This window comes from Lepisosteus oculatus, chromosome 14 (genome assembly GCF_040954835.1).
Source record: "Lepisosteus oculatus isolate fLepOcu1 chromosome 14, fLepOcu1.hap2, whole genome shotgun sequence".
NCBI lineage: Eukaryota > Metazoa > Chordata > Actinopteri > Semionotiformes > Lepisosteidae > Lepisosteus > Lepisosteus oculatus.
In genome coordinates, this window is record NC_090709.1 from 21,131,491 (window position 1) to 21,275,669 (window position 144,179).

At 42.2% G+C, this 144,179-nt stretch overlaps 4 protein-coding genes, 1 long non-coding RNA gene, 8 other non-coding genes and 1 pseudogene across 13 annotated transcripts; 4 read left to right on the top strand and 10 right to left on the bottom strand.

Annotated features, from left to right (window-relative positions):
• The first annotated feature begins 21,950 nt into the window (after window positions 1-21,950).
• Window positions 21,951-22,762, top strand: LOC138242942 (uncharacterized). Its single transcript, XR_011191821.1, has 3 exons — window positions 21,951-21,999; window positions 22,129-22,167; window positions 22,681-22,762. It is a non-coding gene; the product is annotated as an uncharacterized lncRNA (long non-coding RNA).
• An 8-nt stretch (window positions 22,763-22,770) lies between these two features.
• LOC138242525 (antigen WC1.1-like) lies at window positions 22,771-63,322 on the top strand. The gene is made up of 8 exons (XM_069198059.1): window positions 22,771-22,799; window positions 22,862-22,995; window positions 23,958-24,260; window positions 24,710-25,021; window positions 60,983-61,117; window positions 61,599-61,679; window positions 62,470-62,669; window positions 63,311-63,322. The coding sequence occupies exons 1-8, from the start codon at window positions 22,771-22,773 to the stop codon at window positions 63,320-63,322; spliced, it is 1,206 nt and encodes a 401-aa protein (XP_069054160.1).
• On the bottom strand, window positions 45,634-50,017 carry LOC138243343 (uncharacterized). The gene is made up of 7 exons (XM_069198906.1): window positions 49,915-50,017; window positions 48,809-48,876; window positions 48,547-48,626; window positions 48,245-48,307; window positions 47,506-47,622; window positions 46,300-46,656; window positions 45,634-45,882 (listed from the first exon to the last, which is right to left on the bottom strand). Exons 5-7 carry the CDS (start codon window positions 47,584-47,586, stop codon window positions 45,634-45,636), a joined length of 687 nt encoding a protein of 228 aa, XP_069055007.1. The 5' UTR covers window positions 47,587-47,622; window positions 48,245-48,307; window positions 48,547-48,626; window positions 48,809-48,876; window positions 49,915-50,017.
• On the top strand, window positions 63,319-66,241 carry LOC138242526 (scavenger receptor cysteine-rich type 1 protein M130-like). Its single transcript, XM_069198060.1, has 4 exons — window positions 63,319-63,343; window positions 63,955-64,269; window positions 65,374-65,676; window positions 66,126-66,241. The coding sequence occupies exons 1-4, from the start codon at window positions 63,319-63,321 to the stop codon at window positions 66,239-66,241; spliced, it is 759 nt and encodes a 252-aa protein (XP_069054161.1).
• Window positions 66,242-73,712: 7,471 nt separating this feature from the next.
• trnaa-cgc (transfer RNA alanine (anticodon CGC)) lies at window positions 73,713-73,784 on the bottom strand. The gene has a single exon. It is a non-coding gene; the product is annotated as a tRNA-Ala (tRNA).
• Window positions 73,785-74,608: 824 nt separating this feature from the next.
• Window positions 74,609-84,910, bottom strand: LOC138242830 (uncharacterized). The gene is made up of 11 exons (XM_069198397.1): window positions 84,575-84,910; window positions 80,359-83,336; window positions 80,017-80,151; window positions 79,765-79,899; window positions 79,451-79,516; window positions 78,885-78,976; window positions 78,639-78,763; window positions 78,424-78,544; window positions 77,838-77,896; window positions 77,616-77,730; window positions 74,609-77,055 (listed from the first exon to the last, which is right to left on the bottom strand). The coding sequence occupies exons 2-8, from the start codon at window positions 80,437-80,439 to the stop codon at window positions 78,432-78,434; spliced, it is 747 nt and encodes a 248-aa protein (XP_069054498.1). The 5' UTR covers window positions 80,440-83,336; window positions 84,575-84,910; the 3' UTR covers window positions 74,609-77,055; window positions 77,616-77,730; window positions 77,838-77,896; window positions 78,424-78,431.
• A 1,538-nt stretch (window positions 84,911-86,448) lies between these two features.
• trnak-uuu (transfer RNA lysine (anticodon UUU)) lies at window positions 86,449-86,521 on the bottom strand. Its single transcript has one exon. It is a non-coding gene; the product is annotated as a tRNA-Lys (tRNA).
• Window positions 86,522-98,511: 11,990 nt separating this feature from the next.
• On the bottom strand, window positions 98,512-98,585 carry trnat-agu (transfer RNA threonine (anticodon AGU)). Its single transcript has one exon. It is a non-coding gene; the product is annotated as a tRNA-Thr (tRNA).
• Window positions 98,586-99,465: 880 nt separating this feature from the next.
• On the bottom strand, window positions 99,466-99,537 carry trnac-aca (transfer RNA cysteine (anticodon ACA)). Its single transcript has one exon. It is a non-coding gene; the product is annotated as a tRNA-Cys (tRNA).
• A 13,955-nt stretch (window positions 99,538-113,492) lies between these two features.
• Window positions 113,493-113,611, bottom strand: LOC138217473 (5S ribosomal RNA). The gene has a single exon (XR_011181185.1). It is a non-coding gene; the product is annotated as a 5S ribosomal RNA (ribosomal RNA).
• A 2,656-nt stretch (window positions 113,612-116,267) lies between these two features.
• On the bottom strand, window positions 116,268-116,386 carry LOC138217474 (5S ribosomal RNA). The gene has a single exon (XR_011181186.1). It is a non-coding gene; the product is annotated as a 5S ribosomal RNA (ribosomal RNA).
• Window positions 116,387-116,923: 537 nt separating this feature from the next.
• On the bottom strand, window positions 116,924-117,042 carry LOC138218749 (5S ribosomal RNA; annotated as a pseudogene).
• Window positions 117,043-127,523: 10,481 nt separating this feature from the next.
• trnaf-gaa (transfer RNA phenylalanine (anticodon GAA)) lies at window positions 127,524-127,596 on the top strand. Its single transcript has one exon. It is a non-coding gene; the product is annotated as a tRNA-Phe (tRNA).
• A 1,576-nt stretch (window positions 127,597-129,172) lies between these two features.
• Window positions 129,173-129,337, bottom strand: LOC138243652 (U1 spliceosomal RNA). The gene has a single exon (XR_011192302.1). It is a non-coding gene; the product is annotated as a U1 spliceosomal RNA (small nuclear RNA).
• Window positions 129,338-144,179: the final 14,842 nt, after the last annotated feature.

Genomic DNA, 144,179 nt, shown 5'->3' on the forward strand with positions numbered 1-144,179 from the left:
AAACGCTATAAAATAATGTGACTTGGCACAGAACAAGTTTACAGCACAGTACAAAAATAAATGCTGACCATGACTTTAGAAGCATAAATTGCCTTACACTCAATTTAAACACAAGCTGTCTTTAGCCCTCTAAGCTGGTTCATACAGAAATGTAGAGATCCAGGCTCAGAACACACAGCTTCATTAGCGAATACATATGCAGGACAACTAGAGAAGACGTTTTACAGAGGATGGATTTTTAGAAACATCCCATCAGTGACATCACTGAAGTCAACTCCTAGGTACTGTAACTGTCGTGTGGATAGTTTCACAAGAATCAGACAAAGGTTTAAGCATCGCTTGTTCTAGATAAAACTGCAAAAAAAAACAACAACCAATAATGTACTTCTTTGCGGCTCTGTTTGCCCAAATCATATATTCACACCGTGAAATCTAGAAAATAATATTACGTAACCAAAATCCGCAATATGGAAACAGAACCTGTGTAATTGTTGATAGATGATGTACTCATAACATTTTTTCAAGACGAACTACAACATTTAAAAAATGACTTGTATGTACTTGATATCTCTAATCAATCCACGGGTCCCAGCACAAAACATAACTAAAACGCATACCGTTTCGCGCTTCTTATTAGTTGCTCAAAAGTAATTTGACCGTATGAATTGCATAATATAAACCTAGAAACATATACGTGAGCAGTACTTAAGCACTGTAGTATCGGTGTTAAGACATACCTCTCAAATACTGTAAATCAAGTTAAAAATATCTCAAGACCGATTCTGGTCATAATGAAACCACGTTTCGTGTATGTTTTCTTTTTCATCTTGAAATAACTCATTTCTAAATACCTTTAAAAAATTAGATATGAATATTCAATACTTAAACGGGCACAGTTAAGACATTAAATATACATATACATACTGTATACAGTACAGTTTGCATACGGTAATATGTTTATGTTACGCGATTAAAAAATAAATAAATAAAAATGAAAAGTCCAGCACCAGCTGGATTCGAACACACAACCTGCTAGTTGGTAGTCATGCACCTAGACCAGTAGGCTACAAGATAGCTCGCATGAACAGGCAGGCGAAACAGCCCTACACAGCCCTGTCGCAGTACACGAATTCTTTAGATACGCGATTCCATATTATATTAGAAGAAAAGCTTAAAACTACCACTTTTTCACACGCTATTTCACATACTTCGATGCTTAAAATCATTAGGGAGAAATGGAATACCGGTGTGTATTTTTCCTTTAAAGTGCCGATTCCTGGAATCTGACAGGCTGACACCCCTCTGAAGTGGTTCCATAAAATCTGGTATACGGAAAAGAAAGCGTTGATAAATACAAGTGTCTTTTAATACACTCTTTGCTGTGCTCTTGAGGATCCTTGTGATATTTTAAGCTCTAGTTGAATGATAGGTGTCGCATTTTAAATCATTTTCGTAGTTAGAAATTATGAAATGCCCTGTTAAAAGCAAGGAAGTTTTTATGCCCGTTGAAGTAAAACAAAATGCCTGACAAAGTATGGCTTGGACAGATTCCAAGTGCTTGTACAAATGTGCTAAAGAAATTATACTTTGAGTATACAGCTTGTCCAAAGTCATCCATTATTAATACTATTAGTAATATCTTCAGTAAAGGCTTTGATGCATAAATATTTCTGATAAAGGTAGGTTGTGTACTTTTGTCCAACTGAGCAATCTTGCTTTCATAAAATATACCAACATTTTAATGACTGATGATTAACATGCTGTAATACACAGTTCAAAATTAAAGGCTCAAATGCTGTACATGAGAGGTTAAGCTCCCCCTGGCGGTTTTACAAGGCGACGCCGGATAGTTAGTCACGTGACACACGTGAACTGCGTGATACCCCGGTGGGCGTGTCGCGGTATGCCGCGAAATACCTCACTCATTTTGAATGGCTGCATCTGTAGTCTTATTAATATTTCAGTTGAATATTTTCTTCTGTAGTAATACTAGTCTCGATTTACAATTTTTGGACATTGTGCATCTTAAATAATTTTATTAGTTTCGGTTTTGGAAAATCGCGCCTAGAAGCTACCAAAACTGGTAATGTTCACAAGATGTGTAATGCAATAGCAGCCTTCTGGGTGGAAAACAAAAAGTATTTCTTGGTATGAATCCTAGCTCATTTATAGGCGGCATTCTAGGACTTCTCGCTTCAGAAATCCTGTCAACGCATCGTACGTTTCTACTCCATCAATATCAGCAGTGTTATCACTACCAAACGCTAAGAATAGATCCTGGCAATACTTCATGAGATCTTCTTTGGAAAATTGTTTATTTTATTTTTTAAAAATATTTTCAATACCATCCAAAAAGTCGAAAGTTTCAATTGCATGCAACTGATGAGATCTCTCTTCGATGGAAGTTATAAGTACATCCAAAACACGTTTCTTGTGGATCCAGAAGAGGATCATTATGAGGCTCAAAACATGCCTGTCTCTTCTTTTTTTGAGGACGAATTGATTATTGAGGTGTAATCATTGGTTCAAAACCCAAACATCTGCTATTGCTGTTGTTTCTTTGATAGTTTCTTCAAATCCTTCAATTGATCTTCGATATCGAGGGATAATATCATACAAGTTGTGGTTTTCTTTTAATCACCAATTTTATTAAAATTTCACCTTCTTTTACAGATGTCTTGCATGTATCACAAGATATAACAGTCCCCTTGCGTCCTCAGGTAAAATGTTTTAAAAAGTACAACAAAAGTACAATATACTAAACAGCATTTATGGTTACATGTATATTAAAATGAAGGTACATATACAGAGATATTAAAATACAATTGTACAGTCCAAACCTAATAATGCTTGTGAAGTTCTCCACCAAATCTGCACTGTAATTTTGAAGTATGATAGCTGAGAATGCAAGGTGAGTATGAAATTCAAATTAATTTCTTGGAAGCTGCTGATGTTGGTCGTTATTGAGCATTCCAGATCATATTCACTTAAGTACTAAATTGATTACTTCTTGTAGCTTTAAACGAGCACAATATTTGCATTTCTTGCAAATATCAAGATGTTTTAGGTGTCACTGAGAACAATAATCCAGTTTGAGCAGATATTATGCTTACATGGGAATCACAAGACGTGCTCCTCTAGGTGGGCTTGAACTACCAATCTTCCGCTTAAGAGAAAGAGTAACAAGAACCAATGTTTTGCCAAGTAATTTGAAGACCTAGATAAAGAAACGTGGTGCAGAATGAAGAAGCACGGACAGGGTTTGAACCCTCATAGCCAAGATGTCCACCTACTATACGATGTTAATGGAGGCATACATGTTTCCATGGGATATTTACTCCTGCTTCCAAACCAATATGCCGCAGCGATATCTGATGATGATACTGTCACTGGTTGTGAGCCATGTGTTTCAGCTGTCAGCCTACTATACCATGTTCAACCAACGCTACAAATATTACTGTTGTAGTAGAGGAGCAAGAGAGGTGCAGTCGGTAGAGCTGGTGACCCTTAAGTTCAGAATTGTGGATTCAAGGTTTGTTTGTGTCCTTTCTGATCCCTCTATTTTTTTAGTAGGACAGTGCAAGCAAGACGTGGTAGGGTACAGTGACAACCCAATGTCTTATGAGCTTTGTGTAATTCAGCTTTCTTACCACTTTGGGGCTCGATTCAGATATCGCTGTGAAAGCAAGGGGCAAGCAAAGGCTTTCCTAAATCGAGGGTGATCTGCTCACGAGTAAGTATAAACACATGAGCGTTTACTGTTTGAAGACCGCACTTTGTCAAAATACTGCTTTTTCTTAATTTCACATTATGGTATTTAGATGGGGCAAAGTAGTGTAGCCCTTGTACAACTTTGATTAGCGTTTGTTATTCGGTTTTGAGGTTTGAGGAGCGTAATGCAAATCGAGCTGGTGAATAGAAAATGAAACAGGAATCACTTCTTGGGCTAAGAAATCCAAGAAGCATGGAAACCCGTGGATTTTAACAGTACAGAACACTCACAAATCGCAGTGTTGCTGCTTTTATATTTCGGTCTTTGACTTTTGAATGCATACCTTACCGGAAATCTTTCTTCACTTACAGACAGCTCAAAATGTTCTTAAGGCAGAAATCGGAGCCCATCTAAAAGTTCCTTTCTGCTAATCACATTTAAGTATTGACGAAGCATTTTCCTGCCCATCATGTTCTTGAAAAGCGGTTTCTCTGTTTTCCTCCTATTGTCATTGTCAGCACAATAAGACAGGAACAATGCACAAAAAAAAAAGTAGCTGTCAGAAGTGGGATTTAATCCCATGTTTCCATTCGGAGACCAGAACACCCACCCAAGATGAAAGACATCAGTTCTCAAGTCTGACACCTTAGACCACTCAGCCAACCTGACAAGCGATGACAAAAGCTGTGCTGAATTCACCAGTAGTTCACTAAACTGGGTTTCTTCCTTGAACAGATTTGCTTGTCTACAGAGTAAATTGCAAAGTCCAGGTGTGCAAAGCTCATGGAGACTTATTCACAAACACTTACTGCTGTAATAAATGCAAAAGGATCTTCCACAAAGTATTAGTTGGGGGGGTTCACACTTATGCAACCAGGGTGTTGTAGGTTTATTAGTTTCAATTATTTTTCCAAAATTTTTCTCTTGAATTTTGTTGGTTGCAAGGTCACATTAAGGATGAAAAGACATCTGACATGATTTATCTTGATTTCTGGGTTAACATCACAAAAACCTGCAATTTCAATAAGGGTGTGTAGACTTTTTATATCCACTGTACAGTCACTTCCTTTGTTAAGCGCCATGGGGCAACCTAGTTATTGTGAAAGGCGCTATATAAAAATTAATTTAATTTAATTAATCCAGAGCATCAAGGCACTTTACAAATCATGCATAGAAAAGTCGAGTATAAATGTGTAAAACCGTAGTTTCTGAAGTAACTGCTTGGATAATCCAACTGCCACTGTTGTTACTGCTTCTGCTGCTAATACTACTACTGTTACTACTACTACCACCATGACTTCAGATTCTAACACTAATTCTGATACTAATACTCCTGCTACTACTACTGCTGTCATCACTAGTAATAGTGATAAAAACAGGGCACTCACAGATCTGTGGATGTGGGTCTGGACTCTAGAAAGTGATTCCATTCGCAAGCAGCTCTGGACCTCAACACCTGTTGATGGGTCACTTCTGTCAGACACACCAGTGGAGCCCAAGCCCACCTAAACACACACTCACACACACTGACAGATATACACCCACACAATCACACACATTATCACACACTGACAGACACACATCCAAACACTCACACACAGACACTACACAGACTCACAGACACACACATAGACACTACGAATACTTATAGACACACATCCACACACTCACAAACACTGACAGACACCACACACTCCTCACAAACACCACACACTCACAAACACATACGCTCATTACTACAAATACACTATAAATAACACTAATACAAATAACAATTATATCGCAACAGTAACACTATCACTAAGACTTACACTATCATCATCACTAACACTGACACAAAATACTACTACACTTATAATACTAATAATAACAGTAATGTTATCACTAAAACTAACATGACTACTAGTGTAAATAGTCTAACCTTATCTCTATAATTATCACTAATATTAACAGGAATACTAGCATTAAAACAATCAGTAGCACTATCATCATTAATACTCACATGAACACTAGCATTAATGTTAAAACTACCGATTGTACTCACACTAATATTAACATGAAGACAATATTAGTATTAGTTGCTATCCGTGACGTCCCACCGCTCTTTGTGACGAAGGCGAGACACCTAGCAGTGCACAGTGACTTGGCGCCTGTCGCCGTGGTTACCATACTTATGATTTGTAAACAGTGTAAAAATGCATTTAAGCTTTTACTTACACAAATTTATCAACTTGGAATACAGTTTTTAAGAATTTATCAACTTGGAATATAATTTTTAAGATCTAGCATACAATTCCTAAACAATCATTTGAATAATAATTCTTTAATTTCGGATTGAACATTATTAACCCTAAAGGCGCTATTGTAATTGATCGATAGAGGCTGTATTGACTGTTTTCTAGATATTTAAAACAGGGTCAGTACTCACCAATCAGTGAAGTTAATCAATTATTCTACGGTTCTTCAGTTGAATTAATTGGTTGTCGATAGATAAGTGATCAATAAGTCTCCTCCGTGCGCTCTGCGCCCCTCCAGCGGTCTCGCTCTCTGATCCCAGCGCTCTGGCTGGTGTCTGTGACGTCACAGCGCTCTTTCTGACAGAGCAGAGCGCGTCTCCGCTGGAGGAGACTCCTGTCCGGAGCCCGGAAGGCTTTTCTTACACATAAATAAAAAATAAAGGCGACTCATAACAGCTGGAAATGGAGAGCGACAAACCGAGGAATACAATTTATGAAACAAAAAAAAATAGTTTACTTCACAGACTAATGCGTTGTATAGCATACTCCCGTAGAGCAGAAGAGAAAGGGCACAAGTCCCTGTAATGAGCGGTTTTAAGCGTTTTACACGAATATCCACAGAACAGAATCCAGGAGGATCAGACTCCTTATCCTGGAGGTTGAAGAGCATCTCCTGGTTTTATTTCCACTCAAGCTATCAGTTCCTCAGCCAGTTTGATGATTTAATTAACTGTATAACTGTTATCAGACTCTGATTAACTGTATATTTATAAGACTCTCCGTGAGAGACGTGTGGGAGACGCTGTATCCCAGGGCTGGTGTGGAATCACACACAGACAGGTCTTCTGTGTGATCTGAGTCCCACTGCTCAGAGGTACAGACTGGTCAACTGGTCACTATTGTAGACAAGACAATCGGTCTGCTTCTGCTGATAATCATATTACACTTATAAGAGTAGCAATACTGCTGTTCATTAAATCAGTAAAAAATAATAATAAGAGATAATCACATATTGCTCAATTTTCAGTCAAACACTTCTGTCTCTAAAAGGCTGTGAGGAAGGAGAAAAGGGGGAGATGTGACCTGAGTCCAATCTGTTCTGTCTGATATTATTCATGTAGCAGCACTGATTGTCTCAATGTTCTCTGGTTCTGAATTGTCGGGATAAAGAGAAGGATGGAGATGAGCTTCTGTCTGTTCAGGAGGTAGGAATTTGGGTAAAGTACTGAGGGACCCAGAGCTCTGTGTGTGAGTCTGAGCTGTGAATCTGACTGAGAGGAGATACTTTTTTTTATTCTGCCTCTGAGAAGTCTTTTCCTTTGCCAAGCAATGTTACATCCCCTTCAGATACTCTGCACAGACTGTCAGAGTGAGAGAAGAGGAGAGAGAGATGGACAGATAAGAGCACACGCAGCGAGAGAGACAGGAAAGGGGAGAGAGAAGAGAAGGAGCAGGAAGACAGTGCAGGTGTTCAACCACACTGTGACCACAAGAGACAGGAGGCTTTTCTCAGCTGCTGAGGAGCTCAGGCCACTTAGGCTCAGAGGCTCTGGCAGCAGTCAGGTCTGGGAGCTTCTCCTCATACTGACACTGGAGCTCTGAGAGTCAGCCTCCATTCTGACAGGAACAGCCCCTCCTGTTCAGCCCTGAGAGACACACTGAGAGAGCTGTGTAGGCAGAGGACCTGTCACCCTGTAGAGCTCTGAACACTGGGCTCCCTGTGTGTCTCTCTGTACAGCTCAGCTCTCAGCTCCCTCATCACACTGACATCCACAGCCTCACAGTACAGCCTGGCTTCCTGTGCTGGAAGAGCTCGGAGGAGCAAAAACCACAGACTCACTGCAGAGCCTGACCTGAGGCTCCAGTGAAGCTCTGCCTTAAATCACCGTTGTATTAACAAGGACTGAACTTTTTTTTTCATTATTTTGTTGCTTTTTCACATTTGAAACTGACTCCTGCTCTGCGGCTCCTGCTGCTGCAGCTATTATGGTGAAGCTGTAACACAAGAACTCTGCTATATTGAACAGGAGAGTTTAAATACAGCATAACTGCTAATACTACTACTGCTACCACAACTGCTGCTGCCACTGATACTACTGCTACTACTACCTATAATAATAAGGAAGAGGATGTGAGCTGTGCCCTCACACTGTTCAGACTGGGGGTGCATCAGTCTATCGGTATCAGTTCAGCTCCACTGTGCTGTTAGAGAGTCTCAGTCATGCAGTCGGCTCCACGCAGAGAGACACTGGGGTCACAGCTGGAGGGGCTGGAACATCTGTGTGGACTGGAGCTGCGCAGGGACAGACTCAGGGTCTGAGGGACTCAACTGGAAGAGCTTCTGTCCAACAGGCTCAGTACATAGGGGACAATCACTGCTGAGCTTTTCTTTATTTTTCATTTAAATTATTGATCACAGACACAGGACAGCCAGTTCTTATTCAGTCCACCTTGTCTCTGTATTCCTGTGCTGACCTGAATGACCTCACTGCCACCTTGAGCACAGGCTCTCCTCACACTGCCCTTGACCATGACCAGAAGACATTACTGTCTGGAGACACAACAACTCTGTGAATCACTGAAGGACACCAATCATTGGACACTGCCTGACACAGACAGCAAGAATTACAGGACCATATATGCACAATTGATTATCTTGATACTGATTTAAAAATATAATACTTGTCTACAATTTTTTTTAGTTTAATATCTGATCTCTTCCTGCCCCTGCAGCACCTGCAGCCCTGCCGTCGGTATCTGTATCTGTGTTTCCTCCAGTGAGACACAGAGCTGCTCCTGTCTCTCCTCTCCTCCGCACTGCTGGGAGTGTCTTCAGGGAGAGGAAACAGTAATGTGTCTCTGATATATATGGAGAAGACTAAAAGGGCCCTGTCTGATTGGCCATCCCGCCTGTGTGAGAGGTTCCTGCTGTCAGTCTGAAAAGGCAGTGCTGTGTGTGATTGGCGGGGCGGGGGGCTGTGTTGTTACTGGGGGTCCGGGGTGTGGAGCAGCAGCTCAGTTGCCCTGTGGGCTCAGGGGTGAAGACAGGGGTCTCAGCTGCGCTCTGTCCTGATGACAATGGAAGGCTGCCTGTCCATCTTCTCTCTCGCTGTCCTGGTGCTGCACAGCTCAGCCAGTAAGTGTCCAGTCTTCTCCTGTCCAGACAGACAGACAACAACTGGAATTAAATTAATTAGATTTTTTATGTAAATGGAGCAATAAGTGGGTTGAACAATTTTTGAATTTTTATTTAACATTCAGCTTTGTGGGTATTCATCAAAAATATTATAACTGTATTTTATCTTGGTCTGTAAGTAAGGAAATATAATTAGCTGTGTCTAAATATAATTAGTTGCTTTGAATTTTTATTGGATTTTTTAAAAATATTCTTACGATTTCTAAACATTATATAATAATAATGTTATAGATGGATAGAGCAGAAGCTGGCCATTATCACCCTCTATTGATAATTTGTGAAAACATGAAGTGTATAAAATCTTTAAAAAGTTATTTAACTTAATCGTTACTGTAATAATAAACTTTATATATAAGTGATAATTTGAGTGATATGCTGTGACATGTGAAAAAGTCTTCATTTACTCGAAAACAAAAAAAGTGTGAGCAATAAAAAATGTTTCTAGAATAATATCATATTATACAGGATGATTCAGAAATACCCTGGGTTGTTTATTGTTTTATTGTGTTCAATTCTGACTCCTCTGTATTGTCTTATTACAGACTGGTGCATTAATAGAGATACACGTGTTTTTAAATAGTGAATTATTATTGAGACTGATATTAAATTATTACAGACTGATGTATTAATAGATATACAGTAAATATGTTATTACCACCTAAAGTGTTTATGCTAGAGAATTAAGACTGGAGTTTTAATGCTGCCATTATATCTTTGGTGTATTCAGACAGTCCAGGTTTCTATCGTTAAGCTGTGTGATATTCAGTTGCTGTGAAAACAAGTAGTTCCTCTAGGTGTTATAAGAATATGTGTTCCAATATGATAGGAAGTTATGAATGTGAATTCTTCATTTTAAAGACATACAATTACATTTTGAAAATGTAAAACATTTTCAGTCATAGGACAATTAGCTCTTGTATTTTTATATTTCTGTGAAAATAAAATTTGTATAACCTGTAAGACCAGGTTTGCTTGTTTTCACATTGAAAAGCACAGGCTGATAAAAGTTACATTCATTATTGGTTTAAGCTATAAAATGAAAAATATTAACAAAATTGTGGAAATTCTTAGTATTGTAGGTGTATTATTATTAACTGGGGTCTCATCAGAAACTGAGGTGTAAAATTAATAATTTAACTACAAGACATTGTGGCATTACAGGAAGAATTAAAAAATGGTAGTTGTGTTTTGTGTTTATACAGGATTTGTCTATTATTTAACAGCTAAATAATTTAATTTGTGTTTTTAGGTTAGTTATCTAATGACAGTTTTTTTTTGTAAATTGTGAAGTTTTAATAAGAATGCTTTATTGTTTTTGACTACATTCGGAATCTGAAATTATTATCAAATGCAATTATATAAGTATAAGTAATACAAATTAAATATTTAATTACATGTTATCATACAAATGTAATATTTAAAAATTAATTAGTAATCACAGGACTCAAGTTTAGATTTTTGAGCAGTTGCTCAGGACAACATCACAATAAATGTAACTGTGCCTATATGTTAAACCTGTTCAATTCAATTCAATTCAACTGTATTGTCATTAAACTTACACAGGTGCATAGTATAATTAAAAGTGTTTCTCATTAGTCACTCAGGTGCATTATATAAATAGGACAGAAGATAAGACAATAGACAGTAACACAATAGCAAAAACAGTAACATGTAATAACATAACATAAATAACATGTAATCAAGTAATCAAAACGGTGCAAAATTCCGCAAACAGAGAAAATATAACAGGACAAAAACAGTGCAAGGTAATTCTTGGAAAAGTGCAAAAATAGTATGGTTAAAAATAGTATGGTTAATTAATAAATATTAAATATTATTACGACCGGTACAGTTTTACTGGGCTGTCTGGTATTTTTAAAAAATGTCTGATGATCATGTGTTAAGTTTAGATGTTGGCAGGTAAAGGCTAGAAAATCTTTGTCAACAATTCACATACAGACAATGGGAATATACACCTCACACACATTTCAGCACAACATGTGAAGTACCTGTCAGCCTCTGACCACTGTTGTGACCACAGGTCCCAGTAACACAGAAACACTGGTCCCAGGACTTGGAAGCCACAGAGTTAGTACAGTGTCCAGTATAGTGACCACAGTCTCCTGGAACCCAGGACCAGCCATCTGAGGTTCTACAGTCATTACAGCCACTGCCCGCCGTAGTGACCACAGCATGCAGAAGCGCTTTTCTGTTTAATTTAAAACTCAGCTTTATGGATATTCCTTAAAATTATAATTGATTTTATTCTGGTGCTATAAATAAGGAAAAATAATAAACAATTTGCAGTATTAACAAGAATTTCACCTCTACAATTAATCATAATATTAATTCAGCTTATATGTTTTTTAAATTATTTTCTATTAATGCTGTATTAATAGTTTTATATGCAGTTATACACTATTACACACAACACAGACTTAAAATGTTTTTTAAGTACTAACATATAATTATTATAACTATTAATATTGTAGATATTTAGCAACCTTATCAAAAATGTTGTACAACTTGACAATCCCTTATCTATTACCATAATAATAAAATACAAAATTTTGGCTGTAATTTGGGTCATTTGCAAGGAAATTTTCCCATTTGCAAACAAAAAGGAATACAAATGTTTTAACAATAATACAACATCTTCAAAATATTTACCAGGGGTTGTTTATTTCATGGTGCTCAATTCTGCCTTCTCTAACAGGTATAATAACAGACTAGTGTATTAACAGAGATCAGTGTGTTTTTAAACACTGTTGTATTGATCGGACTGATATTTTAATTTACACACTGATGAATTAATATGTGTTATTAAACACTGGAGTATTTTTAGACCATTATTGAGACTCCAGTATTATTACTATTGACACATTTTGTATTTACTGTATTATTAAAGTAACATTAATAATAATAACATTATAACATTATGGAAATGTTATTAAAAAATAGAGTATTTTGAGAGAAGGTGACAATTTTAGTGCAAAGAACTATTACAGACAGGTGATCAGAGATAAAAGTATATTTAAGGCACGTTTCCGATTAACAAATAATATTAGTAACTATTGCAGGTGAATGTGCTAATACAAATAGGAGTACTGAAGGTAAATGTATTAAAATATTTTTGATCCATGGTTATTTTTGAGAATGATTACAGTAGTTTTAGATACTATAGTAATTATATTACAGAAGGATCTAACATTGTAACACGATTGAGGACAAGACATATAGTTGTGTTTATTTGTTATAACAGTCGCATTCAGGTGGTACAGTAGGTATTTGTATTGCAGTGTAGTGTAGTTTTCTGACCTGAATCCATACTGGGTGCTTTTAGACAACAGTGTCCAGTTTCAGTAACAACACAGGAGTCCTGAGGCAAATCTTGTAGTTTTTTCAACATTAAACAAAAGTTTGGGATCTGTTCAGACTGGAGTTTTATTTGAGAAATGTGTCTATTATGTTGGAAGAAATGTGTATTTGACCCGGAAGTCCTTCATTTTGAAGAGAGAAAGGTTTAATTATTTTTCCATGTTTATTCTGCATTTGACTGATACTTCACAGCTAAATGAATTGTTGTTTGTAAGTCTTAGATAACTAATGATAGGGATAATTTTTCTTATATTATGGAATTGTTTTTAAAAAAGAGTAATAAAAACAACCTGTGCACTGTGATCCTAGAATATATTATTAAGTGCAACTATAATTCAATCTGTGAATTATGTACTAAGATCTTGAGAGGTAAAAGCTAAAACACATTGTTCACATATTTATCATGTAAGCATAGCAAAAAAATATATGAATAAAAAGTAGTATTTGAATGAATTGTAGCATATAGTGTGTAATGGAAAAAAAAATATTTCACACTCCAAACTGAAGGTGATTGAAAATTTAATCAAAAAGAACAAATCTAGTTACTGTAAATGTGCCCTGGACAGTAAGTATACAACTTCACGTACAGTCTGGGCTGGGACTGACTCGCGTCAACAGTAACATTCTCTCGAGCTTTCACCCTGTCATTCAGACTGGGTCAGGACGTCTTTCAATTAAACCTTCAGTCTTTCATTCAAGCTCCCAGTCACACTAATCTCTTTATTTGAAACTGTTCAGAGCACCGAATCTCCATCATTAGAGCTTAACCTTGTGAACCTAATGATCGCATTCCTCTCATAGTCAAGTTTATCACTCGGTTATTTTAATTTCTCACTACTCCTGCTCTTCGATCCCGAAATATTTTCGCTGTTTTAATTCTTTCCTTTTCCTCACTGACTCTCCAGCCTTTCTTTTCTTTATTTCAGCTGGGAGACAGGTGTCCCTCTTTATTTTTTCTTTCTGCTCACCTTTTTCATTCAGCCCAGCAGCCAGCATAATAATTCGATCTGTTACTCCCTGATCATTCAAACTCTGAAAGAGCTCAAAGTCCTGCGCCTGGGTTTCAATTATATCTCCTGCTGCAGATTTTCCAACTTTCTGCAGCATTACAATTCACATATTTCAGCACAAGTTGTGAAGCATCCATCTATTAAGAAAATAAGATTCTGTTTTGGATTTTATAACTTATTTTCAAAGTAGACTGTTGAAAAGACTTATTATTGTTTAAATCTCTTACTTGATACAGACGTGTGGTCATTGCCCACTGCTAAGTACATGTGGGGCCTGAGACCCAGATACACCAGATACACCAAACCTGGTTTCAGTCATTCAGCCTTCTGACACCACAGCCACTGTCCATTGTACTGACCACAGCTTTTAGAAACACAGAACACCGTCATTACAGATACTGTCCACTGTACTGACCACAGCTTTTAGAAACACATGAGCACAATCATTATAGCCACTGTCCACTATACTGACCACAGCTTTTAGAAACACATGAGCACAGTCTTTACAGCCACTGTCCACTGTAGTAACCATAGCAGAACAGCCCTCTGCAGTCACACAGTGATATGGACAGAGAGATATATAACAGGATCTGGACACAGGTGTGTGGAGGGAGAGGTAAGATGGCTGCTGGTGGACTTCCTGTCACTCCACTGTCTCTTGTTCCCCATGGGAGAGACTAGCAATCCAATCAAACAGGTAAAACAAAATAAAAATTCCAGGTGTGCTTCTAAAATCTTAATATAAAAATATCCTGTAGACATGGTGATAGGGATTGTTTCTCTCTCTCTGCAGGCAGTGCTGATGTGAGGCTGGTGAATGGTGCCAGTCCCTGTGAGGGGACAGTGGAGGTGTATCATGGTAGAGAGTGGGGGACAGTGTATAGTAATAACTGGGATCTCAATGATGCTACAGTGGTGTGCAGACAGCTGGGCTGTGGATCTGCTGTTTCAGCACCAGGAGGAGCTCACTTTGGACCAGGGTCTGGATCAGTCCTGCTGAATCAGGTCAACTGCAAGGGGTCAGAGGCTGCGCTGAGGGACTGTCGAAAAGATAAAGTGAATTATCAGTATCATGGCAATGATGCTGGAGTAAGGTGTTCAGGTAAGAGACACAGACTTGTCTCCAGCACAGAGGACAATGAAAACTCCTCCACTGATCTAGAGTCAATCATCATGATCAATTAAATTAAACTTAAATTAATTAAAATCTAGTATTGATAATATGATGATAATAATAATAATTCAAAGCAATATACGTTATAAACATAATATATTTCATGTGATTGGTGTGTCTTGTTTCTGTGTTTCCTCTGTGTTTATGCAGTCTCACTGAGCCTGTAGCTCATCCTCTGTCTCCAGGCACTTCAGTGTTGTTCAGTTTAAACAGGCAGGCTGTGCTCAGTGAGTCTGTATCTACTTCACTGCGCCTTTACTGTTTTAGCACTGGTGAAGTGACAATCTACTGTGGTTCCACTGTGCTGTTGGGTGAAATGCCTTTTCATTTTCAGGTGTTTTAATGGTATTTTGGTGTCAGTGTCAGTGGATCTGGTCAGTTTCAGGTGTGTTTAAATGGTATGTTGGTGTCAGTGTCAGTGGATATGGTCAGTTTCAGGTGTGTTTAAATGGTATGTTGGTGTCAGTGTCAGTGGATCTGGTCAGTTTCAGGTGTGTTTAAATGGTACGTTAGTGTCAGTGTCAGCGGATCTGGTCAGTTTCAGGTGTGTTTAAATGGTACGTTGGTGTCAGTGTCAGTGGATCTGGTCAGTCTTTGGTGTGTTTTAATGGTACATTGGTGTCAGTGTCAGTGGATATGGTCAGTCTCAGGTGTGTTTTAATGGTATTTTGGTGTCAGTGTCAGTGGATCTGGTCAGTTTCAGGTATGTTTAAATGGTATGTTGGTGTCAGTGTCAGTGGATCTGGTCAGTTTCAGGTGTGTTTTAATGGTATGTTGGTGTCAGTGTCAGTGGATCTGGTCAGTCTCAGGTGTGTTTTAATGGTATGTTGGTGTCAGTGTCAGTGTATCTGGTCAGTCTCAGGTGTGTTTTAATGGTATGTTGGTGTCAGTGTCAGTGGATCTGGTCAGTCTCAGGTGTGTTTAAATGGTATGTTGGTGTCAGTGTCAGTGGATCTGGTCAGTTTCAGGTGTGTTTAAATGGTATGTTGGTGTCAGTGTCAGTGGATCTGGTCAGTTTCAGGTGTGTTTTAATGGTATGTTGGTGTCAGTGTCAGTGGATCTGGTCAGTTTCAGGTGTGTTTTAATGGTATGTTGGTGTCAGTGTCAGTGGATCTGGACAGTCTCAGGTGTCTTATAATGGTATGTTGGTGTCAGTGTCAGTGGATCTGGTCAGTTTCAGGTGTGTTTTAATGGTATTTTGGTGTCAGTGTCAGTGGATCTGGTCAGTTTCAGGTGTGTTTTGATGGTATGTTGGTGTCAGTGTCAGTGGATCTGGTCAGTTTCAGGTGTGTTTTAATGGTATGTTGGTGTCAGTGTCAGTGGATCTGGTCAGTCTCAGGTGTGTTTTAATGGTATTTTTGTGTCAGTGTCAGTGGTTCTGGTCAGTTTCAGGTGTGATTTAATGGTATGTTGGTGTCAGTGTCAGTGGATCTGGTCAGTCTCAGGTGTGTTTTAATGGTATGTTGGTGTCAGTGTCAGTGGATCTGGTCAGTCTCAGGTGTGTTTTAATGGTATGTTGGTGTCAGTGTCAGTGGATGTGGTCAGTTTCAGTTGTGCTTAAATGGTATGTTGGTGTCAGTGTCAGTGGATCTGGTCAGTCTCAGGTGTGTTTTAATGGTATGTTGGTGTCAGTGTCAGTGGATCTGGACAGTCTCAGGTGTGTTTTAATGGTATTTTTGTGTCAGTGTCAGTGGTTCTGGTCAGTTTCAGGTGTGATTTAATGGTATGTTGGTGTCAGTGTCACTGGATCTGGTGAGTCTCAGGTGTGTTTTAATGGTATTTTTGTGTCAGTGTCAGTGGTTCTGGTCAGTTTCAGGTGTGATTTAATGGTATGTTGGTGTCAGTGTCAGTGGATCTGGACAGTCTCAGGTGTGTTTTAATGGTATGTTGGTGTCAGTGTCAGTGGATCTGGTCAGTCTCAGGTGTGTTTTAATGGTATGTTGGTGTCAGTGTCAGTGGATCTGGTCAGTCTCAGGTGTGTTTAAATGGTATGTTGGTGTCAGTGTCAGTGGATCTGGACAGTCTCAGGTGTGTTTTAATGGTATGTTGGTGTCAGTGTCAGTGGTTCTGGTCAGTTTCAGGTGTGATTTAATGGTATGTTGGTGTCAGTGTCAGTGGATCTGGACAGTCTCAGGTGTCCTATAATGGTATGTTGGTGTCAGTGTCAGTGGATCTGGTCAGTCTCAAGTGTGTTTTAATGGTATTTTGGTGTCAGTGTCAGTGGATCTGGTCAGTCTCAGGTGTGTTTTAATGGTATGTTGGTGTCAGTGTCAGTGGATCTGGTCAGTTTCAGGTGTATTTAAATGGTATGTTGGTGTCAGTGTCAGTGGATCTGGTCAGTTTCAGGTGTGTTTTAATGGTATGTTGGTGTCAGTGTCAGTGGATCTGGTCAGTTTCAGGTGTGTTTTGATGGTATGTTGGTGTCAGTGTCAGTGGATCTGGTCAGTTTCAGGTGTATTTAAATGGTATGTTGGTGTCAGTGTCAGTGGATCTGGTCAGTCTCAGGTGTGTTTTAATGGTATTTTGGTGTCAGTGTCAGTGGATCTGGACAGTCTCAGGTGTGTTTTAATGGTATGTTGGTGTCAGTGTCAGTGGATCTGGTCAGTCTCAGGTGTGTTTTTATGGTATCTTGATGTCAGTGTCAGTGGATCTGGACAGTCTCAGGTGTGTTTTAATGGTATGTTGGTGTCAGTGTCAGTGGATCTGGTCAGTCTCAGGTGTGTTTTAATGGTATGTTGGTGTCAGTGTCAGTGGATCTGGTCAGTCTCAGGTGTGTTTTAATGGTATGTTGGTGTCAGTGTCAGTGGATCTGGTCAGTCTCAGGTGTGTTTTAATGGTATGTTGGTGTCAGTGTCAGTGGATCTGGTCAGTTTCAGGTGTATTTAAATGGTATGTTGGTGTCAGTGTCAGTGGATCTGGTCAGTCTCAGGTGTGTTTTAATGGTATGTTGGTGTCAGTGTCAGTGGATCTGGTCAGTCTCAGGTGTGTTTTAATGGTATGTTGGTGTCAGTGTCAGTGGATCTGGTCAGTTTCAGGTGTATTTAAATGGTATGTTGGTGTCAGTGTCAGTGGATCTGGTCAGTCTCAGGTGTGTTTTAATGGTATGTTGGTGTCAGTGTCAGTGGATCTGGTCAGTCTCAGGTGTGTTTTTATGGTATGTTGGTGTCAGTGTCAGTGGCTCTGGTCAGTCTCAGGTGTGTTTTAATGGTATGTTGGTGTCAGTGTCAGTGGATCTGGTCAGTCTCAGGTGTGTTTTAATGGTATGTTGGTGTCAGTGTCAGTGGCTCTGGTCAGTCTCAGGTGTGTTTTAATGGTATGTTGGTGTCAGTGTCAGTGGATCTGGTCAGTCTCAGGTGTCTTATAATGGTCTTGTGGGGCTCAGTGCTGTAGTGGAGTTCAGCTGCACTACCAGCTGTCCAAGGGGCTGATCCTTGGTGGTGGAGTTACTCTCTGTCTGATTCTGATGAGCCCAGAATTTAAGAATTTAATGTCAGATAAGCTCCTAATGCAGCTTTGGATATAAATAGAAAAGAAAAAGAACAGTTCTGTTGGTTCATTCATATAATTCAATTATTTCACATTTGCTATTTCAGACTGGACCTCTAACGTCTTAACTGCTCTGCCATATTTTGACCTCTTTAAGGCACTGATGGTCATGTATTTTCTTGTGATGCACTGTAGCCAGGAGCTGACTCTAGACCCAGGTGTATGTAATTAGTGCTGAACTCCATGAGAGTGTGTCATTCTCTGAGATCTGCTTTCATGTGGAGAAGCACAACCCTGGATGTGTCCAGAGTGTCTGTCAGTGCCCAGGTCAGACAGTCCTGCTCCAGCAGTGCAAGGCTGTGACAGTCCTGGTCTTGTCCAGAGTGTGTGTCAGTGCCCAGGTCAGACAGTCCTGTTCCAACAGTGCAAGGCTGTGACAGTCCTGGTCTTGTCCAGAGTGTGTGTCAGTGTCCAGGTCAGACAGTCCTGCTCCAGCAGTGCAAGGCTGTGACAGTCCTGGTCTTGTCCAGAGTGTGTGTCAGTGCCCAGGTCAGACAGTCCTGTTTCAGCAGCGCCAGGCTATAGGGAATCTTTTCTTTGAGTCTACGACATATCGTTCTGCTTCTGTGAATTTGGTGATAAGGATCAGTTTTTCCTTCTGTATTTATTAATTCTACAGCCCTAGCTACACTGGGAACCATGAATTGGAAGAAGCAGTTAGAAAATGGATGGATGGATTTGTGATCAGTTTCTATTTTTACTTATTCCACAGCCGATTGTGTTCCACAGGTGGCATCTTTAGGACTGTGGTTATTGCTATGAACATGTGGAACAGCTAGAATGATGCTGATAGTTTGATTTGTAATATTCCACAAACTGATAAATTTAGTGTCCCTGATTTTTGTATCTTGTATTTGCCCCAGTGTACAGATAATAATGCACTGAAAACCTTCTTTAGAGGCACATGCTAGAGCACAGAGGTGGAGATTGATGATTTAGAGTCTTAACATTCATCTACAATTATTAGATCTACATGTATCTACATTATTTCCAGAGGAAAGTAATCAATTTTACAATCTGTAAAAAAGTTCAGCCCCAAAATATTTTATGGTTAAACTTTTTGACGTTGACCTTTCAGATTTTCTTCCGACTCTCCTCTCTTTCATTTAATTTTTATTTATGTCCTATTTTCTACTTTCTTATCTATATCTATCCAATTATCTATATTCTTATTGAAAGCACTCTGCATTATTGTCCAATTGATTGTAATAGTGTATGTATTTCTAAAATGTAATTTTCTACGCCTAATTATAGGTGTAAATATATTTATGAATGGAACAATAAGAAGTCAAGATTTAAATTGAGAATCTATGATATCTGTTTTTCACATGAAGTTGGTTTATTTTCATAGGGTAGTAAGTTTAATTTTCACAGACACCAGGTTCAGTGACAGTGAGCAATGAGCTGCACTATGAGAGATTACCTGCTCAGACTGACAGCCTGTAGTTCTCTATTGCAGGTTTTGTGAGGCTGGTGAACGGACACAGTCTCTGCTCTGGGAGAGTGGAGGTGAATCTCAAGAACACCTGGACCTCAGTGTGCGACTCTGACTTTGACTGGCAGGATGCAGAGGTTGTCTGTCGGGAGCTGGACTGTGGGGCTCCTTCAGTGATACACAAAAGGGCTCATTTCGGACGGGGTCAGGGTCCACTCAGGTCAGAGCAGTTCCAGTGTAGAGGACAAGAGTCCAAGCTACAGCACTGCCCCACTGCAGCCAGGCCAGAGCAGAGTTGCTCCCAGAACAGAGCTGTGGGTCTGACTTGTACAGGTAAGATTGTCACACTGTTGTCATTCATGGAAACAATTGTTATAGAGTCGTAAATTATACATATTGTGATTGGGTGATCTCTGTTATAGACTGAGTGATCTCCAGGGGAGAGTGGGTGATCTCCTGAGGAGTGTCGAGTGGGGCAGCATGCAATCGGCAGGTTCTAGGCAGGGTCCCAAGCACACACCCCACACACCAGACTTAATTTAAAACATGATTTGTTAGCTGGAACTTACAGTATATGACCTGGACCTGGCACAGTAGACATAGGAGCTTGTTGTTTTTGAGGATGTCGGTTGGCTGTGTTGGTGTTCCGATCGGCACCCGGTGTGGAACTGCTAGGGGAAGAAAATAACACAGGTGGTTCAGCGTAAGAACTGAGGGGATGGTGCTTTCTGCCTGGGCTGTCTTGTGAAACGTGTATCTACAGCCTGTGCAATGGCGAAAACTGCCCTTCAGCCTTGAGGCTGGGAAAACGAATCAGCCTAGGCTGTGCCAAAGCCTGTTTTAATAGCAGCAGCCTACCCTTCAGCCCACTCAGACTGTGTGGGAAAAAAGTACAGTTAGCAGGTAGTAGGTAGATTTTTCAATTGTAACAAAGCTCCTCACCAATGAAGCTAGGAAAAGTAAGGTAAACAGCCAGTGTGATGGCAAGAACTGTTACAGAAATATCAACGCTATTCTTCAGGCCTAAGACTGGAATTGTAGAGATGAAAATATAAGTGAAAACCTTCATCTTGGGGACGGTTTATTAATACTTTATTTCAATATGTGCCAGGCTGAGGCAATTATTGGGGAATTTTTCTGTCTTCTCCAAGTCCTTCCTGGTTTTATGTGGCCTAGAGCAGGGTGCTAATTGTCTCCTATGAGCTGCACATCGTTATCTTACGTATGGGGAAAACTTGGAAAAATGAGTCCCCAGGGAAAGTAGCACCCTTTGAGGAAACAATCCCTTATGGCATCACAATATCTAATTCTATGCCTGCTATTGGTTTCTCACTCACTATGTGCTGGATCTTATAGTTTTTTTCACTGTATTGGTACTTTAATTTGTTGTATTTCTTGTGGCCTGCTGTGGTGTCATGCTGGTGAAGTTCTCTCCTATCTGCAGGATACACAGGGTTCAGGCTGGCGAATGGCTCTGACTCCTGCTCTGGCCGAGTGGAGTTACAGTGGCTCTTCAAGGACTGGGGGACAGTGTGTGACCTGTACTGGGATCTGAGAGATGCCAGTGTTCTCTGCCAGCAGCTGGGCTGTGGGGAGGCTGTAGCAGCTCCAGGACAGGCCTGGTTTGGACAGGGCAGTGGACCAGTAAGGGCTGATGTGTTTGAGTGCCGGGGCAATGAGAGCCGTCTCTCACACTGTGCTGTCTCTTCATGGGGGAGAGCAGGGTGCTCTCATGGACAGGACGCAGGAGTCATCTGCTCAGGTGAGAATCGTGTATTTAAAACACAGTGACACTCCCTCTGCTTACACACAGAAGCACACTGTTTTCATGATTGAATATCTGCTCTGTTACACACTGCCAGTTATGTAAGAGATGCAAAGATGAAAACACATATTCCTTAAAACGTGAGTGTGTTTTAAACATGTCATATCTATCTCAAATATTCCCTCAAGGTGTTATTAGGTTGTTATTTTCTTTCTGATGGATAGATGCACAAATACGCTGAGGACTAAAGCTCAGTTTTATATTTATGTTGATATCAATGCTCTAAAAGATTAAAGAAAGTTCTGTACCTCAGTATCCTGTAATTAACATCTGACCTGCTTAATTAGTTTAATTAATAGAGCCCAATTAAACAGGAGCCTGAAAAGAAAGTGAGTCTCAGAAAGTCAAAGTTTACAGATGTTATGTGCAGTTGAGCCCCACACACAGCTGACATTCCACTGGTGAAACATCACTCCAGTGGACAGAAATGAGCTCCTTTCTTCTCTTTTACAGACTCAAATATGACCAGAGATTCACCTGGAGCAGGTAAAGAGAGAATGAGGACTGTCTTAATCACATCAGTGCTGTTTTATTTGTAGTTTCATTCCTGGTGTTAAATTGCTCCTCTCACACAAGGTTAACAGTCTGATTTCTCTCTCTCTGTTTGTTTCACAGACTTCCTTTCTTCAGCTCTTCCCTCTTCCAAAACACCAGGTATGAATTAGCCCCTGTTCTGTATCTCCAGGGCTCTCAGTGTGTGCTGATGTCTCTGTTGCTCAGTGGAATCCCAGATCAGTCAGTGAGGCAACAGCTGTGTGTGTGCAGTTTTTTCTGTGTGTCACAAACACACTCGGGTCTTTGGGATCTACAGCAAACACATCTATCTGAATAATGCAATTTGACACTGGTGGAGCTATTGTCTCTATGCCCAACAGTGGGTCAGAAAAAATAACTTATCTGGTATACTGTTTATGAACAATGTGGAATATGTTAAACTTACTGTATATATTAAATATATATATATAATATAATAATATATATATACATATATACTGCTTATGAACAATTTGTTACAATAAGTGTAAATATTAAATTAATCAAAAGTCAAGAAACACTGTACTTGAACTGTATCTGCTGTGCCTAGTGGGCCAACTTGTAACAGGAGGTCATGGTGATCTCTTAGAACTCCTGATCTCTGACCCCTGACCTCTAATTTTCTGGTCCTAGATCAGCTATCCCTTAGGCTGGTTGGGAGAGGAGATGATTGTGCTGGGAGGCTGGAGGTTTATCACAATGGCTCCTGGGGGACAGTCTGCGATGACTCCTGGGACCTGGCAGACTCTCAGGTGGTGTGCAGGCAGCTCCAGTGTGGGACGGCCCTCAGTGCCCCAGTGCCGGGCTCCTTTAGCCAGGGAACTGGTCCCATCTGGCTGGACGAGGTGGGCTGTCTGGGGAATGAGTCGTCCCTGGGGGAGTGTCCCTCAGCATGGTGGGGACAGCACGACTGTGGACACAAGGAGGATGTGAGAATCCTGTGTTCAGGTAGGGGAGATAATTAAAATTACAATGATTCAGATAATTTAATCCCACATTGTGGATATGGCTTGCATCTAGAGTGCCTAGATATGTTTGACTTGTGAGGATGTGAGAATCTTGTGTTCAGTAAGTTAGTTAAGTAAAATAATCCATATTCTTAAATTCCACGTTGTGGATATGGTTTGCATCTGGAGTGCTTAAATACATCTTGTTGAGGAAAAGACTGAGCTGGATGCAGAATTAATTTTAAAATAAATATTTATATTTATGATACAGTTGTGAATGCACATATTCACATCCCAGCAAAAATAAATAAAGAGAGAAAGAAACTCAAGATAAATTCCCCTCCACTTTAATGGGTATATATTAATCTCAGTCCTCCAGTAAAATCTAGGGTCCAAACTTTAAACTTCTCACATCAATAAGACCTGTTGTCTGTTTGGGTGTATTTGTCTTGGCCATGATCTTTCATGATTTTCTGCCTCTAATGTTTCATTTTGATTTGTTCCAAGAATGGCTTCAGGTCGGATCCTGATGAACCACTTGGTGTTTAATGTCACCCTGAGCCTCGTTTTCTCCACTCACAGCGCTGCACTGCTCACCCTGAGCCACGCATTCTACTTTCATGCCTCAGTCTCTTAGTTGTGCTGCTGCTGAATAGCCAAGCTGATCAGAATTACATTTTCGGTCAGAACCTGATCATGTAATGGGATTTTAAAGCTCTGTGTGATGCACTGTCCAGGTTCTGAATGAACAGAACCACACACTCCTGTCACCTTCATGTCAGCTGTCTTATTGTACAGCTGTCCTTGTTTCATTACGTGAGTCAGTTATAACTGGATTAGTACAGGAAATGAGACTGGTTGCTGTTCACATTGTTTGCTGGTTGTTTCGTACCAGTTCAGATTGAAACGTTGGGCTGTCTTGTCAGGGTTTATTTCCTTTGACTTTCCCTGCTGTCTTGACAGATCACACTCTCCTGAGACTGTCTGCAGGCTGTTCAGGACAGGCAGAGGTTTACTACAATGGCACCTGGGGCAGTATCTGTGCCAACAGCATGACAGACATCACAGCTGCAGTGGTCTGTAAACAGCTGGGCTGTGGAGACAAGGGCACCGTCAGAGAGACAAACTCCAGGCTGAGCCCTGATCCCAGATGGCTGGACTTTGTCTCCTGTCGCAAACACGACTCCACCCTGTGGCAGTGTCCCTCCCCCCCCTGGGGTCAGAATGACTGCACAGACCGAGAAGTGGCTAACATCACCTGCTCAGGTACAGAGGGAAGAGTAATGCTCTGTAAATTAGTGTTTTGCCATATTTAGAACAGACAAAAGCTTTAAACTGAATTCTTAGTAATTTATATCCAAACATGTATAAAATTAAATAATTATTATTAATCTTTGAAGGTCCTAGAAAAGAAGCTGACAGAAGCACTCCAGCCCCTCAGGAAGAGCAGCCTCAGCTGTACTGCCCAGGTGAGTTCAGTGTGTAAAACAGTCAGAGACACTGCAGCCCTGAGCTGAGGAACAGTAACCATACAGCTCTCTTCTAGAGCCACTCAGTACCTCACTGATCTCTACTACAGTCACTGAGCTGAAGACACTCAGTAACCTCTCTGCTCTCGTCTACAGTCACAGATCTAATGACACTCAGTAACCTCACTGCTCTCTTCTACAGTCACAGATCTGATGACACTCGGTAAACTTTCTGTTGACTTTCAGTCCCACTGGCTCTGCGCCTGGTTGGAGGCACTAACTGCTCTGGCCGGGTGGAGCTGTGGTACGAGGGCTCCTGGGGGACAGTCTGTGACGACTCCTGGGACCTGCAGGATGCCCAGGTGGTCTGCAGACAGCTGGGCTGTGGGGATGCAGTGAGTGCAGCAATAGAGGCCTCATTCGGACCAGGAAATGGCGCCATCTGGCTGGATGAGGTGAACTGCACAGGCAGTGAGCTTCACCTGTGGGACTGCTGTCACTCTGGACTGAATCAGAGCGACTGTCGACACAAGGAGGATGCAGGGGTTACCTGTACAGGTGAGGAGAGTCTTAGAACTGTAGATGAACAAGGTAGCAGATCAATGGAGAAGTTAGACTGATGTTACCCATACTCTATCACTGCTTAATATCTAACTGAACCAACTAAGATCATCAGTCACAAGATTGAGATGTTTTGTAGCCCGGTGTATGTGAACAACACTAGGCTTTAATTCCAAACAAGACACCATTCATCCAGCAATCCTTGATTTGACCTCAAGGAACAAATATAAAGATTTTCTTTTTAAGACCACTGTGGATTCAACCTGCTGTAAAACCAAAGGCAAAATAATGACAGTTCTCCTATCTCTTTTACAGGTTTGTCAGAGACAACAGCCAGTCCAGCAACAGCTACAGGTGAACAGAAATCTTCCTTGTCATTGATAACTCCTGTCTTTCTGTCTCTTCAGATTCCCAGTGTAGCTGTAGTGTCTCCTCTCCTCCTTAAGTGTGAAGATCAGTGTCTCTTCAGATTCCCAGTGTTGTTGTAGTGTCTCCTCTCCTCTCTCAGAGTGAAGATCAGTGTTTTCAGATTTCCAGTGTAGATCTTGTCCTCACTGATTTAGTGACAGTCCTGATGGGTTAGATTGGGAATCCTTAACTATTCTTCATTGATCTTGGGTTTACCCTGAAGCCATGATAGCCACATATCGGAACAGGAGGAGAACAGGACATGTGTCGAAGTGTATATGAGCCCAAGAGCACCTCTCCTGATCCCTGTTCATCCACTGTCTCCCCCTCTCTCAGGCAGAACCAGGACAACAACCCAGACACAGCCACTGGGAGGCCTGTCTGCCTCGCCCCTGGTCCTCCTGCTGCTGGGGGCTCTGCTCTTCGTGGTGCTGGCCCTGTTAGTGGGGCAGCTGATCCAGAACAGGAATGTGAGGAAAGGTAGGGAGGGAACTCTCCATCCACATAGTGACCTCTAGTGGTTATTTCTGTCACTCACATGGAGTTGATATTTATATAATTACCTTTTCCTCACACAGCCCTATCTGAGGGAGCACTCGCCCCCTATCATGATGCCGTTTACGAGGAAATAGAGTACAAACTGGCCAGAGAGGGAACCTACAGCGCCCCCAGGAGAGGTGAGTGGAGAGAGTCTTCAGGAGTGATTAGTCTCCATCTTCTGAGGAAGATCTGAGGACTTAACACTTGTAGAAAATCTCACCATACTGGTTTTAAAATCTGTAGAGTTTTATTTCTCAACTGCTGTCAAAGTAAGTGAAGAAAAGCATCATAAACTCTGTGTTTCTGTTGACAACCTGGCTTCTCTCCCAGTAAGAGACAGTGCTGACTGACTGTAGGAATTTTTTTTCTCAACTGGTGTCAAAGTAACTGACACCACAGTTCACAGTTCCTGATCTGCCTTATACACACAAACTCTGAGATACTGTTCACACCCTGGCTTCTTCCACAGCCAGTTGAAGACAATGAGTCTGCTGTCTGACTGCAGGTAATATTGATCTGTCCTCCTGTTCACAGGGAGATTCCTCTCTGACGAGCTGCCCTCTGGATATGATGATGTGGAGGACAGTGAGGGAGACCCAGTACCAGGTGAGGGGAGATGGAGTCAGGGGGCTCAGTGTGGGACTGAGGAGGTCTTCAGTCCAGTACTCACTCTCACCTCAAACCAGGCTGACATTTAGAGAACTTATGTAAAAAAATCCTGAATTATATAAATATAACCACACATGTTTCTTCAGTGTTGCCTCACACTAGCCTTATCTCAGCAAATCATAGATGCCGAGCAAAACTAGACCTGGTCAATACTGGGGTGCTCTCATTGGTTTTGATAGAAAAGGAGACTGCGGAACAGCATGCTGTAAAAACGACCTTTCAGATCAGATTAATCAGCGACCCTAGAGTTTTGGCTTAACTATACACCACAAAACATTTAAAATCACACTTTCCAATTACTTTGCAGCTCTATGGTCAAAGTAAGTCTGAGTCCTGAAGTGTAAATTCTCTGTCTCTCTGTGTGGTTCAGGAGACTCGATAACCCCTCTGAAAGAAGAGATCCCAGAGTACTATGATGATGCTGTAACTGTACCTCAGAGTCCAGATGCCTTGTCAGGTGGGTTATTTCAGTCCAATCACATGGGGAAACTCTGCACCAATCCCACTGAGTCTGAATCTCTCTACTCTTTCTTGGATCTCAGCCTCTGAATATGGAGTCTGTACTATTCTGTACCAGTTACATGAATCTGACTCTCTCTCTGTGATCTCAGCCCTGCACACTCAGTCTGGGTCACTGCTGCCAGTGTCCGGCTCCTCTTCAGTATCTCATAGGGTTCACATCACCACCCTCACTGTACAAATACAGCCAAACTTTCTCTGCCCTGTTTTCCTTCAACATCTTATTTGAAAATCTAGGAATTGTTTTACATTTAATTACAGTTGTGAATAGGACTGGAAATCAGGTTCCCCCTGATCTCCTGTACTTAGAGCCTGGAGTTTTAGATCCTGTGTGATGTTCAGTTAATCAGTGTGTTCTGATGAGCTCCAGCAGTCCTGTGCTCTAGATAACTCAGTGTGCTGATGTGTGACAGTGATGCTGTGCTCTGTGTGCTTTAGGAAAGCTGATGTCCTCTGTGAAAGAAGAGGCCCCTGAGTACTATGATGATGCCATCACTGTGCCCCAGAGTCCAGACACTGTGTCAGGTGAGTTAAGTTAAATAAGTACCAGCCCACAGTAGCCTTTGTCATTAGAAATAAATCTCAACCTAATTTCATATCTGCAAATAAACACTAACTGGAAATGAAGAGGCCAGTTTGTGTCAGAATGACAGAGACATTACTGACCTGCTCTTCTGTTCACAGGGAGACTCCTCTCTGATGAGACACCCTCTGGATACAGTGATGTGTTCAGCAGTGAGGAAGACCCCACTTCAGGTAAAAGTACAGCCAGGGGGCTCAGTGTGGGTTAGGTAGTTCAGGGATGAGAGAGATAACCTCCAGTAATCCATCTCTGTTGCACTGTCATCCAAGACAGGGGGGAATCAGGCATTTTGCAGTAGCAGTAGCTTCACTCTGTCATGTCCTACAAGGATCAATAACAGCTAATAAAGGCTGAGAGACCTGACTTGTACAAAGTTAGATCACAAAGAACAGAGTGTCATTGAAACCCTGACACACCTAGCCAATCAGATAGCCAAATTGATTTAAACTGATCAGCAGCTGATTAATTATGAGGGAATGAGGTCTGGGCAGAACAAAGCTTTAGATTCCCCAAGACCAGGAATTCTATTCTCTGACTGCAGAGAGAATTACTAGGCTCAGAAATTACTAGGTCTTCCTCACTGTGGTTTTAGAGCATTGATACTTCATAAGTATAAGTGAATTCTGCACTGAATTTTCAATTCTTCCAAAAAGATACAATTTAATTTTAAAACAATCCTATTAAATGCTTTTGACTACAATATTGTAACATCTATTCTGTATACTATAACTGTTAGTCCACTAATAGCCATTGATATCAAAGCAGATTACTTCTCAGATATGTTCTATTATGCTTGTTTTTGTTATGCAAATTATGATTATATCAATAAATTGTATATTGTTTAAGAAAACCGGCTCAGGGACACCAAATATGTAATCATAGCCATAGCAAAATTAAATGTAGTGGCTCTCTGAAGGCACCAGTTCTGTAGGGTTTGGGCATTTACTGAGACAATTATTAATTGTAGCAGTAAATCACAAAGCTGATTCTATTGATGGCTTTAGAATCCAACCATGCGACATAACTCAAACAACGCACACACACAGGTACTAATACACGAGGATACATTTATTAATACATAGAATATGCATATGAACCTAACAGATCTTATCGAGAGGGTTATCAGAATACAAAAGGTATATTCGGTCAGTTACAAAGAGTTACACATATCAAGAGGACATACGTTCAGTATATCATTCATTTATACCGTTTCATAAATGAACTTGGTTATAACTTCTACATTCGATACTCAAAACAAGTATATAACTCTTAGGAATTAAATTGATATCAACTGGATGGGATAACAATTGAATTCTCGAGCTGTAATGCATTGAAGTTGAATACTCATCCAATCTCTGGGGATTCAGATCTCCTGCGGGCACAAAGAAACAGTTGCAGGCTTGTTGCTGTCCAATCCGAGCTCTCTGGCTCTGTGCCAGTCTGTGCTGTGCGGCTTGCGACGGTGCGCTGCTGATGCTCACTGACCGGCTAGTTAGCAAAGTTTGTGCACAGGAGAAAAGATGACTGTGGGTCCCAGCAAGTCAGGAAGAGGACCGGTTCGTTCCTGATGAAGAGCTAGTTCTGAATAGTGATTCAGCTGTCCACAGTTCTGACCTGTTCACGAGGCCTGCTGCTGGTTATTCTCTGGCAACCTCCACTCTAGACTCTTAGAACAAAGGAAAGTTCTGGCACTCGGACACACTGGCCGTTCCGTGGTTGTCCGGGCTGAGTCTCAGGATGGTCAGGAGGCGCGCTGCGAGAATGTCCTGCCCTTGGGAGCCTTCTGCTCCTGGGCCGTCCTGCCCTGGAATTCTCCTTTGAATTCCCTTTAGAACAGTCCACAGAATCCTCTCCAGAATCTTACTGAATCTTACTGAATCTCACAGGCTTTCTGTGTTGCCTGTTTTTACCTGGAGGAACTTCAGCTCATTGATTGGCTGAAAGTTCCATGGGCATCAGAGTCCCACGTGGGTTACTCGGCCCTACCAGTCCCTGATTGGTTGATCAAGGTGAGATATGAGTCACTTACTCCTGACACTTAGGAATGCAGTCCAGATGTCCAACTGGCACTCCCTAGACAGATAGGCACCAATGGATGACCATTGATCATGATAGCCAGGCTTAGCTAAGTGCATCCCCCTTTGGGAGCTTGTTTCTTATCAAAAGAAAACATCTTAAATCAGCCTGCATGAATAGTTGAACAGAGAGATGAGGCCTAATTTGGGAAAGCTCAGAAACACTTAATTCTTTCTTATTAATAAGCCTCGCCGCTATAATTGTTTGGTTAGAATACGTGTGAGACTATAGATTATTATGTTTGATTAGTTCCTAAAAGTCTACAAGTACTCTCAAAATATACTGTTATAATTTCTGATTGTTACAGAAAATTAAAATCCTCATTCACTACACTATTGTGACTACGTAAGTGTTTTAAAAAATCTAGGTACACCTGGCTAATGTCATCAATTCCAATTCCAATTCCAATTACAGTACATGGCTAGGGGCTGCAAAGCAAGGAGATGTTTGCTGAGATGTTGAGGTGTGAGATTCAGTGATCAAAGCAACCATAAAGTTTAGTTAAGTTCTGGATAAATGATTGTCAATCAACTGTCCAGGAATGATAGAAGGCGAGAGCTACTTCTTGCTTCTACTACTTGTCCAGATCAACTGGAAAGACCAGATTGGAGTTTAGTCTTTGACCCTCATAAAGAGAGCTTGCCTTTCTGTTGTTTTTAGAAACTTTAATTTCTTTTTTAGAGAATCCCTTGGTTAAAAAGTGCCTCTCCTGGCTAGTGGGAGCATCTTTAGAACAGGGAGATAGGCTCCCATTCATTTTGTAACAATTGGGTTCACAAAGAGAGATTTAACTGTAGGTTGTAATGTCTTAGGTTTAGAAGGTTTGGTTTCTCTTTCTTTTATATAGGTGTTCTGTAAAAGCTGAATACTTGGTAGCAGTTTGAGGAGTTTCTGGGTGGTTAGGATGTAGGTGTCTAAAACACCTTGTTAGCAAATTTGTAATTGTGTGCTGTATATTTATGTTGTTTGTAATTTCGTGTGTGTAGTGTTGTTAATAACAAATATTTAACTAATTGTACTTTTTTCAATAAAGCTGTTCCAAAGAACAAATCTCTTATGTGCCGTTAACTATACCAAATGCTTGGGTATATTCTTGGCAAAATCTTTAAAAGTTGGGGGTTATGATTAATTTATTTTTTAATTTATCTACTCAGTCATTTTTGATATTCACAATTTTCATAATCCTAATATGTAACAATATTATTTCAATAACTGGCTCATTTGACAAATCATGACAAGTCTGTCTCTCTGTCAGGTGTTCTCCAGCCTGGCCCTGGAGTGGACAGGGTCCTGCCCACACTGCCCTCTGAAGAAGGAGCCCCTGCCCCTGATAGGACTGACTACGATGATGTTGGGGACGAGTCTCAGGGAGAGGATGGGTGCTGTGAGACTGACAGAGCTGTCTGGGAGAACCTCCTCCAGCAGGTCTAGACACAGAAGAGCTTCACCAACAGAGTCACACAGTCTTACAGCAGCTCGGAGCACTGAGACTGTCTGTGACCTGAGTCCACTTCACTCCACTGCTTCCACACTGACACTGTCTGTCACCTGAGAGCTCTGACCAGTGAGTCACTGTCCTCATTGACTTTGTCTACAGGACCTGCAGTTTGTGTTTTAAACGAGGGAGACCTTAAAGTTCCCTATTCCATTCAGTCTTTTTTCTTGTACAATATGATATGTTTCTGAAATAAAACTATTAATTGATATAGAATTCTGAATGTAACATTTCTGATGTGCAGAAATGTATAGACATTTTCTTAACGTTTTCTTTTTAAAAATAAACTTTTTAAAACCATTTTGTCATTCATTTGTAATTTCTTAATTTTGTACAATTAAAGTCTATTAATAAAATATATAAGGAGCCTTTGGCCACTCACAATGATAAAATCAACCCCAGAAGGAGAGAATGCCTAAATGTTTGTGATCAATTCATAAGTATGACTTAATCCACACAAGGAACAAAAGGCACTGTTGACAGAGCCAGATACAACACAACCAAAGAGACAACCTGGCTGTTATTTACATTTCCCTTCAAATCAAAAGCTTAAGACTCCTTGTCCTGCCATCAGGAGCTGCTGAATGTAAAACATAGCATCCCACAGCACTAGAGACACCCCAATATTCACTTTATACTGCACCTCAAACCATAGGTATTTTATAGCACCCAGATTGACCAGCACAGAGCACTAGATAGTTACAGAGGGCATCTGGATACAAATAAAAAGAACTCAGGAAAGAGAAATGTTTGCTAAAACACAACACACCTCTATATACTTTCACTCCAGACATTTAAGAATCTGTTTAAACTTTTCTTCTGCTGCAAATGCAACACTACCTGCATTTTTCATTTTTATTTTTAAGGAATTACAAATTAAAAATAATTGCTACATCGGACTATTTGATGTTCAGGATGGTTATCTGTCCAGGAATGGCACATGTTACATAGTGTCTACGTTATTGGGTGCCAACATTATTACTTGTTTGCTCAGGTGGACTGATTCTTTGCAGTAGTTTATCCTTATACTTACAATCATTATATAACTAGGACTGTAGTTACAGAAGTTTGTGTTTCTGTTGGTTTTACAACTATTTTTTCTTTACGATTCAGAACCTCCTTACCGTTGATGTAGCTTCAGAAATGAACGCATATGATATTTTGTCGCTCCAGGCGACAACAATCGCTAGAGTGTTGATGAACGTGAAACTGTACTTCATTGCTAAATACCAGATTGCGCGTCATTATCTTCTGTCATGAAACACTAATCAGTGGCGTGCTTGTGAAAATTTGCTTGGGTATTTGTAATGGGTCTGTTTCAACCAAAATATCTCCGCCCCTTCAGAATTTCAGACAACTCCCCTACAGATTTTTCACCAGCCCTGGGTATATTGGTGAACATAGCTGCCTTCCAAGCAGTGAATCTATGTGCGATTCTCACCTGACCTATTGACAAACCTTTTCCAATGAATCTTTAATTGATTTAAAAAACACCTGAACCGGGTAGCCTAAAGAAGAAGCGCTGTTTGAGTGGGCTGAGAAAATGCGCTAGTGTTGAGTAGCACAATCGGTCAGTGTGCGGTTGTTACACCACAGTGCACAGAGGAGTCATACCATTGTTGTAAGTTTGAGTCTCACCTGGAGTAATATTGGCTGTGTTTTCGCCTTCGGAAATTTGCTGTTGAGTTTAGGTCAGTTCTTGTGACCGGGGTAAAGTTAGCTTGAAGTTCAAAAACGATTTTGGCACGCCTGTAGAGCTTTCACGAAACCTCCTAGGGTTACGAAAAACCCGTATATCACCATAGGAAGCAGAACAGCGCAGCCTCCAATTACCCAGACTGTAAGCATGGGAATAAAGTTTTGTTTGATTTCTGAAACCCTTTCTTTATGTCCTGTTTTCATTCAGGCAAGGGTAAATTATATTCACAATACTGCTGACAGCCGAAAGATTAAAATATTCTTTACTCAGCAGCTTATTAAAAACAGCTCCCATGATTTTCAAACCGATTTCTTACACAGAAGACTGACACAGCTTTGCGTTCTGAATCTCTTTTTCTCGTGCTTCTATTTAATGTGGCACTATGCACTGGGATAGGCGGGTCTTCTTCATGGCTCAAAGCATTTAAACCACAGCACCCACAATGCTGTAAATAAGTGTTTTACACACCAGACAGCCCCCCCTAACCTTATACAACCTTGCTTTGGGTTGTGGCACCTTTCTTTATTTTTTTATGATTTTTTTCAATATAGCACCATTAGACAGGTGGTACATGGGGATAGGAGAGTGCTATTCACGAGTCAATAGCTCTTCAAGTACAACATTCACAGTGCTGCAACCAAGTGCCTTACATACCAGACAACCCCCTCACCTCATACAACCTTGCTTTTGGTTGTGAAAATTTCCTTATTTGTTTATGATTTTTTGACTGTAATCAAGTGTTGTGCTCACTAGGCAGGCATCCTGACCTTTCATAGTCATGCATTGTTGTGTGAAACTTTAATTCTCTTTTTAGGATTTTTTTAACATGGCAACTTCCACATACTGACAGAGAGTAATCTCATTATGTGTGTTTGGATTTTAACAACTATTATTATTGTTTGCTAGAACCAAAATAAATCTATGTTAGATATTTTCATCTTCAGCCAAAAAATACAAACCTGTGTGTTGTAAAAAACTGTTGGTTCAGCTCATGGGCTTGGTGCAGATCAAGCTCACAATGTGCCATATATCCCCCAGCTCCGAGCCCATTGGGCCTGTTGGTGTGACCAGAGCTGCAGCGTCGCCATGCTGGTGGGGGTCAGTTCGGCTTTTCTGTTGGAGTGAACAGGGGGGTTACATGATGGTGCTGTCTGTGGTCTGGCTGTCCTGCTGGTCTGGATGAGGGGTGCGTAGTGTGGTGCAGGTTCTTGTCCCATCCTGCTGTTGGTCCAGGTTGGAGGGTTGCACCGATTCTGAGTCTTGTTAGCTGGTATGGATGGGTTTGGGGGTGTTGATGCCAGAGTGGTCCAGGAGGGGGGTGCAGATGTCTCTGGGGCATTCTTGTTTTTCTATGAGTTCAGGTTGATTCTGTTGGTTCTGAGTGTCTTGGTTACATCCGATTGTGTGTATAGATGAAAAAGCTATTGAAGAGCACCCCCCCCCCCACCTCGGTGGAAGTTGCCAAAAAATCCTAAAAAGAGAATTAAAGTTTCACACAACAAAGCATGACTGTGAAAGGTCAGGAGGCCTGCCTAGTGAGCACAACACTTGATTACAGTCAAAAAATCATAAACAAATAAGGAAACGTTTCACAACCCAAAACAAAGCTGGGAAAGGTCAGAGGACCTGCTTAGTGTGTAAAACTTACTTGCAGCATTGTGGATGCTGTGGTTTAAATGCTATTGGTTTGTGAACAGCATACCCCTATCCCAGTGCATAGTGCCACATTAAATAGAAGCAAGAGAAAAAGAGATTCAGAACACAAAGCTGTGTCAGTGTTCTGTGTAAAAAAATCGGTTTGAACATCATGGGAGCTGTTCTTAATATTGTAATGATTCATAGCTGTTCAGGGACGCCAAATATGTAATCATAGTGGCTCTCTGAAGGCACCAGTTCTGTAGGGTTTGGGCATTTACTGAGACAATTATTAATTGTAGCAGTAAATCACAAAGTTGATTCTTTTGATGGCTTTAGAGTCCAACCATGCGAAATAACTCAAACAACGCGCACACACAGGTACTAATACACGAGGATACATTTATTAATACATAGAATATGCATGTAAAACTAACAGATCTTATCGAGAGGGTTATCAGAATACAAAAGGTATATTCGGTCAGTTACAAAGTGTTACACATATCAAGAGGACATACGTTCAGTATATCATTCATTAAGATCGTTTCATAAATGAACTTGGTTATAACTTCTACATTAGATACTCAAAACAAGTACATAACTCTTAGGAATTAAATTGATATCAACTGGTTGGGATAACAATTGAATTCTCGAGCTGTAATGCATTGAAGTTAAATACTCATTCAATCTTTGGGGATTCAGATCTCCTGTGGGCACAAAGAAACAGTTGCAGGCTGTTGCTGTCCAATCCACGCTCTCTGGCTCCGTGCCAGGCTGTGCTGTGCGGCTTGCGGCAGTGCGCTGCTGATGCTCACTGACCGGCTAGTTAGTGTTGGCTTTAACTAGCAAAGTTTGTGCACAGGAGAAAAGATGACTGTGGGTCCCAGCAAGTCAGGAAGAGGACCGGTTCGTTCCTGATGAAGAGCTAGTTCTGAATAGTGATTCAGCTGTCCACAGTTCTGACCTGTTCACGAGGCCTGCTGCTGGTTACTCTCTGGCAACCTCCACTCTAGACTCTTAGAACAAAGGAAAGTTCTGGCACTCGGACACACTGGCCGTTCCGTGGTTGTCCGGGCTGAGTCTCAGGATGGTCAGGAGGCGCGCTGCGAGAATGTCCTGCCCTTGGGAGCCTTCTGCTCCTGGGCCATCCTGCCCTGGAATTCTCCTTTGAATTCCCTTTAGGAAAGTCCACAGAATCTCTGAATCCCTTCTGAATCTTACTGAATCTCTCAGGCTCTCTGTGTTGCCTGTTTTTACCTGGAGGAACTTCAGCTCGTTGATTGGCTGAAAGTTCCATGGGCATCAGAGTCCCACGTGGGTTACTCGGCCCTACCAGTCCCTGATTGGTTGATCAAGGTGAGATATGAGTCACTTACTCCTGACACTTAGGAATGCAGTCCAGATGTCCATCTGGCACTCCCTAGACAGATAGGCGCCAATGGATGACCATTGATTATGATAGCCAGACTTAGCTAAGTGCATCCCCCTTTGGGAGCTGTCCTAGGACCTTAAATCACCCTGCATGAATACTCTCTCTGTGGCTGCACCACAGAGATGAACAGAGAAATGGGGCCTAATTTGGGAAAGCTCAGAAACACTTAATTCTTTCTTATTATTAAGCCTCGCCGCTACAATATGCTGCTGAGTAAAGAATATTTGAATCTTCCTGCTGTCAGCAGTATTGTGAATATAGTTGACCCTTACCTGAATGAAAACAGGACATAAAGAAAGGGTTTCAGAAATCAAACACAACTTTATTCCCGTGCTTACAGTCTGGGTAATTGGAGGCTGCGCAGTTCTGCTTCCTATGGTGATATATGGGTTTTTCGCACGAAGCCGTATTGAGCAGTATTTCTCGCGTTGTGAACGTGTGTACACAGCGTTCCCCCCGGGTTCCAGTTAGTGCGTAATTACGCATTGATGAAAAACAGTTTAAAAAAAGATAATTAGCTCACTGATAGTTTGATGTAGAGGCTGTGGAAATTTCCACAAGCCGTGGTCTTTAAAATGCATTTGGTTTAAAGGTGTTCTGTGTTTCCATTGTGAAGATATGGACAAAAGAGTATTCGTGCCTGGTCAAACAAATGTCATAAATACAGATGCAGCCATTCAAAATGGGTGAGGTATTTCGCGGCATACCGCGGTGGGCGTGTCACAGTATCACGCAGTATCACGTGTGTCACGTGTGTCACGTGACTAACTATCCGGCGTCGCCTTGTAAAACCGCCAGGGGGAGCTTAACCTCTCATGTACAGCATTTGAGCCTTTAATTTTGAACTGTGTATTACAGCATGTTAATCATCAGTCATTAAAATGTTGGTATATTTTATGAAAGCAAGATTGCTCAGTTGGACAAAAGTACACAACCTACCTTTATCAGAAATATTTATGCATCAAAGCCTTTACTGAAGATATTACTAATAGTATTAATAATGGATGACTTTGGACAAGCTGTATACTCAAAGTATAATTTCTTTAGCACATTTGTACAAGCACTTGGAATCTGTCCAAGCCATACTTTGTCAGGCATTTTGTTTTACTTCAACGGGGCATAAAAACTTCCTTGCTTTTAACAGGGCGTTTCATAATTTCTAGCTACGAAAATGATTTAAAATGCGACACCTGTCATTCAACTAGAGCTTAAAATATCACAAGGAAAAATACACACCGGTATTCCATTTCTCCCTAAACATTGTAAGCTTCGAAGTCTTTAACTAACGTGATACCGGAGTCAACAAGCATACTTTTAGAATTTGATTAAAAGGGAATATAATATGGAATCGCGTATCTAAAGAATTTAATAACGGTATGATTATATCCGTGTACTGCGGCAGGACTGTGTAGGGCTGTTTCGCCTACCTGATCATGCGAGCTGTCTTGTAGCCTACTGGTCTAGGTGCGTGACTACCAACTGGCAGGTTGTGTGTTCGAATCCAGCTGGTGCTGGACTTTTCATTTTTATTTATTTATTTTTTAATCGCGTAACATAAACATATTACCATATGCAAACTGTACTGTATACAGTATGTATATGTATATTTAATGTCTTAACTGTGCCCGTTTAATTGAATTTAAAAAAAATTATTTAACACGAACATTAAGCTTTTTACATCTTCCGCCTGAGAACAGTCACCCGTTGCTACCCAACGCAGAATGGTGATTGGCTGACACTATCTGACACCCCTCTGATTGGAGAAAAAAGACGTGCTGGTGTGCTATACACACTACCAGGAAGAGGATTTCTTTCTATTCAAAACGTGTATTTTAAAAGTTTAAGAAGTAAAAACCTTACAGCTGTAGGGAAAACCGGTTCAGGGACGCCAAATATGTAAGAAAAGTGGCTCTCTGAAGGCACCAGTTCTGTAGGGTTTGGGCATTTACCGAGACAATTATTAATTGTAGCAGTAAATCACAAAGTTGATTCTTTTGATGGCTTTAGAATCCAACCATGCGACATAACTCAAACAACGCGCACACACAGGTACTAATACACGAGGATACATTTATTAATACATAGAATATGCATATAAACCTAACAGATCTTATCGAGAGGGTTATCAGAATACAAAAGATATATATTCAATCAGTTACAAAGAGTTACATATATCAAGAGGACATACGTTCAGTATATCATTCATTAAGACCGTTTCGTAAAGTGAACTTGGTTATAACTTCTACATTAGATACTCAAAACAAGTACATAACTCTTAGGAATTATATTGATATCAACTGGTTGGGATAACAATTGAATTCTCGAGCTGTAATGCATTGAAGTTGAATACTCATCCAATCTCTGGGGATTCAGATCTCCTGCGGGCACAAAGAAACAGTTGCAGGCTGTTGCTGTCCAATCCGCGCTCTCTGGCTCCGTGCCAGGCTGTGCTGCGCGGCTTGCGACGGTGAGCTGCTGATGCTCACTGACCGGCTAGTTGGTGTTGTTTAACTAGCACAGTTTGTGCACAGGAGAAAAGATGACTGTGGGTCCCAGCAAGTCAGGAAGAGGACCGGTTCGTTCCTGATGAAGAGCTAGTTCTGAATAGTAATTCAGCTGTCCACAGTTCCGACCTGTTCACGAGGCCTGCTCCTGGTTACTCTCTGGCAACCTCCACTCTAGACTCTTAGAACAAAGGAAAGTTCTGGCACTCGGACACACTGGCCGTTCCGTGGTTGTCCGGGCTGAGTCTCAGGATGGTCAGGAGGCGCGCTGCGAGAATGTCCTGCCCTTGGGAGCCTTCTGCTCCTGGGCCGTCCTGCCCTGGAATTCTCCTTTGAATTCCCTTTAGAACAGTCCACAGAATCCTCTCCAGAATCTTACTGAATCTCTCTGAATCTGAATCTTGTTGAATCTCCCTGAATCTCTCTCTTGTCTGAATCTCTCAGGCTCTCTGTGTTGCCTGTTTTTACCTGAAGGAACTTCAGCTCATTGATTGGCTGAAAGTTCCATGGGCATCAGAGTCCCACGTGGGTTACTCGGCCCTACCAGTCCCTGATTGGTTGATCAAGGTGAGATGTGAGTCACTTACTCCTGACAATTAGTAATGCAGTCCAGATGTCCAACTGGCACTCCCTAAACAGATAGGCACCAATGGATGACCATTGATCATGATAGCCAGGCTTAGCTAAGTGCATCCCCCTGTGGGAGCTGTCCTTATCAAAAGAAAACATCTTGCATGAATAGTTTCTCTGTGGCTGCACCACAGAGATGAACAGAGAAATGGGGCCTCATTTGGGAAGCTCAGAAACACTTAATTCTTATGCATAATAATGTTCACCGCTCTGTCCAGCAAATTAATAATAAACTTTATTTTATATAGCGTTTTAAACGAATAAGTAATTAGATTGCTCATAAACCTAATCACTTTTTCTACATAAACACAGCGTGATTGCTCTCTGAAAATGCTTTTCCTTTATTTTTAAAGTAGGCTCAGATTTCAACTATTGATCGTATTATTATAAACTTTCTTGGAAAAATGTATTTTATGTAAACCATGTTTGCTATTAATTCATTTAGGGCTAAAATACGTTCATTGTCTTCTAATCGAGTCGAGTTGACATTGGAAGCCTGCCACACCCGGACCGTTAAACCAACGCATTAGCACGTCAAAGCCCATTGAGCCAGTATTGGCTTTAGTATCCCCCCCTTCTCCCCTCAATTCAATTCAATTCAAGGTGTTTTATTTGCATGACAGATGGGTACAAGCAGTGTTGGGTACTGTATGTATATTGTAACGCTTACGGCAGACAGGCACTGTGTAGGAGCCGACGCACCAGAGCAGCACCTGCAATTTTTTTATTTATAACTTAGTTTTTAAAATTAGTCAAGCAATACGAAGCATCTCCTTTTACTTAGTGCCTGAGCATACTGCAACGCGTGTGAAGCCCATAAACGATATTAATTTTGGAACTTAAACATACAGTATATGGCTGGTCTCGGTACTTTAAAGAAAACATACACACCAGTATTCCATTTCTCCCTAACCATTTTAAGCATCGAAGTCTTTAACTAACGCGATACCGGAGTCAACAAGCATACTTTTAGAATTTGATTAAAAGGGAATATAATATGGAATCGCGTATCTCCAGAATTTAAAGACCAGACAATCGCAAACTCGTTTTCAATAAAATTATTTTATTCATTCAGCAGTTTGTGAGAGGGACATCCAGCAGGGAGAGACACACACACCGGTTTTCATTGACAACATTGTTTTTTTTTCAATTCCTCTTGTCTAACAGGAATGTTTTGTTTGTGGACAGACTGTTAGACAAGAGGAAAAGACCGCCTCCTCCTACGAAGCATTTCGTTGATCCGATCACGAATTCTTTTCCAGTCGTACGCAGCAAGGGTTGAGAATCTCCGATTCACCATCGTACTAATGGTTTCCCGGAGATTGGGTTAAAAAAAACAAAAAACATACTAACAACTGTGCCATCCTACTCCTTAGTTAATACATTTTATTATTCATAAACAGTTAACATTGTTAGCAAAATATTTTGAATTATATTTAACCCTATTTTTTCTTTAGTTTTGTATTTAACTTATTATATGATAGTCAGACTTAATGTATATTTGAACAATGAAAATATATTTTTACAAGATTTTACGTTAAGCACTTAAAATTAATATGGTTAATAATAGTAAACTGTAACATGCTGTAACAAGATCGGTTAAACTGCGAAGAAAATGCTTTCAGAGAAAATGTTTCAACCAAACCTGTTCCCACACACCCCGCCCCCACTACCATTAGAATATACACAAACATTTTAGCGTTTCATTCTGAGCAGAAGACCCTCACACCTGAAGAGTGCTGGCTGTGACGAATTAAACCGGTTTTACAGGTTTCAATCACAGACCATGTGACATGGGACTCAGTAAACTACAGTAACACCGTATTTGATAACGCTTTAAAAACGCTATAAAATAATGTGACTTGGCACAGAACAAGTTTACAGCACAGTACAAAGATAAATGCTGACCATGACTTTAGAAGCATAAATTGCCTTACACTCAATTTAAACACAAGCTGTCTTTAGCCCTCTAAGCTGGTTCATACAGAAATGTAGAGATCTAGGCTCAGAACACACAGCTTCATTAGCGAATACATATGCAGGACAACTAGAGAAGACGTTTTACAGAGGATGGATTTTTAGAAACATCCCATCAGACATCCCATCATATTCACAACGTGAAATCTAGAAAATAATATTACGTAACCAAAATCCGCAATATGGAAACAGAACCTGTGTAATTGTTGATAGATGATGTACTCGTAACATTTTTTCAAGATGAACTACAACATTTAAAAAATGACTTGTATGTACTTGATATCTCTAATCAATCCACGGGTCCCAGCACAAAACGAAAGTAAAACGCATACCGTTTCGCGCTTCTTATTGCTCAAAAGTAATTTGACCGTATGAAATGCATAATATAAACCTAGAAACATATACGTGAGCAGTACTTAAGCACTGTAGTATCGGTGTTAAGACATACCTCTCAAATACTGTAAATCAAGTTAAAAATATCTCAAGACCGATTCTGGTCGTAATGAAACCATGCAAGGGAGTTTTTATGTCCGTTGCAGTTCTTTTGCAACATGAATATAATTATATCGTTATTAATTTCTTGAGATACACGATTCCATATTATATTCCCTTTTAATCAAATTCTAAAAGTATGCTTGTTGACTCCGGTATCACGTTAGTTAAAGACTTCGAAGCTTACAATGTTTAGGGAGAAATGGAATACTGGTGTGTATTTTTTTCTTTAAAGTACCAAGACCAGCCATATACTGTATGTTTACGTTCCAAAATTAATATCGTTTATGGCCTTCACATGCGTTACAGTATGCTCCTATTCTTTTTATGCTCAGCTACTAAGATTTCCCTTCAGTGGTAAAATTCAATATCTACAACGGGCACAGTAAAGACGTTTACAGTAAGTCTTTCTACGACAGACCAACGGACCACGAGTGCCCCTGTCGGTCAACCAATCACGCACCGCGGTATCGCGTGTCATCATACCTGCGGTATCTGTACTGCGGTGTCTGTACCGCGCACTTTGAATGGCTGCATCTGTATACTACGTAAAAGTATAAGTATTAACTTCATTAATATTTATTCATATTTAATTGGGCTCGATATCACAGCAAAAAAACGCATACTTTTTATAATTTGATTAATAGGGAATATAATATGGAACCGTGTGTCACGATTATAGTCCCCCCTCCTTAAGGGTGCTCCAGCCCTTTCACTAAGACTTTATTCTCTGCACTTGTTCCCTATTCCCAGCCCACCTTAAAAGCCAGGCGCTGACGCTTATCCGGGCTCTGCATCTGGTTTCCGTACCGTGCGAGTCCGGGACCTGGAAGCGCCTGGTCCCGTTAAGGTTTTAACCTCCATTCCCGTTCCCTCTACGCCGGTTCCGACCCGGCCTTCGTGTTTTTAATTCCCTCTTCTGATGGATCTCCTGGTTTTGGACTTACCCTTGCGTTTTGGATTTTCCCTAAGGACTACTCTCGGATTGTTCGCTTCGGCCACACCTCCCCCGTGCACCAGCGCACCTTGGACACGCCCCCTTGTCTTCAGCCCCGTTTTCCTGCATGACGTTTCCCTAGTGTCTCCCCATTCCGTCGGACTGTCGTCCGCATAGGGTCCGGAAAGAACTGTTCGTTACACCGTGTATCTAAATAAATTAATAACGATATTATTATATTCATATAGCTAAAATATTACAGTAGTAGGCTTTCTTTGTAAACATCTGCATCAATTTGACTCATTCACCCGCGATTACTTGGAAACTTTTGGCCTGCCCTGTTCAGTTATAACTTGAACTGTCAAGCAGTGTGTTGGTACTGTATAATGGCTTAGGCATCTGACTTGTATGCTGGGGGATTGAACCCAGCTCTTGCCATGAGTTTTCTTTTAACAGATAAACATTTCTTTGAAAAACTAAAATAGTAAATATTATTGACAATATATTGAATTTGATGGTATTTCTAAATATCACAACACATTCAAAGTTAACTGAGTTAAGTGATTAACCTTTTCTATGAATACTTGTGCTCGTTATCGCAGTAAAAAACCTGATATTAATTTACTGTACTCCACATTCTTTGCAAACATGGTTTATTTTTAATTTGACTCAATCGCGCATGATTACTTTCAAAACATTTTAAAACTGTTCGTCTCAGCTGTGTTTTCGAGCAGCCCTTGACAATCCAAGTTCAATACCTGCTTACGGCACAAGTTTTTCTTCTAACAAATACTTAAAAAAAATAAAATAGTAAGTATAATGTACACTATATTAACATGTTTTTATATATATATATTTATCATAACATATTCAATGTTAATTTATATTAATAATGAAATAAAAACGTGAATTATCAAACGGGAATACTGTCAACTGTTCAACCAATTTGATTCAAAACACTTTATTCAGTTGGGCAGTTTAACAGAAGCCTCAAGCCTTAAAACGAAGTTGTATATATTGTAATTAGAATCGAGAATAATAAGTTAAAAATACCACTGAAACTATAATAATGTGTCTGGTCATTATTTTCTTAATTCAGTTGTAAACCTGAAAAAGACACATCATGTTCACAATAAGCTATAGTGGACTATAGTAGTAGTAGACTATAATAATAAAGGACTATCTTTATGCATTCGGCTCTGATCGCGCCTAGGTGCGCCTAGGTACGTTACTGTCATGATCGCTCCAGCCCTTCCTTGTTTGCCTTATTCCCCACACCTGTCCCTTGTTCCAGCCCCTTTTCAGTTCCCCCTTATAAGCCAGACGCAGACGCCAATCTGGGCTCTGCATTGGTTCCTGTAACATGCGAGCCCGGGTCCTGGATGTGTCTGGCTCCGTCATGGTTTTAGGTTTCTGTTCCTGTTCCCCTTGCCAGTCCCGACACGGTTCTGGTTTTTAATCTCCTGTCTTGGATGGATCTCCTGGCCATGGACTTTTGCCTTGTTTTTGGACTTCTCTTTGGACTCGTCCCCGGATTGTTTGCCTCGCTACACCTTCCCCGACCACCAGCACTCCATGGACACGCCCCCCTGTTTTTATTCCCGTATCCTGCGTGACTTTTTCCCTGTGTTTCCTCACTCAACCCCAGATTGTGTCGTCAGCATAGGGTCTGGAAAGAAAGCTTTCGTGACAATTACAGTGCTCATTACCACTACAGCGACAATAGAAGTTTTTTTTTAAAGAAACGAATGTCAAAATGTTTCCAAAACGTCCACTTGTGATACTTTAGCTGCTTAGTTACACGACTCCATATTAATATAACTAACAAGTGATGTTAAATCACTACAACATGTATTTTTTTACAATAACAGCAAGTGGTGTTTTTACTACGTATTCTTAGAAAAGGATAAAACGTTATAACTTTTTATGAATTACAGAATATAAGCTTAATAATGTTAGAACAAGCATGTTAAAACCAGAACCCATGTTAGTTACCAAGTTAAAGACTTTGATGCATAAAATATTTATGCATAATTAAAATATTTATGATGAAGGTGGAAGGTTGTGTACTTTTGTCCACAAGAGCAATCTTTCTTTTATAAAATATACCTACTTTTTAATGTTTAATGATTGACATTCTGTAATACACAGTTTCAAGTTCTTAAAAAACTAAAGAATATGCAACTTAAATTCTTAATTGTAAAAAGACTGTCCCTCAGCAGTGACTGGGATTCAAAACTTTGCGTTTCTGGTGACAGCTCAAATGCTGTACATGAGATGTTAAGCTTTATTAGCTCCACCTGGTGATTTTACAAGGTGCTTCCAGATACTATTATCATATTTCAATTCAAATGTGGAATGATTCGCCATGCCCACCGTGCTTTACCGCCACGTACTCCGCACATTTTGAATGGCTGGATCTGTAGGTGCCATTGCTCCAGGTGAGGCGTGAACACACAACATCGCCATGACTCTGCTGTGCACGCTGACTGATTGTGCCACTGGGGCTTCGCAAGTCGCAAGTCAGTCCAAAGATTTTGAACAAACAAATGGTGAAACAGGGTTTCGTCTGTGGATCCATCTCCACATGGGGGAAGGGGACAGTGAAACAGTAAGGAAAATACAAGAGAAGAAACTGAAAGAATTGTAATCCAGGTGGATGCTGCACATTGGTGGTGGTGGAGGGGAGTTCCCATTACCTGTAAAGCGCTTTAAGTGGAGTGTCCAGAAAAGCGCTATATAAATGTAAGCAATTATTATTATTATTAATCACTGCAAAATAGGAAGAGTTGGTTGGACATGTTAAACAGTTTGGCGGTTAATTTGTGACATGTTTGGTGACAATCAGCACACGGATTTCTCTTCATGTTCCTTAAGATGTGCCGTATATATTTTAATTGTAGATTGGTTACTTCAAAAGTCCAGTAAAGTGACAGTGGAGAGCTATCCGATACACATCTTAAAGAAGACTCTCTGTAAGTCGATTAAACGTTTCATTTTCAAGTCAAATCCTTTACATGAAATAGACACCAACAATAGAAGGGGATGAGAAATGTCTTTTATCAAAATAAACCTGCTTTTCACAGACCTCGGCCACAACATCTCCCAGGTACTTCTGCAGGATAAGGTCAAGCTCGGCTGCAGCCTGGCGGAAGCACTTGTCCACCTCAGATAAGTCACACCTGACCATTGTATTTTCAAAGTAGGATTTCAGCGCCTCTTTCACCTCCTCATAGTTGTCCTGCTTCATGATTCCTGTGCCCTGGGGGAACAAGAAAGGTGAATATTCATCATCATCCCTCATCGATTCTCCAAATTGCCTGACTGCAGACACCACCATGAGGAGGAGCTGGAGTGACATAACATCATCAGTAGGCAGTGAGTCAAGAGTCAAGAGTCAAGAGTCTCACCCCCTGCTTTACGCTGTCCCTAGTGGTGATCTGAAGACAGTGTGTCTTCCACCTCACCCACCACCTGAGGCAATAATCTTGAATAAACAGAGGGCTGGAGGCCCAGCCCGGCTTCTGTCTCTCTCCCCTTGGGGACGGGAGATTTTCTCAGAACCATGTTGAGGTGAAATGGGAGTGGGATGACGCAGGTGTCTTGGAGAAGTGAGTCGCCCCAGCCCCCGAATACCTCAGTGTGATTCAAGCAAGGGGGAGGGGTTTAAGGGACTTACCAGTCCCGCGTATGCACCCTCTGATTCAAAGTCAGGCAGGACTTCATTGTACAGCGCCAGGCAGTCCAGCTGGATAGATGATATCATGTTCTGATCCCAGGTCCGCACCCGGCTCTCCTCCTCCTGGAGCAGCCCCTCCAGCTCGACCTGCAGGCCCTCCCTGAGCCGCCACAGGGCCGCTGGGGTCAGGCCCGGGTGAGCGGGTGTACCAGGGGGTGGGTGAGGGGGCGAGCAATGGGGTATGGGGGCTGCCAAGGAGGAGGTCCATGCCCTGTCCTTCTGCAGATCCCTCTCCGGGCCCTTAGGGTAGTTCCACAGCTGGGTCTCGGTCTCCTGCCTGGTGATTGGCTGGCTGGCCTGAGGGGACAGGGGCACAGAGAGGGCATGAGGAGGACAGAGAGAAAACTGAGAGGGTCTCCAGGAGGACCAAGCCCTGCCCCTGGTCTCCCAGCAATCACAGTCACCATCATTGCAGCTGAAACCAAACTTTTGACAGACGTCACAGACATATCAGGCTCACAGACTTGCAGCTCTCGGCTGCCCGGGGTGAGACGCAGGGGGAGTCTGCTCCCTCTTCCTCTGACAGTCCTATCAGATGACAGCGAGCTGACCTGATCCAACCCCACCTTCCCTTTCACACACAGCCACACACAGGCATGACTGTGTCACCATCATCAACACCTCCACCATTATAATCTCCACTATCTTCGTCACCATCATCTTCATCATGACAATCATCATGTCCACCATCATCATCATCAACACCTTTCCATCAACATCATCATAATAACCACCTTCATTATCTACAATACGATCTGCATCACCATCATCATCCTGAGCAGAACACATTGGTTGTCTTACACTGCACGAATCTCTGCTCAGAGCCTCAGTATCGGTTGCCCCTCTCCGGCCTTTCAGGGTCACGTCCACCTCTGTCAAGACCTGTCAGCAAGTTGACTGCTTTAGTCTCACCAGCAGAAGCCAACCAAGTTTGTGTCTCAGTACAGGTTTATTCTTAGTCTAACAGTATTAATACAGTATTCTTTACATAGAGGAGGGTGGGGGTGTGGAACCAGCTGTCTAGCCATGTTGTTGAAGCCGATAGGGTGGCTTATCTTAAGAGAGAGCTGGATGAGACCCTACAGTCAGGACAGGAGGCACTACTGTATGTAGAGGGTGGTGGGTGTGTGGAACAAGCTATCCAACCATGTTGTTGAAGCCAATACTCATGTTCCTGTGGGATCTGCCCCAGGTCTCGGTGTGACACCCTTCTCTCTGCTTGGCCATTCCTCTCTCGACTTGAGCGAGTTTCTCCAGGCGGTGCTGGGGAGGAGAAAACAAAGTTACCAGCCAGTCACACAAACACACATCATCATCATGGGCCAAGATGACCCTACATGACAGTGGCCTGTCGTTCTCGATCCAGAAGCAGTGTCCAGCCCTCAGCTATCCAGCTTCATGATCCCCAACATCCCTGTCGAGACCTGTTGAGGGGCCAGTTCTGCTAGACCAGGGGTCTCAAGCCCAATCACAATCCCTGGAGAGCCAGGTGCATCTCTAGGTTTTCTTTCCAAACGGGGCTAGCCAATTAAACAATTAATCTAATTATTTTCATAAGAAGATGTGGAAATAATGTGTTTAATAATATATTTTGATGTCTCTCACTGTTGAAGACTCAAAATATTCAAGGCACAGTTGGATATTTAAGGTCTGGATAAAGGTACAGTATTAGAATATGTTTTGTTTAATTAAAAAATGAGATCAACTTTGTAACCAAGACCTCTGGGCAGGAAACCAGATGATGCACCAGACCCTCTAGGAATGGAGTTTGAGACATGCTCACCCTCTCTCACACACAACCTCACACACACTCACCCTCTCACTACTACTACTACTACTACTACTACTACTAATAATAATAATAATAATAATAATGCAGACTTGCTTTTCTTGGGGTCTTGGGTCTGGCTCCTGTGTTGGCTGAGTCTGCTGTTACCTCCTTCCTGATCTGGGGATGTCAGACACAGTTCTGTTACAGACACGGGCTGGACTAGACTCACAAGCACACACACCCACAGACACACACTCCCACACACTAACATACACGCAGATGCACACACTGTCAGGTAGAGTCTTTCTCCTCCTCAAGAGAAGACAACAGAGCCCTGCTACTGCGATGAGCTTTAATTTCAGAAGGAGAAAGAAGAGGAAGAATCACAATATGAAGAAGACCAGCAGTGGACTCACAGCTCTCTGGGTCCGGGGCCTGACTCTCAAACTTGTCTCCAGTCTCTGGTGGGTTCTTCTCTGTTTACCTCTGTTGACATCTGTGGACAGGACAGTTCAGTTAGACAAACAAGTTCGACCAGACTTCACTCTCATAGTCAATCAATCAATCAATCAATCAATTTTTTTCTTATATTTTGCCTTTTAATCCAGAACATCAAAGCACTTTACAAAACATACTGTATACTGTATTCTAAGTATCATATAAAAACAGAGCACTCACAGCTCTCTGGACGTTGGTCTGGAATCTAGAAAGTGGTTCCATTCTCAGGCGACTCTGGACCTCAACACCTGTTGATGGGTCACTTCTGTCAGACACACGAGTGGAGCCCAAGCCCACCTACACACACACTCACACACACTGACAGATATACACCCACACAATCACACACATTATCACACACTGACAGACACCCACCCACACATATTCACACACAGACATTACACACACACAGACATTACACACACTCACAGACACACATTCACACACTGACAGACACACACACAGACACAACACACACTCACAGACACGACATACATTTATACACACAATCAGACACTCACACACATACTCGCACACATTCACAGACACACACATAGACTACAAATACTTATAGACACACACCAACACACACACACAAAAACACACACACTCATAACTACAAATACAGTATAACTAACACTAACACAAATGCCACTAACATTAAAACAGTAACACTATCACTAAGAGTTACACTATCATTATCACTGACACAAACTACTACTACACTACTAATACTAATAATAACAGTAATGCTATCACTAAAACTAACATGACTACTAGTGTAAATACTCTAACAGTAACTCTATAATTATAACTAATATTAACATGAATACTGGCATCAAAACTATCAGGAGCGCAATCACCATTAATACTGACATGAACACTAGCATTAATATTAAAGCTACCGATTGTACTCTCACTAATATTAAATATGAATACACTCGCATTAGTATTAGTCCGTGACGTCAAACCACTCTTTGTGACGAAGGTGAGACACCTAGCCGGACACAGTGATGTGGCACGTGTCGCCGTGGTTACCATACTTATAATTTATAAACGGTGGGAAAAATGCATTTAAACTGTTACCTACACAAATTTATCAACTTGGAATATAATTTTCAAGCTCTAGAATACAATTTCTAAACAATCATTTGAATAATCATTCTTTAATTTGGGATTGAACATTATGAACACTAAACGCACAATGGTATTTGATCGATACAGGCTGTATTGACTGTTTTCTAGATATTTAAATAATTTAAAGAAAGAAAAGAATCAGTACTCACCAATCGGTGAAGTTAATTGATGATTCTAAGGTTTTTTAGTTGAATTAATTGGTTGTCGATGGATAAGTGATCAATATCTCTCCTCCGTGCTCTCATTGCTCCTCCCGCGGTCTCGCTCTCTGATCCCGGCGCTCTGGCTGGTGTCTGTGACGTCACAGCGCTCTTTCTGACAGAGCAGAGCGCGTCTCCGCTGGAGGAGACTCCTGTCCAGAGGCCGGGGGGCTTTTCTTACAGATATACTGTAACATCTCCAAAAGAAAAAACACCAGGCTGTGTAGAGGGGCGATTCATAACAGCTGGAGAAGGAGACCGACAAACCGAGGAATACAATTTATTAAACAAAAAAATAGTTTACTTCACAGACTAATGCGTTGTAACGCATACTCCCGTAGAGCAGAACAGAAAGGGCACAAATCCCTGTAAAAAGCGCTTTTAAGCGTTTTACACGAATCTCCACAAAACAGAAGCCAGGAGGATCAGACTCCTGATCCTGGAGGTTGAAGAGTATCTCCTGGTTTTATTTCCACTCGAGCTCTCAGTTCCTCAGCCAGTTTGGTGATTTAATTAACTGTATAACTGTTATCAGACTCTGTTTAACTGTATATACGACTCCGTGAGAGACGTGTGGGAGACGCTGGAATCATACACAGACAGGTCTTCTGTGTGATCTGAGTCCCACTGCTCAGAGGTACAGACTGGTCAACTGGTCACTATTGTAGACAAGACCATCGGTCTGCTGCTGCTGATAATCATATTACACTTATAAGAGTAGCAATACTGCTGTTCATTAAATCAGTAAAAATAATAATAAGAGATAAACACATATTGCTCAATTTTCAGTCAAACACTTCTGACAGAGGGATGGAGGCTGACTTACAGTAAAGACAATGAATCAGGGCAGTAATACTGAGGGGCTGGAGGTTCTGGAAAGGGTTAATAGAAGCTTCTTGATTCTGATCTGGAACAGAGCCCACAGCTGCCAGATCAGTGACCCCTGAGCCCAGTTCACAGAGAGGAGAACGAGGAGCTCTTCTCTGTCTCTAAGAGGCTGTGAGGAAGGAGAAAAGGGGGAGATGTGACCTGAGTCCAGGCTGTTCTGTCTGATATTATTCATGTAGCAGCACTGATTGTCTGAATGTCCTCTGGTTCTGGATTGTCATGATAAAGAGAAGGATGGAGATGAGCTTCTGTCTGTTCAGGAGGTAAAAGTTTGGGTAAAGTACTAAGGGACTCAGAGCTCTGTGTGTGAGTCTGAGCTGTGAATCTGACTGAGAGGAGATACTTTTTTTTATTCTGCCTCTGAGAAGTCTTTTCCTTTGCCAAGCAATGTTCCATCCCCTTCAGATACTCTGCACAGACTGTCAGAGTAAGCAGAGAGGAGAGAGAGATGGACAGATAAGAGCACACACTGCGAGAGAGACAGGAAGGGGGAGAGAGAGGAGAAGGAGCAGGAAGACAGTGCAGGTGTTCAACCACACTGTGACCACAGGAGACAGGAGGCTTTTCTCAGCTGCTGAGGAGCTCAGTGCTCATGGCCACTCAGGCTCAGAGGCTCTCGCAGCAGTCAGGTCTGAGAGCGTCTCCTCATACTGACACTGGAGCTCTGAGAGTCAGCCTCCATTCTGACAGAAACAGACCCTCCTATTCAGCCCTGAGAGACACACTGAGAGAGCTGTGTGGGGAGAAGACCTGTCACCCTGTAGAGCTCTGAACACTGGACTCTCCTGTGTCTCCCTGTGCAGCACTAGAGCTATGAACACTGGACTCCCTGTGTGTCTCCCTGTACAGCTCAGCTCTCAGCTGCCTCATCACACTGACACCCACAGCCTCACAGTACAGCCTGGCTTCCTGTGCTGGAAGAGCTCGGAGGAGCAAAAACCACAGACTCACTGCAGAGCCTGACCTGTAGCTCCAGTGAAGCTCTACCTTAAATCGCCGCTGTATTAACAAGGACTGAACTTTTTTTTCATAATTTTGTTGCTTTTTCAAATTTGAAACTGACTCCTGCTGCTGCAGCTATTATGGTGAAGCTGTAACACAAGAACTCTGCTATATTGAACAGGAGAGTTTAAATACAGCATAACTGCTAATACTACTACTGCTACCACAACTGCTGCTGCCACTGATACTACTGCTCCTACTACCTATAATAATAAGGAAGAGGATGTGAGCTGTGCCCTCACACTGTTCAGCCCAGTGGTGCATCAGTCTATCAGTATCAGTTCAGCTCCACTGTGCTGTTAGAGTCTCAGTCATGCAGTCGGCTCCACACAGAGAGACACTGGGGCCACAGCTGGAGGGGTTGGAACATCTGTGTGGATTGTAGCTGAAAAGAGACAGACACAGGGTCTGAGGGACTCAACTGGAAGAGCTGCTGTCCACCAGGCTCAGTACATAAGGGACAATCACTGCTGGGCTTTCTTTCTTTTTCATTTAAATTATTGATCACAGTCACAGGACAGCCAGTTCTTATTCAGTCCACCTTGTCTCCGTATTCCTGTGCTGACCTGAGTGACCTCACTGCCACCTTGAACACAGGCTCTCCTCACACTGCCCTTGACCATGACCAGAAGACATTACTGTCTGGAGACACAACAACTCTGTGAGTCACTGCAGGACACCAGTCATTGGACACTGCCTGACACAGACAGCAAGACAGGACCATATTCAGGACACCAGTCACTGGACACTGCCTGACACAGACAGCAAGACAGGACCATATTCAGGACACCAGTCACTGGACACTGCCTTACACAGACAGAAAGACAGAACCACGTTCTAGACACTTCCTGATACAGACAGCAAGAATTACAGGACCATATATACATAATTGATTATCTTGATACTGATTTTCAATTATAATACTTGTCTAGAACTGCAAAGATTTTTTTTTGTTTAATATCTGATCTCTTCCTGCCCCTGTAGCACCTGCGGCCCTGCTGTCTGTATCTGTATCTGTGTTTCCTCTAGTGAGACAGGAGAGCTGCTCCTGTCTCTCCTCTCCTCCGCGCTGCTGGGAGTGTCTTCAGGGAGAGGAAACAGTGATGTGTCTCTGATATATATGGAGAAGACTGAAAGGGCCCTGTGTGATTGGCGTCCCGCCTGTGTGAGAGGTTCCTGCTGTCAGTCTGAAAAGGCAGTGCTGTGTGTGATTGGCGGGGCGGGGGGCTGTGTTGTTACTGGGGGTCCGGGGTGTGGAGCAGCAGCTCAGTTGCCCTGTGGGCTCAGGGGTGAAGACAGGGGTCTCAGCTGCACTCTGTCCTGATGACAATGGAGAGCTGCCTGTCCATCTTCTCTCTCGCTGTCCTGGTGCTGCACAGCTCAGCCAGTAAGTGTCCAGTCTTCTCCTGTCCAGACAGACAGACAACAACTGGAATTAAATTAAGTAAAGTTTTGATGTAAATGGAGCAATAAGTGGGTTGAACAATTTTTAAAAGTTAATTTTACATTCAGTTTGTGGGTATTCATAAAAAATATTATAACTGTATTTTATCTTGGTCTGTAAGTAAGGAAATATAATTAGTTGTGTCTAAATATAATTAGTTGCTTTTAATTTTTATTGGATTTTATTAAAATATTCTTAAGATTTCTAAACATTATATAATAATAATGTTATGGATGGATAGAGCAGAAGCTGGCCATTATCACCCTCTATTGATAATTTGTGAAAACATGGAGTGTATAAAATCTTTAAAAAGTTATTTAACTTACTTGTTACTGTAATAATAAACTTTATATATAAGTGATAATTTGAGTGATATGCTGTGACATGTGAAAAAGTCTTCATCTACTCGAAAACAAAAAAAGTGTGAGCAATAAAAAATGTTTCTGGAATAATATCATATTATACAGGATGATTCAGAAATACCCTGGGTTGTTTATTATTTTATTGTGTTCAATTCTGACTCCTCTGTATTGTCTTATTACAGACTGGTGCATTAATAGAGATACACGTGTTTTTAAATAGTGAATTATTATTGTGACTCATATTAAATTATTACAGACTGATGAATTAATAGATATACAGTAAATGTGTTATTACCACCTAAAGTGTTTATGCTAGAGAAATAAGACTGGAGTTTTAATGCTGCCATTATATCTTTGGTGTATTCAGACAGTCCAGGTTTCTATCGTTAGGCTGTGTGATATTCAGTTGCTGTGAAAACAAGTAGTTCCTCTAGGTGTTATAAGAATATGTGTTCCAATATGATAGGAAGTTATGAGTGTGAATTCTTCATTTTAAAGACTTACAATTACATTTTGAAAATGTAAAACATTTTCAGTCATAGGACAATTAGCTCTTGTATTTTTATAGTATTAAAATAAAACTGATATATGTATTACCTGGTTCATAAAGACCAGGTTTGCTTGTTTTCACATTTAAAAGGACAGGCTGATAAAAGTTACATTCTTTATTGCTTTATAAGTTATAAAATGAAAAATATTAACACAATTGTGAAAATTCTTAGTATTGTAGGTGTATTATTATTAACTGGGGTCTCATCAGAAACTGAGGTGTAACATTAATAATTTAACAACTACAAGACATTGTGGCATTACAGCAAGAATTAAAAAATGGTAGTTGTGTTTTGTGTTTATACAGGATTTGTCTATTATTTAACAGCTAAATAACTTATTTTGTGTTTTTAGGTTAGTTATCTAATGACAGTTTTTTTTTTGTAAATTGTGAAGTTTTAATAAGAATGCTTTATTGTTTTTGACTACATTCGAAATCTGAAATTATTATCAAATGCAATTATATAAGTATGAGTTATACAAATTAAATATTTAATTACATGTTATCATACAAATGCAATATTTAAAAATTAATTCGTAATCACAGGACTCAAGTTTAGATTTTTGAGCAGTTGCTCAGGACAACATCATAATAAATGTATCTGTGCCTATATGTTAAATCTGTCTGGTATTTTTGAAAAATGTTGTTCTTTAATATAATTTAATCTGATGATCATGTGTTAAGTTTAGATGTTGGCAGGTAAAGGCTAGAAAATCATTGTCAATAATTCATATACAGACAATGGGAATATACACCTCACACACATTTCAGCACAACATGTGAAGTACCTGTCAGCCTCTGACCACTGTTGTGACCACAGGTCCCAGTAACACAGAAACACTGGTCCCAGGACTTGGAAGCCACAGAGTTAGTACAGTGTCCAGTACAGTGACCACAGTCTCCTGGAACCCAGGACCAGCCATCTGAGGTTCTACAGTTATTACAGCCACTGCCCGCCGTAGTGACCACAGCATGCAGAAGTGCTTTTCTGTTTAATTTAAAACTCAGCTTTATGGATATTCCTTAAAATTATAATTGATTTTATTCTGGTGCTATAAATAAGGAAAAATAATAAACAATTTGCAGTATTAACAAGAATTTCACCTCTACAATTAATCATAATATTAATTCAGCTTATATGTTTTTTAAACTATTTTCTATTAATGCTGTATTAATAGTTTTATATGCAGTTATACACTATTACACACAACACAGACTAAGGATAATGTTTTTTAAGTACTAACATATAATTATTATAACTATTAATATTGTAGATATTTAGCAACCTTATCACAAATGTTGTACAACTTGACAATCCCTTATCTATTACCACAATAATAAAATACAAAATTTTGGTTGTAATTTGGGTCATGTGCTAGGAAATTTTCCCATTTGCAAACAAAATGGAATATAAATGTTTTAACAATAATACAACATCTTCAAAATATTTACCAGGGGTTGTTTATTTCATTGTGCTCAATTCTGCCCTCTCTAACAGGTATAATAACAGACTAGTGTATTAACAGAGATCAGTGTGTTTTTAAACACTGTTACTCCCTGATCATTCAAACTCTGAAAGAGCTCAAAGTCCCGCGCCTGGGTTTCAATTATATCTCCTGCTGCAGATTTTCCATCTTTCTGCAGCATTACACTTCACATATTGCAGCACAAGTTGTGAAGCATCCATCTATTAAGAAAATATTTTTATTGATTCTGTTTTGGATTTTATAACTTATTTTCAATGTAGACCATTAAAAAGACTTATCAGTGTTTAAATCAGTGTCTGATACAGACATGTGGTCAGTGTGCACTGCTAAGTACATGTGGGGCCTGAGACCCAGATACACCAGATACACCAAACCTGGTTTCAGTCATTCAGCCTTCTGACACCACAGCCACTGTCCACTGTACTGACCACAGCTTCCAGAAACCCAGAACACCATCATTACAGTCATTGTCCACTATACTGACCACAGCTCCCAGAAACACAGGAACATCGTCATTACAACCACTGTCCACTCTGACCACAGCTTCTAGAAACACAGGAGCACAGTCATTACAGCAACTGACCAATATACTGACCACAGCTTCTAGAAACTGAAGGACATGGTCTTTACAGCCATTGTCCACTCTACTGACCACAGCTTCCTCAAACACAGGAAGACCATCATTACAGCCAACTGACCACTTCCAGAAACACAGGAGCACAATCATTACAGCCACTGTCCTGACCACATTTTCCAGAAACACAGGAACACACTCATTACAGCCACTGTCCACTGTACTGACCACAGCTTTTAGAAACACATGAGCACAGTCTTTACAGCCACTGTCCACTGTAGTAACCATAGCAGAACAGCCCTCTGCAATCACACAGTGATATGGACAGAGAGATATATAACAGGAGCTGGACACAGGTGTTTGGAGGGAGAGGTGAGATGGCTGCTGGTGGACTTCCTGTCACTCCACTGTCTCTTGTTCCCCATGGGGAGACTAGCAATCCAATCAAACAGGTAAAACAAAATAAAAATTCCAGGTGTATTTCTAAAATGTCTTAATATAAAAATATCCTGTAGACGTGGTGATAGGGATTGTTTCTCTCTCTCTGCAGGCAGTGCTGATGTGAGGCTGGTGAATGGAGCCAGTCCCTGTGAGGGGACAGTGGAGGTGTATCATGGTGGAGAGTGGGGGACAGTAGCTGACTTTGGCTGGGATCTGGATGATGCTGCAGTGGTGTGCAGACAGCTGGGCTGTGGATCTGCTGTATCAGCACCAGGAGGAGCTCACTTCGGACCAGGGTCTGGATCAGTCCTGTTGGGTGGGGTTTCCTGCAGCGGGTCTGAGTCTGCGCTGAGGGCCTGTGGAAACATTGAAGTGAAAGACTGGGGCTTGAGTCATGACTCTGATGCTGGAGTGAGGTGTTCAGGTAAGAGACAGAGACTCTCTCCAGTCTCCAGCTTGAGGACAATGAAAACTCCTCCACTGATCTAGAGTCCATCATCATGATCCATTTAATTAAAACTAAATAAATTAAAATCTAGTATTGATAATATGATGATAATAATAATTAAAAGCAATATACGTTATAAACATATTATATTAAATTTATATATTAATTTAAGTGTGTCTTGTTTCTGTGTTTCCTCTGTGTTTATGTAGCAGGACAACAGGAAGTGTCTTCCTGTAGCTCATCCTCTCTCTCCAGGCACTTCAGTGTTGTTCAGTGTTGTTCAGTTTAAACAGGCAGGCTGTGCTCAGTGAGTCTGTATCTACTTCACTTTGTCTTTACTGTTTTAGCACTGGTGAAGTGACAATCTACTGTGGTTCCACTGTGCTGTTGGGTGAAATGCCTTTTCATTTTCAGGTGTTTTAATGGTATTTTGGTGTCAGTGTCAGTGGATCTGGTCAGTTTCAGGTGTGTTTAAATGGTATGTTGGTGTCAGTGTCAGTGGATCTGGTCAGTTTCAGGTGTGTTTTAATGGTATGTTGGTGTCAGTGTCAGTGGATCTGGTCAGTTTCAGGTGTGTTTAAATGGTATGTTGGTGTCAGTGTCAGTGGATCTGGTCAGTTTCAGGTGTGTTTAAATGGTATGTTGGTGTCAGTGTCAGTGGATCTGGTCAGTTTCAGGTGTGTTTAAATGGTATGTTGGTGTCAGTGTCAGTGGATCTGGTCAGTTTCAGGTGTGTTTTAATGGTATGTCGGTGTCAGTGTCAGTGGATCTGGTCAGTCTCAGGTGTGTTTAAATGGTATGTCGGTCTCAGTGTCAGTGGATCTGGTCAGTCTCAGGTGTGTTTTAATGGTATGTTGGTGTCAGTGTCAGTGGATCTGGTCAGTTTCAGGTGTATTTAAATGGTGGGTTGGTGTCAGTGTCAGTGGATCTGGTCAGTCTCAGGTGTGTTTTAATGGTATGTTGGTGTCAGTGTCAGTGGATCTGGTCAGTCTCAGGTGTGTTTTAATGGTATGTTGGTGTCAGTGTCAGTGGATCTGGTCAGTTTCAGGTGTATTTAAATGGTATGTTGGTGTCAGTGTCAGTGGATCTGGTCAGTTTCAGGTGTGTTTTAATGGTATGTTGGTGTCAGTGTCAGTGGATCTGGTCAGTTTCAGGTGTGTTTAAATGGTATGTTGGTGTCAGTGTCAGTGGATCTGGTCAGTTTCAGGTGTATTTAAATGGTATGTTGGTGTCAGTGTCAGTGGATCTGGTCAGTTTCAGGTGTGTTTTAATGGTATGTTGGTGTCAGTGTCAGTGGATCTGGTCAGTTTCAGGTGTGTTTAAATGGTATGTTGGTGTCAGTGTCAGTGGATCTGGTCAGTTTCAGGTGTGTTTAAATGGTGTGTTGGTGTCGGTGTCAGTGGATCTGGTCAGTCTCAGGTGTGTTTTAATGGTACATTGGTGTCAGTGTCAGTGGATCTGGTCAGTTTCAGGTGTGTTTTAATGGTATGTTGGTGTCAGTGTCAGTGGATCTGGTCAGTTTCAGGTGTATTTAAATGGTGTGTTGGTGTCAGTGTCAGTGGATCTGGTCAGTCTCAGGTGTGTTTTAATGGTATGTTGGTGTCAGTGTCAGTGGATCTGGTCAGTCTCAGGTGTGTTTTAATGGTATGTTGGTGTCAGTGTCAGTGGATCTGGTCAGTTTCAGGTGTATTTAAATGGTGTGTTGGTGTCAGTGTCAGTGGATCTGGTCAGTCTCAGGTGTGTTTTAATGGTATGTTGGTGTCAGTGTCAGTGGATCTGGTCAGTCTCAGGTGTGTTTAAATGGTATGTTGGTGTCAGTGTCAGTGGATCTGGTCAGTTTCAGGTGTGTTTTAATGGTATGTTGGTGTCAGTGTCAGTGGATCTGGTCAGTTTCAGGTGTGTTTAAATGGTATTTTGGTGTCAGTGTCAGTGGATCTGGTCAGTCTCAGGTGTGTTTAAATGGTATGTTGGTGTCAGTGTCAGTGGATCTGGACAGTCTCAGGTGTGTTTTAATGGTATGTTGGTGTCAGTGTCAGTGGATCTGGTCAGTCTCAGGTGTGTTTAAATGGTATGTTGGTGTCAGTGTCAGTGGATCTGGACAGTCTCAGGTGTGTTTTAATGGTATGTTGGTGTCAGTGTCAGTGGATCTGGTCAGTCTCAGGTGTGTTTTACTGGTATGTTGGTGTCAGTGTCAGTGGATCTGGACAGTCTCAGGTGTCTTTTAATGGTCTTGTGGGGCTCAGTGCTGTAGTGGAGTTCAGCTGCACTACCAGCTGTCCAAAAGGCTGATCCTTGGTGGTGGAGTGACTGTCGGTCTGATTCTGATGAGCCCAGAATTTAAGAATCCAAGAAACCAATGCAGCTTTTGATATAAATAGAGAAGAAACAGTTCTGTTGGCTCATTTATGTAAATTAATGATTTCAGGTTTGATATTTCAGACTAGACATCTAACATCTAAACTGCTCTGCCATATTTTGACTTCTTTACGGCACTGGTGGTCATGTATTTTCTTGTGATGCACTGTAGCCTGTTCCGATCCCTGCCTCCCGGCAACGGAGGAGACAGAAGAAGGCGTAGCCTTACTCCATCAGTTTACCTATCAGTTTACTTATTCACCACTACACCCCCGTCTCATCCTGTACTTAAACACCTGTCTGTTCCTACCTCCTGGCTCAGTAATGGTTTTCCTTTCGAGCTTCCTAGTTGCGCTACTCCTTCTTCTGCTTTGTGTCTTTCTTGGTTTTCGGATTACGCTTTTTCCCCCTTTGACAGCGGTTTTTCGGATCTGTGACAGTCCTGGTCTTGTCCAGAGTGTGTGTCAGTGCCCAGGTCAGACAGTCCTGTTTCAGCAGTGCCAGGCAATGGGGAATCTTTTCTTTGAGTATATGACATGCCATTCTGCTTCTGTGAATTTGGTGATATCGATCCGTTTTTTTTCTTCTGTATTTATTAAGTCTACATCCCTGGCTACACTGGGAATCATGAATTGTAAGAAGCAGTTTGAAAATGGATGGATGGATTCGTGATCAGTTTCTATTTTTACTTATTGTACAGTTGAATGTGTTCCACAGGTGGCATCTTCAGCACTGTGGTTATTGCTATGAACATGTGGAACAGCTGGAATTATGGTGATAGTTTGATTTGTAGTATTACACAAACTGATTAATTTAGTGTCTCTGATTTTCATATCTTGTATTTGCCCCAGCGTACAGGTAATGATGCACTGAACACCTTATTTAGAGGCACATGTTAGGGCACAGAGGTGGAGATTGATGATTTAGAGTCTTTGATCTTAACAGAGTTTAACATTCATCTACAATTATTAGATGTACATGTATCTACATTATTTCTGGAGGAAAACAATCAATTTTACATTCAGTAAAAACATTCAGCCCTAAAATATGTTTTGGTTTAACTATCTGACGTTGACCTTTCAGATTTTCTTCTGACTCTCCTCTCTTTCATTTCATTTTTATTTATTTCCTATTATCTACTTTTTTTATCTATATCTATCCTATTATCTATATTCTTATTGAAAGCACTCTGCATTATTGTACAATTGATTGTAATAGTGTATGTATTTCTAAAATGTAATTTTCTATGCCAAATTGTAGGTGTAAATCTGTTTATGAATGGAACAATAAGAAGTCAAGATTTAAATTGAGAATCTATTATATTTATTTTTTCACATGAAGTTGGTTTATTTTCATAGGGTAGTAAGTTTAATTCTCACAGGCACCAGGTTCAGTGACAGTGAGCAATGAGCTGTACTATGAGAGATTACCTGCTGAGACTGACAGCCTGTAGTTCTCTATTGCAGGTTTCCTGAGGCTGGTGAACGGACACAGTCTCTGCTCTGGGAGAGTGGAGGTGAATCTCAAGAACACCTGGACCTCAGTGTGCGACTCTGACTTTGACTGGCAGGATGCAGAGGTTGTCTGTCGGGAGCTGGACTGTGGGGCTCCTTCAGTGATACACAGATGGGCTCATTACGGACAGGGCCAGGGTGCAGTCAGGTCAAAGCAGTTCCAGTGTAGAGGACAAGAGTCCAAACTACAGCACTGCCCCACTGCAGCCAGGCCAGAGCAGAGCTGCTCCCAGATAGAGCTGTAAGTCTGACTTGTACAGGTAAGATTGTCACACTGTTTTCACTCATGGAAACAATCGTTATAGAGTCGTAAATTATACATATTTTGATTGGGTGATCTCTGATGTAGACTGAGTGATCTCCAGGGGAGAGTGGGTGATCTCCTGAGGAGTGTCGAGTGGGGCAGCACGCAATCGGCATGTTCTAGGCAGGGTCCCAAGCACACACCCCACACACCAGACTTAATTTAAAACAGTGATTTATTAGCTGGAACTTACAGTATATGACCTGGACCGGGCACACTAGACATAGGAGCTTGTTGTTTTTGAGGATGTTGTCATTTTTGCAGATAACCAGGGTGTAGCAGAGGGGAGTGTGAGCGACCATAGGACAGTCCCTGTGGCTGTGTCGGTGTTCCCATCAGCGCCCGGTGTGGAAACTGCTAGGGGAAGAAAATAACACAGGTGGTTTAGTGTAACAACTGAGGGGATGGTGCTTTCTGCCTGGGCTGATTTGTGAAACGTATATCTACAGCCTGTCCAATGGCCAAAACTATCCTTCAACCTTGAGGCTGGGAAAACTTATCAGCCTATGCTGTGTCAAAGCCTGTTTTAATATCAGCAACCTATCCTTCAGCTCTCAGACTGTGTGGGGAAAAAAGTACAGTTAGCAGGTAGTAGGTAGATTTTTCAATTGTAACAAAGCTGCTCACTGATGAAGCTAGGAAAAGTAAGGTAAACAGCCTGTGATGACAAGGGCTGTGACAGGAATATCAAACGCTATTCTTCGGGCCTAAGACTGGAATTGTAGAGATGAAAAATGTAAGTGAAAACTTTCATCTTGGGGATGATTTATTAATACTTTATTTCAATATGTGCCAGGCTGAGGCAATTATCGGGGAATTTTTCTGTCTTCTCCAAATCCTTCCTGGTTTTATGTGGCCTAGAGCAGGGTGCTAATTGTCTCCTATGAGCTGCACATCGTTATCTTACGTATGGGGAAAACTTGGAAAAATGAGTCCCAAGGGAAAGTAGCATCCTTTGAGGAAACTATCCCTTTTGGCATCACAATATCTGTTCTTATTCTATGCCTGCTATTGGTTTCTCACTCACTATGTGCTGGATCTTATAGTTTTTTTTCACTGTATTGGTACTTTAATTTGTTGTATTTCTTGTGGCCTGCTGTGGTGTCATGCTGGTGAAGTTCTCTCCTATCTGCAGGATACACAGGGTTCAGGCTGGCGAACGGCTCAGACTCCTGCTCTGGCCGAGTGGAGTTACAGTGGCTCTTCAAGGACTGGGGGACAGTGTGTGATCTCTACTGGGATCTGAGAGATGCCAGTGTTCTCTGCCAGCAGCTGGGCTGTGGGGAGGCTGTAGCAGCTCCAGGACAGGCCAGGTTTGGACAGGGCAGTGGACCAGTAAGGGCAGATGTGTTTGAGTGCCGGGGCAATGAGAGCCGTCTCTCACACTGTGCTGTCTCTACATGGGGCAGAGCAGGGTGCTCTCATGGACAGGACGCAGGAGTCATCTGCTCTGGTGAGAATTGTGTGATAAAACACAGTGACACTCCCTCTGCTTACACACAGCAGCACACTCTTTTCATGATTGACTGAATATCTGCTCTGTTACACACTGCCAGTTATGTAAGAGATGGAAAGATGAAAACACATATTCCTTAAAAAGTGAGTGTGTTTTAAACATGTCATATCTAACTCAAATATTCCCTCAAGGGGTTATTAGATTGTCATTTTCTTTCTGATGGAGAGATACACAAATACACTGAGGACTAAAAATCAGTTTTATATTTATATTGATTTCACAGATGGTTCTAAAAGATGAAAGAAAGTTCTTTAACTCAGTATCCTGTAATTAACATCTGACCTGCTTAATTAGTTTAATTAATAGAGCCCAACTGAACAGGAGCCTGAAAAGAAAGTGAGTCTCAGAAAGTCAAGGTTTACAGATGTTATGTACACCTGAACCCCACACACAGCTGACACTCCACTGGTGAAACATCACTCCTGTGGACAGAAATGAGCTGCTTCCTTCTCTTTTACAGACTCAAATATGACCAGAGATTCACCTGGAGCAGGTAAAGAGAGGATGAGGACTGTCTTAATCACATCAGTGCTGATTTAATTCTTGTTTCATTTCTTGTGCTTAATTGTACCTCTCATACACGGTTCACAGTCTGATTTCTCTCTCTCTGTTTGTTTCACAGGTTTTCCTTCTTCAGCTGTTCCCTCTTCCAAAACACCGGGTATGAATTAGCCCCTGTTCTGTATCTCCAGGGCTCTCAGTGTGTGTTGATGTCTCTGTTGCTAAGTGGAATCCCAGATCAGTCTTTGAGGCAACAGCTGCGTGTGTGCAGTTTTTTTCTGTGTGTCACAAACACACTCGGGTCTTTGGGATCTATGGTAAACACATCTATCTGAATAATGCAATTTGTCACCGGTGGAGCTATTGTCTCTGTGCCCGGCAGTGGGTCAGAAAAGTAACTTATCTGGTATACTGCTTATGAACAATCTGTTACAATAAGTGTATATACTGTATTAAATTAATCAAAAGTCAAGAAACACTGTACTTTGACTGTATCTGCTGTGCCTAGTGGGCTGAGCTAATCTTCAACTTGTAATAGCAGGTCATGGTGATCTCTTAGAACTCCTGATCTCTGACCCCTGACCTCTAATTCTCTGCTCCTAGATCAGCTGTCCCTCAGGCTGGTTGGGGCAGGAGGTGACTGTGCTGGGAGGCTGGAGGCTTATCACAATGGCTCCTGGGGGACAGTCTGCTATGACTCCTGGGACCAGGCAGACTCTCAGGTGGTATGCAGGCAGCTCCAGTGTGGGGCGGCCCTCAGTGCTCCAGTGCCATCCTCCTTCAGCCAGGGAACTGGTCCCATCTGGCTGGATGAGGTGGGCTGTCTGGGGAATGAGTCGTCCCTGGGGGAGTGTTCCTCAGCATGGTGGGGACAGCATGACTGTGGACACAAGGAGGATGTGAGAATCCTGTGTTCAGGTAGGGGAGATAATTAAAATTACAATGATTCATATTCTTTAATCCCACATTGTGGATAAGGCTTTCATTTAGAGTGCCTAGATGTGTTTGACTTGTGAGGATGTGAGAATATTGTGTTCAGTAAGTTAACTAAATAAAATAATCCACATACTGGAATTCCACATTGTGGATATGGTTTGCATCTGGAGTGCTTAAATACATCTTGTTGAGGAAAAGACTGAGCTGGATGCAGAATTAATTTTAAAATAAATATTTATATTGATGAGTTCAGGTGGGTAGCTGCGTCAGCATGCGTAGACTGCAAAGGAACAAGTAATAGGTTTATTCCATGCTGAAAAAAAGAAGAGAGAAAACACAACGTTTCAGCCGTGGAGCCTTCTTCAGGTGTTTATATTGATGATACAGCTGGGAATGCACATATTCACATCCCAGCGAAAATAAATAAAGAGAGAAAGAAACTCTGGCACTCAAGATAAATTCCCCTCCACTAGTGAATGGAGATATTCATCTCAGTCCTCCAGTAAACTCTAGGGTCCAAACTTTAAACTTCTCACATCAATAAGACCTGTTGTCTGTTTGGGTGTATTTGTCTTGGCCATTATATTTCATGATTTTCTGCCTCAAATGTTTCATTTTGATTCGTTCCAAGAATCTTCCTGTCAGATCCTGATGAACCACTTGGTGTTAAATGTCACCCTGAGCCACGTTTTCTCCACTCACAGCGCAGCACCACTCACCCTGAACCACTAGTTCTACTTTCATGTCTCAATCTCTTAGTTGTGCTCCTGCTGAATAGCCAAGCTGATCAGAATGACGTTTTGGATCAGAACCTGATCATGTAATGGGATTTTAAAGCTCTGTGTGATGCACTGTCCAGATTCTGAATGAACAGCACCACACACACCTGTCACCTTCATGTCAACTGTGTTATTGTACAGCTGTCCTTGTTTCATTACGTGAGTCAGTTATAACTGGATTAGTACAGGAAATGAGACTGATTGCTGTTCACATTGTTTGTTGTTTTTTTTCTTATCAGTTCAGAATGAAACATTGGGCTGTCTTGTCAAGGTTTGTTGCCTTTGACTTTCCCTGCTGTCTTGACAGATCACACTCTCCTGAGACTGTCTGCAGGCTGTTCAGGACAGGCAGAGGTTTACTACAACGGCACCTGGGGCAGCATCTGTGCCAACAGCATGACAGACTCAACAGTTGCAGTGATCTGTAAACAGCTGGGCTGTGGAGACAAGGGCACCGTCAGAGAGACAAACTCCAGGCTGAGCCCTGATCCCAAATGGCTGGACTTTGTCTCCTGTCGCAAACACGACTCCACCCTGTGGCAGTGTCCCTCCTCCCCCTGGGGTCAGAATGACTGCACAGATCGGGAAGTGGCTGAGATCACCTGCTCAGGTACAGAGGGAAGAGTAATGCTCTGTGAATTCTTGTTTTGCCATATTTAAAACAGACAAAAGCTTTAAACTGAATTCTTAGTAATTTGTATCCAAACATGTATAAAATGAAATAATTATTATTAATCTTTGAAGGTCCTAGAAAAGAAGCTGACAGAAGCACTCCAGCCCCTCAGGAAGAGCAGCCTCAGCAGCACTGCCCAGGTGAGTTCAGTGTGTAAAACAGTCAGAGACACTGCAGCCCTGAGCTGAGGAACAGTAACCATACAGCTCTCTTCTAGAGCCACTCAATACCTCACTAACCTCTACTACAGTCACTGAGCTGAAAACACTCAGTAAGCTCTCTGCTCTCGTCTACAGTCACAGATCTAATGACACTCAGTAACCTCACTGCTCTCTTCTACAGTCACAGATCTGATGACACTCGGTAAACTTTCTGTTGACTTTCAGTCCCACTGGCTCTGCGCCTGGCTGGAGGCACTAACTGCTCTGGCCGGGTGGAGCTGCGGTACGAGGGCTCCTGGGGGACAGTCTGTGATGACTCCTGGGACCTGCAGGATGCCTAGGTGGTCTGCAGACAGCTGGGCTGTGGGGATGCAATGAGCGCAGAGATAGAGGCCTCATTCGGACCAGGAAACGGCACCATCTGGCTGGACGAGGTGAACTGCACAGGCAGTGAACTTTACCTGTGGGACTGCTGTCACTCTGGACTGAATCAGAGCGACTGTCGACACAAGGAGGATGCAGGGGTTACCTGTACAGGTGAGGAGAGTCTTAGAACTGTAGATGAACAAGGTAGCAGATCAATGGAGAAGTTAGACTGATGTTACCCATACTCTATCACTGCTTAATATCTAACTGAACCAACTAAGATCATCAGTCACAAGATTGGGATGTTTTGTAGCCCTGTGTATGTGAACAACACTAGGCTTTAATTCCGAACAAGACACCATTCATCCAGCAATCCTAGATTTGACCTCAAGGAACAAATGTAAAGATTTTCTTTTTAAGACCACTGTGGATTCAACCTGCTGTAAAACCAAAGGCAAAATAATGACAGTTCTCCTATCTCTTTTACAGGTTTGTCAGAGACAACAGCCAGTCCAGCAACAGCTACAGGTGAACAGAAATCTTCCTTGTCATTGATAACTCCTGTCTTTCTGTCTCTTCAGATTCCCAGTGTATCTGTAGTGTGTCCTCTCCTCTCTCAGGGTGAAGATCAGTGTCTCTTCAGATTCCCAGTGTAGCTGTAGTGTCTCCTCTCCTCTCTCAGGGTGAAGATCAGTGTTTTCAGATTCCCAGTGTAGATCTTGTGCTAGTGTCCTCTCTTTCCTTACTGATTTAGTGACAGTCCTGATGGGTTAGATTGGGAATCCTTAACTATTCTTCGGTGATCTTGGATTAACCCTGAAGCCATGATAGCCAAATATCGGAACAGGAGGAGAACAGGACATGTGTCGAAGTGTATATGAGCCCAAGAGCACCTCTCCTGATCCCTGTTCATCCATTTTCTCCCCCTCTCTCAGGCAGAACCAGGACAACAACCCAGACACAGCCACTGGGAGGCCTGTCTGCCTCACCCCTGGTCCTCCTGCTGCTGGGGGCTCTGCTCTTCGTGGTGCTGGCCCTGTTAGTGGGGCAGCTGATCCAGAACAGGAATCTGAGGAAAGGTAGGGAGGGAACTCTCCATCCACATAGTGACCTCTAGTGGTCAGTTCTGTCACTCACATGGAACTTATATTTACATTATTACCTTGAGGAATAAACCCGGTAGAGAAAACCATTTAAAGTTTAAAAAAGATTATCAACAATTACAGATGGAGATATCAGGAAATTTGCAAATCCAGAAGCATAACATTTATGTGCTGTAATGTCCAAAGAAGGTTTAGTAGTCAATGTCTTGCACTCCTCTCCCTGTATGTTAACCCTGAGTGTCTGTTTTCTCACACAGCCCTATCTAAGGGAGCACTCGCCCCCTATCATGATGCCGTTTATGAGGAAATAGAGTACAAACTGGCCAGAGAGGGAACCTACAGAGCCCCCAGGAGAGGTGAGTGGAGAGAGTCTTCAGGAGTGATTAGTCTCCATCTTCTGAGGAAGATCTGAGGACTTAACACTTGTAGAAAATCTCACCATACTGGTTTTAAATCTGTAGAGTTTTCTTTCTCAACTGCTGTCAAAGTAAGTGAAGGAAAGCATCATAAACTCTGTGTTTCTGTTGACAACCTGGCTTCTCTCCCAGTAAGAGACAGTTCTGACTGACTGTAGGATTTTTTTTCTCAACTGGTGTCAAAGTAACTGACACCACAGTTCACAGTTCCTGATCTGCCTTATACACACAAACTCTGAGATACTGTTCACACCCTGGCTTCTTCCACAGCCAGTGGAAGACAATGAGTCTGCTGTCTGACTGCAGGTATTATTGATCTGTCCTCCTGTTCACAGGGAGATTCCTCTCTGACGAGCTGCCCTCTGGATATGATGATGTGGAGGAGAGTGAGGGAGACCCAGTACCAGGTGAGGGGAGATGGAGTCAGGGGGCTCAGTGTGGGAGTGAGGAGGTCTTCAGTCCAGTACTCACTCTCACCTCAAACCAGGCTGACATTTAGAGAACTTATGTAGAAAATCCTGAATTATATAAATATAACCACACGTGTTTCTTCAGTTTCTTCACACTAGCCTTATCTCAGCAAATCATAGATGCCGAGCAAAACTAGACCTGGTCAATACTGGGGTGCTCTCATTGGTTTTGATAGAAAAGGAGACTGCGGAACAGCATGCTGTAAAAACGGCCTTTCAGATCAGATTAATCAGCGACCCTAGAGTTTTGGCTTAACTATACACCACAAAACATTTAAAATCACACTTTCCAATTACTTTGCAGCTCTATGGTCAAAGTAAGTCTGAGTCCTGAAGTGTAAATTCTCTGTCTCTCTGTGTGGTTCAGGAGACTCAATAACCTCTCTGAAAGAAGAGATCCCAGAGTACTATGATGATGCTGTAACTGTACCTCAGAGTCCAGATGCCTTGTCAGGTGGGTTATTTCAGTCCAATCACATGGGGAAACTCTGCACCAATCCCACTGAGTCTGAATCTCTCTACTCTTTCTTGGATCTCAGCCTCTGAATATGGAGTCTGTACTATTCTGTACCAGTTACATGAATCTGACTCTCTCTCTGTGATCTCAGCCCTGCACACTCAGTCTGGGTCACTGCTGCCAGTGTCCGGCTCCTCTTCAGTATCTCATAGGGTTCACATCACCACCCTCACTGTACAAATACAGCCAAACTTTCTCTGCCCTGTTTTCCTTCAACATCTTATTTGAAAATCTAGGAATTGTTTTACATTTATTACAGTTGTGAATAGGACTCGAAATCAGGTTCCCCCTGATCTCCTGTACTTAGAGCCTGGAGTTTTAGATCCTGTGTGATGTTCAGTTAATCAGTGTGTTCTGATGAGCTCCAGCAGTCCTGTGCTCTAGATAACTCAATGTGCTGATGTGTGACAGTGAAGCTGTGCTCTGTGTGCTTTAGGAAAGCTGATGTCCTCTGTGAAAGAAGAGGCCCCTGAGTACTATGATGATGCCATCACTGTGCCCCAGAGTCCAGACACTGTGTCAGGTGAGTTATTATAAATAAGACTAAGGAGTACCACCTGTACCAGCCCACAGTAGCCTTTGTCATTAGAAATTAGTCTCAACCTAATTTCATATCTGCAAATAAACACTACCTAGAAGAGAAAAGGTCTCTGACAGGCCAGTCTGTGTCAGAATGACAGAGCCATTACTGACCTTCTCTTCTGTTCACAGGGAGACTCCTCTCTGATGAGACACCCTCTGGGTACAGTGATGTGTTCAGCAGTGAGGAAGACCCCACTTCAGGTAAAAGGGGCTACAGCCAGGGGGCTCAGTGTGGGTTAGGTAGTTCAGGGATGGGAAAGATAACCTCCAGTAATCATTTTGCAGTAGCAGTAGCTTCACCCTATCATGTCCTACAAGGATCAATAACAGCCAATAAAGACTGAGTGACCTGAATTGTACAAAGTTAGATCACAAAGATCACAGTGTCACTGAAACCCACCTACTGACACACCTAGCCAATCAGATTTAAATTGATTTAAATTGATCAGCAGCTGATTAATGATGAGTGAATGAGGTCTGGGCAGAACAAAGCTTTAGATTCCCCAAGACCAGGAATTCTGTTCTCTGACTGCAGAGAGAATTACTAGGCTCAGAAATTACTAGGTCTTCCTCACTGTGGTTTTAGAGCATTGATACTTCATAAGTATAAGTGAATTCTACACTGAATCATCAATTCTCCCAAAAAGATACAATTTAATTAAAAAAACCTATTAAACGCTTTTGAGTACAATATTGTTACATCTATTCTGTATACTATAACTGTTAGTCCACTAATAGCCATTGATATCAAAGCAGAGTACTTCTCAGATACAGTATGTTCTATTATGCTTATTGTTTGTTATGCAAATTATGATTATATAAATAAATTGTATATTGTCTGGTTAGAATACATGTGTGAGACTATAGATTATTATGTTTGATTAGTTTCTAAAAGTCTACAAGTACTCTCAAAATATACTGCTATAATTTCTTATTGTTACAGAAAATTAAAATCCCCATTCACTACACTATTGTGACTATGTAAGTGTTTTAAAAAATCTAGGTACACCTGGGTAATGTCATCAATTCCAATTCCAATTACAGTACATGGCTAGTGGCTGCAAAGCAAGGAGATGTTTGCTGAGGTGTGAGATTCAGAGATCAAAGCAACCATAAAGTTCTGGGTAAATGATTGTCAATCAACTGTCCAGGAATGATAGAAGGCGAGAGCTACTTCTTGCTTCTACTACTTGTCCAGATCAACTGGAAAGACCAGACTGGAGTTTAGTCTTTGAACCTCATAAAGAGAGCTTGCCTTTCTGTTGTTTTTAGAAACTTTTATTTCTTTTTTATATAATCCCTTAGTTAAAAAGTGCCTCTCCTGGCTAGTGGGAGCATCTTTAGAACAGGGAGATAGGTTCCCATTCATTTTGTAGCAATTGGGTTCACAAAGAAAGAGATTTAACTGTAGGTTGTAATGTCTTTGGTTTAGAAGGTTTGGTTTATCTCTTTCTTTTATGTAGGTGTTCTGTAAAAGCTGAATACTTGGTAGCAGTTTGAGGATTTTCTGGGTGTTTAGGATGTAGGTGTCTAAAACACCTTGTTAGCAAATTTGTAATTGCGTGTTGTATGTTTATGTTGTGTGTAGTGTTGTTAACAAATATTTAACTAATTGTCTCAACTATTACTTTTTTTCAATAAAGCTGTTCCAAAGAACAAATCTCTTATGTGCCTTTAACTATACCAAATGCTTGGGTATATTCTTTGCAAAATCTTTAAAAGTTGGGGGTTATGATTAATTTATTTTTTAATTTATCTACTCAGTCATTTTTTATATTCAAAATTTTCATAATCCTAATATGTAACAATATTATTTCAATAACTGGCTCATTTGACAAATCATGAGTCTGTCTCTCTGTCAGGTGTCCTCCAGCCTGGCCCTGGAGTGGACAGGGTCCTGCCCACACTGCCCTCTGAAGAAGGAGCCCCTGCCCCTGATAGGACTGACTACGATGATGTTGGGGATGACTCTCAGGGAGAGGATGGGCGCTGTGAGACTGACAGGGCTGTCTGGGAGAACCTCCTCCAGCAGGTCTAGACACAGAAGAGCTTCACCAACAGAGTCACACAGTCTTAAAACAGTTCTGAGCACTGAGACTGTCTGTGACCTGAGTCCACTTCACTCCACTGCTTCCACACTGACACTGTCTGTCACCTGAGAGCTCTGACCAGTGAGTCACTGTCCTCATTGACTTTGTCTACAGGACCTGCAGTTTGTGTTTTAAAACAGGGAGACCTTAAAGTTCCCTATTCCATTCAGTCTTTTTTCTTGTACAATATGATATGTTTCTGAAATAAAACTATTAATTGATGTGCAGAAATGTATAGACATTTTCTTAACATTTCCTTTTTAAAAATAAACTTTTTAAAACCATTTTGTCATTCATTTGTAATTTCTTAATTTTGTACAATTAAAGACTTTTAATTAAATATATAAGGAACCTTTGGCCACTCACAATGATAAAATCAACCCCAGAAGGAGAGAATGCCTAAATGTTTGTGATCAATTCATAAGTATGATTTAATCCACACAAGGAACAAAAGGCACTGTCTACAACACAACCAAAGAGACAGCCTGGCTGTTATTTACATTCCCTTCAAATCAAAAGGTTAAGGTAGTTAGAAACTTTATTGATCCCATGAGAAGAAATTGCATCTATCTATCTATCTATCTAAGACTCCTTGTCCTGCCTTCAGGAGCTGCTCAATTTAAAACGCAGCATCCCACAGCACTAGAGACACCCCAATATTCACTTTATACTGCACCTCAAACCATAGGTATTTTATAGCACCCAGATTGACCAGTACAGAGCACTAGATACAGTAAAACATCTTCATATTTGAAAGAAATGTGAGTGTTTTGCACATTTCAAGCTACAACAAGTAAACATTTGAGTACCTAAGTCAATATCACCTGGAATGATCAATAATGACCAACATCGGCAACTTCCAAGAAAATCATTTTCACTCATTGAATTTGATCTTCATACTCATCTTGCATTCTCAGCTATAATACTTCAAAATTACACTGCAGATTTGGTGGAAAACTTCACAAATCTGTACAATTGTATTTTAATATCTTGGTATATGTACCTTCATTTTAATATACATGTAAGCATAAATGCTGTTCAGTATATTGTACTTTTGTTGTACTTTTTAAAACATTTTACCTGAGGACGCAAGGGGACTGTTATATCTTGTGATAGATGCAAGACATCTGTAAAAGAAGGTGAAATTTTAATAAAATTGGTAATTAAAAGAAAACCACAACTTGTATGATATTATCCCTCGATATCGAAGATCAATTGAAGGATTTGAAGAAACTATCAAAGAAACAACAGCAATAGCAGATGATTTGGGTTTTGAACCAATGATTACACCTCAATAATCAATTTGTCCTCAAAAAATGAAGAGACAGGCATGTTTTGAGCCTCATAATGATCCTCTTCTGGATCCACAAGAAACGTGTTTTGGATGTACTTATGACTTCCATCGAAGAGAGATCTCATCAGTTGCATACAATTGAAACTTGACTTTTTGGATGGTATTGAAAATATTTTAAAAAAATAAAATAAACAATAACGTTTATCTTCGTTAGAGTGTGTGAATAACAGTTTAACCCAAAATGTTTGTAATTGTGATTTTGTTAAAATGCAATAAATCGTCTATCAGCAGTAAGAAATTATTAAGAAAGTAAGAAATTGTTTTATTTCACAAACTGTAAGACGTGAAGAGAGTTTGCAGTTCGTATCCTTCGCTTTGTCTTAATTAAAGCATTCAGGATCCAAGCCCGTGTGTGGACGGTTGTGTTTCTTGAATCTCTTGTAATCATCAAAAGTCGTTGTTTAGTCCTTCAGTACTTTCTCGAGTTGTACCATGGATATTTTATACGATTAATACTATTCATGCTCTTTTGCCTTTTCCTTCACATACGGAAAAAGTTCAAAGTGTCCTTATGGCTGTGCTCCACATCTACACGAGAGCACCTGTAACAGTACAGGACACGCAGTGAGGAATTCGCGCAGCTTTCAGTTTAGTGTGGAGTCCAGAGGGAGGATTGCTCGCTGAATGATTTCTCAGGAGATCCCGGGTGAGATTTAACAGGTGATTTCTTCAACAGCCACGACAAGTGTGGAGACGTTCTCTGGATTTCCTGAATATGACGTTAAATAGTTCAAATCATTTGTTGTAGTTAACAGAACTAAATGCTTTGGAGGTACATCTAAAACAGCAGAGCAACACTGTAGCACTTCGTGTGTGACTGAACTTAATTGTGTAAACCTGGCTCTCTATGAACACCGACAAAGAGTTCTCACTCAACAGAAGATTGCGATGTGAGCACAATAATAAAAAGCACGTGGAGATGCCAGGGATTGAACCCGGGACCTCATACATGCGAAGCATGCGCTCTACCACTGAGCTACATCCCCAGTGGTGTGTGCTAATGGAGAATGCCTACAATTTCCCACTTTCGTGTTTCCTCTACTACAGAGTAAATTCATGGGAATGAAGAAATAAGGAAGGAAAAATAATCGCATTGAAGCTTCCAGAGACTGGGCAAAAACGAATCAGTTATTTTTATATCCAGTCACACGGGCGACGGTGGTTAATTCCTCGACGGGGGAGTGCTTTTTTACCTCCTTACTCTACTGTCTTTCAATTCTGTTTTCTTTGAAAGCTTTTTGCATCTTTTAAGTGCTCTCGGTTAAACTACGCATAGAACAACAGCAGTACTGATGATTTTCATGGACCGATGCACACTTCTTCTGTACAACTCCAGTGATAAAGCCCTGTCTGTAAATATTGTAGAAGAACGAAAAAGGGCAAAACAACGCTCCAACCACAGGAATGGTAACCGGAAGGATCGTGTTCTTATTTATTATGTCATTTTGAGATGCCTTGTCAACGCAGACAGGCGTTAGAGCTGAACAAATAATTTATAGTGGTGGTTGTAAACATGGAACATGTTATTTCTATACCAGGAAGAAAGGAGCAGACTCTTAAACTCTTTAACTCTTAAGTTAAAAGAGACAAAAACGACACCTAATCACAGTTAACATTAATTAAAATGACATCACAACAAAAGAGTGGAGCCTGTCTGTAACTTTGACCGGGGTAAAGTTAGCTTGAAGTACGAAAACGATTTTGGCACGCCTGTAGCGTTTTTATGAAACAATTGCTTTGTATATACAATTGCTCTGTGTATAAAGTACATTGTGAATGTTCTCACAGCCTTCAGTTTGTCTTTTTATTCCACGCACGAATATTCTTGTGTCCATATCACATATCATATAACACAGAACGCCTTTAAACCAAATGCATTTTAAAGACCACGACTTTGAAATAAACATATCAGTGAGCTTATTATTCTTTTCTGACACTCGGGGTTTTGATTGATGCGCAATTACGCACCATCTGGAACACTGGGGGACCGCTGTATACATATACATACATACAACGCAGAAATACTGCTCAATAGAGCTTCATGCGAAAAACCCATATATGACCATAGGAAGCAGAACAGCAGTTTCCAATTACCCAGACTGTCAGCACGGGAATAAAGCTTTGTTTTATTTCTGAAACCCTTTCTTTATTCCCTGTTTTCATTCTACAGGACAATTCCTATTCTTTACTCAACAGCTTTTTAAAAACAGCACCCATGATGTTCAAATCATGATGTCCATGATTGTTTACACAGAAGACTGGCAGAGCTGTGGGTTGTGAATCTCTTTTTCTCATGGTTTTATTGAATTTGGCACTGTGCACTAGGATAGGGGGATGCTGTTCACAAGCCAATAGCATTTAAACCACAGCACCCACAATGCTGCAAGTGTTTTACACACTAAGCAGGTCCTCTGACCTTTCCCAGCCTTGCTTTGGGTTGTGAAACCTCTTTCAGTTTTTGTTATGATTTTTTCAATACGGCACCTATTAGACACGCAATACACTGGGATAGGGAGGTCCTCTTCATGACTCAATAGCATTTGAAGCACAACATTCACAATGCTACAACCAAGTGTTTTACACACCAGACAGGCCCCCCGAACCTCATACAACCTTGCTGTGGCTGTGGCCCCTTTCTTTATTTTTTTATGATTTTCTGAAGATTACACTACAGGTAATACACTGGGATAGGGGGTGCTATTCATGAGTCAAAAGCTTCATCACAACATCTGAAAATTTTAGATTTTACATTCTTTTTATTTCCCTTGTTTTGTTTTAGTTTTTTCCTAATTTCACATTTTAAATAAGCTATATCTGTAATCACAATGAAGGTGTGGTATGCAGTCTTGATGATGTGACTGTGTAACCATCAGGCACGAAGGAGAGAAAAACAAAAAACTCCAAAGGAGAAAAATAATCTCTGGGGGTCCAAGGCCTGATGGTTGACCTCCCCTCCAGGTCCTGGCTGTGTATGACAAGTAGTTACTAGAAACAGTTCACATGCACAACCATGCAGATTGACACGGTGAATTCTATTTCATATATTATGTGAGACTAGATGTTAATGTTGAGTGTGTCCCATCCACTGGGTTGAGCAGTACAGGATCTTGAGTTTTGTAGGCTGGGTTCCTTGCTTCAGTAATCCAGGAGGATCCCTTGTAATGGGGGACGGAGCTCAATATCAACCAAAGGCACCGAAGAGAGAACAGTGGCAGGAATGGTGTGGAGAAAAAAAAATGGGTTAGACACAGAAAAAACAATTGCAACGTGGTTGTCTACTTACCCACTTGATATCTATGTTTCTGCACCTCCTAAAGAATTAGATCACTCGGGATAAAGAAGACTACAGAGACGATGTAGAAGACTACAGCATTGTTAAATATACTTGTAGGTATGGGGCATCCTTAAAAAGGTCTGACATATATTTCCACAATTTAGGGGCTGTGTGCCTAAATGCTCAATATGACCATAGGAAGCAGAACAGCTAGCTCTGCTACCTGCTTGCTATTGTTAACGTAATCTGTTCATCGATCTAGACAGCATCCTACAACTACCTTAACGTTACTGTAAGAAAAGTCACTGTGGTATCACTTTGGTGTCTAGGCTGTTCTTTTTGATGAGTCTCCACTCCTGGAGATGTACATGGTACGATATTGAAAGCCGGTGGGGTTCGGACTTTGATGATGCGATTGTGTTTTGTTGTTCCGGTTAGAATCCTTTTAGCACTGTGCCCTGTCTGAAGGTAGATAGGGTACTGTTTTGGAAACCTAATAATAAGAAATCACCCTAGATACACTTCTATTTGATAGAAGCCAGTTTTCTTTTATCTTTCTCACAACGGAGTGGAATTTCTTGATTAATCTATCTTTCTAGGATGGATACAATTTTATCTGGAAATCATTTCATGTTGACATACTGTCGATTTACATTTCTTTGCACTACTACAGTGATGTTAACAGTGTGTTAAGATGATTAACTTTTTTACTGTTTTCATACAGACTTTGTTTGGTTTCTGGCAATAGATAACAAATGGTTTCTAGTGATGTTGTGTTCTAGTGTTTTTCATTATTTTTTGGCAAAGTGTACGAAAGTTTACTCTTACCCAAGATAAATTTTGGGGGGATATTGAAACTTGTACTTACGTGTCTTTTGGAGGTGAATTCTGCTGAGAACACGTTGACAGTCTTGTTGAGTTTCCAACATGTCTATTATGTAATTCTTGGGAGTAGGGGGTGGATGCTCACTCATCAACAGTGCCTGAAATATAAAACCGTAAGAAGGGTTATGAACTGCAAAGGATCCAAGGAGTATAAATGGGTCACAGATCAAGATCTAGGTATTTGCACAATTTGCCAGATCTCTCCTAATCAAACTCCTTTTTTCTTACTTTGTGTTTTTACAGCAAGACATTATATTGTTTCTGTGCTAAATGGCAAGCTCTTTTAGGTGTTCATGGTCGTGTCTTTGTTTCTATACTATTGGAAAGAAACCTAGTAAGTGATTTGATGCATCCATGTCTAATCATTAATCTGACACAGTAATTCTATCTTTGAGATGCCTGTGTCATGTAATAAATTGCACAGATTATCAGTAATCTTTTATGTGTGCCTTCTTTGGTGTGTTTTTTGAAAAGTTATCTCTAATTTATAGAACCATTAATGCCAGAAGACAAGCCTGCAATCCAAACTTCTTAACAATAACAAACAATTATAACGTCCACTGAAATATGTCATCCTATGTTTCTGCTGAATCTAAAACTACATGTCCTGCTTAAAAAACCCTTTCATAGTGATAGTTTGCATGCAGAGCATACTCACCAAACTGGGGTTGGCAAAATGTACATATCCATGATACTTCATTCTTTGCGCTTTCATACTCTTCTTTTGAGATGCACAATTCATGGAACCAGTTTTCACAACTGTCACACTGAATCTACACGGACAGTAAACCTTATATCAGTTCAGCTATCACATTTCAATGGCATGTTTTGTTAGTATGTGTGTACATTACACATACAGATAGAGATGATGTTCACTTACCCAGTTTGTCTGCCGCACCAGTGTTTCTCCATACATCAGGCACATGTCCTGGAGAGGAGCTATAATAAACATGCCAAATAGACTGATTTTTCCAATGTTATCTACAGATCATTGTTGCATAATTGAAGACAGTTTGATAGAGACCTTTTCGTATGAACTTTCCTGATTAGGTGTTCTACTGCTTCTTAAACCACACATTGTCATGTCTCAGAATACTCCTGTCAACACCTGTTACCCTTTTTTGCGTCAGCGTGTGTTGCTATGATTTTAAGGGGGCACATGATAACACAGCTATGTTCAACCAGCTTGCTGCCTTATGGGCAATTTAGACCCACACTTTTCCCAGACAATGGTTGTGTCAACCACGACGAAGGCCAAAGTGTCATTGAATTTTAACTGTATGAAATGTGATTTAATTAACTTTTCATCACTGTGTTATGTAGTACAAAAAGAATACCCAAATGAGTCCTGCATATAAATAAATTGAGAATCTTTTTTATCCAGACTTGTTACAGAGAGAGAACATGCTTCAGGAAAACAATATACACCAATAAACGTAGGCAATGAGGATCAAATGGTACAATACCTGAAGCTTCAAGAATTCTGATTGACAGGTCTTCCCACAACTTTCTTATTTCTTTGGCACTGCTGTTTATTTCGATATATGTTGGAATATCCGGGAAATTGTTCATTATGTCTGCGCCCATCTAACAGACAAAAGTTTGTTGCAATTATTTCCCTAAAAATCTCTCATACAATAGTTTTAAGTCCAAAATTTCGGCGTGGAAAGGTTATGCTGACCTGCATCACAAAGACCCCACAGCTTGAGGCATCTGCTTGCCTGGTGTGACCAATCACGCTTGGGTGCCAGATGATATTCAACCAGTCTTCTTTTCCTAGGACGTTCCTTCGCATCTTGAAAGTCCCTGTGAATCAAAATAATAGGTTATTGATAAATGAGGACATATTTGTCATGCTGAATTTGAATGTGAAATGCATGTGTGACCGTGCAGAGTTTCACCACGAAACCAATGCTTGATTTCTTACCTGAACCTTTTTGCCGCTGCAGTGGAGTCTCCCATCTCGTCACTCCCCATAGGGTCGACCACAAAGACTTTCTGGGATGGAGCACACAGATACTGCAAGAAACAAAGGGCCCATCATCAGACATGAAGTTGCATTTAATGTGGGGCCAGACACACAGGCAGTTTCAGGAGTTTTATGTTGTGAAAACAAAAGTTTTTAATATTTGAATATTTTATATATATATATAATATTTATATTTATGTTATTTAACATTTAATATTTTGCAAACCTCGGCAAAGACAGTCAAGAAATGACCTAACAGTACTTTTTTTCCTACAAGACACTTTGACCTGTGTGATTGTCTGTTCATTACACAGCAGTATTCACAATAATAATTTAGAAAAAGTGCACTGTTACCATTGCTTTGGACACTCACTATCAATGTCCACCTTTTTTAACAGGAGAGGAACACATACATTGTGACTTTGTAATTTTTTTAGATGCAACAAGGATAATCACTTGAACTGTAATGGTTCCAAGTGTAATTATAAACCTACGCTGTTTTGGATTACCTGCACCACACTTACCAACAATTTCCAGTGGACACCAGTGTTAAAAAAGCTAATAATGGCTTCATAGTTTTCAAAGTTGACCTGTAATGAAAAGAATGACAAGATTAGTTCAACAGGCTGCCTCACAGGGATGGTGTGCTACCTTTGAATTTTGATTTCTGACTATAAAGGTAGTTTCTTTAGGCAGCACCATGGGCACAGTTGTGACCTGTTTTTATTCCTTGTAGCTCTCCTTGTTTCTCTATTGATAAAACAATCATCAGTTAGTGAAAAACCATGTTTGCCCCTCACTAATGTAATCCATCAACATTTGTGTTTGATGTCCTTACCTTGGACAAACGTTGTCTAGCCATGAGCTCTCTATTCCCACTCATGATTACACCAGTTGTGTTATTGTTCATTAGGAAAACCTTCTTCCCCAAGTCCATGGATTCTTTCGCTACTTGAAAGTAACACTCGATGGTCTTATGGAAAAAGCAAACACAATTGAAGAAGATGTGATTTCACGCACTCACACACGTTTGATTACACATAAGCTCAGAAACCTTAACAAACCTTGCAATCAAACACTTTCATCTTACCTCGCCTATGAGCCACTCATCTGGTTTCAGAGACACAAACTCCGAGTGTCTGAGAATATATGTGTCTGCACTGTGCATGGATGGCAAAACTGCAACCACTAATTCACTCGGATTGATGTTCCAAAGGGCGTGAACCTAAAAAAGATTTACCAAGCCAAAAGCATACACAAGAGATCACTGGAGATAACATAACGAAAATTGAGATTATACACCACTGTCAACAAGTATAACAAGTTGGAGAGAAACGACAAAGAACACCTACAGTAGTAGAAGATGACATTCATAAGCTCTGAAAAAGAAGTTAATCTCCACACAGAGAAATATTTGAAATACAAATCCTACCTTCTTTCTGAAATCTGTTTTCTCTTTTATAAGTTTTGAGATGGGGCGTGCATCACAGTGTGGTGTGATCACTTCAGTCATGCCCACGGCAGCTTGCTTGGGTGACACTTTCCCTTCTTCTTTGTGCTGCCATTCTTTACATTCTGTGGTTCCTGCTTTCCCCTGCTGAATTTGCAGGCCGTTGCTGTCATCTGGCGATTTTTCACTTGTTTCAATATTTCTATTGCTAACTTTTTTTTCCCTGTTTTCTCATTTTTCGGGGGATTGGAATTTTTTGTGGTGCGCTGTAGAATTAATTTTTTGTTTCTTTGCCTACACCTGGTGCTCTCTTTGCCCATTGTTCCAGTGCATGTCATGACGTGTTTTAGTGGTGATCAATGGTGCTATCAAAACCTTTTTGGGGAGATCATTTTGGATTATATGTTCTCTGTACCACCCTAGAGGGATTTTCTTATTATCGTAATAAACTCTGCTGGCCTCAGTTTCCTCCTGTGCTGAAGTATTGATTGCTTGACAATGCCAAACCAGGTCTCAACATGACAGTTAGTGGCTCTTGTTTGTGCTACCTCTGACATTGATATGTCTTTTTTGCTGTCTGAAGCATATCTTGTCAGGTCACCCAACAAAATTCCACTCCACAGTGGAAATAATGCCATGTATCTTTGCAACAGAAATCTAATTATGTCTTCACAGAAATAGGGGTTCACATTGTGTTGTGTCCCATAGTCATCATGTCCTTGAACTGATATTCTGTCTTCATAAATACCTTTGAACTCCACGCGAAAGGAGAGCAGCCCAGTCTGCCTCTCATTTTTGGGTATAGTACCTCATCTGTGTCTTTGACTTCTGCTTCCTTTTCCATCTGGTCTGGTGTGGTTGTTTGAGTAATGTAAGCGTTAAGGAGGCAGACACTAGATTGGACTTCAGTTGTGAACTTCCTGCTTGAGAGTACAATACACATGTGTTTGAAAACATTTCTGGCGACACTCAAAGTTGTGCTGTTTTGCAGGATGGCAAAGGAAAATGTTGCAAAGTCTCACAGTCCTTTGTCTGTTGTTTTTTTACTAATTGCTTGAGAGACAGCCTTTATGACATGGAGCTTAGGAAAGGTGAAGAACAGTGAACATCTGAAGTTCTGTGTACTTAAGTTTGCCTTGGCAGACTTTCATTGTACGATTTAAGTATGCATGGATGGTGTCCCCATTGAAGGCAAAAAAACACTGTGAATCAGGGCCCAGCTGTAGTCAGTTTCTACATGCTGCACTCTCTTGGTAGTACATGTTGAGATGTCAAACATGAATTTACGTAGCCAACGTTCTATACTGACAATGGTGTGGTCAGTTGTCAACATTTCAGACACTGGTAATGGAGGCTTTCTTTTCCACCTCCAGGTAACGTAAGACTGTAGTACAAAATTCTTTTGTTCTCCGATGGAATTTTTTCTGACTACCCCTCCTGTCGCATCCAGGTAAAGGCTGACTTTCTCCTTCATCTTTAGATGGGCAATAAGAATTTGCATACTCTGTTCTGTGTAAAGATAGGCAGCAAATGTGTCTCATTGCAAAATCTGTATATATCCTGAAAAATGGACAGTGTTGAAGTTGCATGCTTTCATATATTTTTGTGCCATATGTAATTCAATCACTGGATCATAGTGAATGCGTTTACTGTTCCTGAACTCTGATGAAATGACTTTCAGGACATTCTGTGTTAGTGGTTTAGATAAATTGCCTGCTGCAATTTCAGCAAGCGGAGTTCTGCTCAGGTTCCTGTAGTATACATTGTTGATTCCTTTTGTGAGGGCACTGGCAATCTTTCGACGATAAGGCTGACGTGCTTGTTGAAATTGTTTCCCTTTTACTGTGCTGTATTTGCCCTACTTGTACAACATCAATTGTGATGTCATCATTGCCCATTGGTTTGTGTCTTGTCATTATGTATTTTACATTGCAGGACCTGAAGGTACAGACTGCTTTTATCATCAGAAAGTTTTTTTTTTCTGCTGTTCTCTTTCCTGATGTATTGGTATTTGAAGGCTATTGGGCACCAAGGATTTATCTTCCTGAACTCGCTATATAAGATCTGGGTCCATGGTCGTCTTAGTTTAGATGTACCTTTTAGAGGTGCTATTTTTCTCCATTGTTCAGCCTTTAGACATACTTTGAAAGTTTTAGGCACAGACATAATCTTTCTTAATCCCCTTTTATCCTGAGGTGATGTCCCAGACGAGCTTGCCCCCTGGGAATATTCACTGTGCTCTTCAGGCTTTTTTTCTGATTCTACACAGATTTGTTTTCTCCCTCTAACATGTCACCACTGTCTGTGCTGCCCATGTATCTTCTGTATCTTCTGATGAACTTCTGAGCTCTGTGTTGCCTTCCAAACTATGTCCCTCACTTTGACTTGAAATACTGACTATAGATTGTGTACTGTCATCTGGTTTGGAATCCCTACCAATACTCTCCTCTTTCTGCGCCCTAAGCACTTAGGTTCTTACTTTTTTTCTATCTTCATGCCAAATCACTGATAACCATTTCTTGTTGCTGGGGCAATCCTCTCCAAGGATTCTGTTTGACAGTGTTGACCACATATTGTCATTCCAACTAATTTTTTTTTTTGAGTTTAGAAAACTTCAGAAATTTGTTGATCATATTCCCTAGTCCACCAGCCCTTGACCACAGGTCTGAGGGGTGCGTAGTGTGGTGCAGGTTCTTGTCCCATCCTGCTCTTGGTCCAAGTTGGAGGGTTGCACCGATTCTTAGTCTTGTTAGCTGGTATGGATTGGTTTGGGGGTGTTGATACCAGAGTGGTCCAGGAGGGGGATTCAGGTGTCTTGGGGGCATTCTTGTTTTTCTATGAGTTCAGGTAGATTCTGTTGGTTCTGAGTGTCTTGGTTATATACGCTTGTGTGTATAGATGAAAAAGCTATTGAAGAGCACCCCATTCATCTCGGTGGAAGTTGCCATGTTCAAAAAATCCTAAAAAGAGAATTAAAGTTTCACACAACAAAGCATGACTGTGAAAGGTCAGGAGGCCTGCCTTGTGTGAACAACACTTGATTACAGTCAAAAAATCATGAAGCCATGAAGAAGACCCCACCTATCCCAGTGTATTACCTGTAGTGTTACCTTCAGAAAATCATAAAAAATAAAGAAAGGGGCCACAGCAACAGCAAGGTTGTATGAGGTTCGGGGGCCTGTCTGGTGTGTAAAACACGGTTTCAGCAGTGTGGCTGTTGTATTTGAATTGCTATTGAGCCATAAAAAAGACCCACCTATCCCAGTGTATTACCTTTAGTGTTATCTTCAGAAAATCATAAAAAAATAAAGGGGCCACAACCCAAAACAAAGCTGGGAAAAGTCAGAGGACCTGCTTAGTGTGCAAAACACTTACATGCAGCATTGTGGGTGCTGTGATTTAAATGCTATTGGTTTGTGAACAGAATACCCCTATCCCAGTGCATTGTGCCACATTAAATAAAAGCATGAGAAAAAGAGATTCAGAACACAAAGCTGTGTCAGTGTTCTGTGTAAGTCGGTTGGAACATCATGGGAGCTGTTTTTAATAAGCCGCTGAGTAAAGAATATTTTAATCTTCCTGCTGTCAGTAGTATTGTCAATATAGTTGACCCTTACCTGAATGAAAACAGGACGTAAAGGAGGGGTTTCAGAAATCAAACAAAGCTTTATTCCCATGCTTACAGTCTGGGTAATTGGAGACTGCGCTGTTCTGCTTCCTATGGTCATATTGACCGTATTGAACAGTATTTCTCGCGTTGTGAACGTGTGCACACAGCGGTCCCCGGGTTCCAGTTCGTGCGTAATTACGCATAGATGAAAAACCGGAGGTTTAAAAAAAGATAATTAGCTCACTGATAGTTTGGTGTAGAGGCTGTGGAAATATCCACAAGTCGTGGTCTTTAAAATGCATTTGGTTTGAAGGCGTTCTGTGCTTCCATTGCGAAGATATGGACAAAAGAATATTAGAGTGTGGTCAAAAAAACGTCATAAAAACGAAAGAAGTGAAGGCTGAGAAAGCACTCACAATGTATTTTATACACAAAGCATGCGTTTTTGTAATTCTAAGAGATTTTGCGAAAGCCCTACAGGCGTGCCAAAATCGTTCTCTAACTTCAAGCTAACTTTACCCCGGTCCCAAACCCACATTTCTCCGCGGTGTAAAGCGTCTAAGGCAGCTACAGTCTGTTCATATGTACCTTTTTCTCCAGGGAGGTTGGCGAAAATCCGCTGCACAGGAGCCCCGATACAGTGCAGTAATGTAGCACGTCTCACGGCATCCTGAGCTTCTGTAGATCCACTGGCTATTTAATAAAATCTGTACGACTCCATCCGTATCTTGTATTCCGTATACAAATCCGGAGCTCCGAGGTTCAGTGGAAGCGGTGGAAAAAGCTGGGCATAAGCAAAGCTTCTCGGCGCGGCTGCCATATCTTCCATGGCGCAAGCTAAAAGAAGTTCGTTTCTACCAGCAAGAGAACTAAAATCTGCACTGCACTCGCTTTGAGTCCGTCAAGCACTCATCTCTCGTCGCCTTCAATGTTGTGTATCTTAATAAAGAGACGTTTTTATATTATTTTAACTATTTTATTAACTACACAGATCACGCCCTTACATCATATATTCCTGCCTTCTACTCTCTCGTTCTGTTGTCTCGCGATGTCTACTCACTATACTACATTTAGCATGACTTCTTGTTGCAGTTGAGCTCAAAGCTGGAGATGATCTCCATATTCTACCGCAGTAACAAGTCCGAAACGTAGGACACAGTACACACTTTTAAAGTGAACTCAGGTTGTTAAAAAATTAAACCAGCGCCCTGTCACAGAAACGTACCCCAGTCTCCCGCGCAACAAGCGGGGGTACTCAGCACTATACTAACGAGGAGCGCTTGTCTGCAGCTGAGCGTCAGCTCTGTTTACTGTCAGCAGTCATTTCCTCATTTCCAAAGACTTTTTCACCTGCTCTCAGCTTTTAAAGACGGTCATAAACGCTCAAGAAGTAATTCATGGCAGTTTGAAGTCTGTTTCTGTTGTCTCAGCTCTTGATAAAGAAAAGCCGTACGTGGGAGACTCCCTCTCTGAAGAAGTTTGCCGTCACCCTGCGAGGGAGAGGAGCCAGCAATCACCGAGGCAACCACTGAGACAGTTAACATTAAACACGTGAAATGCGAGATGTGTTTTTTTTCCTGCTTAAGGCTTCTATCGTTTCTATTCTAACGAGAAAGACATCTTTATTAGAAGTGAGATTTTAACAAACGTCTCCAGGGTTAACTGCGACCTGAACGCAACGCCTTAGACCACCAGCCATCTTGCCTGTGGTACTTACATTGAAGTACTGTATATATTTTATTTCTTTCTACTCGTTGATAAGAAAAAAAGTGAAATTATGTAATTAGGGATATGTCTTTTTTTAATGGGGAAAACTAGCCCGAGCAAATGTAAAGTTTAGAGCAGCGCTCAATAAAAATGATCAGAACCCGAAAGCGCTTCTTATGCGGATCAGTATATTCCGATACCACTGGTTCTGCAGAAGAAATAAGAAAAGCCGAACTCAAAGCAGAAATGTGTTGCCATTACGGGTACTCTGTCTGCAGCTGCTTTAAGATCTACTCACACCGTGTTGCCATTAAGGCTACCTAGTTAAAAAAAAAAATTATCGTCACCTTTTTGAACGTGATTATTAGACACCCGTTAAATCTCCACCGAGGTTTCTTGAGAGATCGTTCAGCGAGCGAGTAATAAAAAAACTACTTCGCTTCCAACCTCTGCTGTCACTGTAAACTCGGACGTGATGATGTGCAGTGTGCCTTTCCTCTTGTCGTATTCAAGAGTACTCACTGTGTGAGCTCCTCGCTGCGTGTTCTGTACTCTACTGTGATTTAATTTAGATGATTACGTGGAGTAGAGTGACAAGATCTACTTGAACATTTTCGGTTTGTGAAATGAAACACTAAATACACTACTGTAAATACAAGTAATGGACATTTAAAATAACCACAGTAAAGCTAGAAGAGTGAAAGATAAAAGACTATTTAGAATGACATTCACAATAGACTTAAGAACAGCACAACCACCCGAACAGGGACTTGAACCCTGGGCCCTCAGATTAAAAGTCTGATGCGCTACCGATTGAGCTATCCGGGCTCTGAAAGAAATTCAACACTGTCGGGATCCTCGCAAGTCACGTGTCTCTTGTGCCGAAGAGCAGTCATACCTGACCCGTCTGGAATGACCACTGACAGACTTTATCATGAAACGACAGCACCACTCCCAGTAGAATGAGTGAGAAATACAGCATGACATGGGTAGTTAAGGGGCTCCCACAATTAATCTTTCCTCACATTACTAATTTTTTTCAATAGCATTTTGAACTTTTTTCACATTCAGATTTTTTTCACATTTAATAAAATCTTATAATCAACAACATTAAAAAGAAAACAAATGGAACATTTTTTGGAACAGTAATTTAAAAAAAAACTTTCAATGCCTTGGTTGTATACGTGTGCACACCCTTTATAAAGGGAGTTGCAACAGTAGTAGTAGTATAAACACCTTTCGTCAAACTTTTGACAGGTACCACGCCCTCCTTTCCAGCCAATGGTCGTCCGCGGTGTTTGGTTGTCCCGCCCCCTTGCCATCCAATGGCGTGTTGTTATTTGTGCATGTCCCGCCCCCTCAGGAGCCAATGGTGTGTTGTTAAGGGTCGGAACTCCCGCCTTCCCCCCCGGCCAGTCGGTCCGGAGCCTCAGGGTCCCAAAGCCCAAAGGCGGCGCATCCCTCGCTTTAGGTGTGTGAAAGTGTGGATTGGTTTGGAAAGGGACCATGTCTGCCGCGGGGTTGAGTGCGCTCTATTATAACCCTAGGAAATCGGGCAGTTACGGCGGCGCGGGGAGTCTGTTGTGGGCCACGAGATCCCGGGGTGTGAGCGGTGCCAGCCGCGGCCGGGTGGTCGAGTGGTTGTCCTGCCAGGCTGCTTATACGCTGCACAAGCCGGCACGCGTACGTTTTAAGAGAAACAGGACGCTGGTGTCCGAAATGGACTGGCAGTGGCAGGCCAACTTGGTGGACATGAGAGAACACCGCGAGTTCAACGACGGTTTCTGTCACATCTTAATGTGTATAGACATGCTGTCTAAATACGCTTGGGCCATACCGCTGAAAACCAAGACTGGTGGGGCCGTGACAGGCGCCTTCCGAAATATACTGCAAGAGGGGCGTGCTCCTAAAAAGCTACAAACGGAAAAGGGTAAAGAATTTCTTAACAGGACCTTCCAAAATTTTCTCAAACGTGAGAATATTGAACATTTCGTTACGGCCAGCGATGGGAAGGCTAGTGTGGTCGAGAGGTTTAACAGAACTATTAAAACAAAAATGTGGAGGTACCTGACACACAAAAACACCTTTCGTTATATCGACGTCCTTTCAGATCTTATTTACGCTTATAACCATAGTTACCACACGACTATTAAACGAACCCCGGCTTCTGTTACGCCCGACAACTCCCTTGAGGTGTGGAGAACGGTCTATGACGCGCACTTTAAGAGAAAACCGTCAAAGTTTTCATTTAATGTGGGTGATCGCGTGCGGGTGTCCAAAATAAAGGGAGTGTTTGAGAAGGGATATGAACAGACCTTCACAGATGAAATTTTCATTGTCAAAGAGTGGTCCGCGGCTCTGAGACCCTATTACAAACTGCAGGACTACACAGGCGACAACATTAAGGGTTCCTTCTATGCCGAAGAGCTACAGAAGATAAACCCAGATGTTGAGAACGTCTACCGCATCCAAACGATTTTAGCAGCCAGGGGTCGTGGCAAAAACAAACAGCTTTTGGTAAAGTGGCGCGGCTGGAGCGATAAATTCAATAGTTGGGTGAAGGCTTCTGAGGTCCGAGACATATAGAGGTGGTGAAAAATGAACCCCAATGGTTTCTATGTGACGCTGGCTAGTAATTCATCCTCAAAGATGTTTCCAAAGAACACCAACGCGTGCTTCACAGAGCATCTGGCAAAGGCGATTGACCTGGACGGGGGCTGGGAAGTGGGCCTGGTCGAGCTGCACTATCCGCATACACTAAACACTTTTGATGAAGACGAAGTTTTTCTGTTCGTCAGCGAGGAGCTCAAGACTATCTGGACCTGTACCTTACCGAGAGGGTACTACAGCAACATCGAGCAGCTCTTGCATGAAATGAAACGGGCTGCTGAAAAATCCAAGTTAACGGCTGTAAGTCTTAAATACAACCCCATTAGCCAGTCGGTAAGGATTGTTAGTGATAAACGGTTTGTTATGCAGCTGCGTAATCGCCTAGCGCGGATGTTTGGTTTCAATTCGGGTGTCGCGGGTGTAAAATCACCGCACCCTGTCGATATGACTGGCGGATTTAACACCATGTATATATACACCGATATCATAGAACACCAGTTAATAGGCGACGTCTACGCACCGCTTTTGCGTTGTGTGCCCTTCAGAGGCGTGGATGGTGAATTCGTCACAGTATTGTACCACAAACCCCATTACGTGCCGGTGAGCATCGACCATTTTAACAACATCACTATTGAAATAAAGACGGATCAAAACGAACACGTGTCATTTGCATTTGGAAAGGTCATCGTCAAGTTGCATTTCAGATCTGTGAAAGCGACAAACATCTAAAAGGATGACGGTCATCAAGAGCTACGGGGATCCTTCTTTGTATACGCACTACTACAAACAACAGGCTGGTTATGGATTACCAGGATTTTCAGGGTTACCGGTTCAGTACGGTGCTGGTATCGGGGGTATTTTCAGAGCGCTATTTAGAAAAGCCGTGCCTTTTCTGAAACACGGGTTTGAAATAGCTAAGCCGCACATGGCATCGGCAGCTAAAAACATCGCCAAAGACGTGGTCGGCAACGTTACAAGCGCGGTCATGTCTAAGGTGGCTGCACATCAGCAGGAAGGTTCGGGTCTAGCATACATCCGCAGGGGTGTCAGGAGAAAAAGACAGACGTCATCATCTCACCGTCGGGGGCCGCCGAAACCTGATAAAAGAACGGCTCTAAGCGCAGACTAAAAGCTTCAGGTCGACCAAGAAGAGCGTGACACACCGGAATCAACGAGACACGAAACGAGACATATTTTAAACATGGCTTTTGTTCACGGCGGGTCTGCAGAATGCGCCAAGTCGGAGCTGGACATATTTCAATTAGCACCAACCCAAACAAGCGTCGAGAAAAGTTTTTACATAGAAGTTCCACCCCTCACGGCCCTCACGGAAAACGTACCTCTGGAGTTCTACGTCGCAGGCAATGGAGAAGATTATTTAGATTTTAACAACACCCTGCTCTATTTGACCTGTAAAATAACGGAATCAGACGGTCGGGACATTGATGCGGCAGCCCGTGTGAGCCTGGTGAATTACCCCATCACTGCCATCTTCAGCCAGGTTGACATCACCATAGGAGACCGGGGGTATTAGCCAGAGCAACAACTGCTATCCTTACAGAGCCTTTATAGAGTCTGTCCTGAACTACAGTGAAGAGACGCCGAAGACGCAGTATTCAACAGGGCTCTTTTACAAAGACACAGCCGGGGAACACGAGTCCACAATTTTGGATGGTCCCAATCAGGGGTTCCGAAAAAGAGCATCATACACGACGCAAAGCCGAAAACTGGAGCTCCTGGGTCACATTCACGCTGACCTGTTTTTTCAGGACAAACTACTACTGAATGGCGTAGACCTGAAAATAAAACACGCGCAACAGAGATGCTTTCTGCTTAATGAACAACGCCGGAGAACACAAACTGAGCGTACTCCCTGCATCTTTGTTTGTGAAAAGAGTCAGAGTGTCACCCGGGGTCAGACTGGGACACGCTGAAGCACTCCTGATGGCCAACGCTCCTGACGGCTGACGGCCGTGTGTGTAACCAAGAAAACCTCTTTCTCGGACAGTTACCCAAAGTGGTCATTTTGGGGTTTGTGGACAACACGGCATTCAGCGGCAGTTTTACCCAAAACCCCTTTAATTTTAAACACTACAACGTTAACTTTCTGGCTCTCTATGCAGACGGTGAACAAATCCCCACTAAACCGCTTCAACCAGACTTCCAGAATGGACATTGCGTCCGTGAATATTTTAATCTGGTGGAAACAGCCGGGAAGCGTCTGAAAGACAAACCACTTCTGGTGGACCGCGAGGAGTACGAGCGCGGTTACACATTGTTCGCTTTCAACCTCAGCCCCGACGACGAGTGCACAGGACATTATTCACTTATCAAAACGGGTAATCCAAGAGCTGAAATACGCTTCGCGCAACCGCTACCCACTACAGTTAACATGGTTGTGTACGCGCTGTTCGACAACGTGATAGAGCTGGATATGAGACGTCAAGTCATTTACGACTTCAGCTAAAAAGCACTGGGAGACCACACAACCTGCATATAAAGATGAACACCAAACAGCTGGAAGACATTCTAACCCGAGACCGCTACACCTGAGACAGTTTTCTAGGCGTGTTCCCCAGTGATGCCCTACCACGCGAGAGACTGGCGCGGCGCCCGCTGAGTTTAATAGTTAATACTCACCCACACGACCGCCCCGGTGAACACTGGCTGGCTATTTACTTACCCGACAACGAGGGCGCAGAATTTTTCGACTCCTACGGATTTTCACCCGAAGCCTTTTTTCTTTCCCAAGAACATTATTGATTTCTTAAACAGAAATGCTAACTCCATATTTTACAACAACAGACAATTGCAAGATTCTTTTGCAGTGACCTGCGGTCTACATTGCGTCTTTTTCCTATACCATAAATGTAAAGGCTTATCTTTTAGAAACATTTTAGAACTTTATTCTACAAATGCAATCCAGAATGACCGCCTGGTGGAAATGTTTCTGAAAAACCGACGTCGTGTGAGACGGAGACCCCTGTACCCTTTCAAGCCCTTTGAAAATACGAATGTTCAATTATGCGGGTGTTAACGACAATTTAAAACATGTCATAAATGTTAATCGACCGTCTAAAATAAAAATGAAATCGAACCATTTCGACGTCTGTGTGGTTATTATTTAAAAAGAACACAAAACATGAATTAAAATCAACACAATATTTTTATTATACATTCGCTGTTATAGAGCTCAAGCTTTTTTTAATACATGTTACAGCCAAGCCATTTTTAACCATATTGCGCTCGCTTTTTAATATACATTTCAAGTCATTTAACACAAACACACATACCCAGAGAAAAAATGTTACAAAGACAACCATGTGGGTCTAGGTATTAATGATCGTCTCCTTTCAGCGGTTATCTTAGAGACCGGGTCGACCGGCGACAACTCTACCGGTTGTTATAAAGTTTTGACCGATGCGGCACATCCCAGGGGGGCAGCCTTGAGTTTTTCAAGTAGCTCTCGGTTACCAGCGTTGGCTAGCAAGGTGCCTTGCACGTTGATTTCTGCCATAGCCTCCATGAACACATCCCAACCTTTTGGCTTCTTACCAACAGCAACTGCTTGCTGCTGCGTGAGAGCCCTGACAAGATCAATCATGTGAGAGCCCTCAACGGGTGCCCCCTTGTACACAAATTCCCCTTTTTCATTCCAGGCTATTAATGGTTCATTGCGGGCCATGGTCTTTAACAATATCTCAGCATTTCTCCGGAACCGCTGAGACATGCTGTCCAAAATATACCCAAAGTCAGCGTCGCTCGATGACGGCGGTTGTGCTAACGTGGGTGATAGTTCGGTGGGTGCATTTTCCGGTAATACAACGGTTAAAGTCCCCTTTTCGGAAGTCTCCTGGCGTACTAATGTCAAATACCGTTGTAACACCTGGCTGTACAATTTCACTTTTTCATATTCGGCCAGATGCGAGTTCTGAAGAATGTCACGCATTTCATCATCCAGCCGACGGGTTGTTATTTTTCTTACATCGCTTTCGAACCCAGACCGCTCTCGGAGTCGATCGAGCTGTTTCTGATGTACCAGGTACATTTTTTCAGCGTGCTCCATTATCGACGTTGTAGAAGCCCCGTAATCAATAGTACTGCAATACTCAACAGGGTCCCGATAAAACCACCAGTCTTGGTTCACCAAGAGTCTCTTTCTTTTAAGAGAAAGACCCTTTCGACTCAAAGTCTTTATAAGCTTACGCTTTCTCTTCAGGGTCCCAAACTGCTTAGCAGATAACGATATGTTCCCTTTCAAGGTATTCAAGGCGATTTCAGCTATGGCCTGTACAAGATCATTTGTAGCCCCGCAGAGAATGGCTTTCCGCTGCTTGGGAGGTGCTTTTACCAGAAAATTTAAGAGAGTCAGGTTTCTCCGAACGCGTGAAGACATGACGACGCCCCAAACGTGTTTTTTCGACTGAGTCTGTGGTTGCGAGATCACCGACTTTTAGATTTTTTAAATACATAAGCCGTGGGTACATCTGGGGGGAAAAGACCTGTTCGCAAGCGATAGTCATCTGGGGTGTCGGCATTTAAATCCACCAACAAGTAACCGAAAGGTTTTCTAGTAGCGTCATCGAACGCTTCCAAATAAAATTTGGCTTTACCGGGGTACATCTGCCAGGACAGAGTTGTAATCTGTAGTTTATCTCTAGGGTTTTTAAACAGCACCATGTACTTTGTATCTAACGCTACGGTTCTACTTTTCCAGCCTTGACAAAACACTTTTTAGATGATATACATGATCATATACATGATGCTGAGGTTTCGGTGGTGTAGGTATTTGGTAAAAGCTTTTTCTATCTCATTATTTTCACACGCAGACTCCATCAAATCAACTATAATCAAATTTACTCTACCCGGCGGCAGTAGCTGGTCGTCAGAAAACGACGTCGGTAGTCCTTCTATAAACTGAATGTATGGTAATTTCACAATTAACTCAGCGTATAGAGGTTGCCAGCAGCTGTAACACCAGACTATGTTTTCGGGTTTATGAGTCATAACGGTATCACCGTTCTCCAAGAGCTGTTTTATAAAATAACTTTTACCGCAATTCGAGGGTCTGGACAAAATGCATGAAAAAGGGTGTTTTAACCTGACATCCATCGTGTTAATATCCGTAGGGCAACGATGTCAAATTTTCTTGCAGCACCCGCTTGTCGTACACCACCTTCTGGGTTTTCTTTAAGGTCCGGGTCTCAATGCGCCAATCCTTTTTAACACGCACGATCATCGGCTGTTGAATAGAAATGTGTTTAAATTCCCGGCACTCTGCATAAGGGTTAACGCCATAGTCAAAAACCAAGTCCCGCAGACTCTCAAAGTTATCTTTTTCACAATTGTTCACATTGAGCGTAATGCCTTTTACCTTTAAACAGGCTTTCCCTCCAGACAGTTTGTACCCGTACGACTTGGGTCCTGTTGATACAAACTCGGTGATGTGTTGTCCAGCAGCGATTTTGCTGGTCAGCTCACCCAAGTAGTCAGTCACCCAGTTCCGGATTCCACTCACCCTCCCGGCTCACAAAGATAACGGAATCTGTGTTGTGGTACAGACAGCAGCCTTGCAAAGCATTTAGCAGATTGTATAACTCCAAGCGGGCATAGGCGGTTGTAAAGCTAGCGATGAAAATGTTAGTGTTTGAATGGCCTGTATAGTGGTGTTTAGTGTTTCCACATAACACAGGCTGTGTTTTCATTGATAAACTCGCAGGCTGACACCTCATGATATGGCGTAAATAAGTACCTGAACAATTCATCGGGGTTTCTCACAATGGTGGTCTGTGGTAAATTGTCTCTTTGTCCATACTTCCCCCACAAACTGTTCAAGGCAAGTTTTGAAAGCTGTCTTTTGGCCGGATTCTTTTTAATGTTGCAGGGGTCCAGCCGGACACCCTCTTTTTCATAATATTCGCTGATATATCTTTGTTGTTTCGCGACATCTTTACACCCCTCTGGAAACCCCGAAGCTTCCCGTTTCCCTTTCAGATGCAGTTTGATGTAGTCGGTAAAAAGATCGTGTGAGGCCTTTTCGAAATGCCAAATTTCGTAAATTTTACACACTCAATACCCCAGATCTAAGGCCATCTGTAATTCAGGGGTGCACCAGACACCAGTCAAGGCGCGATCTTCATCACCGTGCTCACAGGGGGTGGTCTGTTTTGTTTCAGCACACGTACGACACAGTGTGAAAAACAGTTTTTTGTCAATTTTGGTTGGAAGAACTGGAAAGTATAAACGTCTGGGTGGGTAAACTTTCACCTTCACTAAACCGAAATACCGTTTTAAATCTCCAAAGTTGTTATAAATTATTCGGGGGTGCCCCAGTGGGTATTTTTTAGTTTTGTTCACAAACGGATACATACTGGTGAAATCATAGTAATGAATTTTTTCACCGGGCTGCGCTGTGTAATGCAAACAAATAGCATTTGTTCTCCCCCGAAAAAGCGACTCGCGCGGTTGCAGAGGCTCTGGTAACTGCGCAGCTGTTAGAAATTTACCCAAGTCTCCATTTTCAACAAGCATGTCTCTGAACTCGTGCTCCCACAAAACACGCACGTTAAAACCTCTCATTTTGAGAAAATTAATTTTAACCATCGTCTTTCTGTACAACCAGCCAAAAGTAGTGTTTGTCAGCGGATTAAAATCGTTTTCACAATAACAAACGCTACAACCATGAAAAAAGCAACCGTTGAACTCAAAGGCTGTCGGCACTCCGTCAATTACAGCATAACCATCCAGAAAATATGGGCCAACCTTGAACTCACTGGCCGTGGTTAACGCGTGTTGGATTTTAACGGGCTCTGTGTGTTCGATGTACATAAGCCACTTTAACTAACCCTCCCACACACACACCGCACGTCTCCAAAACATCTCAAATTATCTCTAATATGTGATTTTAAAAGTTTAAGACCAATCTGTTAAAGTATGAAGAACAACACCCCATCATTTGTTGCCTATTAATACCTTAAAGACTTTTACGCTTGCGATGTGTGGAAATTTATCTCAAACTTTCGAAAAAGCTGTCGCGAATGTGTTATTCAAAATAAACTGTGTCTTATTACATTATTTTAAAAACTAAGACCAACCCTGCGTGTTTAAAATTTCTTTTCTGGGCAAACACATCATTTGTGTTTGCATTGTGTGTTAATATTTTTAAAGTTTAAAACTTATAAACTGATATGTGAGTACTTTTCGCTCTCGATAAAACAAGGGGGTGTCATCACAACATTGGTTGTGATGCGTTTTAAAGCATCACAACCAATTGAAAAATGTCTTGTGTTATGTAGGCGTGGTTACACCATTGGCGCATATTCTTAAACGCTCCGGACTGACAGGGTCGCAGCGCGTCCTTGGAGCTGTCAGACACCGCCCCTTGTTAGGAGCTGCGGAGATGGCTTCTTTGTGTGGAGAAACAACGGGGTCTGCTACTCTACAAAGTGAAGAGGTAGGCGGCTAAAATATTTTTTCTGATCGTGGAGTTGTTGTATCGGCGCTTAGCGTATGTCATTTTATTACTTGGTCTTCTTTTTAGCAAAACCCGACCCCACCCTCTGCACCCTGTGACAGCGGCGGGGGTGTGAGTTCAGTTGGGGTACCAGATGTTAAAGAACTGCCGGGTGCTAGCAATGATACCACGCTACAAATGGTAAATATTAACGAAAAACCTTAGCTCAAAAGTGCGTTAAATGCTCGATATTTTAGGTACATAGCATGTCTATTTTTTAAGCCTTTCTTTTCTTTTTCCTTTAATAGAATAAAGAGGATGTGGACGGGTCAATCTTCAGCCTACCGGCACAACTGAATGTTTTGTGTCTATGCTTGTGTGTTCGGCCAAATGTTAATAAAGCTGATGCCCAACCAGGTTTAGCTAACGATGTCCCTAATGAGCCCGATGTTATGCCCCAGATTGTGAAAGCAGTAGTTTATTGCATCTTCAAACACTGTTTAAAGGGGGTCCTGGTTGATGACTGCCCGGCCTGTTTGATTGACATTCCTGGGCAGCGGGGTCACACATGCCTGTCTGTCGGCTACACAGATGGGTTTGAAGATGTGACGTTTGCCGCTTTAGAAATTTATAAGTCTCTCAGTTTAGCCCGAATTTTATCGACTGTTCTGTACACCGCCAGGTGTCTGGGTTCGTACACCATTACAAATGACACTGAGCGGTGCATAAAACAGTTGCTGAAAAATATAATTGAGGACTGCTCCCCATACGAGCATGTACACACCATACTTGAACAGCTGGATGAAAAATTAGTAGACGTGACTTTTGATGCGTTGCAAAAGAAACACTATTCTTATTTTTACAGACGCAAAAAAAAAGATCTATGTAAAATGTGAATACAGCTTTCACTCTGTTTTACAGACCCGGGTGTGCCATCGTCCAAAGAATGAAGAATTTCGGATGTATACGTCTGAATTCTTATTAAGAGTTCTTTACACACTTCTCTCTACAAAGCTTGATATGCAAAACAAAGAGTCGAATGCTAATGTCCTTAAATTTGTTAAAGAGATAGATGTGTATGTCAAGAACTTGAGTGAAATTATTGCAGATCTGATGTTTTCAGATCAGAAATGGAAGCCTGCGGTGTAGGGGAAGCCTACAGTGTGTATTCCAAAATACAGCGTGTTTTGCACAGAACCTGTGGTAACACCATCCCGCTGATTACGCAGGCAAATGTTTTTGCTCTGCTAGATCGGATCGCCCAGTGTGGTTCGCATGGCTTTAGACATGGGGAGCGGAAGGGGGTTATGAATGCTTTTTCAGATGCCTCAAAGTTTCTCAGCAATGTTAGGGTGGTGGTTACGTGTACCGAACTAATTTTCCACACCAACATTTAATTGTTGAATGCAAACAGGAGCCGGTAACGCGTGTGTGCTGCGTTGTTTCAGTGTTTGAAACACCTACTGTTGAAATAAAGCGGTTCACATTTCACATGGTGTTTGTCCTGCGAGTTCTTTCCGTGAGACTTTGCGCAGTCAGTGTGTGTGTGCTTACAACCCTGCTGCTTTTGAGACAAGGCTTGTGCAGCGTATAAGCAGCCTGACCGGACAACCACTCGGCCACCCAGCCGCAGCTGGCGCCGCTCACACCCCGGGATCTCGCGGCTCACACCAGACTCTCCGTGCCGCTGTAACTACCCGATTCCCTAGGTTTATAATAGAGCGCACTCAACCCTGCTGCAGACATGGTCCCCTTCCAAACCAATACACACTTTCACACACCTAAAGCGAGGGATGCGCCGCCTTTGGGCTTTTGGACCCTGAGGCTCCGGACCGACTGGCCGGGGGGGAAGGCGGGAGTTCCGACCCTTAACAACACACCATTGGCTCCTGAGGGGGCGGGACATGCACAAATAACAACACGCCACTGGCTGGCAAGGGGGCGGGACAGCCAACCACCGCTGACTCCCATTGGCTGGAAAAGGGGGCGTGGTACCTGTCAAAAGTTTGACGAAAGGTGTCACTTTATACTACTCAGAACACATGTAAGACTTACACACAGCTTTTAATATGCTGTAGTGAATTTGCAGGTGTCCTGGGGAGGGAAGAGAACTGATATTAAGGAAATACATATTTAAAGGGGATGTAAGTATTAAATGTGTTTTGTCACATCTGGGTGTTAACTGAATAACTTTTTAGCATTATTTATTGTGTTTTGACTCTATACTTGTGTTTCTCAGGAGACAGCAGAAATATTGATGTTTACATTTATATTCACATTCCCGGTGATATTGACTTAGGTACTCCACTATTTACTTGCAGTTTGACTGGTGTCAAAAGTTGAAAATCTCTGCAAACATCAAGATGGCTAAGGACGTGGAAAGAAACTCAATCACATTTAGAGAAGGTAATCTTTAGATCGGATTAATTCGAAGTGTGTCTCTGGGTGCGTTTGATCTACCAACGTTGTGTTTAACTGAAGGACACCCTGACTGAGTGTGCCATAGAAACTGACATTTTTTGTATTTTTTCTACATTCACAGATTTTTGGCTAAAGTAAAAAAAAATAGTTGTCATTTTCTTGCCAGCTGGCAGTAATTATTTTGCACTGATAAGAAAGATGAGCATTTTATCTTTCGCAATGTGTGGATTTCTTGAAAAACAAGTTGTGCCAAAAGCGAAATGAAAACTTCATTTAAACATAATGCAGAAGCATATTGTCTGTAACAATAAACAGTGGGCAAAGACAGGAAGTAAGGCACTGCTGGGATTTGAACCCAGGATCTCCTGTTTACTAGACAGGCGTTTTAACCAACTAAGCCACAGCGCCAGCAAAGCACTGCCCTTTTTCAGCCAGTTGGACACACTGCTCTGTTATATCTTCGTTCGGTGTGCGGTGAGCCTGCTCACTGAGCAAGTTGAGAAAGGATGTGAAATGGCTTTTATCTGCCAATTTCATTACCAAGTTGCTCAATATGCTTTTGATTATCTACAGGGTGTCTAGTGCAACACAGGCGATGGACTGCTGGGATTTGGAGCCAGGATTTCCCATTAACTAGACAGGTGCTTTAACCAACTAAGCCACGGCGCTGGCAGAATTCTCCTCTTTTACTGCCCCTTGGACACACCGCTCGGAGACACCTGCGTTTAGTAAGCTGAGTCGGCTGGCTGAGCATGTTGCCTCCTTTACATTCGGGCCCCGACACTAAGAGAAACGTACAGAAATGGCTTTTACCGGGCACTTTTCATGTCCAATGCGCTTGACATCTCCCACGGGCGACAGAGTTCATTTACGACACTTTTCCTTTCTTTCTTTCTTCTTTCTGTACTCTTTGATGAAAAAAAAAACGAGTAATCATGTAAGGGAAAATGTCTTTTTTCATGGAGAAAACGTGCACTAGGAAATGTTGTGTTTAGAAGAAGTGAGTTAACATGAAAAGTGACCTAATTTACTGGAGCAAATGCTCACCTAGCAAGGTCTGCTTTACTACTAGAGAGACGTAGAGTGAAAGACGTGATAATTTCACGCCGTTGTGGAACAAAACGCTATTTTCTTTTAATTATAAATCAATTAGAAATTCAGAGCGACACATAAAGGCTTTGTCTGCATAAAAGTGATGATTTTTAAAAACTGATAAAAATTTGGAAAACACGTTTCTCACGTAGAAATTTCTGGGTTCGGCACCAGCAGCACCTGCAAACTCATCAGCTGACCTCGACATGATTTGAACATGCAACCTTCTGATCTGTAGTCAGACGCACTACCGTTGCGCCACGAGGTCGCTCGCCACACGTGCTTTTAATTCCCCCAAAGAGAACAATCAGCGTCCCTGAAAAATATTTTTTTTCATTCTCTCCTGTGTGGAGCGCCGCTCTTCCAACGAGGGTCTCTTCTTCCCCGACCACAGATTATTCTTTCCGCCCGGCTCTCTCACAGAGAGCAGACACACCGTCTCCACTGATGTGTTTACTACATCTATAGATCTGACCCCCTACAGCCCCGATATTCCTGGACAGGATATTTACCACCAGCCTCGTGAACTTCTCATCTTGACCTCTCCCAGGAGGAGCACAATTAACACAGAATCCTCTCTCCATTTAGCAAATAACACAAAACACTGTTTACCTGTCAAGACAGAAAACCGGGCTGCTCCAGGTGCGGCTTGAACTCACAACCGCGGCATGACTCCACTAATCACATCATTTTACAAAGCCTGAACCTGGAAAGAGATTGGAAGCTGAGAAGTTATGGTGTTTTTTTAATACTTGCCTACTCTTTCAATTTTTCCGTCAAGTCTTTTATTTGGGAGTACTTTCAATTGATGTTAATCCTTGTCCCGATGCACGTTCTGGGCCATGGTGCATCTTGAATAATGTTCTTATAGGCTTCAGTTTGGAAAAGTGCGCTCTTCAGAAGCTACCGAAACCGCTAATGGTTACATAACACTTAATGCAAAAGCAACGTTCGGGTTTGAAAAAACATATTACTTGCTATGAATACAAACACTGTTACAGGAGGCGTGTTAGGGATATTTTAGCTTAGATCATCAATTTATCTTACATTTCTTCTCCATCTATATCTACAGCGTAATCGCCACTGAGTGCTAAAGGCAGGTCCTGGCAATACAATCTTCTTTAAAACATTTTTAAAACTATTTCCACTACCATACGTAAAGTAAAAGATAGCGATTGCAGGCAACGAATAAAATCTCTTTTCCAGGGACGTTGTAGTTAGATGCAAATTACACAGACCAGGATTACACCCAATGGGACAAACACCCCACAGAAACTCTGCACATGGAGATCTGTAGAATCATCCTCCGTGTGCAGAGAAAAACTCCTAACAACGGGTGCAGGGCCGAATTAGGCCAGTACCCACTATTGATAAACATACAGAAAAGAATATTAAAGTATTGGCTACACCTAAAAAACAGTGACCAAAATTCCTACCACCACAAAGCCCTGCTGAGCCAAGAGCTGAGCCCAAAACAGAGCCCCCTGAGCCAGCTGGTCCTGAGGCTCACCGACCTGAGCCACACCAACACTAACCAGCCTCAGGACAGCACTGCTAGAGCACCACAACCCAGACTCAACCACATCACAGCACAGATCAAACAGCAATATCTCACACACTGGGACACACACACACAAACACAACATAAACTGGAATGCTACAGAACCTTAAACAGACAATACACACTAGCTGAATATTTGACCAAAATAAAAAAATAACAAACAGAAACAGACCCTGACGAAGTACAGGCTCAGTGACCACAACCTGGCCATAGAAACTGGGCGACACAGGCAGACCTGGCTGCCCAGAGAGGACAGGCTGTGCTCCCACTGCCAGCAGGGAGAAATAGAGACAGAGGTGCACTTCCTACTGCACTGTGACAGATACTCTGGGATTAGAGAAACATTCTTCCCCAAATTCAGAAATCTAATCCCAGAGTTCCCACACCTGCCAAAACCACAACAGGTCCCAATCCTACTGGGAGAGGGAGGAGGGAACTCAGTTGATCTGGCAGCCCAGTATGTGATCTCCTGTCACAGCCTGAGGAACAGTGAGTCCGTCTCCCAATAATGCTCCAGCCGCCTACAGTATATGTCAATATTATATAATATGTCTTTGTTGTAAATGTCTGTAACATGTCTGTAGATTTTATTTTACTTCTATTTTTTGTTTTGTTCTATGTTAATTTTATTATTTTTATTTGCTTTGGCAACACTGATTGTACCTATCGGTCATGCTAATAAAGCACCTTGAACTGAACTGAACTGAACTGCAAATTACAATCGAAAATGTATCAGCTTTTACATTTTCTTTTGGATTCACAGGACAGTCAGCATGAGTCATCAAAGAGCCTGTAGTGGCAAGAAGTTTAAAAGCGCACAAGTGATCTGTCTTTGGTCAAAGGAATTGCTGGAGCAGTAGGACGCAGAGCAATATCTAGCAGCTGTAGACGATGTTCGTGGAAGAGATAATTCTGTTTTCAGCACAGGGAGTGAGATTGAGCTCAGTCTGGCTCCCAGCAGAATCCATTCTGGTTTGGTTACTGTCAGACTGTGCATCTGAGGCTCTTTGGATCTTCCTTTGTGTATAAAATACATTGTGAATGCTTTCTCAGCCTTTACTCTTTCGTTTTTATGACATTTTTTTGACCGAGCACGAATATTCTTTTGTCCACATCTTCCCAATGGAAGCACAGAACGCCGTCAAACCAAATGCATTTTAAAGACCAAGACTTGTGGATATTTCCACAGCCTCTACATCAAACTATCAGTGGGCTAATTATCTTTTTTTAAACCTCCGGTTTTTCATCAATGCGTAATTACGCACTTACTGTAACCCGGAGGACCGCTGTGTACAGACGTTCACAAGGCGAGAAATACTGTTCAATATGGCTTCGTGCGAATAACCTGTATATGACCATAGGAAGCAGAACAGCGCAGTCTCCAATTACCCAGACTGTAAGCACAGAAATAAAGCTTTGTTTGATTTCTGAAACCCTTCCTTTACGCACTGTTTTCATTCAGGTAAGGGTCAACTATATTGACAATACTACTGACAGCAGGAAGATTAAAATATTCTTTACTCAGCAGCTTATTAAAAACAGTTCCCATGATGTTCAAACTGATTTTTTACACAGAACACTGACACAGCTTTGCGTTCTGAATCTCTTTTTCTCTTGCTTTTATTTAATATGGCACAATGCACTGGGATAGGGGTATTCTGTTCACAAACCAATAGCATTTAAATCACAGCACCCACAATGCTGCAAGTAAGTGTTTTGCACACTAAGCAGGTCTTCTGACTTTTCCCAGCTTTGTTTTGGGTTGTGGAACCTTTATTTTTTATGATTTTCTGAAGATAACACTACAGGTATACACTGGGATAGGTGGGTCTTTTTCATGGCTCAATAGTAATTCAAATACAACAGCCACACTGCTGAAACCATATGTTTTACACACCAGACAGGGCCCCTAACCTCATACAACCTTGCTGTGGCTGTGGCCTCTTTCTTTATTTTTTATGATTTTCTGAAAGTAACACTACAGGTAATACACTGGGACAGGTGGGTCTTCTTCATGGCTCAATAGTGTAGTGGTTTGTAGTGGGTTTACTGAGACAATTATTAATTGTAACAGTAATCACGAGGTTGTTCGTTGTAGCTTTTAGAAAATCAATCGTCAGAACAACTAACAACGCACACACACGGGTTCAATACACGAGATACATTTATTAATATAAATTGTGCACCAAAGATATACTAGTCTGCCTGGATACGAGCGGCAGACCTTACTGTGAGGGTTATCCAATATACAAGGTATATAATCTCGAAGAGATGCAAACACAAAGAGATACACAACAGAGAATATATGTCAATATATATCGTTCGGTTACCAAATCGCTAATCAGTGTTATTACCCACTGTTACTCTAAACTCGGAAGTAAATATATTACTCATGAATTAAATTGATAATAACTTGTGTTGAGGTACAATTGAATTCTCGAGACGCAATGTAGAACATGGGGTTTACTTATCCACTGTGTATGGATTTGGAATCTCCCGGCACGAACACCAAACCAGCTGACAGGCTCTGTTGCAGCCTCTGTTGCAGCGGTTGTCCAATGGGCGTTGTGTCGGCGTCCTCTGGCTACCGGCCAATCAGTCAAGGTGCAGCTCGGAGTAGGACGGGCGGAGGAATCTGACTGCGGCGCGCAGGGCAGTCGTTGCTCCGAGGGGATCTACCAGGAGTCCGGCTGGCTAGTAGAAAGTCTCTATGCACAGAGTGTGACCGCAAGTCCTCACAAGTCACTCTTTTGCCCGGGAAGAAGCTGGTTCGTTCCCGGTCCAGCGCTGCTTCTGAATAAGCTATTCAGGTTGTTGACGAGGGTCCAACTGTAGGCTGCCGTTGATCAAGAGGAGCATTCAGGTGGTAGAATTTTGAGTACGTACGGGATCCTCGGCCTCGCGCTTAGAACAAAGTCCAAGTCCTTTTGCAGACAACAGCAGTTGTCACGTGATTGTCTCTGAGGATGCGCGAAAATGGCCAAGGAGAGCCCCGATCTGAGCTTGCGCTCCCTTTTTGACCAAGACCCAGATGTGTGCTGATTGGTTGAGAGTTTGGCGGGCATTGGAGACCCACATGGTATTACCACACCCTGCCAGTCCCTGATTGGTTGGTCAAGATGAGATATAATTCACTTACTCTTGACACTTAGGAATGCAGTCCAGATGTCCATTCGGCAATCCCTAGACTGATAGGCGCCAATGGATGACCATTGATCATGATAGCCAGGCTTAGCTAAGTGCATCCCCATCTGGGAGCTTGTTCTTTATGAAAAGAAAACATCTTAAATCAGCCTGCATAAATACTTTCTCTGTGGCTGCACCACAGAGATGGAGGGTGAGATGGGGCCTCCTTTAGGACAGCATACCAACGCTTAATTCTGTCTTATTAACAAGCATTGCCGCTACAATAGCAATTCAAATACAACAGCTGCTGAAACCATATGTTTTACACACCAGACAGGCCCCCTAACCTCATACAACCTTGCTGTGGCTGTGACCCCTTTCTTTATTTTTTTATGATTTTCTGAAGGTAACACTACAGGTAATACATTGGGATAGGTGGGTCTTCTTCATGGCTCAATAGCAATTCAAATACAACAGCCACACTGCTGAAACCATATGTTTTACACACCAGACAGGCCCCCTAACCTTATACAACCTTGCTGTGGCTGTGGCCCCTTTATTTATTTTGTAATGATTTTTTCAATATGACACCATTAGACAGCCGGTACATGGGGATAGGGGGGTGGTATTCACGAGTCAATAGCTCTTCAAGCACAACAGCCACAGTGCTGCAACCAGGTGTTTTACACACCAGACAGGCCCCCTAACCTTATACAATCTTGCTGTGGCTGTGTCCCTTTTCTTTATTTTTTTATGATGTTTTCAATATGGCACCATTAGACAGGCGGTACATGGTGATAGGAGGGTGCTATTCACGAGTCAATAGCTCTTCAAGCACAACAGCCACAGTGCTGCAACCAGGTGTTTTACACACCAGACAGGCCCCCTAACCTTATACAATCTTGCTGTGGCTGTGTCCCTTTTCTTTATTTTTTTATGATGTTTTCAATATGGCACCATTAGACAGGCGGTACATGGTGATAGGAGGGTGCTATTCACGAGTCAATAGCTCTTCAAGCACAACAGCCACAGTGCTGCAACCAGGTGTTTTGCACATCAGACAGCTCCCCTAACCTTATACAACCTTGCTTTGAGTTGTGGAACATTTCTTTATTTTTTAATGATTTTTTTACTGTAATCAAGTGTTGTGCTCATTAATAATAATAATAATAATTGCTTACACTTATATAGCGCTTTTCTGGACACTCCACTCAAAGCGCTTTACAGGTAATGGGGACTCCCCTCCACCACCACCAATGTGCAGCATCCACCTTGATGATGCGACGGCAGCCATAGTGCACCAGAACACTCACCACTATCAGTGAGGAGGAGGGAAGAGAAATGTAGCCAATTCAAAGAGGGGGATTATCAGGAGGCCATGATTGGTAAGGGCCAATGGGGAAATTTGGCCAGGACGCCGGGGTTACACCCCTACTCTTTTCAAGAAACGCCATGGGATTTGTAATGACCACAGAGAGTCAGGACCTCAGTTTTACATCTCATTCGAAGGAAGGCGCCTGTTTACAGTATAGTGTCCCCGTCACTATACTGGGGCATTAGGACCCACATGGACCGCAGGGTGAGCGCCCCCTGCTGGCCCCACTAGCACCTCTTCCCGCAGGAACCTTAGTTTTTCCCAGGAGGTCTACCATCCAGGTACTGACCAGGCTCACACCTGCTTAGCTTCAGTGGGTTGCCAGTTGTGAACCCAGGGTGATATGGCTGCTGGCCATAATCAGCAGCCTTCAGTACTGAAGCAGGTGTGAGCCTGGTCAGTACCTGGATGGGAGACCTCCTGGGAAAAACTAAGGTTGCTGCTGGAAGAGGTCCTAGTGGGGCCAGCACCACCATTAGGCAGGCCTCCTGACCTTTCACAGTCATGCTTTGTTGTGTGAAACTTTAATTATCTTTTTAGGATTTTTTGAACATGGCAACTTCCACCGAGATGGGTGGGGGTGTCGGGGTGCTCTTCAATAGCTTTTTCATCTATACACACAAACGGATGTAACCAAGACACTCAGAACCTGTCACGCAGGGGCTGACTGCTGAGGATAGGGATCCAATGCGGTGCCCTTGGTAGGGTTGGCGCGAGACGCAGGCGTAGTCGGAGTAAACAGGCAGGGGTCCGAGTCCGGGAAGGCGTATGTCGAAGAAAACTCAGTCTTCACTCAGGTTGGGAGATTGTCAACAGAGATCTTTAATACAATCAGCTGAAGGGGAGCATATCACAGAGAAAGGGTTTCCCCTAGCACTCAAGACATGCTCACTGGACTGAAGTTATACTTTCCTTTTTTATACATTAAAAGTAGGCAATACTTTAACATATCAAAGGAACATACAGGGAAAGGGGCAGTGTCAGAAGTCAAACAAACAGGACAGGGGGGTGCCATTTGGCATCCTACAATCTGTTTCAATTTTCTCTGGTTGAATGGGTGTGAGGAATCACAGGCTTTAGTTTGCACCTAAGACAGTGGTCTTAGGTGCGAACAGAAACCTTTCCCACGCATAGTCACTGTCCTGACCTTTTGACTCGGTCTTCCACACGTAGCACAGGCGTAGGCACAGAATCGACAGGCGAAAGTGTAGTCGAGGGACTGGCAGGGGTCGGAGTCCGGGAAGGCGTAGAAGTTGCGTCGGTGTGGATTCAGAAGGCAGAGGCGTAAACGAAGAGACAGGCTGGGGTCAGGATCCGAGAAAGCGTAAAACAGGCGAAGGTACGAAATCGAGTGGCTAAAGCGGTAGTCGGAAAAGCGGGGTCGAGGTCGAGGTCCAGGGGAGAAGTCGTAGTAAGGCAAAGGTGTAGTTAGTACGTAAGCTCCTGGAGAGAATCTCAATCGTGAGCAATGACCGGGGGGCAGATGAGGGTTTAAGCAGAGGACTGATTGACACGTGCACGTTTGGTACGGGGAGAGCTCGTAGGAATGCGGGAGCGCTTGCCTGCGTGAGGATTCGTGGCAAAACCAACAGAATCAACCTGAACTCACAGAAAAACAAGAATGCCCCCGAGACACCTGCACCCCCCTCCTGGACCACTCTGGTATCAACACCCCCAAACCCATCCATACCAGCTAACAAGACTCAGAATCGGTGCAACCCTCCAACCTGGACCAAGAGCAGGATGGGACAAGAACCTGCACCACACTACGCACCCCTCATCCAGACCAGCAGGACAGCCAGACCACAGACAGCACCAGCAGTAACCCCCCTGTTCATTTCAACAGAAAAGCCGAACTGACCCCCACCAGCATGGCGACGCTGCAGCTCTGGTCACACCAGCAGGCCCAATGGGCTCAGAGCTGGGGGACATACAGATGCAGCCATTCAAAATGCGTGGGCGATACCGCATTATTTTCCTGTACGCTGTACGCAGTCTACCGCAAGTTACCGGTAAATACCGCGAGTTACCGGTAAATACCGCTAGTTACCGTAAATTCTCCTATAATATGACAAGCAAAATAATAGTATCCGGAATTTCGGCAAGGTGGAGCTAATAAAGCTCAACCTCTCATGTTTGAGCTGTGGCCATCAAAGTCTTTAATGAAGATATTACGAATAGTATTAATAATGAATGACCTTGGACAAGCTGTAAGTGTAAACTCAAAGTATTGCCCTGGTCAACATTCTTTTTTTCATTGACCGTCTTTGTAAAAGTAACACCACAGCATTTCGCAATCACACATTTGTTTCCAATCATGCAAAGTACAGTAATTTTTGAGAATCGATTCACCATGCCTTTCACATGCTCATAAAAGAGATTGATTTAGGAACATAAACATATTACTGTATGAAAACTGTACTGTATACAGTATGTATATGTATATTTAATGTCTTAACTGTGCCCGTTTAAGTATTGAATATTCATATCTAATTTTACCACTGAAGGGAAATCTTAGTAGCTGAGCATAAAAAGAATAGGAGCATACTGCAACGCGTGTGAAGGCCATAAACGATATTAATTTTGGAACATAAACATACAGTATATGGCTGGTCTCGGTACTTTAAAGAAAACATACACGAAACATGGTTTCATTATGACCAGAATCGGTCTTGAGATATTTTTAACTTGATTTACAGTATTTGAGAGGTATGTCTTAACACCGATACTACAGTACGTAAATACTGCTCATGTATATGTTTCTAGGTTTATATTATGCATTTCATACGGTCAAATTACTTTTGAGCAACTAATAAGAAGCGCGAAATGGTATGCACAGGGCGTTTTAGTTTCGTTTTACTGGGACTCTGCTTTAACGTCGCCGTGGATTGATTAGAGATATCAAGTACATACAACTCATTTTTTAAATGTTGTAGTTCGTCTTGTAAAAATGTTACGAGTACATCATCTATCAACAATTACACAGGTTCTGTTTCCATATTGCGGATTTTGGTTACGTAATATTATTTTCTAAATTTCACGTTGTGAATATATGATTTGGGCAAACAGAGCTGCAAAGAAGTACATTATGGGTTGTTGTTTTTTTTTGCAGTTTTATCTAGAACAAGCGATGCTTAAACCTTTGTCTGATTCTTGTGAAACTATCCACACGACAGTTACAGTACCTAGGAGTTGACTTCAGTGATGTCACTGATGGGATGTTTCTAAAAATCCATCCTCTGTAAAACGTCTTCTCTAGTTGTCCTGCATATGTATTCGCTAATGAAGCTGTGTGTTCTGAGCCTGGATCTCTACATTTCTGTATGAACCAGCTTAGAGGGCTAAAGACAGCTTGTGTTTAAATTGAGTGTAAGGCAATTTATGCTTCTAAAGTCATGGTCAGCATTTATTATTGTACTGTGCTGTAAACTTGTTCGGTGCCTAGTCACATTATTTTATAGCGTTTTTATAGCGTTATCAAATCCGGTGGCGCTGTGCGTTAGTTTCCTGACTCCCATGTCACATGGTCTGTGATTGAAACCTGTGAAACCGGTTTAATTCGTCACAGCCAGCACTCCGGCAGAGAGGGGGTTGTACTCGTAAAGTAGAAGCAGGCGAGATTTCCAGCGAAAGACACCTCCCCCTCCCCCCCCCACCCTCATACGATTCAAATTGTATTACAGCATTGTAATTACACATTGTAATTGTATTACACATTGTACACATGCTTAAAAGAGAAGAGAGAAAACGCAAGCCTTCTTCAGGTGTGAGGGTCTTCTGCTCAGAATGAAACGCTAAAATGTAATGTAGGCTCTGAATGGGTTCAATTATGATTTGGGCTTGATTAAGGTCGCTGCCTTTCATCTAAAACCCTACTTGAATCCTTCTAAACTAAAAATCAGTGTTAGTGAGTTCTAAATAAAGAGGTATCCAGGTAACAGTGAAACGGGCGGACAATCTGGGGAGATCGCCCGTTTTCCATGTAAATAGTTCCCTGGTTCCGCACCCCTTGGTGTTTCTCTCGCTCTCTCTCGGGTCACCTGATCATTAGCTCGAAAGATTTCAGTGCTTTGTGTATATTCTAATGGTAGTAGGGGCAGGGTGTGTGGGAACAGGTTTGGTTGAAATTGCATTGGAGATCTATGTTCTTCACACCTGAAACATTTTCTCTGAAAGCATTTTCTTCGCAGTTTAACCGATCTTGTTACAGCATGTTACAGTTTACTATACTTAACCATATTAATTTTAAGTGCTTAATGCCATTTTTTGACCAGGCACGAATATTCTTAAGTCCATATCTTCGCAAGGGAATCAGTGCGAATTGCAATACTAATTAAATTAAAACTACTAACTACTAACTAATACTAGCTAATTAAAACAAACCAGAAACGTGTTGTTCTGTCTAATGACATTACAAGTGGAAAGATTACAGATTTTAATCGTCTTTAATTTTGTTACGTTATACATTTTAGAAACGTTTCATCCATACAAACACCACAAAACTATTTTCGATTGTATTTCTGAATAGTATGTTACACTTAGTTCACTGTTTTAAATACATCTAATTAAGAAAGTTAGGTGTTAGCATAAACTATTAGCAATCAATAATATTAAATTAAGCACTGTAATAAGCTGTTGCACTTTCCCCCGCATCTTGTAAAAATATATTTTCATTGTTCAAATATACATTAAGTCTGACTATCATATAATAAGTTAAATACAAAACTAAAGAAAAAATAGGGTTAAATATAATTCAAAATATTTTGCTAACAATGTTAACTGTTTATGAATAATAAAATGTATTAACTAAGAAGTAGGATGGCACAGTTGTTAGTATGTTTTTTGTTTTGTTTCTTTTTCATAAATACAACAGTAGTACCTGATGTCTCAGTGGCTTTCAAAATTAAATTATGCATGCAAACCTGTGAACTAGAAAGATAACTAAGATATCCATCCATTTATAATGGTGGCAAAGTGGTTAGCATTGCTATCTTGCAGTACTGGGGTCCTAGGTTCAATTCCTGCCATCCTGTGTGTGTGGGGTTTACATGTTCTCTCTGGGTTACATGGTTTTTCTCCATATGTGTGATATGACTCCCTCTCGCACTCCAAAACATACTGGTAAGTTAATTGGTTTATGGGAAAACTGGCCCTGGTGTGTGTGTTTGTGTCTGTCTGTCCTGTGATGGACTGGCGCTATGTCCAGTGTGTATTCTGCCTTGTGTCCGTTGCTTACTGGGATAGGCTCCAAATCCTCTGTACTGGATAAAGAGATTAGAAATGGATGGAAGTAAAGGCACTGTGTGGATGGAACTATACACAGTGTTAGAAACCCACTATGAAATGGCAGCATCTCACTGAGAATAAAATATCTTATAGTGCTGGCTTAAGGAAACAGCCTTTCCACCTCTCTTGCACATCAGTATCCATACCTAGTTATTTAAACAAATTGCCTCTAACTATAAACATCTTAATATGCTGGCTCTGTGGATCCGCATCAGCTATGTTTGCCCATTCCTTCAATTCATGTGCATCCAACACACAGTTCAATGCCAGCAACTACACATAATCTAAAATACAATCCTTATTTCAGTATCTATGTAAACATATAGTCTGTTAACTTCATCATCTTCATCAAAAGTATGCCTAACCCCATTAGGAAGTGTTCTTGTTATAAGTGTATTCCTCAGCTTTCCCCAAATTATCTTCTTCTTGCCAACATCTCTAGTCTTTTATCCTGCAATAACTCAGCCAACACTTAAATCTCCAAAAGCTGCTTGTGTTAATTTCTTTAAATCACAAATATCATGTGTAAATACTGGCCATGTAATACTCTGCATTGTGGAATAATAGTTTATTTTAAAGGGAACTAGAGAAACTAAGAACTAGAGAAATCAAGAAAGGCTTTTTTTCTAGAATTAATAAATGCACATCCTGTTCACTGGGGAAATTAAATCCACACTGAGCAATCTTCAATATGTTCAGAATATGACAGCAAGAATCCTATCAGGGATGCATTATACCTGTTTTCAAGTCCTTGCACTGGTTACCTATCAGATTTCGAGTCAACTTCAAAATCCTTATCCTCCTTATATACTGTCCTACAACTGTTATTATTGATCACCGAATTATTGTACTTGACATGACTTCATCCAGCCTTTCCTGAACGTCTATGACAGGCAGAGAGAGTGCTGTTTCTGGTGCGATCTTTTGCAGCTGACATTTCACTTTTTTAAACGAACAAGAAATTAGATTGCTCAAAAATCAGTTATTCTATATAAACACAGCGTAATTGCCCTCCGAAAATCCTCTTTTTCTTGTTCGTTTTAGAGACCTTGATCGAAACTGATTTTAGATGTCAGAAAGGATTTATTTTCTCTGTATTTCCTACATTGCTTTGTCGAGATTTTAACTTTATATCTAACATTATATCTAGGCTCAGATTTCAACTATAAATCGTACAGTAATTAATAGCAGAAAATACTGATGTTTTGCGCCCTCCTACCACAAAAATATATGTTTTGTAGTTGGGATTAACTTTATTTCGTACGCGTAGCTACTCCGATTCGGACACCGAACAGTTAAAGATGGCGTCTTCTCGCCTCCATGACTAAAATGCCAAATAGGAGTGGCTTAAGCGACATACACAGTCGTGTAACTGACAGTTTGAGGTAGCCTATCGTGTAAATTTCGCTTTGTTGCTGATAGGTTAAGCTTTCGAAACTCTGCCCCAAAGTCATGTGACTGATTTTTCGCCCTGTTTCGTTGGTTAAACGCAATGATCACAAGCACCATCATGGTAACTGGGATGTGTAGTTTTTAATTCCGTTTGAATTATAACTGTACGTACTACGTACTGTCTTCATATTTGGCCAGGGCTTTAAAGAGAAGGCGCGCCAAAAAAATTCGGTGCCGTCGTCTCCGCTTTAAAGGTACCCCCGTGCTGGAAGAATTTGACCTCGGAACGTTTGCCCAGCGTAGTTATAGTGGACATAAAAACAAGAGTTCGCTGGCATTATATCCTATTAGACACAGACCGGCGCCAGACCGGTAAATGCTTGATGAACTAGGGATTGGACAGTTTCCAAGTGCTTGTACAATCGATGGAAATGTTCAAATAAATGTGCAAAAGAAATAAACAAAATAATCATTTATTTCTTTATCATATTGGCTAGCTAATGTCCTCTCTTTGCTAGTTAGTGGCTGTGTTTCTGCGTTGGGTAGCAACGGGTGACTGTTTTCAGGCGGAAGATGTAAATAGCTTAATTTTCGTGTTAAATAATTTTTAAAAATTAAAATTCATTCTATACAGCAATCACATATTTGGGTACCGTTTCATAAAACTTTCATGCTTAAAATGTTTAGGGAGAAATGGAAGACTGGTGTGTATTTTTTCTTTAAACTATCAAGACCAGCCATACACAGTACAGTTTATGTACATACAGTAATGTTTATGTTCCTAAATTAATATCGTTTATGACCTTCAGATGCGTTATGCTCCTCTTCTTTTTATGCTCAGCTACTAAAATTTCCCTTTAGTGGTAAAATTCCATATAAATATTCAAAACTAAGCGGATTGAAACGTGCACAGTAAAGACATTAAATTATTAAATCTTTTCACTACCAACCAATGCACCACGAGTGCCCCTGTCGGTCATTTTGGCCAGCCAATCACTTACCGCGGTGCCCTACGGTGCCCTGCGGGTTGGTTACTGTACCGCGGGTTTTTAACGCTCATTTTGAATGGCTGCATCTGTATTTCACTTCAGCCTTTCACTCTTGCTTCCTTCCAATGAGGACGGAGCTGCGGGAGAAAGGGCGCTATAGAGGATCGCTGTGGAGAGCTGCTGCTGTGCATTGACATCTGAGCTCTGTGGAAAACGATCTCAATACAATTCTGAAAAACGCGACTCCCCGAACGCCAGCCGAACAAGTCTCCACAGCCGAAGCGCTGTGTCTCTTTTCAGCTGGCGATAAACCTTTCCTCGATCCTTTGCGGACTTGTAAAACTGTTCCTGATCAGAATAAAAAACGCTCACGCTAATACACAAGCACCCGTGTCTCGCCAAAGCTGACAAATAAACAGACGGACAAGCCGCACTGCACGTGTGAACAGGGGAATGAGCGAGCGAGCGGGGATAGGGCGCCTCCTGCGCTTAAAAGCTTACAGCACCTGGTATTCCCAGGCGGTCTCCCATCCAAGTACTAACCAGGCCCATCCCTGTTTAGCTTCCAAGATCAGATGAGATCAGGCGTGCTCAAGGGGGTGTGGCCACAAGCGAGAACAAGGCTCGCTGGCACCCTTCTTATAGAGAGGACAGCTCCGTCACCTCTTTTACGACGCTGCTTTTTTTCCCTTGCGTTTTTCTCTTCTTCCCACGTTCTCTCTCTTCACTGCCTTCGTCCCCGCTCTATTTCACTTCAGCCTTTCACTCTTGCTTCCTTCCAATGAGGACGGAGCTGCGGGAGAAAGGGCGCTATAGAGGATCGCTGTGGAGAGCTGCTGCTGTGCTTTGACATCTGAGCTCTGTGGAAAACGATCTCAAAACAATTCTGAAAAACGCGACTCCCCGAACGCCAGCCGAACAAGTCTCCACAGCCGAAGCGATGTCCCAGTGGGCATTGATTCGTCGAATATACGTATATTTACGGCGAAATTACGTCTATACGTATATATACGTCGCCTCGACGTATAATCAACGTCGAATTGCAACCGTAAAATCGACGACATGAATAAACGCATATATAACGTCGAAAACACATCTAACACAGTGCCTGAGGCTTTTTACTGTAAGTATCGTGTGTGCCGCAACTAGGAGTATACGGCACTCTTCACAGTGCACAAAGTAAATTCTTTTCGCAGTAATTAATTTATTATATTTACTATATTTATTATACACGTGTAAATTAATTACTCGTTCGTGTCATTTAGTGTTGTCTGACCATTGACAAAGTACAACTATTTTTTTAGGGCGCAAATTAAGTTAGGTAAATCTTTTTGCCCAAAACTGAAGGGGCGACATTCCCCCCTCCCCCCGTGATGCCAGGCCTGTCCCCATCCTATTCCATAATGTTATTATATATAATACCATACAACAGTGACCGATCCTTACTAACTGCATGCGTTAAAATTGCACATCAGCTCATAGCAGGGGGCACATAGCCGCGATGTATTATCAATGTTAAATTTCAACCATAATATCGACAACATTAATAAACGCATACGTTGAGAAAATATCGAACCCAGCATATTTTCCGGTCATATACCACAATGCACTGCTAGTATTCGTTGGTCACCATTTTGGACACGTTTTTCAAACGTAGAAGTATATCCGCAAATATCTCAGCAATCCTCTTTTGACGAGTAAGTATGAACAATAATAATACTATCTGAATACATACAGATCTTTCTTAATATTATTTTGATTAAAATAGTACGTGAATAAGCAAAAAAATGGCACATAAAATAGTGTGAATGGGGAAGATGACACAAAATCGTTTTGCCGTTTCTCTTATTCTTATTCTATGTTGTACTTTCAAACTTTGGGTACTCTTTAAATAGGACAGACTTTATTGCTCAACTGCTATGATGCAAGCCAAATTTTATACATTTATTTCAGCTTTGAGCTTAGTAAACCGTTCATTTTTTAGATTATACTAAAGAAGATATTAATCATCCTTTATTTGGGAAGTAATATTATATAATTTTCTCCTAGCTGCGGTGCTGAAGTCCCACCCTACATCAACAGAAAAAGAAATAAAGGAGCACAAAATGTGTTACTTGAAGAATGCATATGCAAGGCAGGGGGCCAGGAGATCTGGACTCTGAAAATAATAGGTTTTTGGTTCTAACTGTTAGGACAATTAGACAGGGTTTGCAAATAGTGGACAAAAATCATCTTAATATTTTTTTTTCTTGGAAATATAGAAGTTGTACATTTTAAAATTTATATTTGAATCAAAATGTGGTTTTGAGTTAGTGTGTTAATGTAATTAGTTTTGTGTTTGTCATTACTATACTGTATATTGCCATGTTACCAGAATTTGAAGCTGAAGTTTAAGACTAGTTTTGTTTTTTATGATTATTGCCCATATGTTGATTGTTGATTGATTGTATACAATGTATAATTTGAAATACATATGTTTCAGGTGTGAATGTGTATTTTCAGAATAAATTTCTAAACCTAATCATTGGCTTGGTTTACTTGTTTCTACACCTATAAAATCTATCTTTGATGTATAATAGACCTCTACCCATATACGTATAATATACCTCTAATGTTATCCGTATAATAGACCTCTAACCATATACATATAATAGACCTCTAACCATATACGTATAATAGACGTCTAAAGCTATCCGTATAATAGACCTCTAAAGTTATACGTATAATAGACCTCTAACCATATACGTATAATAGACCTCTAAAGTTATACGTATAATAGACCTCTAACCATATACGTATAACAGTCCTCTAAAGTTATCCGTATAATAGACCTCTAAAGTTATCCGGAACTCCAACCATATATGTATAATAGTCCTCTAAATTTATCCGTATAATAGAACTCCAACCATTTATGTATAATGAACGTCTAAACATAGACATATAATTGACGTATAACTTTAGACGTATATTAGAATTTCATTCTAGACGAATTGTAGACCACATTTAGACGTCTAAGGTATGCGTTTAACAGACGTATATTATACGTCTTTTGCCCACTGGGGTGTCTCTTTTCAGCTGGCGATAAGCCTTTCCTCGATCCTTTGCGGACTTGTAAAACTGTTCCTGATCAGAATAAAAAACGCTCACGCTAATACACAAGCACCCGTGTCTCGCCAAAGCTGACAAATAAACAGACGGACAAGCCGCACTGCTCGTGTGAACAGGGGAATGAGCGAGCGAGCGGGGATAGGGCGCCTCCTGCGCTTAAAAGCTTACAGCACCTGGTATTCCCAGGCGGTCTCCCATCCAAGTACTAACCAGGCCCATCCCTGTTTAGCTTCCAAGATCAGATGAGATCAGGCGTGCTCAAGGGGGTGTGGCCACAAGCGAGAACAAGGCTCGCTGGCACCCTTCTTATAGAGAGGACAGCTCCGTCACCTCTTTTACGACACTGCTTTTTTTCCCTTGCGTTTTTCTCTTCTTCCCACGTTCTCTCTCTTCACTGCCTTCGTCCCCGCTCCATTTCACTTCAGCCTTTCACTCTTGCTTCCTTCCAATGAGGACGGAGCTGCGGGAGAAAGGGCGCTATAGAGGATCGCTGTGGAGAGCTGCTGCTGTGCTTTGACATCTGAGCTCTGTGGAAAACGATCTCAATACAATTCTGAAAAACGCGACTCCCCGAACGCCAGCCGAACAAGTCTCCACAGCCGAAGCGCTGTGTCTCTTTTCAGCTGGCGATAAACCTTTCCTCGATCCTTTGCGGACTTGTAAAACTGTTCCTGATCAGAATAAAAAACGCTCACGCTAATACACAAGCACCCGTGTCTCATCAAAGCTGACAAATAAACAGGCGGACAAGCCGCACTGCACGTGTGAACAGGGGAATGAGCGAGCGAGCGGGGATAGGGCGCCTCCTGCGCTTAAAAGCTTACAGCACCTGGTATTCCCAGGCGGTCTCGCATCCAAGTACTAACCAGGCCCATCCCTGTTTAGCTTCCAAGATCAGACAAGATCAGGCGTGCTCAAGGGGGTGTGGCCGTAAGCGAGAGCAGGGCTCACTGGCACCCTTCTTATAGAGAGGACAGCTCCGTCACCTCTTTTACGACGCTGGTTTTTTTCCCTTGCATTTTTCTCTTCTTCCCACGTTCTCTCTCTTCACTGCCTTCGTCCCCGCTCTATTTCACTTCAGCCTTTCACTCTTGCTTCCTTCCAATGAGGACGAAGCTGCGGGAGAAAGGGCGCTATAGAGGATCGCTGTGGAGAGCTGCTGCTGTGCTTTGACATCTGAGCTCTGTGGAAAACGATCTCAATACAATTCTGAAAAACGCGACTCCCAGAACGCCAGCTGAACAAGTCTTGAAGTGGAAATCTAATAAGTAAATTGATTCTTAAAATGTAGAGAGTTTTGCAAAAAATATATTGGTGCTTTAAGATAATATATTTCAAGGATGTAAATGCAGTGCTACAGTACGTGCAGAATTTTAGAAAACAGTGCATCAACAAAGTACACTGTTTAGGTTACTTTAGAAGACAATGTACCAAAACAATATTTGCTGTCTGGGTCGTTAGAATTAGCTGAAAGTAACTGATTAGCTTTGAATAACAAATCTAGTGCTTCTTCTCTCGCTTTTTGATGTCATCTGTTTTCTCTTAGGGAAAGGGGAACTTTTAGAAGGGACAAAGCGCTGAGCTTTTTTACAGCGCATCGTCTTTTAAAAACCCTGTACTGCTTGTAACAAATTGAGTCTCTGGTTGCACTTTGCGAAGTGGCAGCAGGGCTTGCAATATTGAAATAAAGACCTTACTCAGGTGAGAACTTTCTCTTGTGGCTTCCTTGATAGTTCCATGACAATTTGAGGGCTCGTCCGGGATCAGAAACCTGAACGCGAACGGCTGCTGAAACTCCATCCGTCCCTGACAATTTTAGCAAAATTGGACGAACCTCGGAGGATAAATTGTTTATCCTTCCAGAGACGCGTCTGGAGAATTGGCAGCTGTCTGACGCCAGTAAGTGATCCTTAAAAATTAATAGTTTGAGAAGCGAGCCACAGGGGTGTTCTCACGCGGGTTTGATGAGTCTGGGACTCATATAAAGAACTTATCTTAACACAGACGTGTGGTTTTTGCTCTGCGGAGTAGTTGATGTGATAACGTTCTAAGTGAGGCACCGATCGGTAAAAATGGGAAATTAAAATTCAAAGATGAAAATGGGACCGAGCAGTCCAGCAAAAGTACATGTACGACAAATTCAGAGAAACAATTATAGCCTGGGTTAGAGTAAAAAAAAATGTTTTATGTTCATGAACTGTAAAGCTAGGGTAATAGGTGTAAGGGAACTTGCACATAATTTATATATGATAATTAGGGGCCCATAACTATGAAGGATCTTTGTAAGTGAATCAGAATGGACAGAGGAAAGTTGAATTAGGAAAAAGAAGTTTCCTGAAGAAGGGGAAACTTAGAAGAGAAGGAGAAGAAAGGAAAGAAAGTGAATTGGAATACTTATGTAATGGAAAGAGGAATCACAGAAATAATGGGAAGCTTCAAAAAAGACTAGTCTTAAAACTAAAGAACAGCAAGCTGCAGCTAAAGTCATGGCCATGCCTTCTAAAAAGAAAAAGTCTCCACCGAAACTAGAAAGCGGTCCGGAGCCAAAGCCTTTTCACTTGTTCGTGAAATGCCAATGTGCACTTTTACAGGTCCAGAAGGAACTCCAGCATATGTACATTGACATTGGTCTCCTAGTGAATTATTTGCATTAGTTAAGTCTTTTCCTAAATTGCCTGATGACCGTAAAGAATTTCGAAGAAAGCCAAGCCTTGTTCTTGATTGTCTTAAGCCTAATTACAGTGACATAACCTTGTTGCTAGATCATATTGTTCCTAAAGGTTTACAACGTCCTCTAAAAAGGAGGAGGCAGATTGGCGGATACGTGACCCAAATGATGAAGAAGTATCCATCTAAATTAATCCACACGGACATGGAGAGGAAAAGTTAGGCGTCCGCTTTTAAAAAGAGGTAAGGACTCCTCTTTTCTAAAAAGTCCCTTGTCCTCTCCATGTTGCTGTGGTGCTGAAGCAAGTACAACAGAAAAATGAGTTAATGGTGTATGTGTTTTTAGATGCCTGTTTTGTGAAGGTGGGGTAGAAAAGGAGGGATTGCTGAAGGAATAGCGTCTCGTGCGAAACAATCCAGGTGTTGCATCCTGGTACACGACTGCAGTACGGCTGAAGGTAGTAACTAGAACTGTACTCGCAGAAGAGCCGAAAATGGTAACTCGATTCAACTGTGTGTTTAAAGCCAGGATTTGGAACCTGGTCCGTGTTCCCGAATTGTGATAGTTCGTCAGTTTGTCTCGACTGGGGGGTTCCGCGGGGCGCGTGGGAGAGGTGAAAATGGTTTGGTGTGAAGAAAAAAAAAAGTTTGATTAATCCAAAGTGAAACTTAAAAGAAATATGTCAGACGGAATTTAGGCTGAACAGGAATGTAGAAAAGTGTATGAACATTTGGATAAAAATAAACAATATTTAGAGGAATATTTGAGAATTCAACAGAATGTCATAGATGAGACGCAAAAATCTCTGATGGAAAAGCTAAAAGCAATGGCTGAACGAAACGAAGTTATATATGCAGAAAAAGAAACAGCAAAAGAAGAAATAGAACGCCTTAAGAGAGAATCTAGGAGAAGGGTGGGAATTAATGTGGAGATTTTTGAAAGAGCATTACCCACCGAAAACTGATTAGAGAAAAGTAACAGCATGTCAGCAGAAGGAAGTGAGGATGTTTCAGATTTTACAGAAAGGTTTATAGCTTTATGGATAGTACACTCGGGGTTAGCCGATGAGAAGGAAGTGAATGAAGATACTTCCACAGTAATAAAACAAATTTACTTGAGTGGGTTAAAACCTGATGTTGCCAAGAATGTACAACTATGCTTTCCTGATATTACGGACAGCGGAGACAGATTTGATTTAATAACTCGCGAAGCATGCATGCAGAAGTGCGAGCGCTGCAAATGGGAGGTAAAAAGACTCCCAAGGAGGAGAAAAGGGAGCCGCCAGTTTGTCGAAATTATTGTGCGACTTTAATGTTATACCGAGATATAAAACCCCAAAGACAAAACTACTAATAAGCTGGTGTGCAGTTACTAAAAAAAAGGTGTTTTTTGGAGAAATTGTAAGAAAGAGGCTTGATTTCACAATTAAAGAACATGTCAGAAGCTGAAACGAGAGCCGTGCGTGAACTAACAGTTTTAATCTAGTAAACCCCTCTGTAGCCTTCCTAAATTTATCTCAGGATTTAAATAAAAGTGAAATAATCTTAACTGTAACCAGAAACTGGGGGACACAGGAGCACAGCTGTCCTGTTTTTAAACTAAAACAGCATAAAGATGTGATATAAAGTTTTCTAACGGGTAACAGGAGGCTACAGGAGAAGGGGTGCAAGGGTTGTGTTTAAAGCAAATATAAGCTGTCACAGTCTGCTTGGGAAAAGATGTACAGTTTCAACTACTGATGTGGGTGGGGGACACCCCAGACCTATTTTAGGCCCAGACTGCAGCATTTTATAAGGAATTACTGCATGAAATAGCATTTATGTAAACTAACTCAATAGAGTTATGTGATATTGTGATTGTTTTACCTAATTAGGGAATCCATAAGGCCGGGCTTCTCCAAGTATTGGATCTAAAGAGGAAAAAAAGGAGTATAAAACCAACTACATGATAAAGCCAGGGTGAATGCCTTCTCAGAACGAGCTTGTCCAGTGACGTATTGGTTTAAGGGGGGTAGTGCAGTCTAAAGACAAAATTGCCTTGACCCCTGCAGCAGAAACCGTTTTTGATGTTTTGAAACAAGCTTTCTTGCAGACACTGGCCCTGGACTGTATTCCCTCAGACGGATCATCTGTATGTAATCTGTCTGTAAGTGAAAGAAATGGGTTGTGAGCCGTTGTGCTGGTGCAGTAGCATGGAGATAGGCATCGTCTGGTGGGTTATTATTATTCAGGACCCCTTGATGCAGTGGCCAAGGGGCCGTGTTTATGTGTTGTGCAGGCTACCTGCCTGGCTGTATAAACTGTGAATAATCTGGTGTAGAACTAGCAGACCGAATGAAAATATTTAATTGAAACTTGTAAATATGCTAAATGGAAAATTGTAGCAATTTATATAGACTGTATATATACATTTGGTGTATGCCACAATTTTGGATGGCAGTGAAGGAATAGGGATTTCCCCAACATGGCAGGGACTCCAGTCAAGAATGCTGGGTTTGTCTCTGAACTGTTAGAAGCTTTGCAGCTACTGACTGAAGTAGCTGTGGTAAAGTATAAATCACATAATAAAGAAATGTTTCCAGTAACTCGAGGGAACAACTTTGCAGATGTAGCTGTCAGGTGCACAGTCCTGGTAGAACAGGAGTCTGAGACCCCTGTGAGACCTCTGTTGGTGAAAAGGGGACAGCTACAGGATATTCAGGCTGAGGCCTCTAAAGCAGAGAAAAGGACATGGTTAGAAAAGAGTGTGGTGCTGCCAGCACACTGGACGCTCTGCATGCCCTCACAGCCTAATGCCCTTTGTAGCTCGACTAATGCACTCTGTCGGACACCTGGGTGTGAGTCAAATGGTGTGCCGGTTACCCAAACCTGGGTGGGGACCGTGTTTGAAGCAGTAGCCACTTATGTGGTATCTCAATGTGATGCTTATCAAAGGAACTCAACTACAGTTCAGGTGCAGGTGCTACAGCTCAAAAGGCCTGCTCCTGAGAAACCTTTTATGCAGTAGCAAATGTTTACAATCTTGGCTCTTATAATCTGTTTTCCCAGTGGGTTGCTGTCACTGCCTCTGTGTCTACCAAACACTTGATGATGGAGATAAGCCCTTGGTGGGCACTGCCCTACCGCATGTATTATGATCAAGAGACAGGCTGTGGCTGGATTATTCGGGGTGAGATGGACTGAGATCACCCTCAGTCTGCTGGAACAGTGGAATGAAGGAACAGAAAAGATTGACTAGACATCAGACTGAAGGAACGCCATGGGATGCGGGCTGGATCAAACAGAACTGTGTAATAGAGCCTGTTTGATATCATCACAGGCCAATCAACGAAACTTCCTGGAGGGATGAATTTGGCTAATGGATTGTTGAATTTGCTAATTCTCTATTGTAGTATTGTAGGTTGTTAATTGAAGTGGTGCACGGGGCTGGTGAACAGGTGCTGGACGCTTGGAGACCTCCAGTAGAGGGAAGACACGACCTGAATACTGGCGAGTGGGTGTGGGTGAGGAAGATATACCCTGCCAGATGTTGCAACCCTGCTGGGAAGGACCATATCAAGTGCAACTGACTACCGACTCTGCCATCTGAGTGACAGGATGAGATCGCTGACACCGAACCACTGCACCAGAGACTGAGTGAACATTATTATATTGTCACTGTTTCTGTGTTTGTTGAGCTTCCTGAGGGGGGGTGACAGTGTACCTGTTAAGTGTAAGGAGTTTTACTTTTATAAATGGGGATATGGAATCAATACTTTATCAGTCAGCCACAAATAATAATCAGAGCTCCTGTTGGGATTGTATTGCTATAAAAGATGCTCATGGGAGTAATCCCCTTTGATAGAGGTGATTATTTAGGTTTATTGGCATGGGTAAATAGCCCTGCTTTTAGTCTGAGTGTAACTCAGATGTATTAGAATGGAAATAACTGTATGCTCCTCGCTATAATCACAGTTTTAGGCCATTCTCTATTAGGGTGATAGACAGCTGTTTAGGTGAGCAAAGACTAAACAGTACTTGTATTCTAGACAATTATTAGCAAATTAATGACTTAGCAAAGCACATCTATGATGAAGAAAAATATATATCATAATTATAATCCAGATGATTGGGGCATTGGTGCATGGCTACAGTCTGTGCTAGGAACCTGGAGAGGGTCTCTGGTTCAATACATATTTGTGTGTCTGGTATTATTCGTTATAATCATACTGTTAATATCCTGCTTATAAAACATATGGACTAAAGCTGCTGCTTCTGTGCTAATTGTACGCCCTGAAGGGATCATGAAGGTCAAAAAATGATTTCATGGGAAAGGTTCTCTTATCTAGTGGCAGAACCTGATGGGTAGAACAATATAGTTTTAAGAGGGGGTTACCCTTGGGAGTGATTCCCCTAGATGCACATTATTATTATGATTTGTTTGTTCATAATAAGATGTTTTGCAGGAACGGGCCAATGAGAAATTTTACAACTTCAGCTAGAATTGTTCTGCAAAATGGCACAGCTGAGGCAGTGGAACAATGTGTAGATTTTTCTAAGAGTTATTACTCTTCTGGTGAAAGACTTCAGGAAAAAGAAGTGGTGTTCACTCAGGTGGAGGGGGCCGTACCACGGCTGCTGACCACTGCGACTGCTGTGAAAGTCACGGAAAGGGTGCCCTGAATTCATGCTTCCCACTGTAAAAAGGTCACAAACGAACTGAGCAAAGCGCAGGAGTGATGTCTCCACAGGGATAGATGGGGATCACATGCTTGGGACTGATGTGCCCAGCCTTTTTCCTTTTTATGTGGAAGCCTGTCACCACCCAGAAAGAGGAAGAATCTAAATGCGAAGCCTCTTTGTATACAAACTGGCTGAATGAAACTGATAATGAGGGGGATATGAGTAATTTGTGGTATAAACTTATAAATCATACTGTAAAGTTAAAGAAATTTAATGCATCTTGTTATGTATGTGCTTTAATGCCTCATTCTACAGCCTCACCCCTTTCTCTCCTGGTTAGAATCACTGTTTGGGCCAGGGGGAATGTTTTTCTTTAAGTTACTAACACCGATTATAGTAGCTGTGATACTTGTCTTCCTGTTTTTGTGTTGCTGTACGACATATATTATTCCAATGCTTTGAAATATGGTAATGAATATGTTTGCGCATCAGTATGTTCTGATAAGAACGCAAGAATCCGAAGTATGGGAGCCTCCCGGGAGTCCATATTGTAACGCCCTCGCCTGGTGGTGAGGAGGAAGCGCCCCTAGGCGCTCGTAGCACCGCTGGGCATGCTGGGAGTGGTAGCCGGGGAGAGTCTGAGGGTCAGCACGATGACCAGCGGCTGACCCTACCTGTGTAAATAATGTCCTAGTAATTCTAGTGCCCTGTGTAGTCCTGTAAAAGTATAGTGTGTTGTTAGGTAATTACCACCCTAAATATGTGTACGTGTTCCGTCAGTCTCCTCATGTGTGTGTATATCCTGTGTTTGGTTTTGTGTTAATGCTTGTTTGTTAATCGTGTCTTCACTCGTCCTTTGTTCTGAAAAGAACCTGCAAGTGCTACAGTATTTACTTTATAAACACCAGTATTGACACTTTGATCAGTATATTTATTATTAGTAGCCAGTCTTATAAATTTACAATTTAGATTAAGTCTGGTAACAGTTTTACAGTTAATTTAAATCATCAGACCACTAATGGAACTGAGAGCTGGGTGGAAATAAAACCAGGATACACATTTTAACCTCCAGGATCAGGAGTCTGATCCTCCTGGCTTCTTTACTCTGAAGATTCGTGTAAAACTCTTAAAAGTGCTTATTTCAGGGACTCGTGCTTGTCCTCTACTGCTCCACACGGGTACGCTTTGTAACACAATAATCTGCGATGTAAACTTTTTTTTTCTGTTTAATGAATTTTATTCCTAGGTTTGTCGCTCTCCTTCTCCAACTGTGATGATTCGCTTCTCTTCACAGTCCGGTGTGTTTTTTTTTGGGGGGGGAGATTTTATATCTGTAAGAAAAGCCCCCCGGGCTCCGGACAGGAGTCTCCTCCAGCTCTGCTTTGTCAGAAAGAGCGCTGTGACGTCACAGACACCAGCCAGAGCGCCGGGATCAGAGAGCGAGACCGCGGGAGACGCGCGGAGGGAACGGAGGAGAATTATTGATCACTTATGTATCGACAACCAATTTATTCAACTGAAGGACCATAGAATAATCGATTAACTTCACTGATTGGTGAGTACTGATTCTTTTCTTGACCCTGTTTAAATATCTAGAAAACAGTCAATAAAGACTGTATCGATCAATTACCATAGTGCGTTTAGTGTTAATAATGTTCAATCCGAAATTAAACAATGATTATTCATATTATTATTTAGGTAACTCTATCCTAAAGCTAGAAAATTATATTCCAAGTTGATAAATGTATGTAAGTAACAGTTTAAATGCATTTTTTCCAGTGTTTATAAATCATAAGTATGGTAACCACGGCAACAGCCGGCACGTCACTGTATGTGTCTAGGTGTCTCGCATTCGTCACAGAGAGTGTATGTGACGTCACGGGCAGAAACTAATACTACGACTAGTGTATTCATTTTAACATTAGTGAGAGTACAACTGGTAGTTTTAATGGTAGTGTTCATAACAAAGTGTGAGTATTAATAACAAAGCGCTTGTTTGTTAATCGCGTCTCCACTCGTCCTTTGTTCTGAAAAGAACCTGTAAATGCTACAATATTCTTTACTCAGCAGCTTATTAAAAAAAGCTCCCGTGATGTTCAAACCGATTTTTTACACAGAACACTGACAGCTTTGCGTTCTGAATCTCTTTTTCTCGTGCGTTTATTTAATGTGGCACAATGCACTGGGATAAGGGTATTCTGTTCACAAACCAATAGCATTTAAACCACAGCACCCACAATGCTGCAAGTAAGTGTTTTGCACACTAAGCAGAGAGCGATGTCTTCCTCGTTAGTATAGTGGCGAGTATCCCCACCTGTCACGCGGGAGACCGGGGTACATCAGGACGGCCACAACGCAAAGTACTGACCCCTATACGATCACGGCGAGTTACCGATACACACGTGACAGGGCGGAAAAGGCTGTGCTCTCTTCGTGTGACATAATTCGGAAAAGTCCTGATGTTGCATTTCAACTGAGCCCCAGTATACATCGACCCTTCGACACTCTGAGTGACAACTCTCTTGCGTGTTTTCTCATATTTATGTAGTTTGCTTGCATGATGCCCAGAACAGCGGGGTTGTGTGCTCCCATATGGTCTAGCGGTTAGGATTCCTGGTTTTCACCCAGGCGGCCCGGGTTGAAAACTCCATACTCCCGGTATGGGAATGTGTCAGTTTTGCCTCCTGCTTTCCAAAAGATCAGCACCATACGAAGGAGCCGCATTAAAACCACTCGAATGTGCAAAACGCGCGAGAAGAGGGGGAGCTTGTTTCCAACCGAAGACTTCTCGCATGTGAGACGAGCTGATCATCGCTGCAGGAGGAGGGAGGGTTACTCTGGTAGACAGGGCTGACCTTCGGCAATAGGATTTATACTCTCCAAGATGATATTTGCACTTTCTGGAGAGGCGATTTTCTCCACTTCAGTAGCCCGATTTTGTCGATTGCGTGGAGAGGGCTGTAGAATGTGGCGCCGCCTTTCCTGCTCCGTCCATGACAGGCGTGCTGGTCTCTGGAGAGAGAGCACGGTCAATCAGCGCACTCCAATAAAGGCACTGAAAGCAGCTGAATCGCATTGACTAAGCTCAGCACTTGGCCGCTGGGCTGGAAGGCGACGCGTGCTGTGATTCCTTTACGGAGCAGAAATAACAACCGAGGACCTGTGAGATCATTTCAGCATTTAGCAGCAATTCAGCATTTCGAAAACACAAACGACCAACTCGGAATGACTTGCCGTTGACGCTTTTCAAAGCCTTCTTTGTGGACGACGACTGCACCGCCTAGCAGATACAAATGGGTTGTACAACTTTGAACTAGCAAATGGAAGAGGGCTAAGCCCCCTCTCTTTTAGCCCAGGTTCGATCTGTCTCCCAGAATCACCAGGGCGAACGCACACACACACCCGTGCCGTTGAAGTGCTCTGCTTCATTTCTAAGGGCAACTCAACATTCACTCCTACCCCGAGTGCAGAAAAGACAGCGTCCGCAGCAACAACAGCTCAGGTCTCTGCACAGGAGCTAAGCTGCCCCCATCTCCTCTGCTCTGCGGCTGCTGCGGAGTGGAGTCCTGCCTGGAGCCGTGTTTGCAGGCGGCGGCTCCCCGCGCCCTGTCTGTGCGTCGTGTCCAAGAGCTCCTGGGAGGAAGAGAGAGCCCTCCCACTCGGGGGCTTTTCCACGGTCTGTGTGAGGAGGGGCGGGTGTGTCCAGTAGCTTATCGAGCAGAAGCCTGGGGCGGCGGAGAGCTGTGATCGTGCAGACCTTGAGGTGTCACCTCTTTGTCTGCTTTCCCGCCCCCCCTCCGCTCAAGCTCTGCTCCAAAGTAGCCCGGCAACCCCTCACACCTGCACGTGTCACAACCTAAGGTGTGGTCATGAGACACCCATGGGGTGTCGTTCTGTTCTTGCTAATTGTTTCCTGCCCGTCACAGGCAGGAGTCCATGCGAGGAAGATGTGCTGGACAGAGCTCAGAGGGCGCACCTGGGTGGCTTTCCTTCAGAGTGACGTTCCTGCAACACTCACCCGCTACTCTTGGTGCGCTCATGCCGCAACACAGGAAGGGTGGAGCAGGTGGCTGTGGGCTCTGCGCACCGCCAAAATAGCTCAGTTGGGAGAGCGTTAGACTGAAGATCTAAAGGTCCCTGGTTTGATCCCGGGTTTTGGTATTTTGTTTCATCGCGCCCTTTGTTCCTCTCTCCAGCGCACCCTGCCTAAAGTGACGCATCCCTTTCTCAGCCCGAAACGCAAGCAAGACACCAGCAGTGGTCCCTGCAGGTTTCCGTAGTGTAGCGGCTATCACGTTCGCCTAACACGCGAAAGGTCCACGGTTCGAGACCGGGTGGAAGCAGCCTCGTTTTGCACGCTCCTGTACTTCACAGAGGTCTTGAGCGACCGGTCATTTGTTCCCAATGTATTTCCGGTGCCTTCGTGCACTCTTGTACCAAACGCACGTTCCTTCTGTACGTGGAGCCGATCATTTGCAATTGGGCTGTGCCGACAGACCAGGACGAGCTCTGTCGGCTCAAAAGCAGCGCAGGACCTGCAAGAACAACAGAAAGATTAGCATCCAGCGGGGGCCTCTTAGTGAGCCCAAGATCTCATCAAGAATCGGCTCCAGCAACAGGGCTGGGCGCATTGTTCCATTCTCCGACCACTCTCGGTGTAAACAAGTCCCTCCTGGTCTCTGCTTGAAATGCACTTTCCTGCGTTTGCTTTGTTGTGACTGGTTGTAACTCGCCCCTGCATGGGCGAATGTGAAGAAGATCCTTAGTAAGTCATTGAAGAAAACCAAGAAGAGGTCGGAGTGGCCTCTGTCGTTCATCAACGATCCAGTCAGGCAGTACTCCTCCTATTCTGCCAGTATGCGGATTCGAACAGGGGTTGTTGCGGCCACAACACAAATTCTGAGCACTATACGATCACAGCGAGTTACCGAGACATACACAGCCAGTAGGAAAGGATGTACTCTCTTTGTGTGACACTAGTCGGAAAAGTCCTGACGCTGCATTTCAACTGAGCCCTAGTATACATCAACCCTTCGACACTCTGAGTGCCAACTCTCTTGTGTGTTTTCTCCATCAAGCAGGTCATGAAGCCAGCAATTACAGTTTGCTTACATGACGCACGCACAACATGGCTGTATGCTCCCATATGGTCTAGCGGTTACGATACCTGATCTTCACCCAGGTGGCCTGGTTTCAGCTCCTTGTATGAGAAAGTGTCAGTTTTGCCTCCTGCTTTCCAAAGATCAGCACCATGTTTTACGCCTCCCCCGAATATCGAAGCTGCCTCTAAATCTGCAAATGAAGATGAGTCGATAAACCACTTGTTTTTCGTATAACTATACATATATTCATTTATTACTGATTTCATTCATTGAGCACGGATACAATAGAGGTACAGCCATTCACTGTTTGACATGTCTGCACTGGTACAGAACCTAGCAATCAGAAAACGGGTGAAACTGTCTTGAGAATTAGTATACAGTACCGAGGCCCCCATGACCAAATAAAGGCTAACCTCGATAATCAGCCTAAATAATGCAGACAACAGCAAAACGACTGACTTTGAAAAGGGAATGAATGTCCGGAAGGAGTAGTGTAACCAGCTTGAAATGCTTCTCCGGACCTCTAACTAAAAGAAACCGGGAACCAGCAGTGGCATTGACTCCTTTCGAACTGGGATCCTATCGCAGTTCGTGGTGTCATAATTCTCCCGTATCTGATATTGGACCAAGCACATCAGGAGAGAGCGCGAACGCAGTCCCCCACTACCAGAAATTATGCAATGGAGATTCCCACATTTGGGGAATTCGCAGGGGTCAGCACAGCCGGAGTGCAATGGCCAAGCCTCGCCCTGGGTGAATCGATTTTTTAAGAACTTTATTTTCTTTTCACAAAAAAATACAGGACATCACAAATTAGAAAGCTTTACAATAATATACATACTTAAAACAGTATATATAATCACATCTCATTACATTTTGACACGGTACCAGTTATATAGCAACAATTTATTTTTTTCTGGTGCAAATCACATTCTTTACTTAAACATGATAATGTTTTTCACAGTTTCTTGAGATATTGACCTATGCTCTCAATTTCCCACAGATTTTCTGCTTCCTCCCTCCCTTCTCTTCACAGATCTCTGAGGTAATAGTTCTCTCGGGTGATGAATAGGGCCAGGCTACCTGCTGCCTTGACTGGGACCTCGATGCCTTTGAACAGCCCCATGTTCCTCACTCTCCACAGGGCATCTTTCCCACTGTTCACCACGGCCCAGATCCTGTCAAACACGTCAGGAGGAAGTTTGACAGGAGAGATGCCGTTGTAGCGGCAATGCTTGTTAATAAGACAGAATTAGGCAGTGGTATTCTGTCCTAAATGAGGCCCCATCTCACCCTCCATCTTTGTGGTGCAGCCACAGAGAAAGTATTCATGCAGGTTGATTTAAGATGTTTTCTTTTGATAATGGACAGCTCCCAGATGGGGATGCACTTAGCTTAGCCTGGCTATCATGATCAATGGTCATCCATTGGTGCCTATCTGTCTAGGGAGTGCCGAATGGACATCTGGACTGCATTCCTAAGTGTCAAGAGTAAGTGACTCATATCTCACCTTGACCAACCAATCAGGGACTGGCAGGGCGTGGTAATACCACGTGGGTCTCTAATGCCCGCCAAACTCTCAACCAATCAGCACACATCTATGTCTTGGTCAAAAAGGGAGCGCAAGCTCAGATCGGGGCTCTCCTTGGCCATTTTCACGCATCCTCAGAGACCATCACGTGACAACTGCTGTTGTCTGCAAAGGGACTTGGACTTTGTTCTAAGTGCGAGGCCGAGGATCCCATACGTACTCAGAATTCTACCAACGTGAATGATCCGCTTGATCAACGGCAGCCTACAGTTGGACCCTCGTCGACAACCTGAATAGCTTATTCAGAAGCAGCGCTGGACCAGGAACGAACCAGCTTCTTCCCAGGCAAAAGAGTGACTTGTGAGGACTCGCGGTCACACTCTGTGCATAGAGACTTTCTACTAGCCAGCTGGACTGCTGGTAGATCTCCTCGGAGCAACGACTGCCCTGCGCGCCGCAGTCAGATTCCTCCGCCCGTCCTACTCCGAGCTGTACCTCAACTGGTTGGCCGGTAGCCAGAGGACGCCGGGACAACGCCCATTGGACAACCGCTGGAACAGAGGCTGCAACAGAGCCTGTCAGCTGGTTTGGTGTTCGTGCCGGGAGATTCCAAATCCATACACAGTGGATAAGTAAACCCCATGTTCTACATTGTGTCTCGAGAATTCAATTGTACCTCAACACAAGTTGTTAGCAATTTAATTCATGAGTAATGTATTTACTTCCGAGTTTAGAGTAACAGTGGGTAATAACACTGATTAGCGATTTGGTAACCGAACTATATATATTGACATATATTCTCTGTTGTGTATCTCTTTGTGTTGGCATCTCTTCGAGATTATATACCTTGTATATTGATAACCCTCACAGTAAGGTCTGCCGCTCGTATCCAGGCAGACTAGTATATGTTTGGTGCACAATTTATATGAATAAATGTATCTCGTGTATTGAACCCGTGTGTGTGCGTTGTTCTGACGATTGATTTTCTAAAAGCCACAACGAACAACCTCGTGATTACTGCTACAATTAATAATTGTCTCAGTAAACCCATCAAACCTCTACAACCACGATACACCACCATAAACTATATTAATTTAGGAACATAAACATATAGTGTAAACTGTATATGGCTGGTATTGGTAGTTTAAAGAAAAAATACACACCAGTATTCCACTTTCTTCCTAAACATTTTAAGCATCAAAGTCTTACATGTAGTAAGATTTTACCACGTTTCGGAAACGTTTTTACATGCTCCTTCTGACCATCTTAACTTTATATACTTTGTGAAAAGTCATAAGATATTTACATTTTCTGTGAATGTGCTCGTTATCGGAGTAAACAAAAGCATACTTTTAGAATTTGATTAATAGGGAATATAATATGGAATCACGTACCTAAAGAAATTAATAACGATATAATTATTTTTATGTACTGTAGCTCAAATAGTAGTATAATACACTTTCTATGGATACATGTGCTTCTACGCAACGCAGAAGCACATCCACAAGTAACATTACCTAGCTAAGAGAGGACATTGGCTAGCCATTATGATAAATACAGTGGAAAAAAGCAATTGGGAAAATAAGACCTGCTGATCTGTTATACATACCAGGAAGAGAACAGAATATGATTTTTTTCTGTTCGAAACGTGTGTTGTCTTTAGGAAATTCATGTATTTTAAACGTTTAATTAAGAAGAAAAAAACTTACAGAAAGATACTAAGCTGATCACGAGATAGAAAGATCACCCGTTTTTCGAGCATAAAAAGTGGCTATTAACTGGGTGAACTGTTATTAACTGGAGTCAACTGGGTGAAAACACATAATATGAACATGAAACAAAACAAAAAATAAAAATAAGATACAATCTACAGACATTAAAACCGGTGTCATGGAAATATAACTATCAAGGAAGCCACAAGAGAGAAAAGTTGTTGAGAATTTGTCATTGAAATAAGCTTACATATTTTAATTCAACGTGATTACTTTTCACTCTCGATAAAACACGTGTGATTTTGGGGGGGGGGATATGGTGGGGCGTTCTAAAACATCACAACCATTTGAAAAATGTCTTGAGCTATGTAGGCATGGTTACAAATTTGGAGTTTATGCTTAAATTAGCCGACTTGCTGGTTTTGAAGTGTGACACCTGAGCTGTCAGGCCCTGATATTGACTGCTGCGAAGATGGCTTCTTTGAGTAGTGAATCATCGGATTCCTCTGCTATGCAAACTGAAGAAGTAGGTTGCTAAATTATTTTTCTGATAGTGGAATTGTCGTTTCAACCTGCGTTTAGCGTATTTCGTTTTCAACACTTTGTCTTCTTTTTAGCAAAAGCTGACCCAGCACTCAGTGGTGTGTGACAGTGGCTGTCATGTGAACTCTGACGGTGATTCAGGTGTTGGGGGTCCGTCAACGACTGATGAAGAGTTGCTACGAATGGTAAATATTAAACCACAGCAAGTTTGAAGCAAACGAAAAACTCTAACACAAAAGAGGCATTACAATTGTAAATATTTTAGGTAAAAAGCATGCCTATTTATTTTGTGAAGCCTTCCTTTTCTTTTTTCCTTTAATAGAATAACGAAGAGGTCGACGCATCAATCTTCAAACTACCATCAAGCTTGAATGTTTCTTGTCTGTTCATGTGTGCTCGCCAAAATGTGATTAATGATGATGTTCAACCTAGTTTAGCTAACGATGGCTCTAATGAGCCCGATGCTATGGATCAGATTGTAAAGTCGGTGGTATGTTGCACCTTCAACCATTGTTTAAAGGGGGTTGTGGTTGATGAATGCGCGGCCTGTTTGATTTATCATCCAGGTCAACGGGGTCACACATGCTTAGTTGTCAGGTGCGCGGATGGGTACTGTGGTGTCTCCGGGGGAAGGTTTATGTAAATGAAAGTAGTACTCACACCACACTTTTCTTTCCTGAGTTTCGTGGCATTTCTTCCTCCAACTATCTTCCAAATACAGTCCGTAATCCGTTCCCTTAATCCTGATCCGATCCAAGTTCCAAAAGTCCGTAATAAAGCCAATCCGCGATGTATCCTTATCCAGTGTCCGTAATCCAAAAACCATAAACCTTTTCTCCTTTCAGTAGTCCGTTATTCTTTAGCCCAATCTTTAACATACACCGCTTTCACCTCTTTTCCTCCAAACCGCATTCACCTTATCGGCTTCCGCCCTGTTCACTGCCTCCAGGGCACTTATATTTCGGTTCCTGATGCGGCTCAGCTGTGTCTCATTGTTTCTCAGGGTAGACCCTTTCCATTTACCAGTCAGCTGATTCTTTTTGGCAGCCATTTTGCTAAGGTCCATATCTAGTATTTTAAGTAGGTCATTCCGAAAATACCTGTTATGAATGACCCTTCCCCTGGTCATGTTACAGTACAAAGATGTGTTGTTTGCCGCATTAGAAATTTATAAGTGTCTCTTTATAAGTTTATAAGTTTGAAATTTATAAGTTTAGCCCGAATTTTATCGGCTGTTCTGTACATCGTCAGTGGCCTGGGTGCCTATACTTTTACAGATGAAAATAATTGACGACCGCTCGCCATATGAGTATGTACGCTCCTTACTTGTAAAGGTAGATGGAAAAATACTACACGTGACTTTTGGTGCGTTGCAAAACTTATTTTATACTTATTTATACTTATTTTTACAGAAAAGAAAAAAGATCTATATAAAACCAGGGCTGTGAAATTACTCGCAATGTGAATAGAGCTTCCACTTTTTTTACAGACACAGGTGTGCCATCGTGAGAAGAATGAAGAATTCCGAATGTATACGTCAGAATTCTTACAAAGAGTGCTTTACACCCTTCTTTCTGTAAAGCTTGAAATGAAAATCAATAAACCGAATGCTAATATCCTTGAATTTGTTAAAGAGATATATATGTATGTAAAGAACATGAGTGAAATTACTGTGATTCTGATGTTTTCAGATCATAAACTGAAGCCTGGCGGATTCAGCGGTGTGTATTCCAAAATACAACGTATTTTGCATAGAACCTGTGGTAACACCATCCCTCTGATCACTCAGGCTAATTTATTTTCTCTGTTAGGGTCGCCCAGTTCGGTGTTCACTGCTATAGAAATGGCGAGAGAAAGGGCGTTATGAATGCTTTTTCAGATGCTGCTGAGTTTCTGAACAATGTTGGGGCGATAGCTACAACTAATTTTCTGCACCAACATTTAATTGGCGATTGCAAGCAGTAGTCTGTAATGTGTGTGAAAAGTTTAAAAGTGTATACTGGGATGTTTCTGTAATTTAAAACCTACTGATGAAATAAAGTGGTTCACATTTCACATGCTATTTGTCCTGCAAGTTCTTTCTGTGACACTTTACTCAGTCAGTCAGTGTGTGTGTGTGTGTGTGTGTGTGCTCACATCCCGGAAACTCGCGGCCCTCACCAGACTTCCCACACCGCCGATTCCCTAGGGTTACGATAGACTGCGCTCCAACCTGCAGCAGACATGATCACCATCCAACCCTCGTCGCTAATACGCGCTTTCACACACTTATTTATAAATCGAAGGGGATGCGGTGGTGGGCATTTGGACCCTGAGGCCCGGGGCTGCTCGGGGTGGAAGGCGGGACAACAACACTCATTATGACACACCATTGGCTCTGGAGGGGGCGGGACATCCGCCCATAACATTGCACCATTGGCCAATAAGGGGGCAGGACATCTGCCCGTGGCGGCCTCCCATTGGCTGAAAAAGGGGGCATGGTACCTGTCAAAAAGTTTGATGAAAGGTGTCGCTTTATTCTACTCCCGGGCCAAAAACAGCCCTCGGATCATCAACTCAATCAGGAACTCCCAGTCTCACAACTGCATTCCCTCGGTGCTTCCCTACCACCCTAACCCAATTTCTATCCCCAGGACCATCATTAACAATGACTACATTTTACAGGACGATCCCTCCATCGGTACTCTTTTTTTCCGACCGCCCAATCATCTCTTATTGCTGACCACCACATAAGCTTCTTCTTCACAGCTCCCTCGCACTCAGCACCTTCCCCTGCAATAGCACTCGCTGCATCACTTGCAAATACATATCTAACGACATTCAGGGCATCACAGGACAATTCCGGATAACCCTGACAACATCCCGTATCTCATTTACTGTATCTCTTGCAAAAAATGCCCAGCTATCTACATTTGGGAAACCGAAAGGAGACTAGGAGAATGCTTCAGAGAACATATTAGGGCTGGGAAGGTTAAAGATTTCTCCAAGCCCATAGTTTTTCTTTTCACCTCAAATAGCCAGGATCTCTCAATAACTTATTTTAATATAATCTTCTCTATTCTCTTGCAGGTTTTGACTTCACACCTTTCTTCACCTCTCTCCATTTTGCACTTCCTGAGTGGCCTCTCTGCTGCTCCTGCCTCCTCCCCTCTCCCAGCTTTTGTTCTTCTGTGCTATTTAATCTTTGTAATCTGCCCTGTCTTTCTCACACCTGAAGAAGGCTTCACAGCCGAAACATTGAGTTTTCTCTCTTCTCTTTTCAGTATGGAATAAACCTATTACTTGTTCCTTTGCAGACTACACATGCTGACATAGTTTAGTTCAGGTGGGTAGCTGCTTCAATATACATTTGTAAATGTCAATTTAAAACCGTAAAAATAGTAAGATTGTAACTCCACTTTAAAACGTGGCAAGAAATAGACACATGGCAGGCTACACCCTGGAAAGGACACCAGTCCATCCCAGGGCAAATATATAAAAAATAAACATATAGGCAGCACATATCAAGCCTTACAAGAAATCATTAACACCCTCAACACACACCACAGGTCCATTAAACTCAAATACACCAAGCATGGTAGCCTGATAGACTTCCTAGACACCACCACATACAAGGTTTCTTCCTTCAACAACACCAAGGTATTTTTCAAAGACACATTCACACGGCTTACTGCACAAGGATAGCTTCCACCCAAAACATACTTTAAAGGGACTGGTAAAATCACAACTCCTACACTTCCACAAAATCTGTACACAACAACAAGACTTTGAGGAAGCCAAATACACACTCTTCCAAGCTTTATGCCAGAGAAGATACACATGAAGTTTCCTCAAAAATGTGGCACAAACATTTCTAAATAGAAAAACTCCAGATGACAGAAAAATACCCCTCAACACATCATATTCTCAACTCAACATAAAAACCAACCAAAAACCATGATATTAGAAAACACAAACATACTGAGGGAGCACAAAATCATATCTGCACACAGAAAAAAACAAAAACCTTCAGCATTAATTAGTCCAAAGCAAGCTAAAACCTGTACAAAACAGATCATATACACCAAGAGCCAAACATTTCATAACAGAAAACAACGATCCAAAACAACAAAACTAAATAAATCTTCCAGTTGCAAAGGGCACTCTCAGAAAACATCAATAACGCCATCTACAGCATCCAGTGCAAAAAGTGCGGGGTGACCTATGTGGGTGAAATGGGTAACTCCATCCAAACCCAGGTGACACAACACAGGTACATCAGGAACCACGGGACTGGAAAGCAACCCCAACTGGACAGAGATAGAAAGAAAGAAAAAGGAAAGGGAGTGGATCAAAAAACTTAATACAATCTTTACACAAGACCTGAACATCAGAAAAACCGGGAGGGTTTTAGTCGTTGAAAGGAGAGTGCTCTCCTTGTCCCAGATGGTTTTCTCTCGGATAAAATCTGGGAGAAAGAGCTTTGTTCCCCTCTCCTAACTAGCCAGATCCTACAGGGACTGGAACTCTTCACCATACTAACACTTACGCAACAAACAGAAGAATAATTGAAACCAATCAGCTATGGAAACTCGCACAGCTTGCACAGTCCTACTAGGGAGGAAAACAAAAGACCCTGATTGCTTATTGAGATGTTAATGGTCCATGCATAATCCCCACCAGGGAAAGCAGAAACAAATTCAACTGAAACTGCTCCTACTCATACAGAAACGAACAGAAGGAACACAGACCATAGGATACAAACTAGCCCCCTTACAAAACAGGATAAAAACAGGCCAGCATGGACACAGTGTTCCAGAACAATGCCTAAAGAAGACCCAGGCAGAAACATAGTGACACACAGAAAGGCAAGATTGTCTTCCTATGGAGCCACAGATTCTACAGAGGTAAAGCTGCCTAACAGTGGAAACCTAACGGTGTCAACGAAGCTTTAGGCATTTAAATGGTAAGTATGGATTAATCCAGAGTTGACAGCGCACGCAACCGTCACCCTCCACACTGCCTACACACCAAGCATGTCAAACAGACAGGATACCTTCCAACAAGGAACCAGGATCATCTACAAAATGATCCAAACAGTCCACCATAAACAAATTGTTATTTATACAATCCAGACCTTTAATATTATTAGTTCTAAATGTCACGACCACTAACCGGCCCAGACCAGCTCCTAAGAGGTCTAATCAGTCCCAGCAGCAGGGTGATAATTACAAACGCCGCCGCACGTGTTAATTCTCATCAGACGCCTTACTGTGCGGCAGGCTGCATTATTTAAGCCTCCCTTACCCGCATATCACTGCTCGGTATTGAGTTCACTACGTGTTGCTCTATGTAGCGTTTCTTTCCCTTTTGCCTACTGGATTTTCTGACTTCGCCTTTTGCCTTTGGACTTTGTTTCTCATCTCGACCCTTGGATTGTTTGCTACCAGTGACTATTTTTCGGTATTGACCCTGCAGCTCTTGTTTCCACCACGTACCTGTCTCTCGTTCTGGATTGTTCGCCACCAGTGCCTTTACCGGATCTTGACCTACCTTATGCCTTCGGACTACGACTCAGCTCCTGGATTTGCTCTGTCCGCCTACTCACCGCCCAAGGTTTCCTGCATCTGCATCGGATCCTTTTCACCACAACCTAGCTTCGTTACAGAATACCGAGCCTTACAGTATGGATCCCGCGGATGCACAAGCTCTTCGCTCCCTCCTCCACCAGCACTCCCAAGCTCTATCTCAGTTACAGCAGTCTCTTCAACTTCTTACCAATCACGTTGCCTGGCTTTCGTCCCCCCCGGTGCCCCCAGCACCTTCTACTGCTCCTCCTGCAGTTTCTTCCGCTCAAGCCGCCCCACCCACCCCCCCCCCAACCATACCATTTGTTCTTCCTGAAAAATATGACGGTAATCCTTCTGGTTGCAGAGGATTCATTACTCATGCTACCTCTCTTTTCATCTGCATCCAGAGCGTTTTCCTACGTCGCAAGAACAGATTGGTTTTGCGATCTCCCTGTTGACAGGCAAGGCTTTGGATTGGGCTTCTGTTTTTTTTACCAGAGCAGATTCGCAACCCATGGATTTCAATAGCTTAGCGGATCGTCTTCAGGCATGTTTTTCGCAGAACAATCTGGACCTGGTTCACCTTCGGCTCTCGGCAATTCAACAGGGTGATAGACCTCTACAGGATTATGTGGAGGAATTTCAGTCTCTTGCCACAGAGTCCATCTGGAACCCAGAGGCGCTTGTTTGCCTTTTCTGTAAGGGTTTGTCAGAGAAGTTGAAGGAACACTTGGTATTCATGCCAATCCACTCTCATTCCCTGGAAGCAGCGATCTCCCAGGTCCTGGAATTGGACACCCGCATCAGAATCCGGAAAGCAGACAGACCCACTGGAAGCAGACATGGCCCTCTCGAGGCATCACTTCCTGCTTTGCCAGCTCTGCCACATGCTCCTCTTTCCCTTCAAGAAAAGGAAAGGCGCTGCCGAGAGGGACGATGTATGTACTGTGCTTCTCATAACCATTGGGTCGCTACTTGTCCTTCAAGACCACCATCTGCACCTCGTGCTCTACCGCAGCCTTCAGCTAAGGTCAGCAGTGCTGTTTTTTCCCCAGCCTCTTTGGGCACTCTGTTTCCGGCGGAATTGTCGTGGTCTGATACTCATCTTCTGCTGTCGATTTTTGTTGATTCAGGTGCAGAAGGATCATTCATAGACGCTTCCTTCGTCCACCGATGGAATATCCCCGTGGTTTCTGTGTCACCCCCCGTCAGCATTCTAGCCCTAGATGGTTCTCCACTCACCCCTGCTCAGGTTTCTCTGCAAACCATCCCGCTCTTTCTCAGGGTTGGGGCCACTTATATGGAAGATATTTCATTTCTTCTCCTGGACTCGCCTGCCTACCCGCTGATCCTGGGCCTTCCCTGGCTCAGGAAACACGACACCCACATCTCCTGGGTCAAGAATGAGATCATTGCCTGGAGTCACACGTGCCATGCCAATTGTTGTCGCCTCCCTGTTAAGGTCTCCGCTGCTATCCTCCCTGTAGATGCTCCACCTTCTATTCCACCTCAATACGTTCACCTGAAACAGGCATTCGATAAACAACAGGCTCTCTTGCTTCCCCCTCATCGAACTTGCGACTGTGTCATCGATTTATTGCCAGGATCACTCCCCCCCAAGGGTCGCATTTACCCTTTAACCCAAAAGGAGAATCAGGCCTTACAAGACTACATTAAGGAAGCCCTGGACTCAGGTTTTATTTGCCCCTCCTCTTCTCCTGCCTGTGCTGGTTTCTTTTTTATTGAAAAGAAGGATGGCTCATTGCGCCCATGCATTGACTACAGGGGGTTGAACTCCATCACAATTAAACATCACTACCCTCTACCTCTAATTCCAGTGGCTTTGGTGTCCTTACGTGTAGCCACCATCTTTTCAAAACTGGATTTACGTGGGGCTTATAACCTTATCAGGATACGGGAGGGGGACGAATGGAAGACAGCCTTTATGACTACGCATGGGCACTATGAATACCAGGTCATGCCCTTTGGCCTTGTCAATGCTCCGGCTGTCTTCCAGTCCTTTATGATTGATTGACAATAGGCTCTATGCTAAGCTGGAAAAATGTGTGTTCCATGTCTCCAAGATCCATTTCCTCGGTTACAGTATCTCTCCTCTGGGTGTGGCCATGGACTCATCTAAGGTAGCTAAGGTAGCAGCCATTAACGACTGGCCAGTTCCGCGCAATCTAAAGCAGATCCAGCGTTTTCTGGGTTTTGCTAAGTTTTATAGGCAGTTCATTAGGAACTTTAGTTCAGTTGTGGCGCCCATCTCTGCTCTAACTCGCAACTGACCTGGCTGAGGTAAGTGGAACCCGGAGGCGGACAAGGCATTCCTACGCTTAAAGCACCTCTTCAGCACTGCTCCTCTTCTCCGTCACCCGGATCCCTCCCGGCCCTTTGTAGTGGAAGTGGACGCCTCTGCCTATGGGGTTGGGGCAGTCCTCTCCCAGCGTCAGGAAGAAGGACAGGTTCTACATCCATGTGCCTTCTTCTCCAAGAAGCTCTCTCCTGCCGAAGTGAATTATGACGTGGGTAATCGCGAGCTCCTTGCTATCAAGCTGGCCCTTGAGGAATGGAGGCACTGGCTGGAGGGGGCTCAGCATCCTTTTGTTATAATCACGGACCACAAGAACTTGGCCTACATCCAATCGGCTAAACGCCTCAATTCACGTCAAGCTCGTTGGTCTCTGTTCTTCTAGCGCTTCAACTTCGTGATCACCTATACCCCTGAATCTAAGAATGGTAGGGCGGATGCTCTTTCCCGACTTCATGACCCCCCGGATCTGGATTATGCACCCAAACCAATAATTTCAATTAACCGTGTCATGGAGGCAGTTCGGTGCTCGATTGAGGATCAAGTCAGGCGGGCCCTGGGCAAGACCACCATCCCGCTCCGTTGCCCCGTGGACAAATTGTTTGTGGTGGATAATTTACGTTCGGCGGTTTTACAGTGGAGTCATGACTCATGGTTCGTAGGCCACCCTGGGGTCAAACGTACTTTGGATCTCCTGAGTAGGGACTTCTGGTGGCCTACCATGAGAGCGGATGTAGTAGACTATATTCAAGCATGTCCTACCTGTGCCAGAACCAAGACCCCGCATGCCAGGAAGATGGGTCTCTTGCACCCCCTCCCGGTCCCCTACCGCCCTTGGTCTCACATAGCGGTGGATTTCATCTCCCCAGCAGTCAAGGTAATACGGTTATCATGGTGGTCTCCGATCGATTTTCCAAATCAGCCCACTTTGCTCCGCTCCCAGCCTTACCCACGGCCCAGGACATGGCAATGCTGTTCGTCCAGCACGTATTTCGCCTACATGGTTTGCCCAGGGATGTGGTCTCAGACAGAGGTCCCCAGTTTGTCTCGGCCTTTTGGAGAGCTTTTTGTCAGGCCCTGGGCACTCATGTGTCCTTAACGTCGGGATATCACCCTGAAGCCAATGGGCAGGTGGAGAGAACTAATCAAAGGCTCTTGCCTTTCCATGAGCCTTCACTTCATCTTCCCAAGATGACTGGTCATCTTTACTTCCCTGGGCAGAGTACGCTCATAACTCCATTACATCCTCCTCCTTCCTTTGCTCCTTAGGTTACCAACCTTCCCCCATCTCTGACGCCCCTCTGGTTACGACAATTCCTTCTCTGAGACAATACATCTCGAAGTTAAGGAGGATCTGGAAGGTGGCTAGAACATCTCTTCTCAAGTCAACTCAGCGCCAGGCCGCTTTTGCCAACAGACGTCGTAGACCTGCCCCTCGGTTCAGGAAAGGTCAGTTCGTCTGGCTGGCCACCAAGAATTCACCCTTGCGCCTGTCCTCCAAGAAGCTAGGCCCAAAGTATATAGGTCCTTTCCGGATCCTCTCACGAATTACACCAGTCACCTACCGACAAGCGCTCCCCCCCACTTTCAGAATCCATTCCGCCTTCCACGTCTCTCTTTTGAAACCATTTCACCGTTCTCCCCTGGTGGCCCCTCCTGCTCGTCCACCACCTCCTCGTACTATTCAGGGGCGTCCGGCGTATACAGTTAATAAGATCCTGGATTCAAGATGGCACCATAATACCATGCAGTATCTTGTGGATTGGGAAGGGTATGGACCGGAGGACAGATATTGGGTTCCGGAGGGGGATATTCTCGACCCAGCTCTCATCACCGACTTTCATCGCAATTTTCCCCAGCCCGTGAAGGGGTGGGTGCTGTCACGATCACTAACCGGCCCAGACCAGCTCCGAAGAGGTCTAATCAGTCCCAGTTAATTCTCTTCACCGTGCGGCAGGCTGCATTATTTAAGCCGCTCTTACTCGCATATCAATGATCGGTATTGAGTTCCCTACCTGTGGCTCTACCTAGCGTTTCTTTCACTTTGCCTTACCGGATTTTCTGACCTCATCGTTTTGCCTTCGGACTACGTTTCTCGTCTCGCCCCGTGGATTGTTTGCTACCCGTGACTATTTTTGGTATCGACCCTGTTGCTCTTGTTCCGACCACGTATCTGTCTCTCGTTCTGGATTGTTCACCACCAGTGCAGTTTACTGATCTAGACCTACCTTTCGACTTCGGATTACGACCCAGCTCCTGGATAGCTCTGTCCGCCTACTCACTGCCCCAGGAATCCTGCATCTGCATCGGATCCTTTTCATCACAACCCAGCCTACGTTACAATACCGAAGTATCATAATCACTGAAAAAACATATTTTTTCATTTAGAAAGAATTAAAAAAATATAAATCACTATGAATTACATTTAACCTGTTCTGATCTACGTTTTCTATATACTTTAACATGCCATGTTCAGAATGTCACAACGCAGAAATGCAACAGTGAAGTTTTGTAATTACAAATGTTCTCTTACCTTAGTGTCAGAATACTAAGATGTTTTGGTAATGAGGAAGGAGGGAAAAAGTAATTCAGCAGAAGGGGTGCTATTTTGTTGACTATAAATCCTCACATGCCATGTTCAGAGGGTCATATTAAAAAAATGGTACAGTAAATTTTCTTATACTTCATGATTTTCATAATTTGTTACATTGTGTCTCACACCTTTGTGTCAGAATTCTGAGATTTTTTTTCTAAACAGGGGCCATCGCAATACAACAGAAAGAGCAATTAGCTTTTCCCTATGAATTCTCTCATGCCATATTCAGAGGGTCATATTTTAAAAATGGTACAGCAACATTTCCTGAAGTTCAGGATTTTGAGAGTCTGTTACATTGTGTCTCACACCTCAGTGGCAGAATTGTGAGACGATTTTATAATCAGGAGGGAGGGTCATAGCAATAAGCAGAAAGTGTCATCACCCTTTGCTCATCCTCCGTTAACCATATATTCTCATATGCCATGTTCTAAATGTCCCATTGTAAACTGCTATAATAACATTTCTTGCAAAATGCAAGATTTTGAGACTTCACGTTTTGCCTTTGTCTTATTTACTTGTTGTCTAACATGCCAGTTTGTGTTATTGTGAGTTTTGAAAATTGGTTTTCGATTTTCTGAAATGTGTTTCATACAAAAATGCAATTTGGATAATCATTACTTACATATTCCCCTTTACTGGAGATATGTGCAGTAATCAACTCGGATGAGTATTTTTAAAAGTGACTATAGAGAGCCATCTACAGGCAAAAGGCGGCATAACATCACAGCAGCAGCACCTAAACTGGCGAATAAGCAGCCAACTTCAGCCTCGTTAATGCAATAGGATTGGGTGAGGTAGAAAAATATTTCTTCCTCTGAATCCTAACATTTTTGTAGGTGTTCTAGGACTTCTTGCCTCAGATAAAGCTGCCAATACATCACTTATTTCTACTCTATCAATATCAGCAGTGTTATCAGTACTGAGCCCTAAGTGTAGGTCCTGTCATCATATAAAAACTTGAACGTATCGACTGCATTCACCTGAAGAAATCTGATAAAATTGAAAAATACATCGGAAACAAATTTGCGTGTTTTTTTCAGATCCAGAAGAGAATCATCATGAGACTCAAAACAGACCTGTTAGTAGTATAAAGCGACACCTTTCGTCATACTTTTGACAGGTACCATGCCTCCTTTTCCAGCCAATGGTCGTCCGCGGTGGTTGGCTGTCCCGCCCCCTTGCCAGCCAATGGCGTGTTGTTATTTGTGCATGTCCCACCCCCTCAGGAGCCAATGGTGTGTTCTTAAGGGTCGGAACTCCCGCCTTCCCCCCCGGCCAGTCGGTCCGGAGCCTCAGGGTCCCAAAGCCCCAAGGCAGTGCATCCCTCGCTTTAGGTGTGTGAAAGTGTGTATTGGTTTGTAAGGGGACCATGTCTGCCGTGGGGTTGAGTGCGCTCC

What these genes read in the sequence shown, in the direction of transcription:
- LOC138242525 (XM_069198059.1), top strand. Translation starts at nt 22,771, where the DNA reads ATGACTCCTGGGACCTGGCAGACTCTCAG. An exon ending in TGTGAGAATCCTGTGTTCAG is followed by an intron (nt 22,996 to 23,957) that starts GTAGGGGAGATA and finishes CTGTCTTGACAG; the next exon opens with ATCACACTCTCCTGAGACTG. An exon ending in GGCTAACATCACCTGCTCAG is followed by an intron (nt 24,261 to 24,709) that starts GTACAGAGGGAA and finishes GTTGACTTTCAG; the next exon opens with TCCCACTGGCTCTGCGCCTG.
- LOC138243343 (XM_069198906.1), bottom strand. Translation starts at nt 47,586, where the DNA reads ATGGCCAAGCAGAGAGAAGGGTGTCACACCGAGACCTGGGGCAGATCC. An exon ending in GTATTGGCTTCAACAACATG is followed by an intron (nt 46,657 to 47,505) that starts GTTGGATAGCTT and finishes CTGTCCCCTCAG; the next exon opens with GCCAGCCAGCCAATCACCAG. An exon ending in AGGGTGCATACGCGGGACTG is followed by an intron (nt 45,883 to 46,299) that starts GTAAGTCCCTTA and finishes TTGTTCCCCCAG; the next exon opens with GGCACAGGAATCATGAAGCA.
- LOC138242526 (XM_069198060.1), top strand. Translation starts at nt 63,319, where the DNA reads ATGACCAGAGATTCACCTGGAGCAG. An exon ending in CAGAGATTCACCTGGAGCAG is followed by an intron (nt 63,344 to 63,954) that starts GTAAAGAGAGGA and finishes CTCTGCTCCTAG; the next exon opens with ATCAGCTGTCCCTCAGGCTG. An exon ending in GGCTGAGATCACCTGCTCAG is followed by an intron (nt 65,677 to 66,125) that starts GTACAGAGGGAA and finishes GTTGACTTTCAG; the next exon opens with TCCCACTGGCTCTGCGCCTG.
- LOC138242830 (XM_069198397.1), bottom strand. Translation starts at nt 80,439, where the DNA reads ATGACTGAAGTGATCACACCACACTGTGATGCACGCCCCATCTCAAAA. An exon ending in ATGAGTGGCTCATAGGCGAG is followed by an intron (nt 79,900 to 80,016) that starts GTAAGATGAAAG and finishes TTTTTCCATAAG; the next exon opens with ACCATCGAGTGTTACTTTCA. An exon ending in CTAGACAACGTTTGTCCAAG is followed by an intron (nt 79,517 to 79,764) that starts GTAAGGACATCA and finishes TTTTCATTACAG; the next exon opens with GTCAACTTTGAAAACTATGA.